This window comes from Mytilus galloprovincialis, chromosome 3 (genome assembly GCF_965363235.1).
Source record: "Mytilus galloprovincialis chromosome 3, xbMytGall1.hap1.1, whole genome shotgun sequence".
NCBI lineage: Eukaryota > Metazoa > Mollusca > Bivalvia > Mytilida > Mytilidae > Mytilus > Mytilus galloprovincialis.
In genome coordinates, this window is record NC_134840.1 from 50,227,786 (window position 1) to 50,371,964 (window position 144,179).

Below are 144,179 nucleotides of genomic sequence, written 5' to 3' on the forward strand. Positions count from 1 at the left end.
GAACCTCCAATATTTGTTTATCTTATGGAGGAAATCTACTTACTCTACTTGAACCTCCAATATTTGTTTATCTTATGGAGGGAATCTACTTACTCTACTTGAACCTCCAATATTTGTTTATCTTATGGAGGGAATCTACTTACTCTACTTGAACCTCCAATATTTGTTTATCTTATGGAGGGAATCTACTTACTCTACTTGAACCTCCAATATTTGTTTATCTTATGGAGGAAATCTACTTACTCTACTTGAACCTCCAATATTTGTTTATCTTATGGAGGAAATACTCTACTTGAACCTCCAATATTTGTTTATCTTATGGAGGGAATCTACTTACTCTACTTGAACCTCCAATATTTGTTTATCTTATGGAGGAAATCTACTTACTCTACTAAAACCTCCAATATTTGTATATCTTATGGAGGGAATCTACTTACTCTACTTGAACCTCCAATATTTGTTTATCTTATGGAGGGAATCTACTTACTCTACTTGAACCTCCAATATTTGTTTATCTTATGGAGGAAATCTAATTACTCTACTTGAACCTCCAATATTTGTTTATCTTATGGAGGGAATACTCTACTTGAACCTCCAATATTTGTTTATCTTATGGAGGGAATCTACTTACTCTACTTGAACCTCCAATATTTGTTTATCTTATGGAGGGAATCTACTTACTCTACTTGAACCTCCAATATTTGTTTATCTTATGGAGGGAATCTACTTACTCTACTTTAACCTCCAATATTTGTTTATCTTATGGAGGGAATCTACTTACTCTACTTGAACCTCCAATATTTGTTTATCTTATGGAGGGAATCTACTTACTCTACTTGAACCTCCAATATTTGTTTATCTTATGGAGGGAATCTACTTACTCTACTAGAACCTCCAATATTTGTTTATCTTATGGAGGAAATCTACTTACTCTACTTGAACCTCCAATATTTGTTTATCTTATGGAGGGAATCTACTTACTCTACTTGAACCTCCAATATTTGTTTATCTTATGGAGGAAATCTACTTACTCTACTTGAACCTCCAATATTTGCTTGGGTTCTTGTTGCTCAGTCTTTAGGGTTTTTTTTGTAGTGAATTGTGAACTTGTTTGTCTGTTTGTTTTCATTCGGTTTTTTTTATCATGGCGTTGTCAGTTTCTCTTTGACTTTAATGAGATATTAATGTCTCCTTGATAAAGAGAAAAATAAAGTCTATTTTATTTCAGGGGTATAGTCATTTGCACATATCAGAATGAAGTCAGATGTCTTAATTATTCCATATACAATCTTTTAAAACTTTCGCTTCAGAATGTAAAAGAATGACAAACAGAAGATTTTCAGCTGAAGAGTGTATGTCTTATGTTTATTTTCGAACTTGAGAAATTACATATCTCTGATGTCATGAAGAAAAATATACATCGTTCAGTGATCTTTCGAGTCATCCATGGTCTAATGAAAGACTAATAGTGGAAATGTCGCAATATCGTTTCATTATGCTAGCTCATGATAAGACATTCAATTCAACGCATTTTTTGCATCACTTATCACATATATCTTCATGCGAGAAATAGATAAACGCATCATTGTCAATATTATGGAATTTGATGCGAATGTCATACAAGTGAGAGGTTTAGCTAACTATAAAACCAAGTTCAGTCCACCAAGAAAATGCCTGTACCAAGTCAGGAATACGACAGTTGTTAACCATTCGTTTGATGTGTTTGAGCTTTCAATGATTTTGCCATTTGGTTAGGGTCTTTCCGTTTTTAATATTCCTCGGAGTTCAGTATTTTTGTGATTTTACTTTTTCACAACCATTAGAGAATATATATTTTATGTAAAAATTCCAATTGTTTATAAATTTGGTATTTACGGATTCATAGGCAATGTCGTATTAAGACTGAGACTACTTTAAAAAAAAATTTACTGATTCATAGGCAATATCATATTTAGACTACTATAACCCACAATAGTATAGTCTCATGTCTACCGTTGTGAGTAAGGGAGCTACCATTTGATTTTTATGGGGGGGGCTAGGATGAAATTTGAAAAAAATAGGCAGGACAGAAGTTTTGAGTAAAAAAAAAAGGCAGGATGAGACACTTTGCAAAAAAAAAAGGCAGGATGACAATTTAGGTAAAAAAAGTCAGGATAAACTAATAAAAAAAAAGGCAGGACCGAATAGATTGTAAAATAAAAAGGCAGGAAAGAGATTACAACTAAAAAAAAATGCAGGACAAAATTTTTCATCCTAGCCCCCCCCCCCCCATAAAAATCAAATGGTAGCTCCCTAACATTTATATTTCAAATTTGCAGACTGAATGAACGTTTTGGTGAAAGAGAAATGTATTTAGACCATTTTGACTTTGAGTAAAATATTCTTGTCTATGAATTCGCATTAAAATTGAGGACCAAATGCTCTCCATAGTATATACTAATTTAAGATTTCCAGAAAACCATTTTTTTCTCAATAGTACTTATCCGTTGTGATGGGCATTTTTTTCTTTTAAGACTTTAAACAGTGGTTGAAAATTGGCATGCATAAAGGTGATACGTGTATAATTCAGGATATACATAGTTTCTATGTAGTTAAAATTTAGGTAAAATATCTAGAGAGCTGTGAAAAGTGCAAAATTTTGTTAAATAGATAGGATTTTGAACCTGTAAAATTTCCGGAATCAATCCGGGAAAGACTTTAGGTTTTATAATTTTTATATGTTATGAATGCGTTCATTGGACATATTTTAGAAAGAGTCCAATCAAATGTCTCGATTCATCCTAAATTCGGACCACATATTGTAAACAAATAGAAATATTTTTGAATACCATTACGAACGAAGTTTAACAAGTTGAGAGCCTGTATGTAGTAGGCAACTATTTATGACATTCTTCTTAAACTGTTCCCTAATTAGTAAACTAATTGAATATACACTGCCCTGTTTAGGGAATGTATCAGAGAGACTTTTGTATTCAAAATGTCCAAAATCACAGAAAAAAGTATAACCCCATTGATTGAGCGATAAATAATAAATCTTACACAGCACTAAAACCATCTTCCTCTTTCGTAACAAATTGTTGAAGTGTGGGAAGTAGTCTTTTGGAAGTGTTGCAATAGATTTTTATTATACACATATTTTATATTCCAAGGCAATTGTTCAGCTGTTTGTATTTTATTTCCATGTTTTTTATTCAGTCATTACCATTTATTTTAAATCGTTTGGGGCAAAAAAAAATGTCTATAGTCTACATTGCTTGATAAGTTGATACAGCCTTGGCATTAGTCAAACACCCCCATAATCTGAGTGCCAATGCTTATTACTCTCCTAAGAGAAAATCAGTTTCATATATCATTGCTGACTTACCTGGTCAACAATTTTTATGTTGCTTTTAGCTTAGTGCTCATGCATGTATATGATATATAGTATTTAAATAAGTTCAGCCTAAATGTGCACGAAATGTATGTTCTATGTCTTTTATGTTTTAATATTAGCAGTCTCACTTATTAGCGAGAAGAAGAAAAATATTAGTGACAAGAAGAAAAAAATAGCGAATTGAAAGTTAATTTACTATTAAATCATCTAGTTATATTAAGGATCCATAAAAATGTTAAAAAATGGCATTTAAAAATTTATAGAAATTTAGAAATAATCCCTCTTTTTTATCCAAACTTTCGTGTATACCTTATGTTTTTGTGCAATAATGTTAATATTTGAACCTTTTATCTGTTAAGACAGAAAAATTTGTGTCATAAATTTATATGTATTGCCGTTTTGAGTCTTAAAAACAATCAAGATTATATTAATTGGTTTTAATCTTTGAAATATCAACCATGCCGACTTTACATAAATATTGATTCATTCATATATACATTAATATGTTGTCAATTGAAGGTATATTATCTAAACATTTCCTTGTTAATAAAAAAAAGATTATTATAACTCTTGTTTTTCATTTCAGAGTTTCTCATATATATACAAATCCATATCTTTGATTAAAACAAGACTATGTATGTTTCTAAATTTATTTCTGATTTATAATAATCAATATTTATATTTTTTACCCTATATTTGTTTTCTTTTCATTAAATTTTACTTCTTGTCGCTAATATGTGTCTTCTTGTCAATAATAAGTGAGACCCAATATTAGTATTGTGTATGATAATTGTGTAAATGTATGAATTTGTCGGTTATAAAAACTCAAAGAGCTTATGTTTATTTGTTATGTGACATGCCGACTATAAATAAAACTTTGAATAGACAACTTTCGAGTTCGATGCATTTTCGTCAAAAACTTTTAGTGAACATCAGTTGTGTGTTTAGGGCCCGGGTGTTGTCACTTCTGTTCTAATGTTGAGCTAGTGGTTGGAAAACTGTAAAGCTATATTGCACAAATTATTCTGCAAATTGAATTCTCATAATTGTCTTTCAGCACTGCTGTTATTAGGAAATTGTTATTAAGTACCTACAGAACAAATTATATTATTTCTAGTTTATCCTGCACAATGACCATCACTTAGATGCTTGATAGACGTTTATAGTGCAGGGATACGGGCGATCCCCTCTATCTAGTAAATGATGTCATATAAAAGGCACGCATAATTGATGAGTTTTCTACGGTGACTGACAAACTCAAAAGTGGTCTATTGAATTGAACTGGTACTTGAACTATTTCTTTTTTGAAAATATTGGATAAATTTATTGAACTATATATATGCTATTATCTTTTATCTAACACATACCAAAAGACAGTCAAGGACTTTGTATTATTTTTTAATATTTTTTTTGGGTTTAACAAGTTACATCACTATAGGATAACATGCACATAAATTAAAAAGGGACAATTCAGAAAGTTACATCACTATAGGATAACATGCACATAAATTAAAAAGGGACAATTCAGAGAAAAGGCTCCTGTCTAAGTAGTATTTTCAAACAAGGTTATAGAAAGGGTACAAATTAAAAAAACTGGTACATGTTGTAAAAATCAGAAGATGTTGTATGATAGCCAAACGAGAAATCTAAAGCACAAAACAATAAATGTAAATAACAAATATGAATACAGTAACAAACAAAAACCACATAATTAAAGGCTCCTGACTTGGAACAGGCACAAGCAGAATGGGGCAGGGTTCAGAATGCCTGCTGTTGCCAAACCCTCTCTATAACCTGGGACAATAATTTAACAGTACAATATAAGGATAAGAAACTATAAATAATCAGTTGAAAGGGCTAAACTCATCAGATCAATGCTAAACATTTAAAAGAAAAACCTCACAGTTACAAAAAAACTAGTTTAAAGCCAAGAACAACATATAAAAAAAATCATGTATCTTAGACTAAAATGTCATTTAGTACGCATCCTTCATCCAAAAGATTTAGTGTAAAGACATTTTTAACTGTCAAGGAAAAACATGACATTGTGCAATGTCAAAATATAGGTATTGACAGATTGTAAGACAGGAATCAATGTATAAATACTTTGATGATGAGCTAAAAAAAATATATTGTTATCACGTGGCACAAAGTGGCATGGTCTATAGTTGTAATAAACTTATTGGGACTTGAAACCACTAGAGTACAATGTAGACCAATTTCAACCACGTTGTGCATACTGTGATATACATGTCTATATATATTTATTTTGAATTTTAAGAACTTTTTAATGAAAGCTTTGCTTTTCTGAAATTTATTAGAATATTTGTGATTGTAAAATATGGTAGTGTCCCTCTGTGAGAATTTACTAAGATATAAAATATGATTTTAGGGAAAAGTTGATTTTATGAAGTAAAGGAGGAATGGAAAATTTTGTACTTTATGAAGAGCTTGGACGTGGAGAAAGTTCCATCATTTATAAGGGAAGAAGAAAAGGAACCATACATTTTGTTGCAATTCATTGTATTGAGAAATGTAAACGTGCAGAAGTTACCAATACTGTAAGTTAAACCAATGATTAGAATTTAGTAGGTATGTTGTGGATCAAAATTGTTTTAAATATTTTGGTTTTGTATGGAAGTGTCTCCTTTTTTGCTGTTTTGCTGTTTTGTAGACACCATTTGTCTTTGACTGGTATCAACAGATTGTTTCCCCTAGATCCAAGTCTTCAAGTACTGCTAAAACAAGTTTTTATTTGAAGCTTTTTACTTTTTTTGGATTGTTCATCATGAAATAAGTTTTCGAATATATAGCTATAGTCTAGATCTCTTCTCAGATGTGGTTCTATTTACTTGTATACACAAGAGGGAAACAGGAAGTCACAAAAACACTGTCTTTACAACAACCTCCAGCCAGGTCTCTTCTCGTTGATTGAAATTATCTTGATCCTCCTTCAAATATGTAATATTGCAATGAAAATAATATGCCCTCATTACACCTGGTCTACTGCAACAAAGATGTAGAATAGTTTAAAATTGGAAGTCCATGGCAATCTGTTATCACATTTATGCAACTTGTAGCTATGTTGTGATTATTTCATTTTTTTTAACCTGGATTACAAATAAAATATACGAAAATTAACAAATATAAATACTGTGGATTCATTATTATTCGTTGGATACCAATTTTCATGGGTTTCGTGGGTACACTAAACAGGTGAAGTTGTGAACCATTAATTCAAATGTTCAACAAATATCATATTTTCAATAGGCTTTGTATACAGAGATTGGCAAACCACGAAAATCAAATATCTACAAATATACAAGTTAATAGGAATCCACGATCCACGAAAATAAATGAATCCACAGTATATTCTTTTTTCCTTTTTACAGGTTCGTATGACTCATGATATAAGCCATACTAATGTTGTAAAGTTTTATGAATGGTATGAGACTAGTAATCACCTATGGTTGGTAGTAGAACTTTGTACTGGTGGCAGTCTGGAGATGTTAACACAACAAGACAAATATCTGCCAGAAAGTTCCGTCAGAACATTTGGTATAGACTTAGTGACAGGGATACATTACATACATTCACTGGGAATACTTTTCTGTGATCTCCGACCTTCCAAGGTGAGTTTTATTGTACTTTTCAGGTAAATGATTATATTGAATATAAAATGATACATGTATGTAATTATTATAATTATTATAATTACACACAACAAATATTATGTGAATTAAAAAAAAGAGAGCATTTGTTTTGAAGAAAGACAAACATGATTAAGAAGTTTGCTTATTTGTAGTAAGTATACTGTAATTCAGGAATTTTTGCAATGTTTTTATTATTGCAAAAAATAATTATGTTTCATACAAATTAAAAGCTACATTTAAAAATTTTGAAGCATCATTTGTAAGCACCATTTCCTAAAATAGCATTAACACATATTTCATTTCTGTCCACTTCTCAGCAATCACAATCATAAATGCAGTTAAAACAATACTTTCTATAAACATGTTCTTGATAATAGAAATGATAGCAATATTTTCTTTATAGATATTGTTGGATGGTTCAGGTATTTTAAAGTATGCAGATTTTGGCTTGTCAAAAGTTGAAGGTGAAAATTTAGAGGAATTATTTGAGAAATTTTCAGAAGCAGGAGGTGGAGAAGAAGATGGGACAACTCCAAGAAAATACAAAACACAAGGTAAACAACTTCAGGAAAATACAAAACACAAGGTAAACAACTTCAGGAAAATACAAAACACAAGGTAAACAGCTTAAAAAAATACAAAACACAAGGTAAACAGCTTCTGAAAAATACAAAACACAAGGTAAACAACTTAAAAAAAATACAAAACACAAGGTAAACAACTTCAGGAAAATACAAAACACAAGGTAAACAACTTCAGGAAAATACAAAACACAAGGTAAACAACGTCAGAAAAATACAAAACACAAGGTAAACAGCTTCAGAAAAATACAAAACACAAGGTAAACAGCTTCAGAAAAATACAAAACACAAGGTTAACAACTTAAGGAAAATACAAAACACAAGGTAAACAGCTTCAGGAAAATACAAAACACAAGGTAAACAACATCAGAAAAATACAAAACAAGGTAAACAGCTTCAGGAAAATACAAAACACAAGGTAAACAACTTCAGGAAAATACAAAACACAAGGTAAACAACTTCAGGAAAATACAAAACACAAGGTAAACAACGTCAGAAAAATACAAAACACAAGGTAAACAGCTTCAGAAAAATACAAAACACAAGGTTAACAGCTTCAGGAAAATACAAAACACAAGGTAAACAGCTTTAAAAAAATACAAAACACAAGGTAAACAGCTTCAAAAAAATACATAACACTAGGTAAACAGCTTTAAAAAAATACGAAACTCAAGGTAAACAACTTCAGGAAAATACAAAACACAAGGTAAACAACGTCAGAAAAATACAAAACACAAGGTAAACAACGTCAGAAAAATACAAAACACAAGGTTAACAGCTTCAGGAAAATACAAAACACAAGGTAAACAACATCAGAAAAATACAAAACACAAGGTAAACAACGTCAGAAAAATACAAAACACAAGGTAAACAACGTCAGAAAAATACAAAACACAAGGTAAACAGCTTCAGAAAAATACAAAACACAAGGTAAACAGCTTCAGAAAAATACAAAACACAAGGTAAACAGCTTCAGGAAAATACAAAACACAAGGTTAACAGCTTCAGGAAAATACAAAACACAAGGTAAACAGCTTTAAAAAAATACAAAACACAAGGTAAACAGCTTCAGAAAAATACATAACACTAGGTAAACAGCTTTAAAAAAATACGAAACTCAAGGTAAACAGCTTCAGAAAAAACAATACACAAGGTTAACAGCTTCAGAAAAAACAATACACAAGGTAAATAGCTTCAGAAAAAACAAAACACAAGTTTAACAACTTCTTGAAAAGACAAAACACAAAGTAAACAACTTCGTTGAAATACAAAACAAAAGGTAAAGAGCTCCAGGTAAAAAAAAAACAAGACAATCAGCTTCAAGAAAAAAGAAAACACAAGATGAATAGCTTCCAGAGAATGCAAAACACAAGGTAAGCAGCTTTGTGAGAACAACAAAAAATAGTTTAAAAAGAAAAACACATGGCAAACAGATTCATGAAAAACATAACACAAGGTATTCAGCTAGCAGAGAACATAAAAAACAAGGTACCGGTAAACACATTCCAGAAAAATACAAGGTACCGGTAAACACATTCCAGAAAAATACAAAACACAAGGTAAACAGCTTCAAGAGAACACAAAATACAAGGTAAACACATTCCAGAAAATTCAAGACACAAGGTAAACAACTTCTAGAGAATATAAAACATGGTAAACAGTCTACTCTTTCTTTCTTTCCTTTGATTTGTTTTTTTGTTTCATTTACAAATGTATAAACAAAGCTTTCTTTTGGTTCATCTATATATCAATTGATTCATAAAACTACAAATGTATTAAAAAATTCAATATTTCTTTTTACAAAATATCTTGACAGGAATTTAATGTTTTAGATATAAGAAAATGATAAATCGTTGAACATCTGACTTTTTTTTAACAGGATCTGCTACATACATGGCACCAGAAGTATTACAGGGTGCAGATTGTACTATTGCAAGTGATCTATGGTCTCTTGGTGTGGTTTTCTATGAATGTTTTACAGGTTTGTATTGTGTTGTTTTTACAGATATATATAAAAAAAGAAGATGCGGTTTGATTGCAAATGAGACAACTCTCAAGACCAAATGACACAGAAATTATCAACTACATGTCACCGAAAGGCCTTCAACAATGAGAAAAGCCCATACCCCATAGTAGGCTATAAAAGGCCCGAAATGACAATGTAAATCAATTCAAAAGAGAAACTGACGGCCTAATTTATGTACAAAAATTTTACAAAAAACAAATATGTAACACATAAACAAATGACAACCACTGAATTACAGACTCCAGACTTGGGACAGGTACATACATACAAAATGTGGCGGTGTAATACATTTTAGCGGGATCCCAACCCTCCCCTTTACCTGGGATAGTTGTGTAAAAGTAAAACATAAGAATGAACTATACTAATCAGTTGAAAAAGGCTTAACTCATCAGATGGATAAGAATACAAATACTACAAATACAAGTGAACATGGCCTGGTACTTGTACATCCCAACAACAAAAAAACACTAAGTACAGATCTGAAAGTACTCTCAGTTACTGACAGCTAGTTCAAAGACACTAACAACTAATAAAAACAATCATGCATCTAAGACTAGATACATGTATTTCATCAACACCTCCACTACTAACAATAATATATTGACCTGATCAAATTAGTGGTCAATGTTGACAATACATACTACCAACCTTGCTAGGGCAAACAATAAGCTAGCATAAACTTGAGATGAAACACTTTTATTATGTGTATTTTAAAAGCATATGTGTAAAGATGCCCAAAATAACGTCCATAGGTTACCATACATTCTTCAAAAATGGGACATCTAAATGTTATATACAAGATATTGTATACCGCAGGCAGTACAACTTAAATGTACTGTATTAAGACTGTTTCCTGTCAGCTCAGTGTATAATTGGCTGGTAATTTTTAGATTTTATTAAAATGATAAGAATTATTGATACTAATAAATAAAAAAAGAATTTCTTTTTTAGGTCATCCTCCGTTTCTAGCAGAATCATTCCAACAATTAAAAGACAAAATCATAAATAAAGACATGCCAGTACCTAAAGTTAAAGGTACACATTCATTTTTTACTGTTCAAACATTACTATTTATCTCTTTAAGTTTTTATGATATAGAAATACAAGCATCATTTCCACTATGGTTATTTCATCATAGTTCATTGACTTTGAATGTTTTGTATAGTTGGCATGTTCAAGTCATTTCATTTAAATTTCAAAAATTGCGCTATAATATAAAAGTTACATAAATGTGAGACATATCACTTTATCAACAGTTTTTGTTATTTGATACTTTTATTTCTCCTATTAACCTTTAGAACATCTACGAGTTTACATTTCCTATAGTGGACCAGAACTGCTGGATGATAATTATATTGTTAATTGTAATGTCATGTCATGAATATAAACACTGATCTCTATGCCAAAAGAAATCTAAATTTTTGTTTTAGCAAAAGGATAAAATGTTTAAACATAAATAAAATAATATTAGAAATGTTTGGTACATACATATGCCCAAAAAATACATTTAGTATCATGATATTAATGGAAGACTGCTGTTATGTTTGAACATTTAATGTTTAACAAATATTTATATATCCAGTGTTTTGTTTTAATCTTGTACACTTTATCTGCCATATTTAACAAACAGTAATGTTCAATATTTGATCATGTTGTAAATAGGTACCAGATTTTCAGCTAAACCATCACCAGATTTCCTGAATTTATTGGAGAGTTTAATGCAAAAAGACCCTGATAAAAGGTGGTACATGTATTACATAATAAAATTGATTTATTATTTCAACATTTGATATTTACATTTTAATATTAAATCTGATTCTGAGAACTGTTAGTTATTACAGCTTGAAACAAATAAGTTAATTTATGTCATATATTTATCCTTATCATTTGAAATTGTATCAATATTTTTTGAAGGAATGGGGATACATTTTATGAGCCTTGCTCAGAGTACCCCCAGTTTGAATCTAGCTATTGAAAACTGTCAGCATACTTGAAATATTGAAAAACAATTTGAACAAGTTACTACAAATACAAATTTATACTTGTACTTTGTGTGAATTAAGAGTATTTTAATTGTAGATTGGGGTGGCCTGGTTTAGTAACACATCCATTTTGGCAGGACAAATGCAGCCATCTAGCCAAAGATTTAGTTTTATCACAGGAGGTCCAAGGCAGTACAATAGCTACAACCAGGAGTAGTGTGTTTATAGATGGCACAGGGTCAGTTCTTGGTAAAGTGAAAACTCTTGATACTGGGAAGAGCACAGAAAGACCTGTATCTAATTTGGATTTGTTGGATGTAACAAGACCAGGTATGTAGTAAGACAGTCTGACATTTCTCTATTCTGGTAACTTGAAACCCTATAGTAGCATTGGTGTCTGAAATCATCTGTAAGATAGATGTCAACTCACTACCAGGCTGATTCTACCAAGTAGACCTGTCATTTATATTAAGTTAGGACATACTATCATGATCAAAATGTTTTATCTTTGCAAATAAAACATGTGCTTGGTGATAAGTTTCCCATAGGATATAAGCCTTAAGGCTTTCATGAGTCTTCCTAGATTAAATATCAATCTTGTTATGTCTTATGATGATTATAAATGGAACAAAATCTAAGAACAAAAATCATAAATCTGTCGTTGAGACATGTTATTTGAGGTGTCAGACTCTAGGACAAAAGTGTCTGTGTTGAGGTCTTTAATAATCCAAACAGTGGCTAAAATTAGTTTTATGATAAGTTCATAAAGTTTTTATGATATAAGTAACATTTATGAGGTCTGATGGTAGTTTCTATTAGAGTCTGAACCTGTCAAAGTACTGCTAGGATACACTAAAGTCACAGGAACTGATCTAAACATATGGCTACCACTTTTGTGGTGAGTTGCCCTAAAGGTATTAAAATTTTGATGAAAATCAAACTACATAGAACTTTGATGAATTATAAGAAAAATGCATCATTACATACCATTTGTACTTCTAAATATGTTGAGTTATCTGAAGAACCAAAACAAAAGCCTAAATATAAAGGATTCTACTTATTCAGGTTCAACAATGGGAGATTACATGAGGCCTAAGACAGCCCCAGGATCAGAAGGTGGAGAAAATTTATTTACACTCAGGTCAGTTCACTTATTTTTGGTTTATCAAAAATACTTAATGTTTTGTGTTAAGATTAGCGCTTTTTACAAGTCTTTTTTTTGTAAAGATTATTAAATATATTTCATGTGTTTGCGCTTCTTTTTCTTTCTTATAGTGCAAAGAGACTTAAGCAATCGTATACTTAATCGTTTATATGACAGTTCTTGTCCATTCTTTTTTGATGCGTTTTGTTATTTGATTTTGCCATGTGATTATGGACTTTCGGAATTGATTTTCCTCTGAGTTCAGTATTTGTGTGATTTTACTTTATACTAAAAGATAGATATTATTGTATTATGTTTAAAAATTGAACTTTTACAGTTTTAGGCAATCATATAGCAAACAATGTATGCTTACTTTGTTGTCAAGTGATAGTCAATAAAATTATCAGTAGGTGAAATTATCTAATCTTTTGAATAATTTAATAAATAGGACATACTGGTAAGATAAGATTATTATATTCTAATATCGCTTTAGTCAAATTAAACTCTTTTTGTTGGTCATCCTTTGCATGTAGGTATTATAAGGGAGCTGGTCAAATAGGTAATTGAAGTTGCAAAAATCCTCATAAACTAACATATTTATTCCTGATTAATTTCTGCAGTGCAAGACCACATACATCAGTAGCTCCAGATGAGAGAGTAGGAACTCCCCATAAACCAACCCAGTCACCATTATCTACCAGAGAACCTATAGGGGCCACACCAGATCAGAGTGAGGCTACAGATTCTAGAAATGAAATTCTAGATCTTATATATCACCCAAGTGACTTCCAAGTCTCACAGATAGTTGACAATTCAAAGGTAGGATTAGATTGAAATCAAAGGAAAAAATGTGGAGTATATAAAATTACAAGGGAAATATTATAAAAGAACATAATTTTGAAATTGAAGTTGTCTCTATCTCTCTCTTTTGTTTAATTAAAGTGTAATTCTATACATAAAGAAGACCTATATGAATGAATTACATTATTGAGTTTATGTTTACATTTAATGGATATTTGGATGTTCTGTGACTTTCAAATCTATATTTGTAGATACAGAAACCAACTACAGCAAAATATGATTCAAAGATATTACCTGTACCTCCATACTCAGGTAATATTTGTATAATTTTAGCAATAAAGTTTTATATTACTATGTACTATAATCATATGAATTCAAGTTGTGCTGAAGGTTTTTTTTTTTACTAAATAGTGAAAAAAGTTTACTATTTTGTAATTTTTACATCAATTAAATTTCACACTATGGAATTTTATACAGTATTTTTTGTTTCAATTTTCAGTTGAAAAACTAAATTCCATGTCAGAAAAAGAATGGACAAAACATGTTAAGAGTATAGTAGAATGTTTAAGTATTGGTGAGAAAGGTCCTCCTTCACAGAAAAGAATACATCTGTTGCACTATCTGACTGGTATATCTACAAATTCTATGGTGGCCACAGCTCTTGTCAAACAAGGGATTCTTACTAGCCTCTGCAAAGTTGTAAAGGATACAACACATTTAGATGTGTAAGTAAAAAAGTTCATCCCAGAACACACTAATGTATATATACTTGTTTCTATGACAAAGATACATCATATTAGAACATACTATGTATTGGCAGTGGTAAATATTAACATTTCTGGGTTAAATGTGATATTTAAATTTTCATGATTTTCTTTTGATAAAAATATACTGTGATAATATTTTCTGTAAAAAAGCAATGAATAGGGATAGTCAAATTGAAAAAAACACACAATTTTTATCTTATACCTCAGCAGAAGCCTCTAAAAAATTAGAACATTCTTTCTTAATCAAATATGTACTTATGCATACACTTACATTGTACATTTGTACATGTAGCATATACATCATACATGTATAAAGTTATGCCTTGTCATTTCTTCAGAATTCTTATTTTTGCATTAAGTTTACTGTTATTTTTGGAAACAGTTGGTTGTCATGTAGAAAATTCAAGTTTAGGAGGGCATTTATCATTAAAATGCATTGTTTATTACAGGAAGGGAAAAGCAGCTAGAGTAATTGGTTTACTATCCTACAACACTGCTGATTTAGACGAAAGTGTTAACTTGTCTGAAGTGAGTACATACATTCTCTTGTATACAATTTTTTTCTCGGCATGCCTTAGTCTCTGATGCTAGACTTATGCGTGTTGTTTCTGCTGGCTGTGATGATGGGGTTTATAGCACTCTAAGAGTTATAATTGTTTGTGAATAGGTCATTTTAAGATGAACCATGTCTGCTAAATTAATGATTTTTTATATGCAGTTGTATCAGCATTGTCAGATGTCTTTCAATGAAGATTGTTTGGCCTTTTCTTCTTTTATAATTTTTAGTTGACTTTAAAACTTTGACATGATTTATGATTAGGTCAATTATGGGGAAAACTTTGATGTTAATATTGTAGTACAATGATATTTTGTTTGTAGTTGTATTAGCTACATTATGTCTCATTTTTATATAGATAATATGGCACTTTCCACTCAATTATGGTCCTTTGACTTTGAATCTTTTGCACCTTAGATTTCGATGATGAATTAGACAGCATCTAGTTTAAAATATACACAAAATGTTTATATATATATATTATAAAGAGTACATGCATTGTAAATTGTCTCAATTTTTTTAAAGGATTTTTTGGTAATTATGATAGATGTTTTTTAAATAATAAATATACTATGATAATTTGAGTCCAATTGGTGAATGTGAATTTGACAAAGCTATATTTGTATCTAAAAAAATCTTTTTCAGCCTTTGACAATCCTCACAGAATGTATACGAGAAAATGCAAAAAATGCCAAGTTGAAACAGACACTATTACCTGCACTTGGTGAAATACTTTATTTAGTAGCAACACAGGTAAATATTATAACATAAGGACTGAAAGAAGTGTGTGATGGTACAATTTCTGTTCTGAAAATGAATAATTATAGACATTATTCTGATTGAATAAGGGCTCATTAAAAGGTATTTCAAAATATTCTACAGTGGATTAATTTATCTTTGTGGATACCAATTTTCGTCGTTTGAGGAAAACTTGCATACTCGTGGATATTTAATTTCATGGTTTTGGCAAAGTCTGCATTCATTCCTTTAGAAAATTTGTAATTCCTTGAACATTGAAATTCCAGGTTCCCTTGTACTCACGAAATCCACCAAAATTGGTATCCAACGAATATTAATGAATCCACAGTATTAAGATTTCACATACTAAAAACAACACAGACAATGGGCCTGACAGTGTCCTCTTTAGTAACATTTATAACAAAAGTTGGACAATAATGATCTGATTTATTTGAGTGAATTTCTTAAGCTCTTAATAAAGTAAGGAAACATATCACAGAAATGCACACAAATATGTTTTACAGTAAATATCCCAATAAAAATTGTTCATGAGTTAGTGATGTTAAATAGAAAAAAATGTAGTCAATTGTAAATCATAGATCATATCATCAAAGATGTTATAAGATTTTAAATCAGACATATTTCTTCTGTATTAGGAATACATAGATGACAAAGCATATTTGATATTTTAAATTTATTTTAACAGGAACAAACTAGACATTCCCCTGTTGAGAACTGGAATGTACCTAGTATGACATACACAGTAGTAACCAGGTCATGCAGAGAAGGGGTAGGTATCAATACTTTATTTAGTATGACATACACAGTAGTAACCAGGTCATGCAGAGAAGGGGTAGGTATCAATACTTTATTTACAATGGCAACACAGTCATCAACTGTAATATTGGACCACAGAACCAACGCAACTGAAAATCAGTGAATGTCATGTTTAAAATAAAAGATCTTTTCCATTGGTAGTTATACATTAAGTTAACATACAAGGTTCATGAACATGATTTAAAATATCAATTGCTTAAATTTTTTCCTAATTGCAATTTGAATTCACCTCAACAAACTAATAACTTAAAAAGCTTTTGAATAAACACAATAATTTCAGATTATGAAAATAAGACCTAGAGAACTGGTAAAGTATTTTAGGACCTTTTTTTCAAACATAGGTACTTTATAAATCAACCTGAATGAATGAACCTTTGATTTTGTGTTTACAGGAGGATGTTACAGTACACCATATTGCTGCTAAAATTGTTGAAAATGTTGTTGTAACAACTGGATATCATGCACAGGTTTGTTAAAAGAATATAATATCAATAATGTTATAGGAAATACCCTTTTACCATTTTTTAGTCACTTGTTGATGGTTATTTGAGCTTTTACTACTGTAGAAAGGCTTGTATAGAGCGCGGTTTTATTCTGCAAAATTGGACCTTCCAGACTATAGAGTACAATAAGTAAGAAATAAGAGAAACATTTCAATTTCGCGGGCGAGGTGGGTTGTTAACATTCTGACATCTTTGTTATTGATATTGTAGAGGGCACTCTTATCATTTATCAAACTAATAATTTTAACTCATTCATATTAATAAGTTGTTTCTATTCAATATCAAATTAATACGGATAAATATGAAAACTAAACCTTTCATTACAAATTTCTGGTTTCTTTTCAATGCATTGGTAGAAATAAACTGGTATCTGCTTGATTGATACAGTACAAACATAGTTAAAAAGACAACCGTAAACAAGCTTAGAATTTGTAAACTACAAAACGTTATCGGTTATTGTTCGTTCCGTTTTGGTGTTTCATACTGACTAATATGGTTTGTATTAGCTTAAAGATCCTTCAGACATTAATGTGATTAGTTATATTAAAGACTGTTTTACAAAAGGATGGAACTGTTTTACCTTCAAAGTCCTGTTATAGTGATATCTGTTATGTACGGGTTTCGACTCTCACCGGTTAATTTCTTCTTTTACATGTGCTTTTTAAACTTCCTGTTTAAACATACACAAGTTTCTAAATTGTTTTTTAAGTAAATTAAACTTATTTCAACAATCATGAAGCGTTCTAGAATTATTTACAAGCAGTTTCAGCTTCTGTTTGATGATGGAAAACAGGTTTTTCCAAGAAAATACTGCAAACGAGAGCACAGGATTTGAAATTACCGGAGTTTCATTAGACCTTTTCTAACAGTTACAAAAAGTTTTTTTACCTAAAATTTCGTGGGGAGAAGGGGGTGTGGACTATCAACCAGTGCAAACTATACAAGCCTTTCTACGGAACTACTTTTAATCCTTCAACAATCAGTTATCTAATGGTTTTGTTTTTGCACATCCTTGGAACTTCTCAAAAATCAGTACTGCAACTTATCTTGGTATGTATAATGGGATGAATGAACCAAATTTGTTATTATATTAGACATGACATTAATTTGGAATAGTTTTTGATTGTTACCAATACAGTACATTCCGGTTATTTGCATAGCCTATTTGTCAGACGAAATTATGCAATAAAGCGGAGTATGCTTATACCCGAAATGCCAAATTACGGAGTCAAATAACATCGGTAGTGCAGATCAGTAAAGGGAATCCCTGAAGAGAGATGAACGTCCATAATCCACTTTCAACATATTGAATGCTTATTTATTCTAATAAAAGTTATTTTTCTAGTGTCATACATTTTATTTCATTGTGTATTCTTTCAATAAAGTTTATAAACACATTTTGTTAGTTTATTTATGTACCGACTTTTCCTTTACCTGTGATACGAAAATAAAATTGTTCTAAAAATAGATTTGTTTCTATGACCCGGATGTACACATTACATTGTTACGCTTTGATTATAACAAACTGTTTAACAAAGGTACACAGTTTATAATCATTTTCAACAATAAATGTGTAATGAACTGCCTTTGATATTCAGTATTTACCGATTGCACAGTGATGTAACACTGTTACTTTAACCTCGTTAGTTTCATATGATATATGGAAAGCAGTTAACAGGTAATGGGGCCCTGTACGGGTTATCTGAGTGTTGAAAGTTAGAAAATATAATAATTGGAAGTAAATGTTCTTCTAAAAAAATATTAAAAATGAAAGATTGATTTATAAAATTCTTCAACCATATATAAATGTCCTGTAATATTTAACATAAATGTAGATCACCCCTAGCCGAGATTTAACACATGGGATAATGATCGATAATTAGCAGGCATTAATGTTTTTAAAAAATCACCAAAAATGTAATCTATGAACAATGTTTGAAACCCAATCAATAATTAACACCTTTGGAAATAGAGTTCATAGAATGGTTGTGTTTTTACAACAATCAGCTGATTGACATTTTTATGACCTCGAGGCTTTAAATAGAATGTGGAAACTTTACCTGTGTACACATCGAGGACTTTTTTATAATCATATAAACACGAAAGAAACTGTTTTAAAACTTTATTCAAATAACACAGAAGTAAATGTGAAATAATAACGAAAATAATGATGCATTCAAGAAAAATATACTTACCAAATTGCCATTTCCGGTCAAAAATCTCGTCAGTTTTAACTAAGCATATCTAGCTGGCGATTATTTTCTATGCAATTAACCGAAATGCCACTTGTAAGGCTATGCATATAACCGGACAATTTAACATTAGATGAATGGGAAATGGTTTTGTGCAGGAGAAAAGTATGCAATTAACCGAATTATGCTATTAAGCGGTATGCAATTAAGTGGAATCGACTGTATAAGTCAACATACAATCTTCAATAATCAATCAGTGTGAACACATTATAAATATAGAACAATAAGAATGATTCCATTTTTATATTTTTTGATGAACTAAACTTTTTTATTTAAAAGTGTAGACTTATTGATTCCATATGAACTGTAGCTTCCATTGTAGGATTGCACTTATAATAAAAAACTTAACTCTATTTTCAGAAATTTGTGACAAATGAAATGGGACAAGCATTATGGTTTATATTCAAACATTCCACAGTGGATTCCTTACGGATTACTGCAATATCAGTATGTATTGTGATAATATTGCGTTTTTAAACCTCAAAATATAACTGCTTTCTATATTATGAGGTTTCCATTTGAAATTTTACTCTTGTATTATATTAAATATATATGAAGCTGATATTTTCCATTGTATTTGTGTTTTAGAAGTATGCTCATTTTGATTAAAAATTACATTTATAAAACATCAAAAACCTGAGGTAGATAAGTGTATAATTAAGATGAATATGCATGAGGAGAAATTGACTGTATACACTTTTAAATTTCAGGCTTTATGTAGGATAACAAAGCAGAATCCCAATGTATTCCAGAGTGTAATAGACACAGTAGGAGTAACAACCATATTATCAACATTATCATTTGGTATCACACGAATACAGCAGGCTATAGTAACAATGTTTGGTGTCCTGATAGCCTCTGGTTCTTTCATTAATAGACTGGTACAAGACAAGGTATGGTAGAATTTGTAGTAAATGTTGGCCACAATTAATATGAATTTAGTGACACAGAAGGCCTTTGATTTTTGTCATGTATTTGATAAACAGAGGACATTTTGATTTTTTTTTGTCTCTGCTTGATGAAAGTCATAAAATGATGGACATAGGGATAATAATTGGTGACAGCATAAAATATTTGTATGACACTTTATGTTTCAAAAGGTAGAAAACCTGGATGCTTCATATCTTGTATACAGATACCTAACTTGTTTATATCAACTAGTTGGTGAAAAGTATCAAATTTCTTTTGATGCCTTTTACTTGTATCTATTTCTGGCACTTTGTTCAATAAGCTATGATAATATTCAAGAAATAGAAATGAATAAAAATTAATCATTTCAAATTATTGCTTTATCATAAATTTGTTTTTGGATCTTCTATTATTTACTTCAGATGTAACTTTAGTATCAGGATAATAGACACCCTAAAATTTGATTTTTTTACAGGATTTCCTACAGAAATTATTGAGGTTATTAGACAGTCCATCCACAGTTATCCGAGCCAAAGCATTTGTTGTGATCCATGAAGTTGTAAAGAATAATTTTGATATGTTATTACAGTGTTGTCAGCTAAGGTAAATATGAAATGAGATGCATAAGACAGCATATAATTCAAAGTAACTCACATTCATATAATTTCGATGCAATTGAGAGTAAGGCATTGTATATAGCTACAAACATTGGTCACCTAGACCTATATTTTATGCTTCACTGAACATATTTAGTCTTAAATAAAAACTAAGATCTCAGATGCTATTGGCAACTTTATAACAATATCTTGTATCATCTTCCTATACACTGAGGTATATCCTATATGTTAATACTTATGTCTTTAATTAAGTTTAAGTTTGAGCTCAAACCTCAGAGACTTACAATTGTATAAGTTAGTTATGGGAAACATTTATCAGAGGATCACCTTATAATTCAAAATATTGAGATTGGTAGAACAAACATCTACAATTATGCCTGTGTATTTATCAGATTAGTGATGTATATAGAGAGAGATAGTAGACGTCAAACACCAAGAGATAAGAAAGCAGAAGGTGGTACAGAAGCTGGAGAATATATGGGCCAGTGTCTAGAATTCCTGATCAATTATGTAGTAGAAATTCTACCTGCTGTATTTAGTAAGTACTCATTTATTACTAATCTTTGATACTAATGTAAAAGTATTTACTTTAATTAATTATTTATTAGATATACTTACACATTTATTAGAAAATTTTGTGTTAGCAGATGGTATAATTGTTTTCTTTTTCTTCTTTGGTGGATTTGATCTTGAAGGAAACTTCAAACATATAGAAAATTTGTACATAGGCATTCATTTTACAGTGTGTTGAATTTATTGTTCAATGAATTTTTTCAGCAAGTTTTTTTTTACAGTATGGATATATTCATTTCTTAATGACAGGAATTCTAAAAGCTTGATCAATTGATTCACATTGTTTAGCAGTTATATGAAATAAAAAAGATCTGGTATGATTGCCAATGAGACAATTCTGCACAAGAGACCAAATGACACAGAAATTAACAGCTATAGGTCACTGTACAGCCTTCAACAATGAGCATAGACCATACTGATTGTCAGCTGTAAAAGGCCCCAAAATATGATCTAGTAATAGAAATCTGACTCTTCTAAAGTTTAACAGGACTAACATTAGTTTCCTCAATTGAATTGTTTTATTTTTTTCATGTCAGGGCCTTTGATAGTGGACTTTAGAGTATGCGTTTTTCCCATTGTTGAAGGCCATATTATTGCCTATAATTTCTTACATCAATTTCATTTGAACTTTGATGGATAGTTGTCTCATTGGCAATCATACCACATTTTCCGCTTTTTAAATTGTTTTGTTAACAACTTGTATTCATTTAAATTGATTTGAACAAAACTTAAATATTTTGTAGAAGAAATACTAACATCACTTGATGCAGTGAATGGAAGAAAACATCCCAATGCTGTACAAGCTAAACAACTAAAGGGAACTCTACCATTGATTAGTATTGTACTTCATCTGGTTACAAGTCCTGTAAGTTATCAGAGTGTAGTTTAGTCCCACACAGGGGGAGGTAGAAAGTTTCTGTCTGGTATATTTAGCACTCTAGTATTTACAGTTCTTGTCAGAATTTTCATGGCCAAATATTGTTGTACTGAACCCAAAGGGACTATTTAGTTCATGTATTCCAAAGTTCTAGCTGCTATGATTCAATTACCTTTTTTTAACTTTTTATATACTGTAAACCAAAGTTTATTATGATATGAGCAAGAACAACTGTTATATAGAGATTAATACATGGCCTTTTCCATATCAGCCTGGGTATCATCCAGAGACCCCCATATCAGCCCGAGATGGAGTCGAGGTGCTGATATGGGTTGAGGGATGATACCCAGGCTGATATGGAAAAAACCATGTATTAATCGCTTTATCATATACTTCCGACAATAGTTTTGTGTTAGGCAAATAAACAAATGCAATAACTAAAACAGTCAAAAACTTTATAAAGAAGTTAAATTATGAATCAAATATACTATACTTGTCCAACAACAGCATCACTACCTCCATATATATGTATGGTAACATTTCCTATAGAGGCATTTTGAAACATTGAAAATTTGGAAGAGTTTTATAATCATTATTACTCCATGTTTGTTGTACTATAAAATGATTCATAATTTTCAATGGCATTTGTTAGCAAGTACTAAACTATTCCCACAAACATTCCCGTAAATTTTGACGTCGTCATAAAAAATATCTGACGTCACAATGGAAAAGTAAACAACCGATACCGGAAACCGGAAGTTACTTGCACGAGAGACACTATAATGGGTTTTGTGCACGAGATGCACCTGATATGGGTTATCAGCCCGGGTGAAAAATTATGGCTTGTGTACTTCCGCTCATTACACATATTCTAAAGCTATCATATCAATGCTAAGTATATGATAAATATATTTATTTTACAGGTATTCAGGCCAAGAATTATGTGTGTAGAATTTATCAAGAATTTATCTACATTGTTGTCTCATGTGAAGAGTATTGAAACAGGGGAGACAAATATTGAGGCTGCTAATGGTAGGTATAAATATTGCAAATAACCATTACTAAGGAAATAGTCATATATTTGTATACTAAATAGTCTATCATGCTGTCATTTGGCAGTTACACTAGTGAATTACATTTTGTTTTGTTTGATAATTGTTGAAAAGCATCTAATATGAATATTATTTTTATTCAAAGGAAATTAGATTTTGTAAAAAACATTTCTAATGTTTACCATTGTATGATTTATCTTTACAAAGTGTTAACCATTGAAACTTTTTATAAAAAAAAGACCCACATAAATTTTTGTACAATTAGCCACGATCACAAAAGGTAGTGTTTACTGGTTTCTGTTGGTTCCTTTTATCTGTCCTTCTTTCCATCTACCTATTTATTCATTATCTGTTCCCTCAGTTTGTTGAACTCTGTTCCATAAAATTTTTGTCACCATTTTCTCGAGAGCTTCCTGTAATTTTGTATTAGGCTTCATGCAAGTGTCCTGTACAGTAGGATGCATTTTCAGATTTGTCGATTATCAAATTCTTTTTTACCAAATACCCATATATTTTAGTGATAAAAATGAAACATTACAGATAGAGGATATAATTGGTTCTTATTAACCTAATTTTAATAAAAATTATGCTGCATGCGAGATTCCCATGTGGTACTGACTCATCTTGTTTTCACGCTAGAAGTAATTTAAGTATGATAGATGGTATAAGTTAACTGTGATATTTAAAAGTTTTAATTCTGTACTGAATAAAAATGAATCCTTAATGACATGTTTTGCTTTTAGTAATAATATATTTATGAGACAAAATGATTTCTGTTCCTTTAGCTGACAGAGGTAAATTGCGTACAATACTGTGCTATATTGCTTGTCAGAGTACACCACTATTGCTGTGCTTACTTTAGATACATATAGACAGACTAGTTTAGAATGTTGTGCTCACTTTTTATTCCAAACTTGATGTTATTCAATTAGATAAATGATTATGCATATTTCAATTTGATATATTTCCTGTTCCTGATTTGATTCCTTATTTAACTTTTATTCTTTGTAAAAACTAAATTATGACAGATAGATTTTGTCATATAGGTAGGTACTTGTATCAAAAAAATGGAAAATCTATGAACGCGACATCATATCAATTAAAGTTAAAAAAAAATAATGATATTATCATATTCATGTGGTACTCTTCATTGCAAACTCTTCATTAATGTTTGAGTGTGATGTTTATGACATTGCTATAATCCTAATATAGGACACAATGCTTATAAAACTATTGAAGTTAGTGAATTCTAATATGAGATTAGATTTTCCAGGATGATCTTATTTCACTGTTATTATGTTTTTTTGCATGTGAATTTTATGTTCTTAAATTTGACAGAAAAAAAAGAATATGTTTTAACCTATTTTGAGAATGTAATGTTGATTTATTTCAGAGATGTTCAATTTATTGATTTTTCGGTTGAAAAGTTTCAATATCTATTCAAACAAATATTGAAGTAAAATGATCAGCCAGATTTAGGGTGTACCACTAACATAGATGTGCTGGCATTGCAGACAACTTGGACTCATTCAAATCTCAGTTTCAGTCATTTTGAACTTTTCTTTATATAGCACTGTTTAAGTTATTTTGCACATTATTTTGTATGATTCAGCATAACAGGTTTTTGTAATCCTTACCCTATTTAGTTCAGTTATGTTACACAGAATTATGTTAATAAAGCACAATATTAAACATAAACAGCTGTTATCATACCAATGAAGTGAATAATTCTAAGGTTCTTATCAGACAAATATGCCCCAAGGGTGGCTTGTGAATACATATATGGTCACATAAGCCTTCATCTGACTGGCAGTAAAACCCTTCCCAAAAGGTGTTGTACAAGTACGCAGTCACTCCTGGTCAATCTGGTCAGAATTGACAAGTTTAATTTGTTCCCTTGTGTAAAGAGAGTATCAAGGTCTGGATGTTAAAAACCCAAGCAAGATTTCTGTCCCTATCCTATATACTCTCATTTTCTAGGGGCATTCCAAATTATGAATACTTTCATATCGGGCAGGACTTACCAATGTATTAATTGTTATTTTGTGCTGGACCTTAATAAACATGAAATAAATGCCACTGGACATTAACCAACCAGCAATCAATCATATTATATATTTTTTACATGAAATTGATATTTGATATAGGAACTTTTTGTTCATTTTATATGAGACTTTTGTTTTTAAAATCACCAAATGTAAAACTATATTGCAGTTAATATATTTTATCTCCAGCATTTTAGAATTCTATCTATATAGTGTGCAAAATATATGTAGTTTGCTGTTTTTCTTTAAATTTTCTTTTAGATTTATTGCATATTTATCTTAACTGATACATGTATTTTGAACTTTTTATTGTTTTATTATGCACTGTTTGTAAAATATTTCATAGTTCTTTTATTGATTAAAACAATAAGCAACTTTAATGTGTTTGAAAACCATTATATGCAGCCAATGTTTATGTACAGTTCAATATTTAAAAATAAATTAAATGTTAAAGAGTCTCAAGTAAATTTTTTTTAAATTCTGGGCAGTCTTAAATGTTTAATTAAACACAATTCACAGCAAAAGATACATGTATTTTAAATTACTTTTTCAGGTTCCATAACAGCTAGTGAGTTTGTCAACACCAGTATGTCTGTACTGGAAGGTTTGTCTCAACACCCAGTCATATTAGCAGAATATAGTGAAGTCATACTGGAGAAAATACTGCCTACATTAGCTGATCTCATTGGTAGTCAGAATGGTAAGTTTTTTGTACGTTTATTAGTTTTCAGAAAAGTATGCAATTTAGTCATCATAATAGCATAGCATAGATTTTAATGATCAAATATCTTTAAGCTTTTTATTTTATTTCTGAAAAATTTAAGAAATTATTAGATATTAAAATCATTTTTGTGGTAATATCACTAATAAAAATAGAAAAAATAATAGATATATTTATTAATATGACTGAACAACATCACACTGATACTAAAACTTTATTGAATAAATTGTGTAACAATGATTGTTTCAAACGAACACTGTTTTTATACCCCCACTTTGAAAAAAAAGGGGGGTATACTGTTTTACCTCTGTCTGTCCTTCCGTCAGTCCGTCAGTTCATCTGTCCATCAGTCCGTCAGTCTGTCAGTCAGTCCGTATGTCCCATGAATATTTTCGTCGCATTTATCTCAGGAACTACTTGACAAGGATTTCTAAAATTTGGTTTCAGGGTTTATATAAGTCAGTTATACAGTGTGATGCGTTTTCAGATTCATCACTCGACAACTTCCTGTTTACCGAACACTTGTATCATTTTACACATAATAGCCAAGTTGAAAATGTTCGTCGCATTTATCTCAGGAACTACTTGACAAGGAATTCTGAAATTTGGTTTAAGGGTTTATATAAGTCAGTTATACCGTGTAATGCATTTTCAGATTCATCACACGACAACTTCCTGTTTACCGAACACTTGTATCATTTTACACATAATAGCCAAGTCAAAAATTTCGCATTTTTCTCAGGAACTACTTAACAAGGAATTCTAAAATTTGGTTTCAGGGTTTATATAAGTCAGTTATACCGTGTGATGCGTTTTCAGATTCATCCCTCGACAACTTCCTGTTTACCGAAATATTTCGGCGGGGGTATCATCAGTGAGCAGTAGCTCACAGTTTTATTTGTTTTTCATTTATTTTGCAGCTTCAGTGATAAGCATTTGATGTATGACTCTACCTTTTACAAAAACATCAATGTTTTAATTGAGAAAGATTTAACTGGAACTGTGAATCTTTTTCATCATATTGCCTTCTCTACTTTTCTGTTTTACTTTTCCTTAGGGGATACAAGAGCTCTGTCATTGAGGCTATTTACTGAGGTGGCATCAGTTTACCTTAGTCAGGACCAGTTTGGTGTCGGAGATGTTAAAGTTAATACATCTTTACTTCATAAGACCATCGGTGATAACCTTTTACCGCAGTACGTAAGCTTATCTTTTATTTTGTACAATGCATTGGTTTGAATTTAAATGTTTTGCTCAATTGTCTGTCCTGTTGTGTTGGTTAAGCTTCTCGGAAATGTATGATGGAACTAATCAATAAAAATTTTGTCAACAATCTTCCTATGCAGTAAAATATCCTTAAACTACATTTTAGACACAAGTATTTCCAACAAATCATGATTGAATATTGTTAAACAAAACTTTGTAGTGCAATTTCTGAAATTTTTGCTATGCTTTTGTTACTGCAAAATTGAGATGTGATTGGTTTTGCCAAAATAAAAACTAGCATGAAAATAAAATTGAGAAAGGAAATGGGAATAGCATACAAATTTTAATAGCATTATCTGTATACATCATTTTATCTGCAACCTTAATGGATAAACTCAATTATCAATAGTTAACAAATATTAAAAAAGTTCAGTATTTATTAAAAAACAATGATTAATAAAAATATTTTTTTAACTTTTCTACATGTTTGAACAGATGATTAATGTTAATATTTTTTTAACTTTTCTACAGGTTTGAACAGATTTTGTTGGACCAAGATCCATTGCCAGCATATGGTTTAAAACTTTTGTTAGCATTGTTAGAACAGAACCCTGCATTCATTAAACAGTTTGAACAGCTTGGTTTAGTGTCTGTCATATTCCAAGTTCTGCTGGTAAGTACAATTTTAATTCTGTGTGGATTTTATAGTTCACCTTGGTTAAGAGTGGGTGTATTTGCTTTTCATTGTTTTCTTTACGATCTTATGTTAATATGAAAGACAAATATATGAAAACTTACTCACTGAAAGGAATTTGATTTTGATGGGCTTTAACTTGGATAACTAATTATGAAAATGTTTTTATATGTAGGTGGTACTTTTCATAAAAAAAATATGATAATTGAACATGTTTAACTTCAGGAATTCAATATGGTTAAAACACTTAAAATGACTTGTCAGCTTAGAATTTGACCACAACAAGTTCATGAAAAAAAACTAAATTAACTAGAATTGCATCACACTATTACAGCTTTTACATTAATGCTAGCAAGACAAATCTTTGTTTGGCTTGCTTGCTTTGTGTGTATCAATGTTTGCTTAAGCATGGCAATTAAGATAGGCGGGGCTTCAGCTTGTATACATCATACTTAAATTTTATTGGACGTTACGTTTGAGGTTTAGGACACTTAATTTTAAAACATCACATGACAAATATTCTCACATGTTTCCTCACCTGTAAAAATACAATAATTGGTCAATGAAAGAAAAATATAAACTTAATATTGGTTTTTTTTTTATAACATATCAATCTATTAGTTCAGTTGTTTCCGTGTCTGCCCTTTCATTTATGTAACTCAAGAAAAAATTTCAATAAATGGGTAACAATTGTATCGAAAAGAGAAAATCGAGTGCACCTTTTTTTATGTTAGGGTGTGTTTGAGATGAATATTTTGTCTTGAAAACGTACAAAGGAAGAGTATTTGATACATCATCTCGCTTCAGATTCTATCATTTTTATATAGCAAAGCTACAGTTTGACTTTATAACATAAAAAATCACAATACTAAAAGATGAAATGTACGGGTCAAGTGAAATACCTATCCAATGAATCACAAAATCAGAGTAGGTGTGTTCGAATAGCTATTTTACTAAAAGTATTTGACGACAATCTTTAAGTTGGATGATGAAAATGCATATGTTCGAAAAAAATTTGGTTTCCATTTCTACGATTGTGAAAATAAACTGCCGTAATGGGGAGATAATTTTGACGAAGTAGAATCCTGACTGTATTGTATATTTACAGGTAAGGAAACATGTGAGAATATTTGTCATGTGGTGTTTTAAAATTTAGTGTCCTTAACCTCAAACATAACAGCCAATAAAATTTAAGTATGATGTATACAATCTGAAACCCCGCCTATCTTAATTGCCATGCTTGAGCAAACATTTATACAAACAAAGCAAGCAAGCCAAACAAAGACTTGTCTTGCTAGCATTAATGTAAAAGCTGTAAATTTAATTGTTACTATGAACTTTTCTTAGGATCATCAACAAAACCCTCTGAATAGTGCTATGCAGAGTATTGCAGGAATTATAAATTGTTTGGTCAGCCATAAAGAAACAAACATGCAAGAACTATATGAACAAGGTAAGTTTACATATTGCAAATACATTGTCTGAATAAAACCAGAAACATTAACATTCAGCTTTGAATCCGGTTCCTTACCTGGAAGAAGAATAAACTAAGCCATTTATGTGTGAAAGACAAATCTCAACTTAAATTTGTAAATGAGAAAGTGTAGCTCTGAAGAATAATGTAATCAAAGCCTTTGCTATTGATTTTTGTGTGGATATGGTTTATCATTTTTTCAGCTTTGATCACAGTTTCTCTAGTTTCATTTTGAATTATAAGAATAAAAATATAATTTTATAGTCATTTATAATCATTAATGGGGAGAATATTTTTTACTGGTAATATTGTAGGTTTGATCACAGTACCTCTAGTTTCATTTTGAATTATAAGAATAGAAATATAATTTAATAGTCATGTATAATCATTAATGAGGAGAATATTTTTTGATTTTAGGTTTGATAGATTACTTCACTACGTTAATTTTTGAGGTGTCAGCCGTATGTTTTGAGGGAGATGAACATGGAGGGGACAGTAAAACAGCTGTTGTAATGTTACAAATGTTACTAGATACTTTAAACAGTATATTTAAATATGTATCGGATGTTGTCAGGAAAGCTTTACAGGTATTCTAACATTTTATTCAGTTAAGTTACATTTGATACAAGCTTAAGCAATTTTTTAAAGACTACCTGAAACAAAACTGGAAAAAAAGTAATTAAAAAATCTTTAAAAAAAACCTCAACTGTAACCTAAATTCATAAGTTATGACCAAAACTGCCACCAAGCATGGAAGCACTGTTACCTAAAATTCTAAAAAAAGAGATTTTTAAAAAATAATATGCAGAACCAATTGCTTCTTTGTTAATATGATACATTTTTTATCCCCTTTATAATTGTTCTTCATTAAAAACCAATTGCTATCTTCAAAGATGGCTGCCATGTTATATAAAAGTATCTACCAATGGTAGAAACATATAAATTGTCCTCAACAAATTTTTCTTCATTGTTTATTATTTTTTATGCATGAAACATTGACTAACCTTTTGAATCATACTGTTACAGTCTAAGAAATCAGGAGGTGAGGCTGGAAACAAAGAAGCAGAGGATGCAGAGATGTTACTACTGAATAACAAACCATTAACAGATCTGACATCATTGTTAACACAGTTGGTAGGTGTAGCATTACAATACCTCAACAAACTAGAGTTGTCCACTAAGTTGGACAAATACCCCTTGGCATCCTGGTTTGGTGCTTGAATATGCTAGTGACTGAAATGCTGCAAACCAAAAAGTTGATTATACGAATTTGAACTTTTTCAAATGTTTTATTTGATGTTGTCTCAGATGTATGTACACCTCTGAGTATCATTTCAAGTCTGAGTGACACTGTTTTTGGACAATTGATAGAGTTCACCATGCAATTAAAAGAGAAGTTGTAATGATAAGGTCCATTCTGTCAAAATTTCTAAGTTTAAAATGATACTAACAAAAATGGTCTGGTAATATCATACCCATATGCACATCAGCATATTAGGATCTAACAATGTTCAATTTTTTTATGTATTTGCTATAAACCATGTAGTTTAGTTTAAACATATTTTACTGTCTAAATATACCAATTGGATACAAGTTATAACAACTTAAAATAATCCTCTCCAAATAAGTAAAATTAATATGCAAAATTTCAAGAAGTGGGACGACAAAGTTGGTTGTTAAATTGGTCAAAATTTTTGAGATGAAAGGGGCATTATTCAAGAAAAACTAAATGGATTAAAATTTCCTCCTCATGGTAATTAATGCTTGTGTGAACGATTTGTATTCGCAACATTTTTTAAAGTGAAAAAAAGCTTATTAAGTTTTGTAGAATGTGTCAACTTGGATCTTCTCTTAAATGAATACACAAATGAAGTTTGAAAAGCAGGAAAACAAGGATTAATAGTTCAAAACAGCTTCAATTTCAGTGGCTATTGTTTGTAAATCCAATCTATAAACTTTTTGTAAGGCCAGGGTTTTTTAATTTGTTGGTTTACGGATTTTATCCATGAAAAAGTCGGGCCGGTTGGTCGGGAAAAAAAAGAAAAAAAAATATCTTTCAAGACAGAAAAATATGCAAAATAAATATATATTTCACCTTTCTAACAATATGTTTGTTATGCTATTTTGTAATCTTTGTAATCTTTTCTTAAATTTTAGTTAAATGAAATATTATTGTTCAGCTGTCATAAACATTGCATGACATTGTCTAATAATTTCCCGTAAAAAAAGGGGGGTGCACGGACAAAGAGGAAATTAAATTGTCATTTCACAAACAAGAAAAACAGATTCGCATAACTCTTCATCAATTTCAGAAAATTTGGTGAACAATGATCTTCAAGCACGAAAACTGATAAAGAAAAAAATAGTAAAAACGTCGTCCGAAAATAAGTTTCAACACACGTGTCAAAAACGTAATAGACTCGTCCACTGGAAAAACGAGAATATCGGTTAATCTGTTGTAATGTATTTCTGTTTTTTATATCCAAATGGCAATATTTTTTTTATTATTTATAAAACAAGAAAATTCCAAATGATTTGTTAATATTCAGTACTTTAACTTGATGTCTTCCACCTGTCCACATTTGGACAAGTCTATTTCTATGAGATGATGCATCTAACGGACTGATGTCAAATAAGTGAAACAAACTTATTGTGTAATCGGTTTTAAACCCAGGTTTCGTTCCGCAAAGTTATTTGCGCAAACGACATTTCAAGGTCGGTTATAATTGATTTGTCTATTTTTAGAAACGTAAACTGGAAGTTTTATTTTTTCACAACAGAAAGTGTTATCAATTTTGTTAGTGATTAATGCATTTCATTTCATGAAATTTTTTTTTTTAATTATTTTTCATGGATAATGCATTTGTTAGGGTTGGCGCAATAAAAAAGCATGACAAGTCAATTTTATTTTTATTCTGGAAATCGGCAAAATCGGGTCAGCGGATCCGTAAACCAACAACTTAAAAAATCCTTGCCTAAGCACATTTTCATATATCCTATTAGTTAAGCTATCCTATCAATAACCATACAATTATTATAAACATATTTACTCATAGACAAGTTAATTTTGCAATACTACATAAGTGTTATAGTTTTGAATGTGATTTTCTCTCTTTATAGCTGTGCCATGAGGATACAGATATCCATGATCTATCTACCAAGTGTATATCTCTACTAGTTCAGTTGTTTGGTGGAGAAAACAAAGATTCATTATCCCCTGAAAATATGGTAAAATATTTAACTGTTTAATTAGTTTCGGTACCAAGACAAATACAAGCTTTTGAATTGTCTCAATTAACGTGCAAATATTATTAAAGATGTTAACCTTTGACTCTTGTTCGTTTGTTTGTAACAGAGAATATTTATCACTTTAATACCTTAATTCTATTACAGTATCTGCAAAACCTTAAATAACTGGGAAGTCAAAATCTATTTGTATATGTAACATTTGTTTTAACTAGAATTAACATTTGAGTAAGCTGAACTTATTTGCATGAAGGGCAATATATATTGTACCTGCTTAAAATTGAGAGAATTGTGTGGCTTACAAGTTTATGGTTTACCACCAGTTTTAATAAATTTGACCAAAGTGTCATTGTATAGATATAAAAAAATATAGTATTAAACTTCATTAAACAAATGTACAGATACATGCTTGGCCGGACAGTGACCTATAGTTGTTAATTTCTGTGTCATTTGGTCTCTTGTGGAGAGTTGTCTCATTGGCAGTCATACCACATCTTCTTTTTTATATAGACTCTTGATGTATTTCTCAGAAATGTACAAACTTGTGATCATATTTGTAGGACTATTTTCGTAAGGTTTGATGTATTTCTCAGGAATGTACAAACTTATGATTATATTTGTAGGACTATTATCGTAAGGCTCTTCAGAAAGCAGATGCCAAGAAACAAAAGGTTTTACTAAGGATCATTAAAAGATTGGTAAGTTATATACAAAGCTTATACAAAATGATTATTACCACAAAACACCGATAAAGTACGAAATTTGATGGCTTCACTTCTACTGTTCTTGAGTTAAGGCCCTTTATAAATTGAAAAATTACTAAATCTATTGTTTCCTTTCTAATACCTTTTTTTCCCTCAACCATGTGTTATGGAACTTATACGTCATGCTTATCATAAAATTGTTTTAAGTATGTGAAAAATGATTCATGCATATTTACAAGAGGGGGTGTCATCTGTGACCCATAGACACAGTCTCCATTTATTTTGGTTAAATAAATAATGGACATTGCAAGGGCAGAGGTATCATTAAGTGAACTTATAGGAAAATGTACAACAAATAATGGACATTGCAAGGGCAGGGGTATCATTGAGTGAACTTATAGGAAAATGTACAACAAATAATGGACATTGCAAGGGCAGGGGTATCATTAAGTGAACTTATAGGAAAATGTACAACAAATAATGGACATTGCAAGGGCAGGGGTATCATTAAGTGAACTTATAGGAAAATGTACAACAAATAATGGACATTGCAAGGGCAGTGGTATCATTAAGTGAACTTATAGGAAAATGTACAACAAATAATGGACATTGCAAGGGCAGGGGTATCATTAAGTGAACTTATAGGAAAATGTACAACAAATAATGGACATTGCAAGGGCAGGGGTATCATTAAGTGAACTTATAGGAAAATGTACAACAAATAATGGACATTGCAAGGGCAGGGGTATCATTAAGTGAACTTATAGGAAAATGTACAACAAATAATGGACATTGCAAGGGCAGGGGTATCATTAAGTGAACTTATAGGAAAATGTACAACAAATAATGGACATTGCAAGGGCAGGGGTATCATTAAGTGAACTTATAGGAAAATGTACAATAAATAATGGACATTGCAAGGGCAGGGGTATCATTAAGTGAACTTATAGGAAAATGTACAACAAATAAACCTAAAGCTAGTGGTGAATTGAATAAAATTGAGAATGAAAATGGGGAATGTGTCAAAGCAACAACAACCCGACCATAGAGCAGACAACAGCCGAAGGCCACCAATGGGTCTTCAATGTAGAGAGAAACTCCCGCACCCAGAGGCGTCCTTCAGCTGGCCCATTAAAAAAATGTATACTAGTACAGTGATAATGGACGTCATACTAAACTCCGAATTATACACAAGAAACTAAAATTAAAAATCATACAAGACTAACAAAGGCCAGAGGCTCCTGACTTGGGACAGGCACAAAATTGCGGCGGAGTTAAACATGTTTATGAGATCTCAACTCTCCCCCTATACCTCTATCCAATGTAGAAAAGTAAACGCATAACAATACGCACATTAAGATTCAGTTCACGAGAAGTCCGAGTCCGATGTCAGAAGATGTAAGGAAAGAAAATAAATAAAATGACAATAATACATAAATAACAACAGACTACTAGCAGTTAACTGACATGCCAGCTCCAGACCTCACTTAAACTGTTTGAAAGATTATGTCTTCATCATATGAATATCAGGCACAATCCCTCCGGTTAGGGGTTTAGTATCATACTATCATAAAATATATGACAAGAAAATAACCCGTGTCATGCCAACAACTGTTTAAAAAAAAAAATGTGTTTAGTTCTGATGCAAAGACCCTATAAGTGAATCAATATTCAAGCCAAAATATGCAATCTTTAAAGACCTGACAACAGTATCGTAACTGTATCCCTTCTTAATAAGTCTGTTTAAAGGTTTAAAATAACTACATTAACATATGTACACAATATGTGTATTTTAACATCATCAACTTCATGTTTTTTTTTAATATCAATAGACAATATGGAACAAACCATAAAAGCAAATGCATAAAAAAATCAGTTACCCTTTACCTCAGGGTTGAAAGGGCCTGTTCAAGTGTTGAGAACACTGCAGTAGAATGGAAATAAGTTTTTCTTTTTCTTTTCATTACAGTTAAGTACAGAAAAAGCACACATAGACATGATGAAACAGCATGGTGACGTGTTGGCAAATACCATAAAAAACCTCGTGCAGACAGGAACGTAAGTCACTTTTCCTAAGTCTTTTGCAAGGAGGAGTATGGTTTGTTATATATGATATAATATTCTGTATCTATCTGTGAATAGCAGTCTTTTGATTTCTTAAAATGTAAGTTTGTTTAAAAGATTCATGATTTTTTTGTCCATGTGACATACTATTATACCCCCATTAAAGAGTGGGTTGAATTTGTCAATGCCCTTGTCTGTTCTGCAGTTCTTCATCAGTAACTTTAAATACATATAACTGTACTCAGCTTTTGTATGAAGAAATGATTTGTACAAGGCCTGGAACTTTGTAATGTTGAGTTGTACTGTTTTAAAAAGAGATTTCTAGATTCAGGACAGTTGCTTCCTGTTTACAAAACCCTTAGTAGGGTTTTACTATAATGTCATTACTAGTTTAACAATTTCGTGGAATTCTATGTTCACAGATATATATATATTAGGAAGATACTTTGAATTTCTATTATACTCAATGGACACAGTTACATATTTCTCAGCTACTATATTAATAAATAATTTAATAACTTTGTAAAATTGAGGTGGGATATTAATTAATTAATTAATTTTGATAACTGGCTAGCAGTCACTTGCAGTTTCAAAAAGAAAAATTCAAAAAAAAAAAATGAACTTGGAAGAAAATTCAAATGGAAAAGTCCCTAATCAAATGGCAAAATCAAAAGCTCAAACACATCAAACGAATGGATAAGAATTTACATTACTATAAAAACTGTTTGCCTATATTTTTGTCTTCCAAACATACTTTTCCCCCATGGATAACATTATGGGATAGTTCCCTAAAAATGAACTTCAAGCCTTAATAGGGTTTTAAGCCATAATAAGGAATTCAAATTTAGTTTTGATAGGTAATAAATGGGCTTCTTTAGTTTTTAGTCAAACTTTATTTACAATAGATGCTTTACATATGCATACCATTTAATTTGTATGAAGATTATAACTTTGACCTTTTTTAAGTGTTTTGTATATTTTTTCTGTTTTATTTTTAGATCACATGCAGATGTAGCCTTGTCATCTTTAGCTGGTGAAATACTCAAGATGACTGGATATCTTAAATAATTTATATTATTGGACACAAACTTGCCATAGAAACGATATGTGATTTTGGTTCTCTCATCCGTCCAGAAATTTGCTGATCTAAACACTTTGATGATGTGCTATCTTTTACATTTTCTAAGATGCAACTTAGAAATATAATTGACATTCCGATTTGATATACACTAGAATCTTAATAAGATAAAATATTCTTAATTTTTGTAATTCAATTGTGACCCATTTATAATTAGTTCTTTCCAATCTTCACTTGAATTGACTCCAAATAAGTTTGGGTATACATGTATTTGCATGTAGTCTGACATGAAATGTAAAAGAGTTCAAGATTGTGACTGAAATTTTATAATTAAGTCTAAAACATTTATATCTTGAGTCATGCTGTATTGATTCTACCTAAGAAAGGAAAAGTTTGGTCCAGATACAAGAAACATGTACACTGCACAGCTTTAATTTTTTTTAACTGACAAAAATTTAAAAGTAAGGATTTATAGGTGAATTGTAGGTTAAGATTAAACTCAATACAGGCCCTTTTACAGCCTACATACTTTTATTTTGTAAAGTAATTGAATTGAGAATTAGTTAGTTTGCTTTGGTTGATAAGAGTACCTGGATATGTTTTTCATGAAATTTATATCATTTTGTTTTGCTTGAATCAAATAAATCAGATAAAATGATTTTGTTTTAGTGTTATTCCATTGAATGTAAAACAAATCACAAAACAATTAATTGTTGAATAGTTGACAATTTGACTGTTCTGCCATTGTGTGTCTATTCAAGCATATCTCTTGTTATCCCTGATATTGTTCCATAGTTATGGCATTGTTTTTCATGAAGAGTTATATTTGTTTGCAGAAATGATCTTTCAAAAGCTTTGTACACAGTTATTGTACTCATATTTGGTTCATTAAAACAAGTTTTACTTAGTCAGTAAAAAAAATCTGATGTGTACTTCCAGAGTTGTAAGATATGAAATTAAAACAAGTCTGACAATACAGTTGTAAAATAATTGTTTGATATATTGGTGTTTAATGCCACTTTCAGAACTACTATGAGTGACTTTTTTTGTTAGCCAGTTTTTATTGGTGAAGGAAGCTGTGATATTGATGGCTGTAATACAGAAAGGTTGCATACATTATATGTCCAATCCAGATTAAGGTTGCATACATTATAAATATGTCCCATCCAGATTAAAATCAATATAGAACTCAATGTGGAAAAAAATATACTGTTTACAAACTCGCATGCTGGTGCAACTTAATCAAAACACAAGCACAATGTCTGAACAAAATCAGTATATCTGCAACCCTATCAACACCCGATAAGACAGCTCATGAACAGGTTTGCTTAATATATTACTAGTTAATTGCCATAAAAAACTGATACCGAAATATCATAAACTTCTAAATCATTACAGATAATACTTATTTATTTTACTTGGCTTAGCGGGGTTTATCCAGTTTTGCTTATCATAGACCAGTCCATCTATAGACAGGTGTTTTGGGATAAAATATGTAAACACTATATATGTTTTCAAAGTAAATTGTGAGACAGATCCCCATGTCAACTGGAATAAGTTCATTGAAGCCTGATCAGTTGAAAAATATTGGTAATATAACCACACATTTTCAATAAACCAATATATCTGTGATATACCAACCTATTATACCCACAGGTACTTTGATAATACAGTCAATATGTCATCTAGTAGTGAAAACACCATGTTCATTGTAAATCCTAGTCTTCACTACAAATATGTGCACAACTAACAACTTAGAAATACACACTTTGTAAGAATGAGACAACAGATTGAGAACACTACAATGGAAAGGAAAACAATTAATTCTAAGAGAGAAGTCGTCCTGCTTACAAAGTAATAAAAAAATGTATGAAATTCACCATGACAAATTCCAACATCCAGATCAAATGTTGGATTTATAGATAATATTTTTTACATATCAATGTCACAAGTTTAGTCGATGTTGAAGACATGTCTTCGTAACTTCATACAGGAATTATTATATAGAAAGGAAAGGAGTTAGCAGTATCCTTTAACTTTACTTTCCGCTATATACTAGTAGATGATGGTCTCTCAATAAATAATTTTCTGCTTTTTATTTTGTGAACTGTCTGTCTGTTTTTTCTCTTTCTTTTTTTGTTAATTATGACGTTGTCAGTTTATTTTCGGCTTATGATTTTGAATGTCCCTTCTTTCTTTTACAAATTTGTTTTTGATGAGAAAGATGTAAAAATTTTTGTTCAAGTGGCAAATGTCAATATGTATATCTAAAGAAACTTTATAGTGATGGTCTCAATCTTTCAGTTCACCATAACTTTGCTGCAAATGTGGTCGTGTTCAGACCACACAATTTATACTGAGTATGACAAGAGTTGTAAGGCATGTATGTATCTAATTTTTTCTCCCGAAAATCAAAAAGTTTCATGGATCTTAAAAGGAAACATTTGTAGCTCTGGCATTATCTGCGTCATTGTCACAAATGTTCTCACAATTTTTTAATCTATATCAAATTTTACATTAAGATTGGCATGTGTCCTAAATTTTCCAATCATTATTAGCTCACATGACCTGAAAGGTCAAGTGAGCTTTTCTCATCACTTGGCGTCCGTCGTCCGTAAACTTTTACAAAAATCTTCTCCTCTGAAACTACTGGGCCAAATTTAACCAAACTTGGCCACAATCATCCTTGGGGTATCTAGTTTTAAAAATTTGTCCGATGACCTGGCCATTAAACCAAGATTGCCGCCATGGCTAAAAATAGAACACAGGGGTAAAATGTATATTTTGGCTTATATCTTTAAAACCAAAGCATTTAGAGCAAATCTGATATCGGGTAAAATTGTTGATCAGGTCAAGATCTATCTGCCTAAAATTTTCAAACGAATCGGACAACCTGCTGTTGGGTTGCTGCCCCTGAATTAGTAATTTTTTAGGAAATTTTGCAGTTTTTGGGTTATTATCTTGAATACTATCATAGATAGAGATAAACTGTAAACAGCAATAATGTTCAGCAAAGTAAGACCTACAAATAAGTCAAACATGACCAAAATTGTCAGTCAACCCCTTAAGAAGTTATTGCCCTTTATAGTCAATTTTAACAACTTTTTCGTCATTTTTTGTAACTTGTACAAAAATCTTCTCTGAAACTACTGGGCCAAATTTAAACTAACTTGGCCACAATCATTATTGTGGTATATAGTTTTAAAATATGTCCGATGACCCCACCTACCAAACAAAATGGCCTGTCATGGCTAAAATTAGAACATAGTGGTAAAATGCAGTTGTTGCCTTATATCTTTGAAACTAAGACATTTAGGGCAAATCTTTCAAGATTTAAATGTCCATCAGAATAAGATCTATCCCCTCACAAATTTTCAGATGATCCTACAACCCGTTGTTGGGTTGCTGCCCTAAAATTGGTTATTTTAAGGACATTTTGCAGTTTTTGGTTATTATCTTGAATACTATTAGAGATAGAGATAAACTGTAAACAGCAATAATGTTCAGCAAAGTAAGATTTAAAAATAAGTCAACATGATCAAAATTGTCAGAGAACCCCTTTAAAAGTTATTGTCCTTCATAGTCAATTTTGAACAACTTTTCGTCATTTTTGTAACTTGTAAAACTATGGGCCAAATTATACCAAACTTGGCCACAATCATTACTAGGCTATCTATTTTTAAAAAGTGTATAATGACCCCGCCTATCAACCAAGATGGCCGACATCAGTAAATACAGTAACAGGTGAGCGACACAGGCGCTTGAGAGCCTCTAGTTTTACTTTTCAAGGAATGTTGATAAACTGCAATGAATGTTTTATTCTACCCTTTTGGAGCACCTGAGATCACCCCCAGTTTTCTATGGGATTCGTGTTGCTCGGTCTTTAGTTTTTTATGTTGTGTTGTGTGTGTACTATTGTTTGTCTGTTTGTCTTTGTTTGGTTTTTTTTACATTGCGTTGTCAGTTTATTTTCGACTTATGAGTTTGAATGTTTCGCTGGTATTTTTGGCCTTTGTTGTGTGCAAATTTGTGATAATTTGTCCTTTTTAACTTTTACTAATTCGTGCGTCACCTATGCGTCTTAGTAGACCAAACGCGCGTCTGGCATAAATACAAAATTCAAATACTGGTATCTATGATGAGTTTATTAATAACAAAAATAACAATATGAATAAATGTAATGACATATACACATAAGTTGAATGAAGCATACGAGACCATGTGTAATTCTTAATACTGGAACGAAGGTTGAACGGAAAGAATCACATTATCGTATCAAAATGTTTTTTTTTCTAATTTCTTTGCCTTGGAAGTAATTCAACAAATGTTAAGAGATTGATAGTTATAAAATGGTATACAAATGATGTCTACTTTGAAACTTTCGGTTGTCTGGAACCTACAAACCTGTCATCATCTGATGTTGGCATTTCAAATATGGTCCAATAAGACAGATAAAGAGGACATTGGACAAGAAGGTAAAAAATTGATAGTCAAAATATCAAAAATATGTTAGAACTCCCGCTAAATATTGAGTACAATTAAAATTATTTTTATTTTACCAAATTTTATTTGCTGTTTTCAGAATAACACGAATTTGTCCCTTTGTTGTAGTTAGTACATGAAATTTAAAGGGAACAATTAATTATTAGACCAACAGATACGAAATAAAACAACATGACATTTATTGATTGTAATTGTTGATGTACTGTTTCTTTACACGTGACTGCTGTTAAAAGTTCTAACATTATCTTCAGTCTTCTTGTTTTCACTGTTTCTTCAATATTTGACATATCTTCTACGGTGAACTAGAAAAGAAGAAAATTAAATTAAATATTAGTCATTCATCTTTGTAGTATATATAATAAATCATTTGACTGACTGGATGCATATTATTTTCTTAACTATGACATTAGCGTTTCAACAGCACATTTCGCTCACCTCCAAATTAAAATCGGGTTCACGTTGCTTCATGTTTTTTTTTAATTTTTGGGGGGAAAGTTTGAAAAAATATAGTTTTTGTGTGTTCATGCTTTTTCACTTTTGTCTTTTTTCGCCTTATGGTTGTTTGAAACACATCTATTTTATTATTTCAACAAACTGATAATAATTGTTATAAAAGTTGAAACGAATCTAAGCAATGCAGAATTATCTTGGAAGAACTAATAAACATTGTATATATTTTTTTATTTTTTTAAATACAAATGTCCCAATTGCCTTGAATTAAAAAAATACCATATTAGATACAAAATAAAATTATAAACACATTTCAGTATAACCTCATTACTTTATCAGTTATAACTCACCGCTGATTGGATGGTACATTGGTGGTGGGAGAAGGAATGGCCTTGGTGGTGGGGGAATTGGGTATCCAACACCTCCTATTCCGTTCAAACCTCTATTGATTCCTCCTAAGAAGAATGGAAGTCCCAATCCTAAGCCAAAAGCCTGACCAGATGACAAACCACTCAAGAATTGAGCTTGAATGGTGCATGAGCAGACCAGAACAACACACAATACAATAGCTAGCTTGTTCATTTTTGTCTGAAAAAAAAATTTTCATTAGTATTTTATTTTGAAATTATTTCATATTTTACTTTATCAAGTACCAAGACTTATTATGCAGTTCCAAATCTTAAATGTGTTTCAACAACAAAAAGGTAAATAAAAAGAAGAAAAATGCTTGTATTCTTTGTATAGCAGATTATACTTCACTTTTATTGTTTATTGTATCGAAAAGTTGGCTAAAATCTGATAAATAGACCAATCGAATGCTTGTTTTTAGCTGACTGTAATTCAAGTAATGCAATAGGTTTTATCAAATTTAACAATTCTTGTTGACCAAAAAAGAACATAGTTGTCGCAGAGTTTATATATTGATGTTCGGATCACAGCTCATGCATTTAATAATTTAGGGTACAAAATGTACAGACATTTGGACATATTTTGACCTTCTTAAGAACATTATGACTTTGGCAATCGTAAACTAAATATTATTTTGACACAACTTAGGTGCTCAGCTTCTTTTTTGAATTATGATCTTAACAGAGTCAACATTATTTCAGATCCGTCTTGTAGTTGTGGTGCTAAGTGCGAAGATTCACGTCACTTCTTTTTTTATTGTCCTAATTATTCGAATATAAGAACCAAATTATTTAATAATCTACAGTGGTTACCAGATAACTCGCTACTAAATTTGAACATCTTAACCTCCGGCGATACGTCTTTAACTAATGTTGAAAATGAAAGAATTGTAAAGAATGTATATGAATTTATTAAAAAGTCTTAGAGGTTTCTAATTGTGTAATATAGCACATAATAAAGTGCAAATACATGCATATTGTGTAAAACCAGTCACATCATCACACACCATCTCTTCACAGTTCAAATATTTTATATATATATATATATATATATATTGTTTGTATGCATGCTTTGTAAATATTCTAGTGTTATAAATTGTTATGGGAGAAGACTATATAAGTTTGATTAACTTGTGTCTCATCCCTTTTGCACATTTACGCAAATAAAATATGTTTAAACGAAGGTGAGTCTTAAAACTAACAATCCAACTTTTAAAAAAGTTAATGTAATATTTAGACGTTATTAATGAAAAATTTTGTTAAGTAACTGGACAAAGAAATATCATGTGTTGTTGTAAGGTTTAATCCAAGAATCGTTAGTTGATTTACATATACATTTGAAATTGAATTGCATAAATATTTAGTAACTTGAATTGTTAGATCAATAATAAGTCTCTATACAAAATGGTACAAAGAAATAAAATGCTTAAAAAACATATTAAGTTCATATTTAAAGTACTTTTGGGATGTGTTAAACCAATACTTCGCGTGTGGTATATATCTTATTTGATTTTTAACTAAAATTGTAAACAATTTTGTCACAATTCATTTTAATCTAATACATTTTTTGTTTAAAAGAGAATTAATACATTTCTATGAAAATTGGATCTTTGAGATTAAATGGTTGTAGTTTTTACTCTGGATTGGTTTCCATAAGATTTGAGTTTTATATCAAAATTTATCATTATGATGTTGCCAGACCTACTAGATAGGGTAAACGTTTGTTTAATAGAGCATTAGAAAAAAATATTATTTGCTAAAACGTTATAAAAAATTTTAGATTTACTTGTTCTTGTTATAATAATCCAAGAAAATATTCAAAGACATATTCTTTTTTTTTCTTTTTTTTTTGTGTGTTAAATATCTTTAGTGTACCAAATAATACTTTATTTATATTTGTACCTAACCGTAGTATTTATGACAGAATTCATGCTCTTGCACTCTTGCATTCAGATTTTATACTTTAATCGCATACTAGTAGTTAAATATTTCCCCCTATTATATCAATAAAGTCTGTGAAATAAAATAGAAATTTAAACATAAAATTCCCTAGCTCTCTATAAAAAGTAAATAAGAAATATACTATTTTCAAACCAAAATATTATACTTGAAAAGCTATTGGTACATTCTTAATGCCGTTACCGTTTAGTATATAGAAATGAATCTTACCTTTAGTTGATAGCACCAAGTGATATGATGTCCTCAGCGATAGTGGACTTTTTATATAGGTCTAGACCTGTAACTAACTGACATGACTGATGGTGTTGTTGTTCATTGTTTGTCCACCCCGTTACATAAGGCAGACACATTTACATGTAATTAACGTCATTTTACAAAGTTTTTGTGATTTTTGTAACATCATTTTATTTGATGGACAATCATGGTTTTATGAATTTGTTAGTCATATAACACATGTAAGAAAATTTGTTACCTTAGTGACAAAAAGTTCAATTAACCATATCCAAAACCATTTTAAAATCAACCAAAATCTATGTATTTTTATATAGATTACCTTTTGACAGGTTGTTGATATTCTTTTTTTTTTGTATTTGTGCTAAACTATAGTCATAAAAAATGTTTTTAAATATATATATTTTTCAATATGTATTTTTTACAACTTCCAGGTATATTTGTTTTTGGCTGATTTTTGGTGGGGGGGGGGGGGGGGGGGGTATTTTGTCTCATTTAATATTTTAGGTCACATACAGATAAATATAGGCTTATCGTCTTAAGCTAGTGAAATAGTCAACATGACTGGATCTTAATACCTAAAAGATTTATTGGACACAAAATTGTCATAGTAACAATATTTGTTGTTGGTTTTTTCATCAGTGCTGATATAAGCTCAACTCTGATGATATACTATCTTTTATATTTACGAAGATTCTAATAATGACTGATATAAACTTGAAAATTTGGTAAATATTTTTGAGTGGATTGTATGTTAAGATTCAACTCAATACAAGCCCTTTACAGCCAGCATAATTTAGTTTTGTGAAGTAATTGAGAATTAGTAATGTTTCTTTGGTTGATAAGAATACAATGTATATGTTCTACATGAATTTGTATTTTTTTGTTTGATTGAATTAATTGATTCGTTTTATTCCATTGAATGTCAATCTAATCGCAGACAATTTATTGTTGAATAGATGACCATTGTAAAATCATTTTGTAAGAATCCGATGAAAATCATTTAAAAATCATGAACCTTACTAAATTTAGCTTCTTTGGCATATGAGCTTTGATGCTAGTAAATCTGATACGTACATTGTCGGAGTAATATATGTTGTATATACCAAAGAGAAACTGCCCTTTATTTCTCTATTTCATGACATACTATGTGAAATGTATACATTTATGTTGTTTATTCTTTAGTTTTCTATGTTGTGTCATGTGTGCTGTTGTTTGTTTGTCTTTTTCATTTTTAGCCATGGCGTTGTCAGTTTGTTTTAGATTTATGAGTTTGACTGTCCCTTTGGTATCTTTCGTCCCTCTTTTCAAGCACATCTCTTGCTATTTCTGATGATGTTCCATAGTTATGGCATTTTAAATTGACAATTCTGATTTTGTTTCATAATGAGTTATAAAATTATAAGTATTCAGAAGTGATTTTTTTGAAATTTAAAAACATATTTGGTTCAATGAAGCAAAGTTTGCCTTTAAATATATATATATTTGTTTTCAATCTGTTCTTCCAGAGTTGCGGTACTTTAAATGCAAAATTGAAAGAATGTCTTCCAGTACAAATGTATACTGTATAAGGTCGGTGAAAACAAGTTCCCTTTTAAATTGTTTTCCCATTCTGTCTATAATGGGTTCGTTGAGAGGTACTCATTTTCATGGGTACAGGTGAACTAGGAATTTTAATGTCCAACCAAATACATATCTTTATGAGATTGTTTGCAGACTTACACAAAATCACGAAATCAAATATCCACGAAAATACAATTTTTCTTCAATACACGAAAATTGGTGTCCACGAGAAAATAGAGAAATCCACAGTTTAAGGAATTCTGATTGCCAGAATTTGAGCAACTTTCCTTTCTTGATTCTAATTCTATTTACTTATGTCTATTCACATGCCGGTAATAGTAATCCTACAATCTATATATATGTGTTTGTTATGTCTATTTTCAGATTTGTTTTAATTGAATGAATAATGGAAAGGGTAATCATACATGATTTGAATAGATATGTGTTTCATCATTTCTTAAGGATCTATGGATCAGCATGTTGAGAGGTTTAGCTAGCTATACAACCAGGTTAAATCCAACATTTTCTATGTTCAAAAATTTCTGTACCAAGTCAGGAAATTGACAGTTGGTATAAATTCGTTCGATGTATTTGAGCTTTCGATATTGCCATTTGATTATGGACTTTCCTTTTTGAATTTTCTTCAGTGTTTGGATTTTTGCGATTTTACTTTTTGATATGATCACAAAGACAGATCTTAAACTATAAAAGCATGCATTTTCAACCTGTGTAATAATGATCAATAGGAGACTACCTACAAATATACTACATCTAGTTATATCCCCTTGCTTTGTAAAGCAGACGATTTACAGTGATGGTGGAGTCCAAAAGATAGTTCATTCTTCCGTCACACTTTTGTCTCCGCAATTGCTACAAATGTGTTGCCTGCCAACCAACACGGCCGACATTGAGGTAAAAAGTTTTGTCAATTGTCTTGAACACCAAATAGATCGAGAAATTTTGACAGCTGAAAATGTGGGCAGAACGTTGAGATCAACCTACAGTTTATTTACATCAAAACTGTCAGACAACTGCTTATAGAAGTTAAATAACTTTTTTCACATTTGCTTATTATCTTGAAAGACTTTAATAGATAGAAGAAACTGTAAACAGCTCAAAATTCTATCATTAAATCAACACCAATCATGTCAAACTTTTTTGAATTTATGCATATTGTCCTGCAAATAAAATTGATACACAGAAACGTTTAATTGCAAAAAGTGAACAGCCAGATAAGATCTTCAGCATCGCCAAAATTGTCATTTTTAAAATTCCTTTTAGGAGTTGTTGTCCTTAAATGACGATAATAACGGGTTTTTGATTTTGCATCTTTGGCAAAACTATAAGACGGATAGAAACTGTAAACAGTAACAATTACCAACAAGACACAATCAACAAATATGTCGACAAAGATAAAATTGTGCATTCACTTCCTATAGGAGTTACTGACCATCAATTATGATGTCCGCCCATTTTTCTGTTTATGGCAAAAACTATAATAGCGAGAAAAACAGAAAAAATATCAGTAAAACAAGATTAACAATAAATATTGTTTTGTCGTGAATTATACTTTAGTCTATAATGTTAGAGAGAAGCCATTGTTAAAATTACATAGATTTAAATAAGTGTTGCTTTGTGCACACTATTAACTAACACTAGCTGAAAGTATCAAACCTGTTGATATGCAATCATTTCGTTTTACACTGTAATATCGACGTCTGTACTTTGGAAAGAATATTACATACATTAAAATCACAACAGGTTCATCCAGATTAAATATGAACAGAACTAGAATGTGAAATACACCAAAAAAAAAAGGAATTTATTTTATTTAGTTAGTCTTTATTTGCAAACTAGCAAACTGGTTCTACTCGATCAAATCACTAGGGAAATTGTCTGAACAAAATCAGTATATTAACAACCCTATCAACAATCATTCTACGCTAAAAAGAAAGCCTCAAAAGAAAGCTCCAGACTTTTATGCTAAATAAAGTATAAGTCTATCGATAATCACTTTAAACTAAAACGAAAGCCTCAAAAGACAGCTCCAACCGGTGTGTTTTATAAATCACTTGTATACCGCAATAAAGAGCTGTTAGCAAAATAGCATAAAGTTCAAAATATAGAGAGCCACACCCTCAACTAATCGTTACATCTGTGAAATACCAACCTATGCTATTCACAGCCAACAACTCCTTTAATAAAGAATACATCATGCTCATTGAAATCTGAATCTATGAGATCCACAGCCTACAAGTAAGTTTGTTATTACACAATGTTCATTTAAATCTGAAACGTTACTGCAAAATATGTGCACAACTTAACAACTTTTTAATACATACTTCACAAGAATGAGACAACGGATTACCACTACAAAGGAAAGAAAAACAAATAAAAGAAAAGGAAAAAATTATAATTTAAGAATTGAATGCTTCTTTTTGTAACTTTATTGGGGTGTAAAAGCGTTGACCGAAGTACAGTTTGCATGAAGCGCGGAAGCGCTTCATTCTTAAAACATGCGCACGGTCAACGCTTTTACAACCCTATAAAGTTACAAAAAGAAGCATTCAATACTTATAATTACATTTTTTAGCTAGGATCATGAAAACAAGAATTTTACCAATTTTTTATTTCAAATACCTGTGCACTTTATTGTGGGACCTCGTGTTATTGTTTTTAAGTTTTATTGTGTGATGCAATTGCTTAAGGAATAACACGTGATATGCAGTTAGCTAATCAGAATAACGTATTATAATGAACCATACATCTAATGTAATTATTAAAATATTATGTATGAAAATTACCATAAGAAATTCCAGTATCAATATCAAACGTTTGGATTAAGAGTATCCACAGCCAACTAGTCCTATAGTAACGAAAACACCATGTTCGTTGAAATCGGACCAACCTATGCTATCCACAGCCCATAAGTAAAATAGCAGTGAAAACACCATGTTCATTGAAATCGAATCAACTTTAATATCTACAAGTAATTTAGTAATAGTTATCAATATAATGGAATTTGATGCGACTGTCATAAAAGTGAGATGCTTAGCTAGCTATAAAACCAGGTTCAATCCACCATTTTCTACATACGAAAATTTCTGTATCAAGCCAGGAATATGACAGTTGTTATCCATTCCTTTGATGTGTTTGAGTTTTGATTTTGCCATTTGATTAGGGACTTTCCGTTTTGATTTTCCTTGGAGTTTAGTATTTTTGTGATTTTACCTTTTTTAATGAAAAACGTCATGTTTATTTAAATTGGACCAACCTATGATATCGACAGTCCACATGTAATAAAGTAATGAAAACACAACGTTCATTGAAAGTGGATCATTCTATGATATCCACAGCCCACATGTCATTTATTGATAAATACACAATGTACATATAATCTGAGACGTTACTGCATAGGTCTGCATAATAGAATGAAATTCAAAACAGTGTGGCTGTGGCCATTGATTGACACATTAAATTCATCCATTGACTGGGACAATTTAGGTGAACGTTTGTATGTAACGACCACTGCTCACTATGTACTTTTTAATTACACTTAAACTATGGGGTCACCAAAGGTTCTCAACACCTTAATAAAGTAATTCGAAAAATTAATCAGAAATAACACGATGTTTTTTTATTTATATCAATTATATAAATCAAAACATAAAGTTTATTCCTGATTAATTTTTCGAATTATTTTATAGTTAAAGGCGTTTAGAAACCTTTGGTGGCCCCACAGTTTAAATGTCCATCGTAGGTACGTCGTGAACAGAGGTCGTTACAGACAAACGTTCACGTAAATTGTCCCAGTCAATGGATGAATTTAATGTTTCAATCAATGGCCACAGCCACACTGTTTTGAATTTCATTCTATGTGAACAATTAAACTACTTATTTGCACACACTTCACAAGAATGAGACAACGGATAACCACTAAAAAGGAAAGGAAAAGTCACCCTTCTTGCAAGAATATACAATATTTTGTATGAAAATCACCATGACAAATTCCAATATCAAGATCAAACGTTGGAATTTGAGTATTTTATGGATATTTTATTTTACATGTCAATGTCTGCACTAGAGTTATCGATATTGAAGACTCTGATTACCTGTTTATAATTGTTCTTTGTGATGAGTAAGCTGAACGTTTTTGTTTGGACCTATTATGTTCAAGTGAAAATTGTCTTAAAGCCTATAATTTAAGAAAATAACCCAATACAAGAAAAACTTTTTAAGGGGCCTTAATAGAGATGCTCTTAATCTTGAGGTCCATTTAACCTTTCTGAGATCGTGGCCGTGTTCATTCCACACTTTACACAATTTACTCTGAGTACTGACTAGAATGTGCAATTGTAAAAGTTTTAAGACATGTCTGGATCTTGATATATAAGTTAATGCATTCTTTTATCCAGAAAATTATAACGGTCCTGGGAATGAATGCAGCCTCTTCATTTTCTTCATCATTGTCTTCATGTGTTCTCAGAACTGTATTTTTTTTAACTTTACATGTTGATAATCTAACCTTATTGTTGATAAACTGAACTGAATGTTGTATTCTTTGTGTAAATTTGTGATTAATCAGATTATCAATATGAATGAAAGTAAAGACAGAAACATAAATTGAATGTTACATACAAGAGCGAGCAAGACCTTGTAAAATCGTTAATACTGGAACGACGGTAGAACACAAGGAATCACATTATCACATCATAATAATTTTGTGAGAGAGTTTTTTTTATCTTCTCTGTCATGGAAACAATCCACCAAATATCAAGAGATTATAGGGTGGTATAATACAATATCTTCTTTTTAATCATTTTTTGTCTTGAGCCTGGACAAATCTTCAAACCTGTGACAATTTTGGCATTTTGAATAGGTATGTGGGAAATTCAGTAAATAAATATCAGTCATCAGAGACTGTCCATTTGACCATAGCACTCAAGTCCTGTTTATTCTGGTTGGTAGATAATGTTTGTAACAAATATTTTATGAAAGATGGATAAAACTAGATTTTAAAAAAAGAAATAAATCAATACTGCTTGCACTGAATGTTTTTACTACAGGGTTGAACAATATGAGTGTCACGATAAGATTTAAATGAAAATCTACTGTTTGTCAACAAGTACATGTGAATGCCACAAAATGCCACATGACCCTGTGTTTTTAATTTTCAAAAGATGGGCTACATAAAGATAAACCAGGTATAGATTAAATTCAAGACCTAGATTTGCATTAGAGTCGATGAATTTACCCCTATAATAAGACAGATGCGTGGGACTCTGGACAAGAAGTTGAAAATTGATAGTCAAAATATCAAAAAATCAGAATTCCACCATATTATAGTAGCTTACAATTTTTTTTTTTTTTTAATGATACTTGATATTCCTTCCCAGCATAACAGAATTTGCCCTTCTTGGTGTAATTAGGACTAAAAACAATAATTCATAAGACTAACAAACAAGAAATAAAAAACATGACATTTATTGATTGTATTTGTTGTTTGTGCTGTTTCGTTACATGTGGCTGCTGTAACAAATTCTAACATTATCTTCATTCTTCTTGTTTTCACTGTTTCTTCAATATTTGACATATCTTCTACGGTGGACTAGAAAGGAATAAAAATAAACAAATTATTAGCTATTCATCTTCACTTTTGTATTCTTAGTTAAAAAAATAATTATTTGACTGACTGTTTTCTTTTCATTTTCATAACCATAAAACTGGTGTCATAACTACAAGCAGTTCTATAGTACTTTAAGCTAACTTTCAAATTTAAATCCGGTTTATGTTGCATATCTTTTTGTTTTTACTGTGAACTGATTGAGAAACAAAATCGTCTCTTCATCCCCCTTTTTTGTATCTTTTGGTCATGGTTAACTTTTAATATTTTCGCGTAAATTCAAATGCTATTAATCTATGAAACACATTTATTACATTAATTTAACATATATTTCATAATTTAACTGACTAATAATAATTGCAATAAAGATGAACTTCAACCTCTTATAAAATGAATGAATCGAAACGAATTAATGAATATTGAAAAATTCTTTATTTTTCGAAATAAAACGTTGCAATTGTCTTCAATTTAAATGTTACAAAAAGGACCAAATTAAAAAAAAATATATTAAAAAAAAATAATTACACTCATAATTTCAGTGTCCCATTATCGCTATATCAGTTAAAACTCACCAGTGATTGGGTGGTACATTGGTGGTGGGAGAAGGAATGGCCTTGGTGGTGGGGGAATTGGGTATCCAACACCTCCGCCTCCATTCAAACCTCTACCGATTCCTCCTAAGAAGAATGGAAGTCCCAATCCTAAGCCAAAAGCCTGACCAGATGTCAAACCATTCAAGAACTGGGCTTGAATGGTGCATGAGCAGACCAAAACAACACACAATACAATAGCCAGCTTGTTCATTTTTGTCTGAAAAGAAAAAGTTTCATTAGTATTGTATTTTGTAACTATTTCATATTTACTTCATTAAATACCAAGGCATTTTTATGCAGTTTACAAATAAAAAAATATTTAAACCGTCAAAAGATTTAAAAAAAAAAAGATTTGTTTGTAATCTATGTAGCAGATTAAATATTTTATTATAGTTGGATCGATAAATTAGCTAGAATCTGAGAACTAGACCAATCTAATGAATGTTTTCAAGCTGATTGTTTATGTTATCTCAGCCCCCCCCCCTTTGAAATCAAGTTCTGCGATAGGTTTATCAAATGTATTGCCGATTTCTTACGACAAAAATAAAACAACAAAAAAACAGTCGTTGCAGAGTTTATTGACACATTACATGATGATTAATAAGTTTGGGTACATAATGTACAGAAATTTTTACAAACTTTTACTTCTTGCGGAGGGGTGGGGAGTCTGGTAACTAACATTTTATTCAAATGGTAATGTAATATTTATGCATTATTAACGAAAAAGTGGTTTTAAGTAACTGAACACAAAAATAGGTGTGGCTGTAAGGTTCTTAGTCTAGTCCAAGGAATCTAAATTAGTTCACTTACATATTTTGGAAAATTGAATTTGATAAATATTCAGCAACTAGAAATTTAAGGTATCCATGAAAAAATTAAACTGGCATAAAGTAAAAAAAAGTGCTAAAAAATATACCTTAAGTTCATATTTAAAAAAAAAATCCTATTTATTGGATGTGTTACGACAACACTTCGTGTGTGGTGAATATTTTATTTTGATTTTAAACTAGAATTGTTAACGATTTTGACACAATATAATAATAATCATTACATTTTTGTTTGACAGGCAACAATACATTCAGATTGTATACTTTTATCCACAGGCACTCGTCTTAGAAAAAAAATCCTATATAAATATACCTTCATAAAGGTATATACGAATTTTTTTTCTGAGACGAGTGCCTGTGCTTTTATCGCAATTTGTTTTATTCTATTATAAATTAAGTGACAAAAACAGAAATGTAAACACGAATTCCCTAACTAATAAAAGTAAATAAGAAATAAACTTTTCAAACCTTAATAAAATATGCTGAAAAAAACAATGGTAAATTCTTAATGCTTGTAAAGTTAACTATATAGACTGAAGTCTTACCTTTTGTTGATAGCACCAAATGATATGATGTTCACAGCGACAGTAGACTTTTTATATAGGTATAAACCTATAGCTTACTGACATGACTGATGGTGTTTTTGTCAATTGTTAGTCCACCACTTACATAAGACTGACAGGTTTACATGTAAGTTACGTCAGGTACATGTAGTGGACAAGACAGAAGATGTGTTTATGAGAATCAATGCATACATGTACAACAACGATAAACTCAAATAAATTAACACGTACAAGTATGACACGAGACAATTAATTAGAAAATGTGATTTGATGTCTTTTTTTTTTTTGTTAACAAATTTTGTATTTTTTTTCTGAAATTTAGAAGGTTTAATTTCTAATTAAACTATCCAGTTTATGGCACTTTCAGGATGTACTAAGGTGAAATTTTAAAAAAAATCAAAAAATTAAAATTGATACTGTATGTCGAAAGAGCAGTTTAGGAACAAATTAAGGTCATGGAGCTCCTTTTTAACATATTTCAGTTTTTAAAAAATGGCGGGAAAAAGCTGACTCGGATTTTAACCTTACATTTGCATTAGTATCATTTGGGTATCAAACTGAAAGAAAAAATTAAGAATCTGCTTAAATTTTGGAAAATGGCCTTTTCTGAGGTATTGAGGTCTTCCATGAAAAGAAAAATTGGTGTTATGGGGCAAAATAAACCTTCATCCGGAAAATGTAATTTTTGAAAACGATCTGCAAGCATAATTTTATGCAAGGTAAGCATATTTCGGGTTTGCACATTTTTACTGTGAAAGTGAAAAAGCTGAGAGGAAAACTATCTGTTATATTTTGAAAGTTTATTTTACTTTTATCTTGGTTCATGATATTTTTTTGCTGGAAACCATGCATATAGTGTCTAGTGTTTAACATTTTTTCGTTAGGCAACAAGGTTTTAAATCGTTTCAAAAAGTATAGCCGTTCGCAAAACGTAATTGGTGTCATTCTCTGGTTTTTAATTTTAAATCGTAATTATAATTTGTTTCCAGTTTAATTCGAATGAAAATAAAAATACATGTATAAGTTACATTACAACCAATGTATGAGAAAGGAATAGTTTAAGTTTAAATTCAAATGTTGACCAAATGAGATTGATATAAAAAAATATCGGGATCTCAGGTTGTTTTTTATTTTTTTTTATAGCATATTTGTTTTTATTTAAGGAACATTGTCTATCTGCAAGTTTGAAATTGTAAAAGCAACATGTGTAATTTTTTTGTTAATTAAATAAAATAGAGAAAATGCTGGCAATTACAACATACAAAGGATATGCAAAATACCACAAAAATACGGAAATGAGAAAAACATGAATCCCAAATGTTAAACTATAAACATATTTTGCGACAAAGAAAGCATCGGGAAATGATTAAATATCGAAAGGAAACGGAAACAGAAAGAAATGCCGCCACAAAAGGAGTTTACTTGTATCAATATAAAAAAAAAGGTAAATATAAATTCAAAATCTAAATTTATATTAAAAATAAATCTGTGTTTTGGAAATTAATGTATGCTTCATTCATACGAACTGCTGCCGAAAGGAAAATTATCAATAATAGCCTGGAAAGACTGACAACTACTGTACATGAATATTCATTACAAAAATGTATCTATACGACCACTTGAGTTTTATTTGTAAAACTGCATTTTCAGACAAACCGAAATCGGTTACCAAATTCACAACAGTAAATTGACTTCTTTGAAATCGTCGAAATCGCCTTATTTTGAGGAACGTCGTGTAAGGCTTTAGTAGTGCCAACATCTTCTGTTGCAGAGTCTGAACTATTTTAAGACTGCAAAATATAGGCTGGCAACATAGACTCTTTGGGAATAGACTACCTTTTGATATGTATATTTTTTGTGTTTGTTCTATTTCATCTGTTTTTTACATATCAAATGTGTGTACGCTATTTACAATAATAGTACAGTTCAGCCAATGTATTGGAAAATAAGAATAGAGGGGGTCATATATTCCACAAAAGCATACGGCTGGCATGCAACACCGACTTACAATTATCGTATAGAAAAAATTAAGCCTTACAGTACATCATAGAACATACAGAACTTTTATCGTTAGTTGAAGGTGAGAAAATATCAATATGCCATCATAAAGTTTTACATTCCAGAATAATCATCACCAATACAATTATTATTACATTTCAAACATATTCTATTTTCCATTTCTATACCATTCCACCATTTCACCGTCCTGTTTCTATAGGAAGTCTTTGATTTGTAGTTCTGAACTTACAAAGCGCATATATATATATCTTTATCTTCTAATATATTTTAAAACTTTGAAAACGCAAATGTTTCTTCAAACAGAATAGGCGACAATTATCACCTTCCCTCACCACAATATTAAATGAAAAATAGTCTAATTTATGATGATCATATGTAATTCAAGACTTATACAATATTGCCTCTCTTCAAATGGTGTCTAGCGTCTTTTCAAAGTCGACGAATGCGTAGAACAGTTTCTTATTTCTATATTTCAAAAACGAGTATTTTAAGGCATGATTTTTTTATTAGTTGTTATAGACTTTGAAGTAGCTTTCAGTAACTGATAGTATTACCAGATCATTACTTAGTGTCTCTTTGTTGTTGGGATGTACTGGTTCCCGGCCACGATTAGCTTTCAGTAACTGATAGTATTACCAGATCATTACTTAGTGTCTCTTTGTTGTTGGGATGTACAAGTTCCCGGCCACGATTAGCTTTCAGTAACTGATAGTATTACCAGATCATTACTTAGTGTCTCTTTGTTGTTAGGATGTACAAGTTCCCGGCCACGATTAGCTTTCAGTAGCTGATAGTATTACCAGATCATTACTTAGTGTCTCTTTGTTGTTGGGATGTACAAGTTCCCGGCCACGATTAGCTTTCAGTAACTGATAGTATTACCAGATCATTACTTAGTGTCTCTTTGTTGTTGGGATGTACAAGTTCCCGGCCACGATTATACAGACAGGCAAAATGTTTATCAGAACAATCAAGAAAGACTTTAGTAACAGCTTTAATTCAATGTCATTTTGACTATGCCTGTTCTGCATGGTATGCTGGTGTCAGCAAAAAATATAAAGATAAGTTACAAGTATTACAAAACAAATGTGTTAGATTTATAAAAAACACTGGATATAGATCAAAAGTTGACCATAATGTATTGAATAGTATTGGTTATGTTAATATTGAAAATCGTGTTAAACAATTGAGATTAAACCATGTACATAATATTTATTACCACCATTGTCCAAATTATATGTATTCAAATTTTACAAAGGTGAGACATTTACATCACCATTTCACACGAAATAGTGAATATAACTTCTGGGTTCCTCCAGTAAAAAGTCAACAAAAAGACACATTTTATTTTAATGGCATACAAGATGGGAATATGTTGCCAATTAAGGTTAAAAAAATAAAGAAAATAAAAGATTTCAAAATTAGTGTCAAAGAGCACTTAACCAAAAGTTATAGTGCGGCTTCATCAGACTCCTTTTTATATTATTAATCATATTTTTATATAAATTTCTTTTTATATGAATTTTTATGTCATATTAATTTGTGTGTTATCTTTTTTTGTATGCCGAACACTATAAGCCGTTTACATGAAGGGACCCCATTGGAAACAAGCTTTAGAGCTTTCATGGGTTATCCCTGATAAAATATCAGCAAATTGTTTCATACACTTAAGGATACTGCACTCATAAAATGCCAGTATATTTTACCATATTATGTGTTAGTATTGTCTATGTATCGTATATATTGTGTATTGTAATTATAAATATGCTTGATATTTTATTGAATAAAATATTATTATTATTATATTATTATTAGCTTTCAGTAACTAATAGTATTACCAGATCATTACTTAGTGTCTCTTTGTTGTTGGGATGTACAAGTTCCCGGCCACGATTAGCTTTCAGTAACTGATAGTATTACCAGATCATTACTTAGTGTCTCTTTGTTGTTGGGATGTACAAGTTCCTGGCCACGACTAGCTTTCAGTAACTGATAGTATTACCAGATCATCACTTATTGTCTCTTTGTTGTTGGGATGTACAAGTTCCCGGCCACGATCACGTGTTAAGATGTATTTCTATTTGTATTCATCTGATGAGTTCAGCCTTTTTCAACTGATTTTTATAGTCCGTTCTTATGTTTTACTGTTACAAATCTATCCAATGTTAGGGGTGGGATCCCGTTAACATGTTTAAACCTGCCACATTCTGTATGTTTGTGCCTGTACCAAGTCAGGAGCCTGTAATTCAGTGGTTGCCGTTTGTTGCTGTGTTTACATATTTGTTTTTCATTCATTTGGATGTTTTACATTTGTTATTTCGGGGCCTTTTATAGCTGAATCTGTGTTATGGAATTTGCTCATTGTCGAAGGCCGTACGATGACCTTTAGTTGTCAGTTTCTGTCATTTGATTTCTTGTGAAAAGTTGTCTCATTGGCAATCATACCGTGGCACATCTTCGTTTTTATATAAAGCAAATACTATTAGACTATCAGTTGTCGAGTACGATTTTTTCGAAATTCAAATGATTTTGGCAACTCAAGATGATTAGCGGACGGAAGTTTTTTGAATCAAACTCGTTTCCTTTACCTTTATACATATTAGGTTGTATATTTTCAATAAGTAAAATATAAGACAGGACACCGGAGTCAAATATGTAGGCACCCCGTCTCGTTATATTACAAACAATTATGTTGAAACTGTTCGTAGATGCTGAAAGCATTTTCAAAGTACCCAAGTTCTGCTGATATGAGATCGTGTATTTCTGCATAATCTCCAAGATCGTAAAGTGTAGAATGGGTTGCATAACTTACTTCTAAACAAATAGCAACTTCATAAACATTACACAGTGGCGGATCCAGAACTTTTCATAAGGGGGGGGGGGGGCGCTGACTAACCTAGGGGGGGGGGGGGGCACTCTCTAATACTACGGATGGAACAAATATTTTTTTTTCTCAATGATATACACTGTCATAAATATAAACATTAATGTGATGGTGTTGCTCGAATACAAGTAAATTATCAAACAATTTAAAACTCGCTTACGCTCGGGATGCATATACATTGCCGATAAACATAATGATATCCATGTTTAAATCAGAATAGAGCATGGTATAAAAGGATTATTTCTGAAATAAGTTTTTGCAGAAATTTGATACATAAAATATAAAAGAACTTTGTTCCTCCTTCAAACTGAAGACATATCATCATCAGCTGACGAATTAACACTTATTACAGGAGTAAATTTTACTGTCGCTCTTCTACCTGAAGATATAACTTTGAAAAGCGTTTTGATAAAAAAAAAAAAAAAATCAGAAAGGAACTGAATAAATAAAAAAGGAAATTCCATAAATGTGTAAATTCACACAAAAATAATAATAATATGTAAATTATTTCTCAGTTTAGTGTTAACCTTAGTGTTTTGTCAAGAATAATTTGAAAATATTTCTAAAATATATAAGTACATGTATTTGAATCATCTCCTATAAAGTTATTATATGTAAAACATGATACATATATAAGTATATATTATGTTTCTGGTAAAATAGAAATTAAAAAAACAAAAAATTAAGTTCTCTAAAAAAATCTTATAAAAATTATAAGAGATATATAAAAGAGATCAAATATGTTTTCCCCTGAGGTACCTCGTTGTTTATCTCAGGTAACAATAAATAATTTGGCGGAGACAGTAGTGAAGTAAAGTTTATCTAAAAATTATATTCTGGTTGGAGATATAATCAAATTACAGAAATGCTATGAAAAACAAACACATAAATAGGACATTAATTGGTAGACTATAAGTCCGACAGCAGTCCAACATGGTTCAAAATAATAGGTACGTTACGTAATTATCGTCATTGTTGATAAGTTTCAGTGTGATTCATAAAGCTAATGTGTATGTGACTGACACATCTACGTATTCAATAAATGTTTGCTGTCAACAAAAACAATTTCAATTTTCTTCATTTTGTCTTTTGTATATGTTATTCTTAGATTCTACCAGCTGTTTACTGGCAAAATTACAGAGACAAATAGCCTGCAACCTGAAATACCGGAAGCCAATAAATATGTATTCCAATTGTTCTTTCATTTAAACATACAATGAATAAGATCGAATTAATAGTGTATTCGGATGTTGATTTATTTTATTCTAGTAAGAATTCTATATTTTCGCCTTATCTTCGTTTCATTTCAACAGTTTTATAGGTGTAGTAGCTAACAATCCCCCCAGGTAAATACTTGTAACGGGAGACAACTTATGTTTTTACAGGTAAATGGGGCTCTAAAAGGGTATATTTAAATTTCAGGTTGAGCTCGTTATTTCGAAGGTTGATATTACTACTGCTGACGGCGATAACAGTTAATGGTAAGGATTTAGGATGTGAAATAGATAAAGAAATGCCTACTATTTATTATCATGAGTATCTAATTCTTCAAAAAGAAGAAAAAAATTTGAATCCCCCCGTTTAAGTCCAGTACCAATCCCCTACTTCATTACCTTTACATTTATGATTTTGTTAAAGATGCATCAACATCAGAGGTAGAATTATATCGGAAAGACCAATGTTCTTGTACATCTATTATATAACCAAGTGAAATAGATAAACAATAAAAAAAATAATAATAAATTATCAATAAAACAATACATCTATGAATTTATTAAAAAAATGCGCCAGAAGGATGCTTATTTGAATAACCAATTGAATATTTAAAATATTTGAAGAACTGTTTTTGTGTATTGTCCTTAAGACAATTACAAACATTTATTTATACATCATATGAATTTAAGTCTCACAGCTCTTGTCCCTAAATGCCTGCATGCTCGGTTAGATCTGGAACCTATAAGTACACGTTTTTATTTTTTCTAAAACTGTAATATTACTTGAGGAAAACAGTTAACATGATGTTAAGGTGTAAAGAAGCAAGCTAAGAATTCTGTGTGATTCTTATTTTCACAGAGCAATTATAAATAAAGAAATACAAACAAACAAAATTTAAAAACTAAAGATATGTAGACTAGTCTGTCCCAGTATTATATGAAACCAAAACCAATTTGAATGTATATTTTAATATTAGGATGGCGTGTTGTATTCAAAGTTTCAATGGGAAAATTGGACAGTGGAAACTCAATGTACCAGCTATGGAATAGTTCGGATGTTGTGAATGATAATCCATCTGGTTTCCACACAGCAACCCATACATATATGGCACCGTATCAACCTACGTACAAGTCAAGCATTGTCAACCAGTGGACGAGTCAATCCATTAAATATGTAAGATTTTAAATTGAAAAATGGAGATATACATTGTAATAATAATAATTTTGATTTTGAAATTATCAATTTCCCCCACCTTAGTAGCAATATACCAACTTCACCTGCATATGGAATATACATTTCACAACTTATTCGGTATTCTAGAGCTTGCAGCTCCTACTCAGACTTTGTAAAACGTCACCAGTGTCTGAGCAGAAAGTTGATGAACCAGGGGTATGTAAAAGAACGTCTCGTCCTTTTTCTAAAAAAGTTCATCGGAAGGTACCCAGAACTTGTTGATAAATATTCCGTATCAACTTCACAAATAATACACGATGGTCTTGAAGTATAGATTTTGCGTACTGACGTTGTTTATCATCTTAATTACGTGTTATATTATTCTTTTATTTGTCTTTATTAATATTACTTTTACTGTTAAGTCTGTTTTTTTAGATATCCTTTTGACGTAACTCTGTGCTTATGTATCCCATCATACTTTGAACGACAAAATTATTTCATAATGTGACTCTGTACCTATGTATCTTGTCATACCTTGAATGACAAAATTATTTTATTTATTAATATTACTTTTACCGTTAACCCACTGTTTTTGTGATATACATTTGACGTGCCTCTGTACTTATGTATCCCGTAATACTTTGAACCGCACTATTATTTTATTTATTATTATTACTTTAACTGTTAAGCCAGTGTTTGTTATATCTATTTTGCGTGACTGTATTTATGCATCCCGTCATACTTTGAACGACAAAATTATTTCATGTCTACCTGTGCGAATTTCAAACGCGCAATTTTCACCAGTACTCAAAACCCTCCTTCCTTGATGGGTGCATTTTACATAGACAAATAAAATCGTATAATATAATCAAAATGAGGATGTTAATTTGATGTATGCCTTTTTGTGCTTCTTCATTACATTTGTTGTTTTTATAGTGATTAAGATGATAACACAATGTTGACTGCTGTACCCCTATTTTTGACATTTTTACCTATTGTGTCTGTTTGTTTTGTTCACGCATCGGTGACAATATAATGGAATTTGATGCGACTGTCATACAAGTGAGAGGTTTAGCTAGCTATAAAACCAGGTTCAATCCACCATTTTCTACATTTGAAAATGCCTGTACCAAGTCAGGAATATGACAGTTCTTGTCCATTCATTTTTGATGCGTTTTGTTATTTGATTTTGCCATGTGATTATGGACTTTCCGAATTGATTTTCCTCTGAGTTCAGTATTTTTGTGATTTTACTTTATACAACTGCAAAAAAACATCAGGGATGCGATATATAAGGTTTGCGGCGAATATACAACAGCAGAAATATCATGCATTTAAAGTTTGCTTTGGATAGTCTTTATATTTCGTTTTATAAATATGCTGAGTAAAAAAAGTTTAGCAACACATATTTTTAATTTCGTTTTTCAAACGCGCAATTTGAACTTTGTCATTTTTGAGTATATACTTGCATAAGTGGTGCATAGTGTTTCCGTATAACTGGACCCCATCAATGAACCATATCCCCGTGCTCAAGACAACTGTGTATTTTAAAACATCACTTTGATTCTGCAGCAGGGGGCATCATTTGTGTTTCTGAAACACAATAATATCTCAAAGATAGTCCTACATTGACTTTGTTGTAATGCAGATACTTCAGTGGAGGGCGGGACACAGTTGTGTTTAGTCATTGATTGAAATAAAATGCGTCGGAATATACATGTATGTGAAAAATATGAAAATGAAAAATTTCGATCTTGGACTACACGTATTTTGAAAAGACGCATTTAAGAAGCAACTGTCCATTGCCGAACAATAAATAATAAATGTACGAAGTTTTTCCTAATCTTTTAAACTTGGCACACTAGAGGTAATATTTTATATATGGACAGTCTACTAACTTAATAATCCAAAAACGCATAGCGAAATTAGTTTCAAACATGGATTCATTAGAACCTAAAGACTGAAAACCTGTGTCATCCTTTTTTTGTAATGAAAATAGCACCTTCTTTAGTTTTAGATTAGATTTATAAAATGTAAAATTTACATTACAGCAATAAAAGTTTAACTATTTTATTTGAAGGTGAAACTCGGATTATACAGCAGTGGAAAGGAGGTGGTAATGGTTGTTTTCAATGGAACTGAAACGAACAAAACAACCTGGTTTAACAATGAGCTTATATTACAATCAACATACCCTGATCTTACCTCTTCAAGTAACTACCATTTTAGCTTAGAAGGGTAAGTTTTAACTTCTAACATAAGGAAATATTAATCACCATGTCACCTTAGTTAAACTGCTGAGATTTACCGGAGTTTCAATTATATATTGATTTGTTTTTGTATAACAAATTGAAAATAGAAATGGGGAATATGCCAAAGAGACAACAACCGGTCCAAAGTGCAGAAAACAGTTGAATGAAATTGAGAAAGTAAATGGGGAATGTGTCAAAGCGACAACAACCCGACCATAGAGCAGACAACACCAATGGGTCGTCAACACAGCAGAAAATCCCACACCGGAGTCGTGCTTCAGCTGGCCCCCAAACAAAATGTGTACCAGTTCAGTGATAATGGACATCACACTAAACTCTAAAACATATAAATTAACCAAAATTTAAAAAAAAAACATGCAAGACTAACTAAGGTCAGAGGCTCCTGACTTGGAACAGGCGCAAACATGCTGCGGGGTTAAACAGTTTTTGTGAGATCTCGACCTTCCCCTAAACCTCTATCCAATGTAGAATAAACAAATACACAACAACACGCACAGTAAAACTCAGTTCAAAAGAATTCCGAGTCTGATGTCAGAAAAGATAACAAAAGAAACTTAAGCAAAATGCCAATGATACATACATTAGCAAAGAACTGCTAGCAGTTACTGACATGCAAGATCAGATACCAGATTGGATGTAAAATACCTGAACGTATCCGATGTCTGCATGTTGATTTGTATCTAGGAAATATATATATTTTATGTTGTATAGCTCACACCCAAAATATATCCCATGTCATTCACACACATTGACATAAATGAGTCATTTGAATTTTCCTATTTGAAGGATCAATGGCCTTATGGTATGAATCCATTTTGTTCATTGTGAAAGCAAGGCTGTATTAAAGTACAAAATAAAAACACAAATAAACTGAACTCCGAGGAAAATTGAAAACGGAAAGTCCCTTAATATGTCTGTAGATGCTTAAGCGTATGGTGGATAGTTGTGTCACTGGCAATCCTGCTGCTTTTTATTGTATTTGAACGAAATGTGGTTTCAGTTATATAAAGCAATGTTAAATAAGTTCATTAACTTTTTATGAAATTGTCTTGAATATTTAGGATTCTTGCAAATGATGTTAATTTAAAAATAAGCATGTTTTATCTACAGGTCGTACGGAACAGGAACGTTTCAGGCATTTAAAGCTGAATCAATTGACTGTGACATCGCTAACGGATGGTTCACAACAATAGACAAAAACATAATAAGACATTGCGGAAATCAAACTGCTAATACACCATACTTCTTATACTCACACAATGCCAACAGTATGATTTTAAAAGGTATTAAAACCGTACAAGAATTAGATATCAGATGTAAATAAAAAGCTAAGAGGGAACTTGTCAATCCTCCAAAACGAAATTCAAATTGATTGCTTCTTGCAAAAGTTGGCATAAATTAATGCATCGGTTTTTGTGAACACCATTGTTATGAACATCTATTCTTGTAGTATATATCAGTAATTCTTAATCTAAACTTGTATTGTACATGTTGATTATAATACAAGGGTCCAAACAGAAAATGTGTGAGATGGTGTAACGTGGTAAGATAACAACAACTAATATTGCTTAAGAAAAAGAGGAGTTCGGTTATCACTTTAGTTTGTTATATATCCAAAAAAAAAATGTGTTTTGACATTAAGTAGGATTTATATTAAATCTCTGATTAATGAAGTTCAAGATATGGTGTGACCCTCTGACTTTATAGATATAGGAAGATGTGGTATGAATGCCAATGAGACAACTCTCCATCCAAATAACAATTTATAAGAGTAAACCATTATAGGTCAATGTACGGCCTTCGACACAGAGCCTTGGCTCACACCGAACATCAAGCTATAAAGGGCCACGAAATTACTAGTGTAAAACCATTCAAACGGGAAAACCAACGGTCTAATCTATATAATAAAAAACGAGAAACGAGAAACATTTATGAACATTAAGAGTTTTAGACATCGGTAAAACTACTGTTATCTCTTATCAAATCTCTATGTTTGTTACAAACAGTATTAATTATTACTTTTCTTATATTTTCTAGATTTTGCAGTAGCTGACTCATTTGTTGTATTCGTAGGTATGTTCATAAACATATTGTTTGATAATAATCTTTAAGCTATGAACACGACCAGCATGGATTAATTTGAAACAAATTTTTGTTTTGTTTTTCCCCAATCATTTGTAAAACAATAAAGGAATAGTGAATGTTAATTCGTCACAAGTTATGTATAGCAGTCACTTTGGTTTAATCGTCTTGTAAAACAATTGCTCTGCTCATTTTGATTCTTGTTCATATGTAATATGGTTAGAGATGATTGTGCAATTGTTCGGCATGTAGGCATTAAGAGACATATGCTTAAAACAACATGCAGATACGGACACAGCCTTGAAAGATACTAATGAATCTTTTATATAGAGACTATCTGATAATAAATGTCTATATCAAATCTTATGGATAACCAGCCAATGCCGGGTTAAAATCCGAATAAAGCATTTCTGTTCATTGTCAAAATAAAAAAAAGAAATGAAATTGTTTTCATTTTAAGATGACTGTGTAGTAAACTCTTGCCAGTTTGGAGGTACTTGTACCGCACATATAAATGGATATCACTGCCAGTGCGGTGATGAAATCTATGGACACTCGTGCCAATGTAAGTTTCATATTTATCCTATAGCCGTAATACATTCTCAGTTAAAAATGGACAGTATAAAAGGAACTAATCAGAAGCTCTCTTAGGGTACCGTAGGTGGTCTTTCACACGAGAGCATTGATGAGTCTATCCAATTTACTTGTTTCAGTGACAGGATTGATATTTTGCATTCATTTCGACCAACCTGCTTTTCAGAACCTACACATTGAATTAATTTTGCAAATATCATTATCAATAGACGAATAGAACAATTAATTTAAAAACCATTATAAACTGATAAAATACCCCAAAAGATGTTTTCCCAGTTTAAGAATATATACATCTTCATGTCACAGCAGTGTTAAATCTAAAACAAAGAACCATCTTAGAAAGTAAACTCAATAATATCATAAAGAATTGATTTCATACTTTTCATGTAAGGGTCTTTTATAGCCGATTATACGGTATGGAATTTTCTCATTGTTGATGGTGTGGTTGCCTTTAATTTCTGACATCCACTTGATTTGAACTTTGATGGATAATTGTCTCATTGGCATTCATACACCATCTCTTTATTTTAAATTGACTTGATATAAGTTCAATAGTTATCAAAGGTACCAGGATTATAATTTAGTACGCCAGACGCGTGTTTCGCCTACATAAGACTCATCAGTGACGCGCATATCAAAATATTCAAACTATCAACTATATCAGTAAGATGTACCTTTGTGGAACAAATAAAAAAACATGCATTTTAATTATTAATTTTGTCTACAGACCAGTGTCCATGTACATACCAAGGGAAATGTCATGAAATAAATAGCAGTCACATAGGTACCGATGGTCGAGTCTTCATCAATGGTGAATTAATCAATGATGAAGCTATACATTTAGATTCTGAAACTATTGTTGCATGTAAATGTCCACAGAATTACATAGGAGCCAAATGTGAAAATAGTAAGTGTTTATTCAATATATATGGGAGATTTATAAAAGAAGAGATCAGTGGTTTTAAACATAAAAAGATCGAAACTACCAGTAATGTTGTCACGAAATAAAAGTTGCTTGATGATATAAGTTCCAAAAGGAAAAAAATATTCTGGAATTCCACTTGAATAAATATTACAGTATATGTTCCTTACGGAATAAATGGTATAGAATATTTGTCCAAACAGGAACAGATATTATGACATTTGTTTATTACAAAATTTTTAGTTGAACTTCTGTTAGGCAGAACAAATATACGCTTACAATGCAACTATGTTAATGAATATTCAGACAGTATTGTGTATTACACATTTTATTTTATAATGGCTTGCAATGCGTTAAATGAAAAAATATGTTCATGTCTTATACATTATGATTTAAATAAACTCATCAAAGATATCAGGATTTAAAGTTTGTATACTAGACGCGCGTTTCGTCTACAAAAGACTCATCTGTGACGCTCAAATAATAAAACGTTGAAAAAGCAAAATAAAGTACAAAGTTGAAGAGCATTGACGACACAAATATCCGAAAGGTTTTACCAAATACAGCTAAGTTAATCTTAATAAGACTTTAATCATCATACTACCGAATCTTATTATCAAAACCACCGCATTAAGAATAATGCAATGACAATGTTATAATTCTAAAGATGTAAATCATTATTTTACAGCTACCCTACAATGTGCTTCGTCTCCATGCTTGAATTATGGAGTCTGTAAAGAGGGAGACATGTCTTACACCTGTCAGTGTACGCCAGACTACACTGGTCAACGTTGTCAAGGTAAATACATTCTATATATTTTTTTAAACCAAATAGAACTGTGGTACCCCTACTTTTAGTATTTAAAATTGAATGTTGATACATGGTCATTAAATTAAGTAAATATAAGTATTTGGTAAACATAAAGTTGATAACTGATGAATCTGAAACTGTGTTACATGGCATACCATGTTGACACGTAACCTGATAATAAGAAATCTATTATTTGCAGTTCCTTAGAACAATGTGATGAACAGTTTAATACATGGTCACTTGGTTCACATCCTTATTACAATCATGATAGTTAATTTCAGTAAAAGGCAAAGTATAATTTGAGATAAAAGCATCATTTCTATGTCAATCAATTTAAGTATTCAAACGAACTAGCACTTTATTTTGAGAAAAAAAACTTTTTTGAAAGATAGAGAAAAAAACGTAAATAGGAATTAACTGATTTTATGTGTGTCTGAGATGGATACTGTTCTTTTATTTTTAATACCAATGAAACAAGTGAAGAGAGAACATAATAGTACCTTTGTAATTGTATTTATGAGCATTAAAGTGAACAGGTCTCGTTCTACCCTTCTCAGAAAATTCCATGTGATATTTTGATGTTCACTGGTCGGTAAATAAACGTTATTTGATTGAATAATAATGATGTTTATAATTTTGTAGTTACTAGACCTGTACCCAAAGAAACAGGTTTAAATATAGGTGCTAAAGTTGCCATCGGTCTTTGTATCCCACTGGTTGTAATAATTGGATGTGTGATAGCATACATCATTTACCTGTTCAACAGTCCAGGAGCTTATGGACATGAAGCAACTGTAAAGCAATATAGTAAGTCTTGAAAAATATCATATACTTGCTTAAAAATATATGTAAAAGGTTAAACAATGTTACATATTTAAAGGGCATGTATACGTTTTTAGTAGTTTTAATACTGCTATTTTTACTTACCAAATACATTGTACCGGTATATACAATCATTTTCATCAAATAGAAAACCAAATCGAATAACATATTATTTCGTCAGTTAAATAGCAACATCATAAGTTAACTGTTCGTGCGATGCTGGTCACCTGTAGTCAAAACTTCAAATAATCGGCCCAATTATGCGATTTAAGGACCGCATAATTCGAAGTAGAAACGAAATAGGAACTAAAACTAAAAGCAATAGAGGCAACATCAACATAGAGAAAAAAAAGAGTAAAGTAACACAAATACTGTACACCGAGGAAAATTCAAAACGGAAAGTATTTAAAGGGGCACTAGCTGTCAAATTCATGTTCACCGATTTTAATCAAATTCTCATATTTGATTTATAACAATGTATAAGAATGATTGTTTGTGGATCGAACCAGGAATGTTTGTGGATCGAATCAGTCAATCAAATGATTTACCTTTGTTTCACGTTCAATGTTGACATTCATTTCCTCTTAATAACTTTACACATACACTTCAAGTGTTATCCATCTCAAGGTAAAGGGTTAAATTAAAGTTTACATGAATACGGATTAAATGAGGTCAAATTATTCACTTGCAAGTGAATAATTCATAATCATTGGGTTTTTTTTAGCTTATTTTGACAAAATTGAACCGTACTGGCTGATAAAAGCTAATTATTATTTCGCTATTTGCATTTCATTAATGATTGAGCAAAAATAATAATATATTATATTTTTTATATATCTCGTAGCTAGTGCCCCTTTCATCAAATGGCCAAATCAAAAGCCCAAACATATCAAACGAATGGATAACAATTGTCAAATTCCTGACTTGGTACAGGCGTTTTCGTATGTAGAAAATTGTGGATTGTTTTTGTATAGCTAGCTAGAGATGATATAAATTTTTATTTTATTTTTCTGCAGCTATTGCTCGAGAATTTGTTAGAAGAAGTATAAGACGTATGTCTGGCAGACGAGGTAAGAATTCAGAAGAAACGAAAGACACTGTAGCATTTTCACCAAAGGATACTGACGTTAGTGTTGGACAAGTTAATTTAGCCTTTGACGATGTTGGAAAAACTGGTTTTGACAGACAGAATTCAGAATACTATAATTTATCTGCAGGTGACAACGCCGTCGTGTCTGGTCAGACTACTAAATATTCCGTTAATAATTCTCAATACGCACATCCTGACCAAAGAAAAACTAATACCTCTCCTGATAAAAGATCACATGGTGACTATAATAGTGATGCATTTTATAAGGAACATCGTCCTGCTGACTTACAAGTCCGTGACGATAATCGCTACGCTAATCCTGGGCACAGATACGATGAATATAATAATAGTAATAGCAACGCAGTTTCTCAGAATCCTGTACCACAGCCTCGTAAACAAAGACAGACAGGTCGTCGTGGGCGCCAAACTAATGATCAAACCGACGACCAGGAAAGTCCATTGCCATCTTCGAAATATGAACCAGATACATATAAAACGCAAAATGTTACAAGGACTAATCAGCCTGCAGAACGAGGTGGTTATGATGGTCAAAGCATGTCCTTAACACCTGGATATAATAATCCAAGTTATAAAACTGGTCAATTACCGTCTCCTAGATTTGAACCATCCCGTCCAAGTGACAAATACAATTCACAAACACCAAAACGTCAACATCAATACTCAGAGAACGAAGTTCACCTTTCTCCACGATATCTGCCATCAGCCCAAGATAGGTCTGCACATGATTATGGAAGAAATAACCAACCACATAACACAAGACAGGTGATAGATGATACAAGACTTTCTCCAGGATATCGCCAGGACCAAAACTTTCCGGATAGATCTTTTAATGATGCCACACATTCTCCAAATTATCAACATCCATCAAACAACGACCAAAGACGGTCCCCAAATTATAGACATGGGGAAAGGCCTTCTGTTGAACCCAGTCAACCCCCTGCCTATAAACAGACAAATGGCAGACCGACTGATGATTCACGAATCTCTCCAGGTTATGGCAACCCTGAGTCGAGACATAATCAAGGCTATAATACTCAAATGTCACCAAGGAATACTTATGACAGTAATGATTCATATAACCAACGTCGTGAACAAGCATGTTTTCGTCCAATTCAAAGAGACGAAGGAATTGTTTTTACTTCATCAGAACCCATGGATGATGTAACTGTATAATCAAAAGGCTATAATTATAAATCTCATTAACCTGGAAATATGTTACGTACATCTTCAGTTCAGCCATATAGTCCAGTTTGAAATGCATTCCAGATTTTTAATACATATGTTTATTTCAGATAATCTCGAACATTTGCACTCGGTTATTTTGATTAAGAACAAAAATCATTGATGCAGAATATATAAATGGACAACATAGATAACTTTTATAAAGATGAATATTTACAGTTGTAATTTTACAAACATGGATGCAGTAGAATCATTTTCATAACAGACAATTTCTTGGTGCGCCCAGGTTATCAATGAATGGGTCGGATTCGGGGAACGTTCGTCTTTAACGCCCACTTGTCATATCGTACGTATTGTAGAATTTAAACTATGGGATCGTCAGAGGTACTAAATGCCTAAATCAAATACTATGAAAATGATTCTAAATATTGTCTATATTTATTTATGTTTCATCAAGTTGAAATGTGTGTAGTAATTAATATAAGCATTTTACATATCATCTCCATCTATGTATAAATTTGGTGGTACATGACTAATTGACGTATAGCTTTTTTTGTTAATTGTATTTTTACATTGTATTTGTGCTATGCAAAGAATATCAGATTACATATATTTTATACCCATATACTAGTTATATTACGTCATTTGGTCTCATATGGAGTGTTGTCTCATGTGCAATTATACAAACTAATTCTTTGCAGTATCATTAGCTATGTTGTATTGGAAAATTGCCACACATTTAAAAAAATGACATTGTATAAACGATATGCTTATATCTCAGACTGCATGAACTCCGAATGAAGCAGTCCATGAATATCAACTACGTTTAGTTAAGCCTGTTTGATGTAGAGGCAAACATGTTCATCCATTTACCACTTTATATTCATTCTCAAAGCAGAACTAGTGTAGATGATTACACAGTTTTGGCTTGATGACATGCTGGTACGGAATATACACTAGAGTGCATGGATAAAAAAGGGAAAGATTGTACGTCCTTTTATTTACTTTAATGTCTCATGTACAAAAATATTTTCAATCCAGAATATACAACATATGTCATATGCAACATAATTGGCACCTTAACTTTAAACATTTAAGGGTAATTTAACATGGGTCGATACCACTTAAAAAGAAGATAACAACAAACAAAAAAAGAACTCCAAGGAAAATTCAAAATGGAAATTCCCTCATCAAACTACAAATCAAAAGCTCAAACACTTCAAACGAATGGAAAACCACTGTCATATTTTTGACTGGGATAAAGTATTCCTTTATGCAGAAAATAGTGAAACAAGCCAGGTTTTAAAGCTAGCGGAACCTCTCACTTATATGACATTCGTATGAAATTCCATTATATTGACAACAATGTGTGAGCAAAACAAACAGACATGATAGGTAAAAATGTCAATAAATTGGGGGACAGCAGTTAACCTTGTGCTATAATCTTAATCACTATATAATATAAAACAATGTCAACAAAAGAAAACACCAGGTAGTATGTAGGTAGTCTATAGACAAAGCACATAATCAAAATCGAAGACAATGATACAAAAAATAACCATAAAACAAGAACACCTTAGCGGGGTTGAACATTTAGACCTCCTGAGTCAAATATAAACTAAATATACCAGGACACCTGACACAGGGTGTCTGGCATAATAACAGGTTTACTCAAGAAAAGTTTCAGGAAGATAAATACATATAAGTATCAACTTAAAAATAACTTATTGGTTGTTACTTTCTCCAAACTGGGCTAACAAGAACACCTAAAATCGTCTATGGTCAACTTTACCTGAAGATTAAAAATTCCATTGTGTCCTGTATATTGTATCATTTAAATAACGCGGATGCAGATTTAGGGTTACGGATATTATTCTTTGGAGTCAAAGTCAACAGCCACGAAACCGACCAAATGGTAATAATATAAAGTCCCTGTTTGATACTGTGTTCCACGTTTCTGGAATAATCTTCTAGTACATGCTTATCAAAATAACAGTCAAATTTTTTACAGTATATTCCCCCTGCCCTCATCTTAATCCGCCTCCACCCCCTTCCCACTTCGTATCCTTGAATTCAGATTATCGAACAATGTTTCCCCATAAATATCCGGAAATTATGATAATTGTTTTGTAAGGAAGGTAATGAGCCATATATACTCGAACATTTTATTCATTCTTCATTTTTCCTAATTGTAAGCACACAATTGTATGAGAAGTATTTTTTTGGAACTCAAGAAGATAAAATGGTCAAAATTGATACATATATCTTGGTATGGAAGGACCTAATCATTCTGTTAAAAAAATCTCTGGATTCTTACAATAGGTCATTTGAAGATCTTCGTCTTATATTTAAGTTTACCGTTAACGAAACTGCGAGTTACAGATTACATGTACAAAGTATGTGTCCTACTTGGTGTCGCCACAATTCCTTCTTTCATCCCTCGTTTATTTTTGATAACCACCAGTTTTTTTCTTAACATGAACCACAAGACGCGTTCCACTGATGAGCATGAAATGGTTGACAGTTTGAGGGAAAGTTAGTTCTTCGATATCCTTCTCTCATTTTTTTGTTGCTTTCTGTGATTTGATGTTTGGGCTGTGTTGTTTTTGTGGGTTTGCTTTTTCTTTTTTCTTTTAGGCATGATGTTATTATTTACTTATTGGTTTCTTGCTTCTTTTCTGTGTGAAAATTTCGAAAATGTATCTTTTAGTCAATATTGAAATTCAACACTTTGAGTGTGCATTTACCTACAATATATTTTCAATGAAAATTCTAAACCCCTTAAATAAAAAAAAACTTTGTTTACCTGTGTGATGAATAGACTGGAACAATATACTGCATTTTCATTTCAAATAAAGACAACAGTAGTATACCGCTGTTCAAAAGACATAAATCGGTTGAGAGAAAAACAAATCCGCGATACAAACTGAAACCGAAGGAAACGCATCAACTATAAGAGGAAAACAACGAAACAGCAAAACACCGGAGTGCAACAAAAACAAACGACAATGCAACATACATAGAAACGAACTATTAGATAACAACTGCTATATTCGTGACTTGTTACAGGACATTTTAAGAAACATGAAGGGTTGAACCTGGTTTTATGGCTAGTCAAACCTCAAAACGATGAAATATATTTACAGGTTATCAATGATTGTTATTACTGCAGACAAAGTAAATACACAACTCTAATATTGCAATTTTAAGGGTTAAATTGCCCTGTTTGAGACGATTCTTACTGATTATAAATAAAAGAGAGGATGCCTAGAAGGGTTCTGAATAAAAATATAAACCAAAGAGAAGCAGATAAAAAAAACCCCAAATAACGGCCAAAACGAATAAACCAACAATTCCGAAAAAACAAACAAGTTAAAAAAAAACCTTTTCAGAAAATGATTAAGCAACACGAAATCGACCAATAACCGGACGTGAACTGAGGTGATTCGACCAACAACCGGACGTGAACTGAGGTGATTCGACCAACAACCGGACGTGAACTGAGGTGATTCGAAGCTTAAGCAGTTTTTGCTCCACAAGGGACACATGTCGCGCTGCTAACGGCAAGTAAAACGTGTTAGATAACTCGAAATGAAGATTTGACTGTGCGTACGACAAGTGGAACCTAGTCATATTTTGATAATACTGAACTCCCTCTCATTTGTTATATTTACAAGAAATCTACCCGAAAATATGTGTTTAATTATAGCCAATTGTGTAAAGATGTAAATATCACTGAAAATACACCTATGTCGTGTAATTGCAGTAATTCAGAATACACCTATGGACCAATTTCCCATGTTATAACAGGAGACCTTAACATCGTTCGCGACCGCGAGTTAAAATCATTCCTCAGTAAAGGACCTAAATATCGTCCCCCGTCAACTATTAACTGGAATGAGTGTCGTAATATCATCAACGACTCACTCCGCGCCTACTGTTTGAAATGGGTAAAACGGGAAAAAGCTGACAAAAAATCTTTGGACTCTTTTTTTAATTCAGTAATGAAGATAGTTGATATTCGAATACACATTTTAAAGAACATTTTACCCTCAACAAAAACTATAAAAACCCTATTTCGCGTATCAAAAATAAACTAACAGAACTAGCCAAGGAATTTGTTTTTGTCCCGGCTGATAAAGCTGCGAATAAACCATTATTGTTTGACGTAAATTTTATATAGAGGTTCTGCAAAAGGAAATCACGAATTCACCAACATTCCAACTGACTTCATTTTCAGAAAACGACATCTGTAACAAACATAAACTTTTAGCTACTTCTTTACAAGCAGAACCAAACACAATGAAAGTCCCAACTATGTACTGGCTTCCGAAGCTGCACAAAAAACCTTACAAATATAGATTTATTTCATCTTCCAGCCATTGTTCAACTACTAAATTGTCTGTTTTACTTACTAGTACACTTGGTACAATAAAAAACCTGATAATAAATTGTTCAAATAAGGCCTTTGAAAATAGTGGAATTAATTACTTTTGGAGTGTCAAAAACTCATTGGAAGTACTTGATAAATTGCATGCATATATTGGTGATTTTGAATCTGTTCAAAGTTTTGATTTTTCTACCCTATATACCACTTTGCCTCATATTCTTATTAAGAAAAAATTCACATCCCTAATTAACTGGGCATTTAAAAAGTCGGAATGCGAGTACATATGTTCAAACTCTTTTAGATCATTTTTTAGTAGCAATAAACAAAAGAACTATGTCAATTGGACATGCTTTGATACGATTTATGCACTTGAATTTTTACTTGATAACATTTTTGTTCGCTTTGGAGATTCCGTATATCGTCAAGTTATTGGAATTCCAATGGGGACTAACTGTGCACCACTTATTGCGGACCTGTTTTTGTATTGTTATGAGTTACAATTTATGACTAAAATTAGCAAAGACCCATCAAAACAACATTTGATACAAAAATTTAACAATACTTTTAGATATTTGGATGATATATTGGCTCTAAATAATGACGACTTCAGTATGTATACTAAAGAAATTTATCCTGTAGAACTTACTTTAAATAAAGCTAATGATAAACATGACCACTGCCCTTTCCTCGATCTTGATATCTATATCATAAACGGGAAGCATAATACAAAAATTTATGATAAAAGAGATGATTTTTCATTTCCTATTGTTAATTATCCATTTTTAGATGGTGACGTTCCCTTGTCACCATCTTATGGTGTTTATATATCTCAACTTGTACGATTCGCTCGTGTATGTAACAATGTATTAGATTTTAGCGAGAGAAATTTATGTATTACTGAAAAATTATTACACCAGGGTTTTCGATATCACAAACTGGTCAAAACATTTACTAAATTTTATCACCGGTATAAGGAAATAATTCGTAAATATAACTCAACATGCAGACATCTTATACGTTCAGGTATTTCACATCCAAAATTTTATGGAAATATTCTTTATAAAGCACAAAAATGTCAGTATTCTCCTCAGAAACTAACAAAACCTTTAAATAGACTTATTAAAAGGGGATATAGTTACGATACTGTTGTCAGGTCATTAAAGATTGCATATTTTGGCTTTAACATTGATTCACTGATAGGGTCTTTGCATCGGAACTAAACACATTTATTTCTAAAAAAACAGTTGTTGGCATGACACGGGTTATGTTCTTCTCATATATTTTATGATAGTATGATACTAAACCCCTAACGGGAGGGATTGTACCTGATATTCATATGATGAAGACATAATCTTTCAATCAGTTTAATTGAGGTCTGCAGCTGGCATGTCAGTTAACTGCTAGTAGTCTGTTGTTATTTATGTATTATTGTCATTTTATTTATTTTCTTTTGTTACATCTTTTGACATCAGACTCAGACTTCTCTTGAACTGAATTTTAATGTGCGTATTGTTATTCTTTTACTTTTCTACATTGGCTAGAGGTATAGGGGGAGGGTTGAGATCTCATAAACATGTTTAACCCCGCCGCAATTTTGCGCCTGTCCCAAGTCAGGAGCCTCTGGCCTTTGTTAGTCTTGTATGATTTTAAATTTTAGTTTCTTGTGTATAATTCGGAGTTTAGTATGACGTCCATTATCACTGTACTATTATGCATATTTTAGGGGCCAGCTGAAGGACACCTACGGGTGCGGGAATTCTCGCTACATTGAAGACCCATTGGTTGCCTTCGGCTGTTGTTTGCTCTATGGTCGGGTGGTTGTCGCTTTGACATATTCACCATTTCCTTTCTCAATTTTATTTTTTACAGAGTTTGTCTTTAGTGCCGTGTGGAGACAGTAGAGTGCCTCCCCGTGCTTAAGGTTTATGCTCTTATATTATACTAGATTATGGAGTGTGTGTCCGAGCGAGAACTTCTCTGTGTTCATGACTTTAGTAATATCTATCAAAAAGTAGTATTTTAATATTCAGCCCCATTCATCTATTTAGTCAGACGTCAGTCGCTACCTTGATATACCCTATCTTTTGTTAAATTTGTCGGGTAACTTATGACAATAAGCATTTGACGTCTTGAACCGAACAGTTTTATCATTTTTACACAATTTAATCTACTGTGTGATGGTTCATATTCTGGACGCCAGTCTTTGCTCCTTTTAATAAATCTACATACCAAAAAATAAATATGAAGCTTAGAAATGGAAAAATAGTAAATACTAAACTCGTTCAAAGGGTATCTACACGTCTCAATCTTCAGAATCGCTTATCTAAAAATACTACAATAGCTAACGTTTTTAACAATAAAAATCGTGGTTACCCTTCTATCGATAAGTGTCATGCCAAAAAATGACTTACATGTCCCCGTCTTTCCACCAACAATACAGTAAGGTCCACATTTAATGGTCGCACATTTTCTCTAAATTTTGAAACTGATATTACTTGAAAAACAAACAGTATTATTTATTTACTCACATGAAACAAACCGGGATGCGGTATTCAGTACGTAGGTGAAACTGGGCGATATTTATCTAAACGCACGCAAGAACACCTGTATCGTTTTAAAAGACCCAATAAATTCAAAAATATCATTTATCAACATCTTAAGAAGCACAGTCATCCTATTAAATATTTAACAGTTCAACCTTTAGAAGTAGTAAATAAGCAGCCTGGTGAATCTCATTCCAAGTTTGTACGATCACGAAAAATAAATGAATTAAATTGGATTAAAAAATTACAGACAGTCTACCCTCTCGGTCTTAATGATAATATCATGGGAATTGGCAATATATCAAGAACCGATTCTGTTAACATTTTGGATATAGTTTCTAAAACTGTTCGTAAAAATCGTTCTCATGGACGCAGAAAAAATCGCAATCAAAGAAAATTTCGGACCAACCATACAAATATTTCGGACCTAATTTCCATTTCAAAAAACAACGGCAGACATTATCTGTTAACCAAGCTTTGTTCTTTACCTATAAATAAATTAAATAAAATTTTAGAGGATTGCAACACAATTTCATATTACAGTCCTAAGTATGAAATTGTCCAAATTATAATGGCATATTGTTATTCTAAACTGTTTCCAAAAATTGATCGCCCTGAAGATCATAAAAAACATTTTATTAAAATAAAGTATGTCAATAAAGGTTTTGATTTTGTAAATATTGCCGGTATTTTTAACGACCATTCTGTTAAAGACCAAATTCCTGGATATTTTGATAATACTGAACTCCCTCTCATTTGTTATATTTACAAGAAATCTACCCGAAAATATGTGTTTAATTATAGCCAATTGTGTAAAGATGTAAATATCACTGAAAATACACCTATGTCGTGTAATTGCAGTAATTCAGAATACACCTATGGACCAATTTCCCATGTTATAACAGGAGACCTTAACATCGTTCGCGACCGCGAGTTAAAATCATTCCTCAGTAAAGGACCTAAATATCGTCCCCCGTCAACTATTAACTGGAATGAGTGTCGTAATATCATCAACGACTCACTCCGCGCCTACTGTTTGAAATGGGTAAAACGGGAAAAAGCTGACAAAAAATCTTTGGACTCTATTTTTAATTCAGTAATGAAGATAGTTGATATTCGAATACAACATTTTACCCTCAACAAAAACTATAAAAACCCTATTTCGCGTATCAAAAATAAACTAACAGAACTAGCCAAGGAATTTGTTTTTGTCCCGGCTGATAAAGCTGCGAATAATATCATTATTGTTTGACGTAAATTTTATATAGAGGTTCTGCAAAAGGAAATCACGAATTCACCAACATTCCAACTGACTTCATTTTCAGAAAACGACATCTGTAACAAACATAAACTTTTAGCTACTTCTTTACAAGCAGAACCAAACACAATGAAAGTCCCAACTATGTACTGGCTTCCGAAGCTGCACAAAAAACCTTACAAATATAGATTTATTTCATCTTCCAGCCATTGTTCAACTACTAAATTGTCTGTTTTACTTACTAGTACACTTGGTACAATAAAAAACCTGATAATAAATTGTTCAAATAAGGCCTTTGAAAATAGTGGAATTAATTACTTTTGGAGTGTCAAAAACTCATTGGAAGTACTTGATAAATTGCATGCATATATTGGTGATTTTGAATCTGTTCAAAGTTTTGATTTTTCTACCCTATATACCACTTTGCCTCATATTCTTATTAAGAAAAAATTCACATCCCTAATTAACTGGGCATTTAAAAAGTCGGAATGCGAGTACATATGTTCAAACTCTTTTAGATCATTTTTTAGTAGCAATAAACAAAAGAACTATGTCAATTGGACATGCTTTGATACGATTTATGCACTTGAATTTTTACTTGATAACATTTTTGTTCGCTTTGGAGATTCCGTATATCGTCAAGTTATTGGAATTCCAATGGGGACTAACTGTGCACCACTTATTGCGGACCTGTTTTTGTATTGTTATGAGTTACAATTTATGACTAAAATTAGCAAAGACCCATCAAAACAACATTTGATACAAAAATTTAACAATACTTTTAGATATTTGGATGATATATTGGCTCTAAATAATGACGACTTCAGTATGTATACTAAAGAAATTTATCCTGTAGAACTTACTTTAAATAAAGCTAATGATAAACATGACCACTGCCCTTTCCTCGATCTTGATATCTATATCATAAACGGGAATCATAATACAAAAATTTATGATAAAAGAGATGATTTTTCATTTCCTATTGTTAATTATCCATTTTTAGATGGTGACGTTCCCTTGTCACCATCTTATGGTGTTTATATATCTCAACTTGTACGATTCGCTCGTGTATGTAACAATGTATTAGATTTTAGCGAGAGAAATTTATGTATTACTGAAAAATTATTACACCAGGGTTTTCGATATCACAAACTGGTCAAAACATTTACTAAATTTTATCACCGGTATAAGGAAATAATTCGTAAATATAACTCAACATGCAGACATCTTATACGTTCAGGTATTTCACATCCAAAATTTTATGGAAATATTCTTTATAAAGCACAAAAATGTCAGTATTCTCCTCAGAAACTAACAAAACCTTTAAATAGACTTATTAAAAGGGGATATAGTTACGATACTGTTGTCAGGTCATTAAAGATTGCATATTTTGGCTTTAACATTGATTCACTGATAGGGTCTTTGCATCGGAACTAAACACATTTATTTCTAAAAAAACAGTTGTTGGCATGACACGGGTTATGTTCTTCTCATATATTTTATGATAGTATGATACTAAACCCCTAACGGGAGGGATTGTACCTGATATTCATATGATGAAGACATAATCTTTCAATCAGTTTAATTGAGGTCTGCAGCTGGCATGTCAGTTAACTGCTAGTAGTCTGTTGTTATTTATGTATTATTGTCATTTTATTTATTTTCTTTTGTTACATCTTTTGACATCAGACTCAGACTTCTCTTGAACTGAATTTTAATGTGCGTATTGTTATTCTTTTACTTTTCTACATTGGCTAGAGGTATAGGGGGAGGGTTGAGATCTCATAAACATGTTTAACCCCGCCGCAATTTTGCGCCTGTCCCAAGTCAGGAGCCTCTGGCCTTTGTTAGTCTTGTATGATTTTAAATTTTAGTTTCTTGTGTATAATTCGGAGTTTAGTATGACGTCCATTATCACTGTACTATTATGCATATTTTAGGGGCCAGCTGAAGGACACCTACGGGTGCGGGAATTCTCGCTACATTGAAGACCCATTGGTTGCCTTCGGCTGTTGTTTGCTCTATGGTCGGGTGGTTGTCGCTTTGACATATTCACCATTTCCTTTCTCAATTTTATTTTTTACAGAGTTTGTCTTTAGTGCCGTGTGGAGACAGTAGAGTGCCTCCCCGTGCTTAAGGTTTATGCTCTTATATTATACTAGATTATGGAGTGTGTGTCCGAGCGAGAACTTCTCTGTGTTCATGACTTTAGTAATATCTATCAAAAAGTAGTATTTTAATATTCAGCCCCATTCATCTATTTAGTCAGACGTCAGTCGCTACCTTGATATACCCTATCTTTTGTTAAATTTGTCGGGTAACTTATGACAATAAGCATTTGACGTCTTGAACCGAACAGTTTTATCATTTTTACACAATTTAATCTACTGTGTGATGGTTCATATTCTGGACGCCAGTCTTTGCTCCTTTTAATAAATCTACATACCAAAAAATAAATATGAAGCTTAGAAATGGAAAAATAGTAAATACTAAACTCGTTCAAAGGGTATCTACACGTCTCAATCTTCAGAATCGCTTATCTAAAAATACTACAATAGCTAACGTTTTTAACAATAAAAATCGTGGTTACCCTTCTATCGATAAGTGTCATGCCAAAAAATGACTTACATGTCCCCGTCTTTCCACCAACAATACAGTAAGGTCCACATTTAATGGTCGCACATTTTCTCTAAATTTTGAAACTGATATTACTTGAAAAACAAACAGTATTATTTATTTACTCACATGAAACAAACCGGGATGCGGTATTCAGTACGTAGGTGAAACTGGGCGATATTTATCTAAACGCACGCAAGAACACCTGTATCGTTTTAAAAGACCCAATAAATTCAAAAATATCATTTATCAACATCTTAAGAAGCACAGTCATCCTATTAAATATTTAACAGTTCAACCTTTAGAAGTAGTAAATAAGCAGCCTGGTGAATCTCATTCCAAGTTTGTACGATCACGAAAAATAAATGAATTAAATTGGATTAAAAAATTACAGACAGTCTACCCTCTCGGTCTTAATGATAATATCATGGGAATTGGCAATATATCAAGAACCGATTCTGTTAACATTTTGGATATAGTTTCTAAAACTGTTCGTAAAAATCGTTCTCATGGACGCAGAAAAAATCGCAATCAAAGAAAATTTCGGACCAACCATACAAATATTTCGGACCTAATTTCCATTTCAAAAAACAACGGCAGACATTATCTGTTAACCAAGCTTTGTTCTTTACCTATAAATAAATTAAATAAAATTTTAGAGGATTGCAACACAATTTCATATTACAGTCCTAAGTATGAAATTGTCCAAATTATAATGGCATATTGTTATTCTAAACTGTTTCCAAAAATTGATCGCCCTGAAGATCATAAAAAACATTTTATTAAAATAAAGTATGTCAATAAAGGTTTTGATTTTGTAAATATTGCCGGTATTTTTAACGACCATTCTGTTAAAGACCAAATTCCTGGATATTTTGATAATACTGAACTCCCTCTCATTTGTTATATTTACAAGAAATCTACCCGAAAATATGTGTTTAATTATAGCCAATTGTGTAAAGATGTAAATATCACTGAAAATACACCTATGTCGTGTAATTGCAGTAATTCAGAATACACCTATGGACCAATTTCCCATGTTATAACAGGAGACCTTAACATCGTTCGCGACCGCGAGTTAAAATCATTCCTCAGTAAAGGACCTAAATATCGTCCCCCGTCAACTATTAACTGGAATGAGTGTCGTAATATCATCAACGACTCACTCCGCGCCTACTGTTTGAAATGGGTAAAACGGGAAAAAGCTGACAAAAAATCTTTGGACTCTATTTTTAATTCAGTAATGAAGATAGTTGATATTCGAATACAACATTTTACCCTCAACAAAAACTATAAAAACCCTATTTCGCGTATCAAAAATAAACTAACAGAACTAGCCAAGGAATTTGTTTTTGTCCCGGCTGATAAAGCTGCGAATAATATCATTATTGTTTGACGTAAATTTTATATAGAGGTTCTGCAAAAGGAAATCACGAATTCACCAACATTCCAACTGACTTCATTTTCAGAAAACGACATCTGTAACAAACATAAACTTTTAGCTACTTCTTTACAAGCAGAACCAAACACAATGAAAGTCCCAACTATGTACTGGCTTCCGAAGCTGCACAAAAAACCTTACAAATATAGATTTATTTCATCTTCCAGCCATTGTTCAACTACTAAATTGTCTGTTTTACTTACTAGTACACTTGGTACAATAAAAAACCTGATAATAAATTGTTCAAATAAGGCCTTTGAAAATAGTGGAATTAATTACTTTTGGAGTGTCAAAAACTCATTGGAAGTACTTGATAAATTGCATGCATATATTGGTGATTTTGAATCTGTTCAAAGTTTTGATTTTTCTACCCTATATACCACTTTGCCTCATATTCTTATTAAGAAAAAATTCACATCCCTAATTAACTGGGCATTTAAAAAGTCGGAATGCGAGTACATATGTTCAAACTCTTTTAGATCATTTTTTAGTAGCAATAAACAAAAGAACTATGTCAATTGGACATGCTTTGATACGATTTATGCACTTGAATTTTTACTTGATAACATTTTTGTTCGCTTTGGAGATTCCGTATATCGTCAAGTTATTGGAATTCCAATGGGGACTAACTGTGCACCACTTATTGCGGACCTGTTTTTGTATTGTTATGAGTTACAATTTATGACAAAAATTAGCAAAGACCCATCAAAACAACATTTGATACAAAAATTTAACAATACTTTTAGATATTTGGATGATATATTGGCTCTAAATAATGACGACTTCAGTATGTATACTAAAGAAATTTATCCTGTAGAACTTACTTTAAATAAAGCTAATGATAAACATGACCACTGCCCTTTCCTCGATCTTGATATCTATATCATAAACGGGAAGCTTAATACAAAAATTTATGATAAAAGAGATGATTTTTCATTTCCTATTGTTAATTATCCATTTTTAGATGGTGACGTTCCCTTGTCACCATCTTATGGTGTTTATATATCTCAACTTGTACGATTCGCTCGTGTATGTAACAATGTATTAGATTTTAGCGAGAGAAATTTATGTATTACTGAAAAATTATTACACCAGGGTTTTCGATATCACAAACTGGTCAAAACATTTACTAAATTTTATCACCGGTATAAGGAAATAATTCGTAAATATAACTCAACATGCAGACATCTTATACGTTCAGGTATTTCACATCCAAAATTTTATGGAAATATTCTTTATAAAGCACAAAAATGTCAGTATTCTCCTCAGAAACTAACAAAACCTTTAAATAGACTTATTAAAAGGGGATATAGTTACGATACTGTTGTCAGGTCATTAAAGATTGCATATTTTGGCTTTAACATTGATTCACTGATAGGGTCTTTGCATCGGAACTAAACACATTTATTTCTAAAAAAACAGTTGTTGGCATGACACGGGTTATGTTCTTCTCATATATTTTATGATAGTATGATACTAAACCCCTAACGGGAGGGATTGTACCTGATATTCATATGATGAAGACATAATCTTTCAATCAGTTTAATTGAGGTCTGCAGCTGGCATGTCAGTTAACTGCTAGTAGTCTGTTGTTATTTATGTATTATTGTCATTTTATTTATTTTCTTTTGTTACATCTTTTGACATCAGACTCAGACTTCTCTTGAACTGAATTTTAATGTGCGTATTGTTATTCTTTTACTTTTCTACATTGGCTAGAGGTATAGGGGGAGGGTTGAGATCTCATAAACATGTTTAACCCCGCCGCAATTTTGCGCCTGTCCCAAGTCAGGAGCCTCTGGCCTTTGTTAGTCTTGTATGATTTTAAATTTTAGTTTCTTGTGTATAATTCGGAGTTTAGTATGACGTCCATTATCACTGTACTATTATGCATATTTTAGGGGCCAGCTGAAGGACACCTACGGGTGCGGGAATTCTCGCTACATTGAAGACCCATTGGTTGCCTTCGGCTGTTGTTTGCTCTATGGTCGGGTGGTTGTCGCTTTGACATATTCACCATTTCCTTTCTCAATTTTATGGTATTCAGGAACACATATATTCTATATGCTATAACATAATGATATGGAATGGTATGTCGGAAATTTTCAATTTTTCTTTTAGCTTCAAAATTGGAACCCTTTGGTGAAACTTTACAGGTTTAGAATAATAATTATATAGTACAGCGATATTAAAATTTAACCAATATTTAAAGTAAAACCAGGGTGACAAAACCCAAGAAATACATATTTTTTGTCACAATTAAAATATTGTTCATCTATTCAAGTAACTGAAAAAGAAAGAATTTCGATAATGGTGACGAGGTTTTCTTACATGTAACACACAATATAAAGTTAACATTGAACTCTTGGTAAAACTACAACAGAAACGTCTTCCATGTCTACATACGATAAGGCACAATACTAGGCAAAAATAAAAGATTTAGCCGTATTTGACACAACCTTTTTCAACTTTTGATCTTCAGTGCTGTACAACTTTGTACTTTTTTTCGCTTTCGATCTTTTATATCTGGACGTCACTGGTGAGTCTTGTGTGGACGAGGCGCGTTTTTGGCGTATTAAATTTTAAACCTGATGCTTTTTGTTATTCATTAATCATGTGTTTCTTTGTCTAATACGTTTTCCTATTTATTTGTATTATAGTCCTGTAATATTATGTTGTCATTTCTATGTTATATTTAACATTGCCATTAAAGTGCGAGGTTTGGCATGCCACAAAACCAGGTTCAACCCACCATTTTTTCCTTTAAAAATGTCCTGTACCAAGTCAAGAATATGGCCATTGTTATATTATAGTTCGTTTCTCTGTGTGTTACAATTTAACGTTGCGTCGTTTGTTTTCTCTTATTTTTGAGTGTAAATTGACATTGCGATAAGACGTGTCACGGTACTTGTCTATCCCAAATTCATGTATTTGGTTTTGATGTTATATTTGTTATTCTCGTGGGATTTTGTCTGATGCTTGGTCCGTTTCTGTGTGTGTTAGTTACATTGTAGTGTTGTGTCGTTGTTCTCCTCTTATATTTATGTGTTTCCCTCAGTTTTAGTTTGTTACCCCGATTTTGTTTTTTGTCCATGGATTTATGAGTTTGAACAGCGGTATACTACTGTTGCCTTTATTTACAAACATAAATAAAGTTTTGATAAAGAGGAGTTTTGGAGATGAATCTCCAATTATCAGCTTGACAAGTTTTCTTAAACATCATAGATTTATATTGCTTCTGTAGCAGTTTGGTAAATTAAAGTATTTCCTTTACTCAAATACAAAAAAAAAAAAAAAAATAGTCATGGCAAACTACTCCTTCGTTGAATAAAAAAAAGTTAACCGATCAAAATCTATTATTTCCTCATCGTTCGTTAACTAAGCAAACAAAATATCGTTTGATTCATGTTCTGCTGTTCTTTATCCAGTTTCAATGACTGCTTATTTTAGAGCTTTGATTTCTCAAAGGATTTACACTCGAGTCAGAACGGCGATTATATGTCGGTACTGCTTTAGGCACTAGCCGAATTAATCATAAAACAAACATTTATAAAATCAATATTTAAACTCTATCCGATTAACAAATAAGATCTGAAAACGTTCAAAGTGACATCAAAACTCATGTCGCATGTAATCAAAGTAATGGACAGGTAAATGTCATATAATGTTTTGAATTTTTCACAAGAATAGATAATGAAAAAATGCATATACTAGAACAAAATAAGATATAAAATTGAGAATGGAAATGGGGAATGTGTCAAAGAGACAACAACCCGACCATAGAGCAGACAACAGCCGAAGGCCGTCAAAGATATACTCGTATTTAACATTCACATCAAAAATAGATAAAATATATAGGAATATCCTCATTGTGCAGTTTCATACATATATTCAAATGATATCAGTCCATCAGCTAGTTTTCAAAAGCGCTCTAGTTAAGGAGTTTGTGTTACATCCCAAGGTACCGCGATATTTTTGGATAGAAATCAACTTCATTATCTTATAGATAAAATACAAGGTGTTATACTAAAAAAACGTGTCCAAAAGAGGTTTTAAAACATCCCTTTCTGTTGTCCCCTCATTTAATAAGTAATTTTTATTGAACAATTTTAATATAAAGCGATTAAAAATAATTAAAGTATAGGTATAAACAACCAAAACAGATATGAAACTATCATATTTAATGTAACACTGAAGATTTTTTTGTTTACAATTTTTTTTTACATTACAAACAATCCGATTTTTTGGTTAAAGTTGAGGCATATTTTCTCATTTCATAAAGACATTCGTAATACAATAACCCGTATTTATGAATTAAACTTTAGAATTGATTGGTATGCAATTTTTAAACTATTTGCAGTATTTATTTATCGTCTTGGATATGAATTATTCAATAAAACATATGTACGTGCAAATACTCGTGAAATACCGGAAATCATCACATTACTGTCTTCGATCTAGTCTACAACATATTCATACCTGAGTGCACACATATTCACTTTAAGCTTATCAATTTTCAATTGAAAACAAACATTAAATTGTCGATTTATGTTGTTTTTGTGAGACAAATTATTTTATAAAGTGAATGTGTAACGACATATTTATGAAAAATGATAAAATAAGGTTATTTTTTTTTTGCGTTCTGAAAAGAGTGGACTCTATCGAACTCAATAAAGGTGTGCTCTTCAACTTCGTACTGATTGTGCCTTTTTTCCGACGTAGTCGGTATAGCTTCGGTTTGTGCCCTTTGAACTTAAGGACGCTTAACTATGGCAACAGAATACGCATGCTCGAAAATCCTTTCTGTGATTGGACAAAATGCTGTCATGGTGGGTGATTTGGTTGTGTTTGAAAAAACGTCTCGTTAATTATATCGTGATGGAAAGCAGGTGAAAAACTATAAATATTTGAACTAGATCTTACAAAGATTTATATATTTATTAAAATAATTGTTTCTCCAATAGCTCTTTGCATCCGTGACAGCTGTTTATTCGGGACAATTATATAATTTTTAATGTAAACTTTGTTGTACGAACGTACATGACTTTTAGAACGCACCTACGCATGTGAGATTTCCGCGGGGTTTTGGTGAATGTAAACAGAAAGATACGAGGACCGATAATACTGAACACAAACAGAGAAGACGTTATTTAAATGGTATCTTTGTGCTTCTGAAGGTTATCCAAATGATAGTTTTAAACTTATACTCAAATTTAAATACGTCGGATATCTTTTTTAAAGATAGTTCTTGTTACTTTTTTGGATTCGAGCGGGTCTTTTGTAGACGAAACGCTTCTGGTGTAAATACAAAACTTACTTCTGTATCTATGATGAGTTAATTTTGTGTTTTAGCTATGTGGTTATTGAGTTAAGATTGTAACGTTATTCAATCGAAAAACATCGCTTTGAACGAAGGTCAAATAATTAGTTACGACTTTTTTTAATTTCGTAAGCACAACATTATGTCGATTTGACATACCACCTGGTTACTATTTATTTGCTTTTCGTAATGTATACATTGTTCCTCATTTGATAGACTAAGTGTTTTTTATTATTTTTCTTTCCTTCTTACTTGTATATATTGCTTCACTATTCAATGAATTTACTCTTGTTTTATAATTTTTGTACATACAGTCAACTAATTTTGTTGCTTTGTTTGCATTCCGTTTATTGATCTCTATCTGTGCATTTGTTGACACGGTGTACATGTCAGTGTATTTGCTTCATGTGCAACTTCTGCCAAATTCTTGAATCCTTACATAAAAATGGTAGAACTTGTATTGTTGTTTACATAAAGGAAGGTAATTGGGATCAGGAATGGTTAACCCTAAAACATCCGCACAAAATGAACTTAGGAAAACTCGAAAAATCGAGACGAAACTGACGTTTTAAAATTGGTTTAGACACTGCAAAGCTGGACAAATCCATTTGAAACATCTGAGCAGTTATCTGGCTTGTCCTCGGTTACTGTTGTTTCTTCGGAATTAATGTGCGACCTTCTCAACGCGTATGCATAGGGAAGGTTGGCATCAGAATATTTCATTACTGAAGTCAACCGATATCTTCAAACCAATCAAAAGAAAATCAGTGCTTACATTTTCAACAAAGGAAATAAAAGGTAAGCAGTTAATGGGTGATAAGAACAACAACACATTGAAAGCAGATAGAAATATTTTTGGTCGCCTATTTGTTATAGCCCATAATAGACAGTTGAATAAGCGAAAGGTACTCCAGTATGAATTAGGACCTCTTCAATGGTCTCTTGCAAACGTTGATGGTACACCTGTAAAGACAAATAAATCTGTCATGGGTGGTTCTTTAGAAAAGGTCGTTGAACAAATGCAAGCCATTCCTGAGGAAAGCATGTGGATTTTTGATGGCATGGCAGTCATTCAATCCAGGTGCTTGGGAGGGCAAATCATGAGAATTATTTCTAGACCATCACAATCGTGTCCGCGGCAATGGAAGACAGTTTTGTCAGTTGGTAGAAACAAAATTGCTCTTGTTGAACTCTTTGTGTCAGAATGGAGTAAACAATCCTACACATGAAGGTATTGATTTATTTGTATCACACTGAAGTATGTGCCACAACATATATGTTGAAAATGAAATAGTGTAGAATGCACTGAGCTTCTAAGCAAACAGAAAGAAGCCGACACAAATATGTTTCTTCATGCAAAACACGCAGCTGACAAAGGTTAAGATTCCATTGTGCCAGGATTTCTCGCCTTTACTGGTTGTGATTCAGTAAGTGCTTTGTCTGGTAAAGGAAAAAGGAAAGCACTCGGCATTTTGACACGTTCTATGGAGTTTTCAGAAGGTCTATCTAGTCTTGGTGAAACCTTTGAAGAGGTAGGCGAAAAGTTGTCAAAAACACTCGAGAGTTTTTGTGCTATATATGGCTACGAATTTTATAACTTCGATGGTTTAAAAATCAGATTTTTTTTTGCAATGCAAGAAACATTCATTGTCATCTACTGCCCCCAACAAAAGATGCAATGTTAAAGTACATGAAACAAGCCAACTTTCAGGCAAAGATTTGGAAATCTGCTCTTGAACATAACACTGTTCCGTCGCCAAACAACCATGGTTGGATGTTAAGAACGACTTGATCAGTTTCAATTTGCAAGACCAACCGCCAGTGTTAGATGCTTTATTAATTCTGATAAGCTGTTCATGTAAAACTGAGTGTGCCAATAAAAGATGTTCATGTGTTCGACAAGGTTTATCCTGTACAGATCGCTGTAAATGTTCGAATGCTAGTAGCAATAAGGATAATCAGATAGTTGATATTGCTAACGGTGACCCCTTCTTTTATTCTTGGTCCTGTACGATTTAAAAATTTAATAAAAATAAGCATCCGTTTTAATAAGATATGATTTGTTCAACTTAATAAAAAGTTAGTACCAAACACTTGGTTATTTTATAATATTTCTGTATATATGTGTAAAACAAAATTTTTGATATAGTCTTAAATAAGTCCCCTTTTAACCCCTTTTGGACACTCTGAAAATATTCGTCAGACATTACTCTTTAGATTTATACACAAAAAAAAAAATGCGGTACCCTGGGGTGTAACACAGAACTGAAATTTTACCCTACCAGCTGATGGACTATATGGTCACCGACTTCGTTTTCTCTGTAGAAGCAAAATTTTACAACAGTTTTATGTAAAAATCAACAAAATTCACAAAATACCATTTTTTTAATTTCAAAGCGTCACGCGACCAGATGATTAATTTCCCAACCTTCACATTGACGTTTGACAGATTTATTCAATTCACATTTGTGTATTCAATACACGAAATTTTTCGTCCATTCGATTTGAATTTGTATTTGTTTAATAATTACTTGGATAGTTCAAAACAAGGAGATGTTGTATGAATGCCAATCAAACAACTATTTACCGTAGAACAAAAACAGCCTTTTTTCTGGTTTAAAATGATGCAGTGGAAATCGTTCCCAGAACAAGAACATTATTGTAATTGATACTATAATGATAAAATATTATTATTATACTTCATGTCAAAATGCCAGATTTTGATTCGCTTATAGGGGTAAATTCAGTAAAAAATCTCCCATTGACTTTAATGCTAATCTATGTGTAGAAATAAATTTATACCTGATTTACCTTTAGAAATTAAAAACTTTCATATATCATTCATGAAAGTACAAAGGTAGCCCTATCTTTTGCAACAATAAAAACATAGGGTCATGCGGCATTTTTGGGCATTCACATGGCCTTGTTTACAAACAATGTAGATTCGCACTGAATTCCTATACTGACCCCCATTACTTTTCAACCCTGTAGGGAAAAAATAGTACATTCAGCATTTATTTTTTATTTTTTTTCAACTCTAGTTTTGATCCATATAGCAAAAAATATTTATTACAAACAATATCTACCAATCAGAAGAGCACAGAACTTCACTTTTAGACAGAAAGCTCTCCCCCAAATGGGCGGTCCCTGATGACGTATATTTATTTACTGAATTTACCCCTATACGAGGGTGTTAATTTACTCTATTATCCTTCATAGAGACGCTTGATCGAGTGTGCGTTTTATTAAATACGACTTTATCCTATGGCAAATACTCTATTACCCTTCACGGAGACGCTTGATCAAGTGTGAGCTTTATTAACTACGGATGGTTGTTATGTACAAGACGTCATAGTTTATTACTTTGAATTTGAAATTTAATCGACAGTAATAACAGAACATTCAGTATAATAAATTAAATAACACATAGCTGAGAGGGTAAAAGAGCAGATTGTAAAGAGATGTCAAATGACTTCCACCTCTCTTTTGACTTGAAAGCGTAAAGTAATGTCAATTGCATTGGATATTGTTATCCGATAGATCAAACAGACAAAGCTAAAAGTAAACACAACAAAATAACAGATAAGAAGTTCTATAAGGGTCATATTTGGCTCTGAATTTTTAAGTCCACTGTTTCAAAATGAAAGAAAAATCTCAAAGTGACATAAAGACATAAAATAAAGTAAAATAGGACTATTTTTGTCAGTTTTGCTATAAAACGTTGATATTCACACCCCAAATCGGTCACATGGTGAAAGTTGAAATAATTGTCTGTATTTCAACCAAATTTTGGCATAGGAAACAGGGATTGCAGGCTTCGACAATCTAAATATTCCAGTCAAATAATTGTAAAAAAAATACTATATCTGCTCTATCTTTCTAGTCCTAAAAATCAAGTATTAAATTTATCTATTTCTTTGATTTTTTGTAGAAAATGACAATGTTTGCTGGTTTTAACGTCATAAATACACGATTATACGTTAATTTTAGCAAAGAAGACAAATTTCTCATCGATCTAGACACAAAAAACGTTTATTTGACTGCAGGAATTCAAATGAAATCTAATTCATTTCAATAAAAAAAAATAACAATTAGAAGGTTTAAGGATGTACGTCTCTGAGGAGCCAAAAATTTCTAAAATTAAACTTTGTTTCTAAGCCTGATTTTTGGGGTTTATATGACTGTAAACAAATAATTGGTGAAGAAAAAATCATATAGTGGTGCGATTCTTTTTTTTTTGCTACGGCCCTCTGGAAGTACCCAATTGTAATAATTTTTCCATTTTTCATCAATTTTTACCCATTTTTGGGCTATTATCGTGATTAAAATCACAGTTCCACAATTAAACTTTTTTTCATACTCTCAATAGAGATGAAGGGGACCAATCTGAATAAATTCAACTAAAAAAAACTCTAGGTAGGTGTTAATATAAGAAAGTTTTATCATATTTTGATGCTTTTTCGTGTCAAATTTACAATGTTGTCAATTTTGTAAATTTTTCTCAAAATTTCACTAAGAAAGACTGACTGGATTAGTGGATTAGTAATAAAATATAAAATTTCATTTCTCATAAAATACTTATTGAAAATATACAATTCTTTCACAGAGTTAAGTTTGATTATGATAATTATCTAATTCATTGCTATTTTTCCACTTATATCACATGTTTTGGAAATAATTCCAGAACGAGTTTTCAATGAGACTGAACGAGACTCTAATGTCAGAAGAATACATCTTTAAGTGGACATCGAGAGCACGTTTCTATTTATTACATTTCTCATTTAATTCACAAAACCAATTGACTTGTACTGAAAGTTACTATATGTTCGGTCTTTATACAACGTTTTGTGTATATAATTGATCTTTTTAATTAATATCTTATTTTGGCGTTCATCACAATACTGATTATCCCGTTATTTCTTGTACACAGTACGTTTCCATTAGTCATTAGCTCTTCAATTTTAAGAATTCTATAGTCTTTGTTTGCTGAAGCTTCAATAGTAAATGTTTCATACATATTTAGAACATGTTATTTGAAAATGTTCAATGAAATCTTTTTTTAATTTTCTTGACAGTATTATAATCTATTACCACATTAATCGGTGGTGTTTAAATCTTTCAATATAAACGCATTAAGAGGGGACTTTTGCATGTACAAAACGAAGAGATGCATACAAAATATTAATTATGAGACAAATTATAACAAACTTTTTTTTTTATCAAATACATACAAGATAATTTAAAACTACAAAATGTAAATGGAAACATACACTCGGAAAATTACGTGTAATTTTTTCAATCAAACTTCATAAAATTACTCAGACATTTCTGTATTACATTCGATACCGTCTATTATATATTAATAGTCATGGTAAAGAGCCTCATTGTTATTTTCAACATCTTTACTTATTCATGGACCACTTATTTATTATTATTTAGAATTAAACTGGTGCAGATGTTTTAGGATCAGTTCATCACTATGTATATATATAATGCTCTTTTCATGTGATAAATTAGCTAGATTAAGCGTCTTGTGTACTACCATTTGTCTGTTTGTCTTTTTTCTTTTTTAGCCATGGCGTTGTCAGTTCATTTTCGATGTATGAGTTTGAAAGTCCCTCTGGTATCTTTCGTCCCTCTTTTAGCGAATCACATGTTAATAGTATCGTTATGTGCATACATTACAAAATAGTTCTTAATGAGTTGTAACAAAAAATGTATATATTTCTTATGTTTTACAAGATATCTCGTAGCATGACTTTGTTTTTCCAAGATTACTATTTGTTTTAAAACTTGCTCCTTGTAACTTCCAGTATGTATGTCGTAAACAATTGTACATCTTTGAAGACATTGGTGATCTTTATATGACTATGTTTGTTCACTGTTTTATTAACATTTACCTATATCTTCTATTGTCTATATCTAATTTAAATAATATTTATCAAATACATGTACTGATGTTCACTTGTTAGATGTTCAGATCATATAAATGAACTCATCATAGATACCAGGAATGAAATTTTGTATTTTCGTCAGACGCGCATTTCGTCTACAAACGATAATTGGTTTCGTGAAAAATCGAATTTTGTGACTTTGTGAGCTTTGGCATATCTGTTCTTAGTTTAGCACTAACTGAAATCAATAAGCTGCCAAAAGATAATTATTTCTATTGTTATTTCTGCAGTAATCATAGTGAGGCATCATCAGTTTTGGAAACATGTTGATCAACAAAGTCCCAGACAAGTCTTTCGTTTGGGTCTACTTAAGATATGTTTCTTTATTTCAAAATGTACATTTTACTCAATCAAGTTTAAATATATTTAGATGTTTGTATTTGTTATAAAGGAAAAAAATCCAACTTTGTAAATTGTAAAATGTAGTTTATATATAATTTTCCATGTAAAAAAATCAAATCGTTCGTCGAAATTTTGTTCGTGATGATCAGAAAGGGCTTTCTTTCACAAAATGATAATATGATCTTTCGTTACTATAGACATTAGACATTAGACATTAAACCAATCATGGGCCCTTGTCGGGCAAGATACAAAAACATCATACAATGATTATATAAACATTAGTGAAATACACAATATTATAAGTAATACACAAATAATAAATTGATAATATGAGCAATGTAGGATATAATTAAGGTAAGATGCATTGAGTGCAATGAGGTCGATTTAATATTAAAAGAATATGATATAAAGTATATTAATACGGAAACAAAAAGTAAAAATAGAACCAGGAATATAGTATCTTATTCTGCAGTAGTTCTCCTCATGACCAGTGCACAGCAGTGAGGGACTTTTACATCACAACAATGCAAAGGTCATCAAGGGGAGATCCTTCCGAACTAGCTACAGATACATGAGATTACTCCAATAGTGATTCTCCTCATGATTAATGCACAGCAGCAAGGGTTGACATTGCTACTTGGCAATATCATCAAGGGACGGTGCTCTAGAACTCACTATAGAGAAAATATAAAGCTCAAATTCAAGTAGTAGAGGGAGATAAATCCCATTAAAACTTTTCATATTTCTTAATGAACATGCATAATTCTGATAATAATTTCTCATCTTCATTATTCATTAACCATATCAGTTTTTGGTTAGGGTCAAGATTTTTAAAATTCTTGCAGCAATTATTTATCATTGTTATCATGTCTTTCCTTTGGTGCGTTAAACTATCACAGTGTTTCATCTTCGACCTCATTACTACAACATCTCTTACATATTCTATTGTGTCGGGGAGTATTACTATATCTACCTCTCTCTATAAGTAAATGGTGAGCAGATATGCGAATCTTGTTAGACTCCGTCTATCTTCAAATTTTTTAACAATATTAAGATATTTTTCACAACCAAAATTTGATTTAAAGGTAACATATGTGCATAGTTTTCCTTCTGAGTGAGTTTTGAGATTTTTTTCCCAATCTTTCTACATGGCATTTCTTAGTTTTCTGTTGTCAATTGGTTTAGCCGTGTCTGAGGATATTTGATAATTATTAATCAATGAAAGAAGTTTTTCAGATGACATATACCACGACGGTTTCTTTGACTCATACAATTTTTTTTGATTCTATAAATGCATTATATAACAATGGAAAGTTAGTGTCTGTTTTTTCTAGTCTGTAATAGTATTTAGTCATTGCTTTAATCATGTTAAAATATATTGGTAGTCTTCCCACCTCAGTTAATACTGCAAAATTGGTGCTTTTTTTTGGAGCTCCAAGAATAAATTTACAGAATTTAGTATGAAGTTTTTCAGCAGGTAATTAGGAGTAAATATGGTCAAATGAAAAAATTCCATTTCTATATTTAGATGACATTGGATTAAAGGCACCCCATATCTCACAGCTGTATAATAGGATGGGTTTGATGGTATGATCAAAAACATGCATGCTTGTTTTGACTGAAGGATGCAAGGATAAAAAATCTTTAGATAACTTAAAATAGGCTTTTAGTGCCTTTTTATACAATTCATCCTGTGCTACTGTAAAGGAGCCAGATGCACAAAAATGTATACCCAAATGTTTATATGAATTAACACACTCTAGTTTTACACCATTTAGCATAAAATCATATTTGTTAATCAATCTACCTGCCTTGTTGAATATAAGAACCTTTGTTTTGTTTGTATTCACACTTAAGCACCAATCATTGCAGTAATTTTGCAAAATGTCCAATTTTTTTTGCAAACCATTCGGAGATGTTGACAGTAAAACAATATCGTCAGCATACATAAGGCAGTGTAAATCTTGATCATTTATTGAAACTGGGTCTTCATAGTGTTTTAAATAGTTTGTCAAATTATTAATAAAGATCTTGAAGAGGTTTGGACTAAGATTGTCTCCTTGTTTCACCCCCAGGTGCGTTGAAAAGGAATTTGTTAAGTTTTCATTTACTTTTAAACATGATTTACTTACTTCATACATGCTTTTAATGATGTTGTAAAAAGAAGATCCCACCCCAATATCTAGTAGCTTCAATTTGATTCCAGTGTGAATAATAGTATCAAAGGCCTTTTTAAAGTCAACAAAGCAAGCATATAGTCTACCACCAGGGTTATTACAATATTTATCAATAATTGTCTTGATTACAAACATGTGGTCAGATGTCCTAGCTTTCTTTGTGAAGCCAATTTGGCAGCTATCAATTATTTTGTGTTCGACTAGAAATTTGTCAAGTCGGGAATTTAAAATAGAATTAAACAATTTTCCTATTGAACTAGTTATGGTCAAACCACGATAGTTATTAGGATCAAGAATATCATTAGCCTTATGTAAGGGTGCAATATATCCTTCTGCCCATTTTTCAGGATAAATGCCATTACTCAAACTATAATAGTTTGTAAAGAATGTGTGGGTGACATTGCTGACACATATTAATTAATGACAAACAGATCATGTTTGACATGAATGTTTAAATTCCCTTTAGTGTTTTCGTCTAATTTGATGCTGTGGTCAGAGCATGTGCTGTCATTAATCAATTCCATTCACAACTTTCCTGGAAGCTGATAGTTTTAGAACTTGTTTCTTATAACACCCAGTATGTATGGCGGTAATATTAGTCCATCTTTGAAGACTTATATGTCTATGTTTGCTCACTGTTTTATTTATCTTCTATTGCCTAAATCTAATACAAATCATATAAAAACACATAACCACCGTGTTTATGTCTGATACTTGTGTAAAGTTGTGTTGTTATATCTCTGTTCATGCAATTATAATTTAGGTAATATATGAATCGAATGTGTGAAGTTATAAACAGAGTGAGCAAGTAGTGAAATGTCATTTCAAATTGTTATCCATTCGTTTGATATGTTTGAACTTTTGATTTTGCTATTTGGTTAGAGACTTTTCTTTTTTGAATTTTTCTCGGAGTTCAGTATTTGTTTGAATCTCTGAAGATCTAGACATGAAGAAACACAACAGCGTTACCGAATCCTCTTAAAGCTAAAAATGAAACTAACAACTGGTATGAAATTGCAAAATCCTAATTAATGCACCATTTCAGAAGCAAATATGTTTATCCTATAAAGGAAAAATGATATATCAATTAACTTAATCAATAGAAATCTAACCGACATTGGTTTATTAATTCCTGTTCCATTTTTTTCTTTCTGGTATATTGAATAGCGTTGATCCCAACAACATCTGTAATTACTCAGGTAAACTCAGACGATGACAAATGATGCCACAGTAATGATGATATTTCTTTTGATGATATTAGTACAATCTAACAAAATACACGCAGGTAAGCCGATAAGTTAATTTAAATAATGCTAACTTAAAATCAAATCAAATTGAATTGAGTGGAAGGAAAACAAATAATGATCAAGAGATTTGTTTTTTGAAAAGATAATGGTACAAAAAACATAGACTTACGAAAAATATATTGAGGTTTTATTTTTGCGTCTTGTAGATATTTAATGTATAATAATATATACCTATCAACTATTGAAAACCCGTTATTTTTCATTTGTGTCATGCAAAATATTATATGCTTTTAAGTTTTTTAGTCGTGCGTCAAATGAAAAAAATAAAAAAAAATTGGAAAAATCCATTAATTGAATGATTTACTTTTGATATCCGTCCTTTTACTGGAAATTCACTAATTAAAGCGATTATCTTGATTGACTTTCGAATTTCGAGGAGCAATTTTCACTTAGAACATTTAGAATGCACCAAAAGAGTTCCAAAAAGATAACGCAAAAACAAATATTTAAAGTGATTATTCCATGATTAAGATTAAGAAAAATGTACAGTAAAACAATATACATGTAATAATGTAAAAAAAATATTATAGAAATAAGATGATTATGTTAAATTTCAATGAAACATTTTCCATCGGGTTAAATGATGTAGAAGTTGATAACTACAGGTCACCGTATGAACTTCAACAATATGCAAAACTCATACCGCATGTCAAGCCATAAAGGGCCACACCATGATAAATTTAAACCAATTCAAATAGGAAAGCTAAACAAATTTTTATGCTTAATTAAAACAAATATGATATACTTTTGATAACTATTTACACCACTGGGTCGATGCCACTGCTGGTGGACGTTTCGTCCCCGAGGGTATCACCAGCCCAGTAGTCAGCACTTCAGTGTTGACATGAATATCAATTATATGGTCATTTTTATAAATTTTCTGTTTACAAAACTTTGAATTTTACGAAAAACTAAGGATTTTCTTACCCCAGGAGTAGATTACCTTAGCCGTTTTTGGCACAATTTTTTTGGAATTTTGGGTCCTCAATGCTCTTCAACTTTGTATTTATTTGGCTTTTTAACTATTTTGATCTGAGCGTCACTGATGAGTCTTATGTAGACGAAACGCGCGTCTGGCGCATAAAATTATAATCCTGGTACTTTTGATAACTATATACAGCAACAAACGACAATCACCAAACTACAGGCGTTTGACTTGGAAAAAAGTAATAAAACAAAAATACTGAGGAAAGTTCGAAACAAAAAGTCTCTAAACAAACGCCAAATCAAAAACTCAAACTCATCAAACGAATGGAAGAAACTGTCATAATTGTAACTTTGTACAGTGATTTCCTTGTGTAGAAAATGTGTTCTTCAGATAGCTAAAGCTCTCTATTGTATTACAGAGTATTACAGTCGCATTACATTCAATTATATTGACAGCAATGTAAGAAAAAAACAAAAACGTAAAAATAGGGGTTCAATGCAACTTTTTAAAAGTTTCAAGTTGGATCATTGAAACAAAGCTTGAAAATTGACAATTAATTCTCCAAAACTTGTATTCTGCCTACATGGAATTAGTGAACAAAAGGAAGAAATTGAGTTTACAATCTTCAGGTATGCCTCTCAATGGTTATCTTTATACAATGTATATATTTTGCTAGAAAACTATATCACTGCAACAAGTATTTACCTTTTTGTGTAAAAATAAGCATGAAAAAATCATATCACCCAGTATTGCCCACCCAGTATTACCTGTTTCTTGGAGTATTGCCAAACCCGGGTAAATCTGGGTTATCCTACCCGGGTAATACTTTGCCAACCTTGTAATTAAGAAATGATTTGAAAAAAGTGTAAATAGAAATAAAAACTTGTAGTAAATGAATGTTAATAAGATACAATTAACTGAAAGATAATTGTTATTAATAAAAAAAAAATAAAGCCATAGCCTAACTCTCACTAATGCTTGAATGGCAGTCGCATCAAATACAATTATATTGACAACGATGTGTGAACAAAACAAAATATACATAATGGGTAAAAATGTCAAAAAAGGTGTACAGCAGTCAATATTGTGTTATTATAATCTTAATTACTATAAAAACAAACAAATATGTTACAAAACAAATCACAAAAATGCATATCGATAACTAGATATATATGCAGATAAAATAAGTACCAAAAAGCACATTAGCAAAACTGACGCAGTGGCGGATCCAGCCATTTTAAAAAGGGGGGTTCCCAACCCAGAGTAAAGGGGGGGTTCCAACTATATGCTCCCATTCAAATGCATTGATCGTCCAAAAAAGGGGGTTCCAACCCCCGGAACCCCCTGGATCCGCCACTGTGACATAAGCAGAAATGAAAGACTATAAAACAAAAAATGTACAATAGCACAATTACACATTGACGGGACAGGCATATACAGAATGTGGCGGGGTTTATACATATGTTGGCGCCAAACTTTTCTCGAACCTAGAAGAGTGGTATAACACCTCGATATAAGAACAAACTATAAACATCAGTCGAAAAAGGCTGGACTCATCAGATCGCAATAAAACAACATACAAAAGATTTAAGACGCAGAGTACTTATACCGAGAGAACTCGCAGTAATCTGTTACTGAAAGCTAGTTAAAAACCAAGACTTAATTAGCAATCAGTACATATTAAGTGCATTAAGTGTAAATATGTTCTTTTATTAATTAAAAACAATTTTCTTAGCATTGCACTCGTAGTTTGATTCTTACACAGTTGTACGCCTTCAAAGAGTTCATTACAAATAGTAAAACCCTCATTTATAACGTCAAATCATTTACCGATTTTAAATATCGACATTTATCAAAGCTTTGACTATGTTTTAAAAGGAGTTTTAAAGTATTATCTGTTTGGAAAGACCAACTGTGTAAACTATCAAAATGTATTTTCATGTTAAATAATGTTATACATAAAAAAAATCCATGAGACCTTGTAAAACTTGTTTATCTAATTTTGTTGATTAAATCACTTAAACATTACTGCCTGCAATACTATTAAATACATTTGACCTATAACGAGTCGTGTAATGGCGAGATTTATTTTCTTCTCGATAATGCTTTGATAGCCATAGTTCCTGTATATGACCATTGTTATTCAAATGAAAGCAATACAAGTTTATAATATTTTCAATTTCAACTATCCAAAAAGAATATCAGAAGATTCTTAGAGGAAACAATAACAGTAATCGAATAAAAACAGATAACACCATACTAAAAGAAAATTTACTAAAATACCATCAACAGATCACAAAACACGAGACTTAGGAAGCATCGTAAATTGTAGGAAAACTGCGCGCTGGTACTATATTAATTCTATAAGATATAATTTAAAATCATGAACCTTCAAATTTAAAAAGTTTACTATGTTTTTACACTTAAATGATTAATTTTTACTTCAAAACAAATGTATGTAAACTTTCTTCTAAAGTTTGTTTTTATATATTATCAAGATATTCATAAATGTACTGCTATTGAATAATTATCTGCCCGTCCTCTAGTTTGCTGATTATTTCCCAATTGCAGTAACTTTAACTACCAGACCTCTCCTTTAAAATTCGACCCCGGCACAGCGCAAGTGCGAGGGAAAAACCCGCGATGAAAGAACATAAACAAACGTGTACTGTCAGGAAAACGGTACTAGTCGATTATTAAAGAACTATTCAAACGCACCAAACAACTTTCAAGGAAAAGATTAATTACCAAATGGGAACACATGGAAAATATGAAAAAGATATATTGATTTAGAATCATATTCGTCCCCAATTTGTCGTTTTCTCTTGATACGTTTGGCCATCTTCCTGTCTTAATCGGCATTTTTGTTTTTAGTCGTTTGAATTCAGAGAAGAATAGAATCATTTAAGCCCATAGTATTAAAAATATATAAAATATAAAGGAAAACCTGAGTGGAAATTAAACTGCTCGAACCTTTATATCTAGGTCAACCTAGTTCCCCGTAACTCAAATAATTTGGTATTGAGGATTTTATAGATATATTTACAGAACTTTAAATGTGTCTTTTCTTATTACTTCTATTATTACTGAAACCACATACTTCATAACCAACCAACAGAATGAACTAAATCAAGTTGTTGTCAAAATCAAGCTGACATCTAACAGATAACTGATACATTCTTCCTATCAATATTATGATGCAATAAACTCAGTTCTGCAACAAACTCGAAGTCAATTAGCTTGTGATCAATATCACTCAGTTGTGATAATGCATTATAGATTCGTAATAAATGTAAAATATATTGTGCATACAGGACTATATTAAATTAATATGCATGCATTGGTTCTCTCATTTTGAATATGACAGTTCATACGTTTGATGTGTTTCATCTTTGAATTTGCTATTTACTTAGGGACTTTCCGTTAAGAATTATTTTCGTAGTTCTGTATTTTAGTTGTTTTGCATTTTTTATGACATTAATTTTATTTTGCAATGACCAGTAAATAAGAATATGTTTTCCTGCAGTTGGTCGATTATCAAGTTTGCATTATTCGTGACGTCAAAATCTGATTTTCTTAAAGATAAATGGGTCTTAAATCGAAGACATACATTTGAATTAAGAAATTTCTTTTTGCACTTTTGACGAGAATAGTTTATCGTTAACAAACTGATAAAATCAATAGATTTTGTTTCATATTGACATTTGTCAATCAATAGTAATTGGATTATTTTGGGGGAATTTGGAAACAGTCTTTGAATGCGATCAAAAGTAAGACTAATACATGAATAAATCCTCCTTCAAGGAAGTGTTTAAACAATTCTGTGCAGATCCATTTTTGGATTAAATGCATTATTGTTTACTTAAACTTTTGTTGGTGGGCTTCCTTGATGACGTTTGATACAGAAAAGCTGCTTAGTACATAATGAATAAGGTTTCTGTGATTATTTTAAGGGGAACTAGCTACGAGATATATTAATCATTTTTTTTAAATCATTAGTGAAAGTGAAATAGTGAAAATGCAGCTAGTATAGTTCAATTTTGTCAAAACAACCTATCGCACATTGATGATGAATTATTCACTTGCAAATATATATTCTACCCCAATGAATCCATATTCATGTGAACTTCAATTTTACCCCTTAGCTAGAGATTGATAACGCATGAATTGCACGTATTATGTTATTTAAAGGAAAAAATGTCAACATTTGAAAGTGAAACAAAGATAGATCATTTCATTGACTGATTCGATCTAATAAAAAAATAACCAATTATCATTTAACTGTTGTCTTCTTTTTTTCCCCATTTACTTTTGTAGGAGTAGGACTGGTTTCCCCTTACAATTTGTCTAATCCTACTGCAAACTGAATGTCACTATGTTACACTATTTTTTTTCTTCAAAACAATGATATTCAATGCTACATTTTGCTGTTTTTTTTTCTTGTGGTCTGTGTTGTTGGAAATCATGCATATTTTAAACCAATTTACAACATGAAAATATTCATTATTTTGTACGATAATAGAAAACTACATTGTAAAATATATTTAAAGCTTTCGTAATTTCCGAAATTCAGCAAGTGAACGTATGTTTTCGTGTCATCAAATCATTATTATATAAAAAAAAAGAAGCTGTGGTATGATTGCCAATGAGACAACTATCCACAAAAGACCAAAATGACACAGACATTAACAACTATAGGTCACCGTACGGCCTTCAACAATGAGCAAAGCCCATACCGCATAGTCATCTATAAAAGGCCCCGATAAGACAATGTAAAACAATTCAAACGAGAAAACTAACGGCCTTATTTATGTAAAAAAAAAATGAACGAAAAACAAATATGTAACACATAAACAAACGACAACCACTGAATTAAGGTTTCTTGACTTGGGACAGGCACATTCATAAATAATGTTGCGGGGTTAAACATGTTAGCGGGATCCCAACCCTCCCCCTAACCTGGGAAGGTGCTATAACAGTACAACATAAGAATGAACTAAAAAAATCAGTTGAAAAAAGCCTAGCTCATCACATGGACAAAAATACAAGTGGACGTGGCCCGGTACTTATACATCTCGACACCAAAAGACACAATGAACAGATCTGAGAGTACTCGCAGTATGACGTCTTAAACAAAAAAAAGTTTCCAAAAGAATTGGGCCACCTTTACAATCAACATTGCCTGGATTAAGATATAAACATATTGAATCTGTATAGTAAATAATTTCTAGATAGACCAATACTGTTTTATTTGATCTATGATGATGATGGAATTTCTTAACGACCTTGACTGGCTATACAGCCCTTGCCCGGTCGGTTTTGATCTATTATTTGTCATTCATCTTATAAATAATAAAACATCATTCGGGATTAGTCCAACATATTTTATAAGATTTGATCTATTATTAGTCATTTATCTTATAAAATATATTTAACTAATGCCATATAATGTTTTATTAAAGAAGATACTGTGCTATCTCCACGAATTTACCCATCATTCGCATTCAAGTTTAACGTGTTTCAATGGGACAATGTGGGAGTAAAAATAGAATGAACTTTGACTAGAGTAAGTCCAAATATTATGATATATCACTAATGACAGTCAGACAATGAAATCTTCTTTATTCTGTGAATGCAAATTATCATGTAATATGTCTTCTGGATCTTGGTAGCACAACGTTTTATCTTCTTCTCAGTTATCCTTCAAATTGTTGTTAATTACTTACTGCTGCACATGAGTAGGATAATGATTATGAATATTTACAAAAGAGTAGTGCCAAAAATAAACAAATGCTAACATGACTGTGGTTAAAACTAGTTACCTAACAACTAAGGTTTACTGTTCTATATTATAGACAGCAGAAGGTGTCAACTGTTCACTAAAACATTTAGAGTGGGGGAAAGTACTACCTTTGGAGGTAGTTAATTCTATTGTGTAATAGTAAACGGTAAAAATGAATATTTGAAATAGTCTTTAAATGTTAGTAGGTGTCTGTAAGTTTGTGGATGAATTTGGTGGGATCTATTTTCTGTTGGTTTAAGTAATTCTGCTGGCACTTCGACAATATTGTTAACCATTTCATAGAACATTATTAGTATAGTTTAAAGTCTGCATTGTTGTACGGTAGGCCAATTTAAAGTATTGCGCATGTCTGTAACGGTACTGATGTTGTGATAACGATTACAGGCATACCTAGCTGCCCGACGTTGAACCATCTCAATGTTATTGCATTTTTCAGCTGTAGGAGGTTTCCAAATCGAACAAGCATACTCTAGTTTCGGTCGTAAAAGTGCTAAGTAGGCCTGGTACTTAATGTTTGTGATGGATGTTTTAAGATTTCTTTTAAGGAAGCCTAGGTTTTTATTTGTGTTCGTTTTGATAAAAAGACAGAAATCCAGTTTAGTGTTTCATTTTGTATACCATAAACATTCAGTTTGTATAATAGTCTTTAGTGTGGGACTTTGTCTAAGACTTTTGCAAAGTCCATAATTTTTAAGTCTGTTTGGCTATTATTGTCTGAATTTGAAGCTAGTTCTTGTACAAAAGATAGAAGTTTGTGTTTCAAATGATCTAGAGTGGTTAAAGCCGTGCTGGAGGTCACATAATAGGTTGTTATTTTCGAGGTGGTTAATCAAGTGTTTTGTTATGACATGTTCCGTTAGTTTGCAACTGATACAAGTGAGAGAGATTGGTCTATAATCAACTGCATTGTATTTTCCCTTTTTTGTTATGCTGGTGCGACATTTGCAAGTTTCCTTCGAAAATAACGACTGTCAAAAAGATTATAGCACAAGAACGAAAACGAAAGGATTTGGGATATCGATTTGTGACACTTAATGAGTTTGCGCACATGGAAAAAGCAACAGAACAGCACATTAGTTGCTAATATTCCTTTCAAAGTCATAATGAGGCTTCAATGTGGAGCGAAACCACCCTACTTTCGCTGCAAATTCAGGACAGCCATTTGCACTGGTTTGACACCATACTTTATTAGATGCCAAGAACGCAAGATCAATGCATTGATAACACAGCTTCGAGGAAGTATAACCATGTTTTACATAATATTCTGCAAAGAAAAATGCTTCTACAGTAGTGGTACCCGTTGATTTGCTCATTTCAATTTGTTTTAAATCGTTGAACATTTTCGTATATGTGTTGTCATACATGAAGAAAACACTGGTGTTGCTATGATCTGCTATGACAGATCCGTGACCCCCTCACCCCCGTGACAAAAAAAAAAAAAAAGGGAGAACAAAAAAAAACGAAAAAAAACCAGTTCAAAAACAAAATTTAAAGAAAGTTACAAATTGAGCCATACGAATTACCAGCCTTTTGAATTAACCCAGGTTGATAGAACGGGTAAGCCGTCCAATTTCTACAAGTGAAACTATGGTTTTGCCAATTTTAAGGTAATTCTGATTCGGAATCGTATTTCGTGAAGGGAAAGAGAACATGATTGTAGTTATGACGATTAGAACATATAAGCGATTATCTATAACACAGATATACTGTAACGGTAAAGAAAATCATGATGCACCCGTGAAAAGATGAATGCAGCTTAACTACGAGAACATTGTTTGTTATCCATAATCCTCTATCAAAGAAATGATGATAAGAAACACGAGCATTAGAATATCGTATCGACAGGAAATCAACATGCAGTATGCAGATCTTATATAAACTTTTATTGTATAGAAATGAATGGATATGTATCGGAAAAGATAAATTTGTTCTTTCATCTCAACCAATGATCACTATCAATGTGTACATGCAATTCAGGATAAGAAAGAGACTAATCTCTATCTATATGAGCCTCTAACTCAATTGAAATTAGACGGACGTTTGCAAAATAGTCACACACATTGAATGTTTAAGAGAGATTACATAATTTTTATAGCTTAAAAATTAAGTGAAAGGATAAATGTCTCTTCTGTCATTTTTCTTGAAAAAAAACCAGTCTTTTTGAACTGAAAGAAGTAATGATTTGCACTTATGCAAATAAAAAAATAAAAACCATCAACACCATCAATGACCATTTCCAACTTTTCTTGTTATACAAAATTGTATATACACATAAACAAAGTGGCATTTCACCAGCAATACAAACAAGATTCTTAAAAGTCATTTGCAATTTTAGTCCTAAATATTTTATAGAAGTAATGATCTTTTGATACTCTTTATAGAGTTAATATTTAGTCAATAAGTGATAATTACGTCTTATTGATTTATGTTGTATAACTTGATATACTTTGCCTTCTCCTAAACACATGTTAGAGCCAAGTATTAGTATATTTTGCCTCTTTTTATGAGAACTACATATTAAAAAAAATGATGTCATGTTATAATCTTTACTAATTCTATGTTTTCCTGGGTAAAACAAGTTCTGTAATGATTACCTCATCTATGACTTAGAAGTATGACTTATGATTGCAACTACCTGTCTAGATTTTAACTATGTTGACTCTTAAAATAATATGAGATAAATTTCTCATAAAACATCTCATTTTCCCTTCATTTACCCGTAATCAGTATACTTTTTTAAATTGCAAACAGGTTATTAATTCTAAAAGCTTTCCTGTTTTTAGGAAAGACGTATCATTAAATTACCTTAAACTACATTTTAAGACGACACATTCAGTCCAATTAATTTAACTAACATCCTGTAATTTTCATCCAGTACATGATTTCGTATCAATGAAAATGATATGGTACTCCTTCAATCATAGAATTTTTTTCAATTAAAAAATCTGCTAATTAAATTTTCGTGTAAAATTTATACGCTTCACTCTAAGTAAGGCTAATGAGAATTCACCATTTACCTTTCAAGATCTTAAAATGGAAAAGTGTTTTATATAAAACAAGTATAACCGTGAGAAATTTTATGTTTAACATGAAACGCATTTGTAATTTCTGAATATATCTCTACAAAAGAACTTTTCTGCTAAGTAATCTTTAGAATTTAAAAAAATAATGTCATTAAAGTGATCTAAAATGATACAGATATACTACGCACTAGAGTCATATAAAATAAGTTTTTTTGTAACTATAATGTTATCGATTTATTTTAATCAATGCATGCATATGTACTAAACTAAGTCTTGTAGGCATGTTTTTAATATTTGTTACGAACCTCAAACATATTATATTATTTCACTGTGCGATTGTTGATCGAAGGCTAATTGACTTTTGATATACTATCAACACAAAGCATGTGGATCACGTAAAAAATAAGTGAATTGATATTTTTTTTTTATTTTCAATGCTTTCCCATTTGGTAAATAATCATTTTTTAATATTGTTGAATGCTTTGTTGTATTTAATTTGTTCTTAAAGAATAATTTATTACTATTTTCATTCCAGTGCACGTTTGTTTACATTCTTTCATCATATACAGGTTTCCTCTAGCACTTGCGCTGTGGGGTGGCCTAAGTTCTAACAAAATGTTTCGTAGGCCAGGTCATTGCATAGGGAAATATCTGGAAATTATATTAAGGGAAGACAAAAATTCAAAAGCACTACAAGTATGAAGAATTTGATAATATAAAACAATTTCTTTATTAGAAAGCTAAAACACAATTGTTTTTTAGTAAAACTAAGCCATTCAGGAATATATAACATATCCTACTTTTTTTTTATTCGAATTTTCACATGACTTTAACTACACGAAAAAAACATGAGATGACTTTGAGTCAACAGATTTAGATTAAATTTTAATATTTAATCACACAGATGTTACAGTCTATGAAACATCCTCATATCCACAATAATCAGATCAAATCGAAAAGAAAAAAAGAAACAAGTCTAGGACGAGGGACATGAAACAATGTAAAAACCTATTCAAATAACATAGTCCACATTATTGAATTTTGGAAGAGATTTACTGTTCAAAACTGTAACAGTTTAGTTGGTTTTTTGCAGGTAAGAAATAAAGTTCAATTTAAAAGTTCTGATATAACGCTTGGGATGTGATACCGTTTGTCGGGGCTGATCGAAAGGTATGTCCTTTTTAGTGGTTTTCGCTATTTCCAAAGTATTGTTTCAGCTTGTCAATTTAAAATGTTCTAGCAAGTGGTTTCTTATTTTCTTCCACGAAAAGCAAATTATTGTGCTTGCCATTTTGTTTTCAACAGCCGGAGTAGCAATTAGTATGGACAAGCATTGCTATCGACGTTAAACAGTAAAATAATTATCCATTTTCCAAGTATATCTGTTATAGCTTTAAAATTTACTGTTGCTTTACTTTCTGGTACACAGCAAATGTCTGACTTCGTGCAATGTATTCAATTATTATGATCGTTTCAATGATATCAATTATTAGAGGTCCTAACATAAGATACAATGTAATAAATTTAAGTTCTCGTTACTGAACAAAAGATTTTATGTAGTCTAAATGGACTTTGGTTGGACTTTAATTCCCATTCTTGTACTTTTATCACTAAATAAATAACCCATCAATATTGTCAAGTTGTAAATATAACCTGTGATTTAGCTATTTATCCGCAAACATTTCTAAATTGTAGTTTTTCTCTTTATCATCTTGTTTTGTGTTTCCGATGATTTCGGTTGATAAAAAACAATATAAGTATCACTAATTCAATGTATAAATAGACATAAAGTAACAGTTTGAAGCCACTATTTTCTGACGCAAGAATACATTTACATAGTAAGTTCCCTTATACAAAATGTAAACATGGTATATCTAAAGCCTGTCAACACTGCGGTTGGGAGTTCCAATCCCGCTGTAAGTGCGTTTATCTCTAATCTTAATTGAATAGAATTAAATATTTGTCCTGTCGAATATGGGTGGTTCTCACCGGATTCATTGACATCTAGCATTTCAATACAGACAAAAGCATAACACTGTTTCTTTGCTTTTTGTGTGAATAACATTAACGGTACCAATTTGTCTGCACCAGATGCGCATTTCGACAAATAATGTCTCATCAGTGATGCTCGTGGCCAAAATATGTAAAATACAAAGCTTATATAAAAGATGTAGAGCTATAATCGAAAAGTTCCAAAAAGTATAGCCAAATCCGTGAAAGGAATCAGAGCTTTGCATGAGGGAGATACATTCCTTAATTTATAATAATTTTTAACATTTTGTAACAGCAAATTTAATAACACAACAAATCCGTATTTTCATGCCAGTACCGGAGTACTGGCTACTGGGCTGGTGATACCCTCGGGGACTAACAGTCCACCAGCAGAGGCATCGACCCAGTGGTAGTAATAACATTAACGGTACCAATTTTTCTGCACCAGATGCGCATTTCGACAAATAATGTCTCATCAGTGATGCTCGTGGCCAAAATATGTAAAATACAAAGCTTATATAAAAGATGTAGAGCTATAATCGAAAAGTTCCAAAAAGTATAGCCAAATCCGTGAAAGGAATCAGAGCTTTGCATGAGGGAGATACATTCCTTAATTTTTAATAATTTTTAACATTTTGTAATAGCAAATTTAATAACACAACAAATCCGTATTTTCATGCAGTGAACTTATGTGTCATGGATTGACACCAAATATCCTTTATGTTTCTACAATATTAAATGAGATAGGACATATAAAATATCATAATTGGTCAAAAAATACCATCGTTCAAAAAAGAAAATTAACCATAGGGAAAAAAAATCGATCCTTTTGTCGTCAATTTTTGTTTACAGTTTCCCATTTGAAACTGAAATAACTTAATCTATCATAGGACTTGTAAATGGTAAATGTTTATACGTTTTGATTTGAATTAGATTCCTTGGAGAAACTTAGGCAGTGTGTTTAGAGAATTCTTGACTAATTTAAAAAAAAATAGTAACAAGATAACAGAAAGTGTTATCAATTAGATGAGTTATATTGCCTCTACTTTGCTGAGATAAGTTCTGTTTTTCTTGGAATGCATGTATTTGTTGTATACGTCCGTTTTTAAGACGAGTTCCTCTTGTATAGGCCTCTGTATTTTGATTTCCTTTTTTTTCTGAATCGTTCGTTATTTTCTTCCTACAAATGATATAATGATTGGATTTTATCTTAGTTTACTAATATTAGCTGTGATGACAATTATTTTCTGAGGCAAATAGATACTTTTCTACTGATAGTTCAAGTGATCGTTTACGATTGATATGTTGCTGATTTCATCGATCGGTATGATATATATAGCAACGATTAGATCTGGAATGGACATACATGAGAAAGAGTTGGAATTAGCCAGTATTTTAAATGCAAAATCATTTTATTGTTATTAATAATCGTGACAGTTGTTGGAAGGTCCTTAAAGGTGAATTTAAGATTTTTGCAATTTCAATAATGTGTTTTGTTCAATCCTAACATACAAACATAAAATACAAAAATATGAAAGCAATAAATGAGGTTGTTAAAATTTATGAATGCCTTTTTGTGCTTCTTTGTTCAATATTTGTTTGATTTTTCTTGCTAATAAGATTATAACACAGTGCTGAATGCTGAACTCCTATTTTTGGCATTTTTACCAATTATGTCTGTTTGTTTTGTTCATGCATCGTTGTCAATATAATGGAATTTGTAGCGAGTATCATACAAATGAGAGGTTTAGTTAGCTATAATACCAGGTCCAATCCACCATTTTCTACATACAAAAAATGTATGTGCCAAGTCAGGAATATGACAGTTGTTATCCATTCGTTTGATGTTTTTGAGCTTTTGATTTTGCTACTTGATTAGAGGATTTCTTTTTTGAATTTTCCTTTAAATTCGGTATTTTTGTGATTTTTACTTTTTGTTTTTTTGTAAAATTTCACTGCTCAAATTATAGATAAAGGAAAGAAAAGAGTGATCCTTTAATTTGTGTTGTCCAAAGTAGAAACTTCACATTGCTATGCATTGAACATAATACAAGTACGATCCATTAAATGTACAGTTATGTTCTAATTCCTTCGTTAAACGAACATAGATTTTTTTGTTTTAGTCCACATTATTTGTAATAAAAAACTATTGAAAAAAAACAGCGACTGACCCGTCTAGAACCATATTTTCGAATTTGTCAGACATGATGGCCACTGATAAGATTCATCCGCCAAGTACATAAATACATGACTTTATTTTTCTGATTAATGGCAATCAACTTTCAGATATTTTTTTCTTAATTATAATTATAAACAAGTTTTTATTTTTATTTACATTTTCTTTAAATAATTTCTTAATTACAGGTTTGGCAAAGTATAACCCGGAAGGGATAACACATGTTTTCCCCGGGTTTTGCAATACTCCTAGAAACAGGTAATACTGAACGGGGAATACTGTGTTATATGATTTTTCATTCTTATTTTTACACAAAAATACCGAAGACTTGTTGTAGTTCAACATTATTTCAGCTAAATATATACATTTTATGCAGATAACCATTGATAGGCATACCTGAAGATTGTAAATTCAGTTTCCGTTTTGTCCACTAATTCCATTTAGGAAGAATACAAGTTTTGCAGGATGATTTGCTAATTTTAAAGCTTTGTTTCAATCATCCGGCCAGCTTGAAACTTTAAAAAAAGTTGCATTGAGCCCATATTTTATTAAAAACCACGTGAAATACATTTCGATGTTATCACCATCGTTCTATGTGGCATATTATAACGCTACCTCGCGACCGTCTGCTTGATAAACGAAATAACAATAATTGTATAGTATAAACAGATACAATTTTACTATCAAATGTAAGCTTGAAATCTATAATACATATCTTCTAAATATAGGCCTGGCACTTGTATGAGGGACTTTTCCAACATAAACCTTGAAAACTATACACTGGACCGGAGGACATGTCTTTTAAGTGACCAATACTCGGTTTGAATAACGTATACCCATACCATCTTGCATAACTGAAACTACTTAACACTCAAACGAGACCTATACAGATATTACCTCAAAATCTAGATGTATGCATAATGATATAAGTGATACTGAAGATTGAGTTAAAGCTTTTATGCATAAATACTTTTGGTATGTGTTCACTTGTATTAAGATTAATCGATATTTAAGGAATAAATATTGAACCGAATTTGAAGCAATTCTGAAATTCATTCCATTGCATTTATTTTTAATTTTTGTATTTTATGTTTAGTTATTTACAATTTCGCTGTTTATTTACAAGGGGAAAATGAAAAAGAAGCAGCGAAGTTAGCATTAGAGTATGTCAGCAGAGTAGAACAAAGTCCATGTACTGGTGGAACAGAGGAAACACTAGATCTTATTTTCAACCATACAACTTGGAGAGAATACACCCAACCAGCTATTCTTACATCAAACTTTTTAACATCAGTTATATTGGAAAATGGTGGCTCACTCGATACATTGACGGACGAAATACTTTTCTCCTTAGTAAGGAACAATGTTAATGGCCAGTCGATTATATTTGGATCTGCTATTGCTATCGAAACAGGGTTATATACAAAATATTCTTCATTCTGTCCATATGCTTACCGCAAAAACGGAACCGTCTTTGCCCATGATATTTCCTTGTCATATAATTACCTAGACAGAAACACTGAGTGGTATTACGTCTTAAAGACAACAGACTGGGAGAATGCAACCAGAACTATCTCAAAGATTAAATATAGGTAAATCATTGTTCGTTAATGAGGTTTTTTAAAAGATTATTAAATAGAGAATGAGATACTAATTACAATTGATTTTATTTATTATATAAGATGCTTTAGATCTGCTCTGTTGAAAACTAATGTTAAAAAACTAGGACAGATTGAAAACTGCTGACAATCACGTAATACTTTAAAATTATTTATCTTACAATTGTAGAGGAACATTTGGATTAGTTGTAGTTCAATCTTGAAAATCAGTTTAAACTAAGGAATGTATCAACCTCATGTATAGCTCTAATTCCTTGTACAGAAATTTTGTATATTTTTTTATCAGTTTGGCATTGCTGTATTAGGTAATCAAATATGTTTGGATCGAGCATCATTGAAATGAAAATGAAAAATTGAAATGCATATCTGGTGCGGCAAAATTATAACCGTCGTGTATTGATAAATATGGCGACAGTAGTTCCAACAACAATGACGGCATTCTTTTAAATTTGATATTATCATAATTTATTTATGATGTTCTTAATTGATACTTTGAATGAAGTAAATCAGATCTTTATAAATTTTGTTTTTATCTTTTATTGACCGGTTTTTCTTTTATTTTAAATCTTTAAAATAGCTTTTTTGGGGTCATATTTTACATAAAAAAATAATGCTTTCACTTCGTTCATAAATCAATAGATTATTAAGAAAGAAAATGTTTCAACAACTTCAGGCAAAGCTGACAGGAGAATCGGGCTATTAATTTCAGATCCCCTTTGATAAAACCCATCCAGTACTCAAATAGTCAGGCATATTGGCTTCACTTTTCATGTTTTACCATTTATGATGATGGTCAATCCAGAAAAGCGTTGTGAAATTAGTTTCATGACAAGAGTCATGTTTTGCCAAAAAAAAAGATAACTATAAAGGCTTAATAAATTATGTAACTTAAATTGATTAATAAACATATGAATATAATATTAAGTGAATAGTTATCAAAGGTACCAGGATTATAATCTAGTACGCCAGACGCGCGTTTCGTCTACATAAAACTCATCAGTGACGCTCAAATCAAAATAATAAGAAAGCAAAACAAGTACAAAGTTGAAGAACATTGAGGATATAAAATTCCAAAAAATTGTGCCAAATACGGCTAAGGTAATAATTTCTGGGATAAGAAAATCCTTAGTTTTTCGAAAATTCAAAGTTTGAAAGTTCACTTGTGGTATCAATATGATGCCATAGATAAGGCAACAGTAGTATACCGCTGTTCAAAAGTCATAAATCGATTGAGAAAAAACGAATCCAGGTTACAAACTAAAAACGGAACACATCAACTATAAGAGGAAAACAACCTAACAACAGAACACTGAAGTACAACAAAAATCAAACAGCAATGCAACATACATAGAAACGAAATATTAAATAACAAGTGCCATATTCCTGACTTGGTACATAAACATTTTGAAATTGGAATATTTGATTAAAAAAAAGCCATTTACATATAGTTTTGATAACATGGATATGAATTAAAGTTAATAACAAAAAAAAAAAAAAAAAACAAAAAACAAGTAACTTTATCAACCTAAATTAAAAACAAATGTTTAATGCATCTTGTAGCAAAATATCTCTCTGGGTAATACTTTTAATTTTTTAATTTAAGTTCCAAAAAATTGCCTTATTATACCTTCTCTACAATTTGTTAAAAAGTTGACAAAACGACATTTTGGTGACGCTTTTGTTTTTTTGTTATTTAGCTCTTCTTATACATCATCGGCTTTTTAATATTTTGATTTGTGCTGATGAAGAAAAATCAAAGTGCTAGGACCCATGAAATGAAAAAAAGTCTGAATTTTCATTTACTTGTACTGGCTCGATACCACCGTTGCTGGACTGTAAAAATTGTTAACTACGTTTCAGAAATTTCTCATGCAAAGATGTCTCGAAATGAATTTGAATTTTTGGTTCAAAATCTCTTCGTGTATTTTGGACATTTATATATCTTGGTTTCAGTGTTCCTGTTGAAGTTTTAACAAGAAAATACTACGTTTGCATACAATTAATAGAGTGTAATTTTTTTTTACTGTATGCGAATATGATCTCGAAAAATTGATTTCTGTCAAATCCCCATCCTATTGTCCATTCAAGTTTGTTTAAAAATTATGCAAAGAACGCATAATGATTGTCGTTTGGTCCTTTTTCGTTTTGTAATACATTGTAGCAAAAAGTAAAATAGCAAACATACAGAGTTCAAATAGAAATTCAAAACGGTTTTGATATTGAGTTTGTATATCCCTTTGAAATATTTCACCTCCTATAATAATAAGTGATGTCTAAGATAGAATTAAACGCCTTTTAAAAGGAATTTGTTGGCGTATAAACTGAAACAAGTCACTCACAAACAAATAAAAGTCCGCAGGACTTTAAGATATGTTTGTGAGTGACTTGTTTCAGTTTATACACCAATAAATTCCTCTAAAAAGGCGTTTAAAACTTATAATACTTTTAAATTTGATACAACGAATTATTTTTCAACACTAGCTTATTCTATCACACTTTTATTGTATTGAATTGGCCCGGCGTATGTATGTATTCATTGATTAACGCAAAAATATGTGTTCCATGAAATTTGCTTTTTGCGAAAAAAAAAATAAACTAAAAAGTACACTCTTAATCATTTGAATGAATGTTTTATGTTTAGAATTGTATTTAACGCTTAACGCGAAGTGAGAACAAATATTTTTAACGTGAAGTGAGATTGTGTTATTATCACCGCCAGTTTGTTCACATTGGTTTATGAAAGATGTTCGGTCAACGTCGTCTATCGAAAAATAAACAAAATCAAGAACGACTACCAGAAGTCCTCACGACCAATCATATCAATGTATTCCCTAATATGCATATAATATAAGAATTGCTTTATTTTAACCCTAAATTTATATTGCTTTTCATAGTTTTAAATGTAATTAATGTTGAATAATTACTCATTTTGCATGTTAGGTCAGGAGGTGCTTCACTTCCAGAACAACAAAATATTTTACTGACAGCTAAATTATCAGATGGTCACTGGACCAAGCCATACTTCGATTGTGGTGGAGGTGATGTATGGATGGTAACATTCTCGTCTGCTATATTTTCCTTGAACGGAGATGGAGAACCAAAGTTTCAGTAAGTACTCATTGTTAGTTTTATATCTAATAATCAACTAAATCGTTAAAGTAAGTAATGTTGGTATATGTCCCATTTATCGAGAGAAAACAATCTGCAGAATATATACATTCGTTGTACTCAAAAAGGTTTGTTTCAATGGCTGATGAATAGATACTTGCCTTTTAAATTCAAATAATAAAAAAAAGATTTCTAAATTGTTGAAAATCAAAATAAATATACCAAATAATCAGTAAAACCACGGACAATTCAGGAGTAAAACTAACAAATTGTTAACACTACTTGTATACAAATAAATACCATTTATCAATATTTTTTTCTCAAATATAACCAACGATTGTAAATCCTGCTGTTCTCATAACTATAGTAAAACATCTACCCTGATAAAATATAAACACGAGATATGATTAATTGGAATGAAAGGACTTAACCTACTATTGTAGAGGTGTAGCCACCATTGATATTGAGCTAACAAATATCGACATAAACCAATGTGATCCAGACACCAGTACGTTTAGTGCTTTAGATGTATTTCGGGGAACTCATAGATGTCCTGAAACAACAGAGGTATTTTTAACATAAATGAATATAGATGTATGACAATTTGCAAAATTGCATGTTCCGAGATCTGATATATTTGCCATTCATAGAACTATTCACTAGAGATCAATTAACGATGATGTTACCCTCTACAGCTCACCGTACAGCCTTCAATGATGATAAAAACCTACACCGTACATGAACTATAAAATTCGCTGGGATGCCAAATATGCATTAATTCAAATGAGATAATTAACAGCCAGATTAAGCTTAAAAACAATAACTAAAAAAGACCAGACCGATACAAAAAACTTATAAAGAACAGGAAATAAATGCAGATCTAAATTTACTCAGAATTACTGAAAGCTTATTTTAAGTACAATTTAAATTGATAAATACACCATGTTTTCAAAGATGAAAATATTTTTTAGTTCATCTCCAACGAACTCAGTGTAAAGATGTCATAAACTGTCATATAGTGATACGAAAAGCATGAATCCTTGAGCCAAAATACAAGTGCTTCTCTCGGTGTTGGTTTGTTACCCGGATTTGTTTTTTTCTCTCAATCGATTAATGACTTTTGAACACCGGTATACTACTGTTGCCCTTATTTGGCAGTATTTAGAAGCATATTGAGTTATGAATCAAAATATGAGAAATAAAATCAATTTTAAGTTTTTAAATTGACAACCTTTAAGAATAAGTTTATCCAAACGATTCGAATTTGCTAGTTCTATAAACAACAGGAAGTGTGGTCCCGTTTGCACTAAGGTTCACTGTGTGTTTCACGTATGTGTTAACTTCCAAAGTCTATTGACAGATATTTCCTTTTTAAGTATTAATATATGTTTTATCAAGTGTACGAAGTATGTTTTTCAAGACTAAACTTGTAGATATAGATGCAGGAAAACTAGCCTAGAAAGATATTTTCAGAATTCAAAAAATGTACATTCAATAATGCAATTTTAAAGATTAAACTGTTCAAATAAAATATAGTAATAGATACATTTCGAGTCAAACACAAATCTGAATATATAGATGAACAATGTTGCTCTTTGCTTTTTTTCACAGTGCAGTTTTCTCCAAGGACTAGGGTTTAAAAGAGGAGCATATCAGTGTGTTTGCAGTAAGGGATACTATTTCCCTGATTCTAATTCTGAAGTAAAAGCTTTTAGTGGTAAAGATGTAGAAAATTACTTGAGTCTGTCGAATACAACAGATTTTACACAATATACATGTCTATCGTGTAAAGAGGGATGTACAGAATGTGTTGATGACTCCCCATGCTTGTATGAGTTCCTGTTTGTCTTCAGATTCATGGTATTACTGATTACTATGTTGACGTGTACTGCTATTGGAATTCTCTTTGTTGTCACAGCATATTTCAGGAATGAATTGGTACTTTTAATGTGTAGTTTGTTGTAGTATCCCCTTTTTGTAGTTTTTTGGGGTGTGGGGTGTGTGGGGTGTTATATTTTTCTTACGTTTTATCTTTTTTTCTGCTATATGTCGTGCGTTTATTAGTTGTGTTCAAGCAGTTCTATTTTATTTACTGTTTTATTTTCAGTTCTATAAATTTACTTTTTTTTATTCTATTTGATACAATCCTTATACAGATGAAAGTGGCTTGAACATTTCAATCAAAATATAAAATATCTAGTGCTGCATAAGAAAGTGCATTCAAGCTTCAAACATCAAAATATTAATTACGCCACTTAAGACAATGAAATAGCGAACGAGTACTAGTTTATAAATTAGCACCCTGTAAAAAGAGACCAAATGAGTTTTACCCTTAAAAAGGGATAATTAACAAAAGCTACAAAAAAAATGCAAATTTTCCGAAAATTTTATTGACACTGTGAGGAACTGAAATACCCTTACCTAGAAAGGACAATTATTGCTATGTATGATAAATTGATTGACATAAAGACATTTTTCCCTTGAGGAAATTTTTATTGTATGCTAAGAACATTCTTGATTATTAAAACATTACAGAAACAAATCTCCAATAAAGGGATTCAATTCTTGCCCACATGAATGTTCTCAATCTGTCTAGAAACTGTATTTTCCAAACATAGATGTTGTCAAGGACAACATAAGCAAATTACATGCATTTTTATCATGCAAAGTATTTCAGTTTAAATCCATTTTTGTATAATGAATCGCTTTGTTTCTTAAACGATTGTTCAGAGGTATCTAAAAAAACAATTTAAGGTCGAAGGAAATACACATTCCATTAATTGCATTGTATCACATATTTTATATGATGTGGCTTACTGTTATTTTTTTCATTAAAATTTTCTTCTTTGATTATCATGGTTATTGATTTATCAATTATGTTTGATTGAAGAGCAGAAGACAGGATAACCCTAAAAACAAATTAACGAGAGCTTCACTCAAGCAAAATATTTAAAAGAATATTTTGATATGAGCGTCACTAATGAGTCTTATGTAGACGAAACGCGCGTCTGGCGTACTAAATTATAATCCAGGTACCTTTGATAACAAATTAAGCTGTCATTCAAAAAATATTTTAGACCAAACTGTAACACATGTTACATTTACTAACCATGTTCCAATCTAATTATATGTTGTAAAAGACTTTTAACCGAATTCTATTTAACTATGCAGCACATGTTGCATTTAAAAGGACTAAAAAAAGTTCCTATTTGAATATATGTTGTGCAGAACGAATTTAATACCTTTAATAATATTTTTATTCTAATTCAAATGCCATTTCCTCACGATACAATTGAAACCGGTCGGATTTCAAAAGTGTAATGACTTAATGTTATGTTTGTGATTGTAAAATGATAGATACATACCATATATTAATATACCAGTGAATAATACTTATACTAATAGCAATTTAAGATGACGTTAATTAATGATACGGAAATAATCGTAGATTTGATACCACGTAGAAATTGAAACCAAGTTTTGTTTGAAATTTTTTATTTCCTTCAACAACATGACAAAAATATCATTTCGTTTTTAATTCGATTTGTACAAGTAAACTAAAAGGAATTTATGTTCTTTTTCAGACTGTATTTATCCTGGATGGAGATTACTAATGTTTTCTTTTTCGTCTCAATTAATTTAAAAGCTTTTAAGTCGTAAAAAGAATTTCTCCGTCAAAATTCAATTATATATATTATTGTCTAGCTCAGCGTATGGCACTTTATTTAGTTTTTGGTATGCCCCACTTGGGAGCATTGTAATTTTGTCTGTTAGTTCGTTCGTCCGTCCGTTTGTTCCGCTTCATGGTTGAAGTTTTTGGTTAAATTATTTGGTCAGGATAGTTTTGGATGAAGTGGAAGTCCAATTAGCTTGTAACGTAGTAAATATGTTCCCTATGATATGATTTTTCGAATTATAATGCCAAACTAAAGTTTGACCCAAATTTTTACGGTCTACTGATCATATAAAATGAAAGTGGAACAACCGTATACTTTGAACTTTCATGATTATCATAAGCTTAAAGGTCAAACCAAACTACATTATATTGTATCATACTCCATGTGTACATTTAAATAAAGGGATCCATCTACGGCAGACAATATTTCCAATTTCGCCCTAATAATTTTGAAAAGAGAAAACACATGGACTGAGCTTTCGGATACAAACGTTCGAAGTTGTAATGAACAATTGTACAAATGAAAAATACTGAGAAATATATCATATTGTGATAAAATTTTGAAGCTTCAACTGTGTTTACTTCTGTTTATCTTGATATTAATAATTTTCAGGCTATTAAGACCGGAAGTCCTATTTTCTTGCTGTTCATGTGTGCTGGCGGTATGTTAATGTGTAGTACGGTAAGCTGATTATTTAATGACAATTTTCAATTACTGATGTTCTTTGATTGAAACAAAATTGTCCCATTATGCATTCATAAATATTCCCGGTTAACTATTTCTTTGATTGAAACAAAATTGTCCCATTATGCATTCACAAATATTCTCGGTTAACTATTTCTTAGTGGTAGGTTATAATAAAATGTTTGCCTTATTGTTTTCCAGTTAATTTAGAATGCAAAAGTACGAAGCGTTGAAAAAACAAAATTAATGTTAAAAAGGCTTTAAACACCAGCCGAGGCATATACGACATTTTTTCAATATTAATAAATATCGTCATTTAAACAGTAAACAAGTAAAGTAGTTTTCCAAAACAAGTAAACGCAAACATAATACTAGTATACATTAAATTTCTGTTACTCGCGTTGCTTCTGTAGGTCTACTTTCGTTAAGGGCATACGATACAGTTTTGGTCCCATAATGAAATTGTTTCAAAGATTGAATCAAATATGTAATAAAAAATATACCATCATGTGATACTTTTAGAGTAAATTGAGGTTGAAATTTCAGATATTTCCTCAAAATTCGGATTTGTGGACATATTTTTTCTTTTTGATAGAAAAACATAACTTTTTTTTTTAAGATAAACACAAGCTGTTTTTTGTTAAATTATTTTAATTTTATATCAATGTTCTATAAATTTTTGTATTTGTTTTTACAAATAACTCATATTTATCAAATGTTTATGATTGTAGGAAAAAAGCGTAATTTTTTGCTGTATATTTATCAAATTTAAAAAAAAATGCACTATTGACCTTTTTATGAAAATTGGTACACACAATCTTCTGATCAAACCAAATGTCATTTTAAAAAATATTATATTGGTGCACATAATCTTCTGATCAAACCAAATGTCATTTTAAAAATGAGGGGTCCATGAACTCGTATTCAAGTTAAATCTGTTTGAATGATAAAAATTAGTCAAAAACTGCATCTTTTTCCGATAAGTCATAGTTTGGCGTCGCAAAAATAACAATTTACGTTAGCAAAGTATTTACCTTTCCTGTAACTGTAACGTGCCCTTAAGTGTAAAATGCACTGACTACGTGTTAGAACCGTGCATGTGGTGTACAAATTTATAAGCTTGATATCTCAGATGTGCTTTTTGTCCAATCAAATTGAATAATATTATATGTTTTGCTAATCCTGACTCAACATGCTTCGATCAACATCTTTACGTGCCAATCTTCTCGAGATTGTATGCATACGTTCTTCTATCAACCCTATTAAGAGTTGAAAATAATGAGTGCATACGTTTTCAATATATACCTTCTGAAGAATACTAGTATTCATGATTTTTCGGTAAAACACTTCATAATAGATGTCTAGGTTCACATTAAAATCTAATACCTACAGCGGCATACATAGCTTACTTTATTTATTTATTTATTCCGTACACTATTATAATAAAATTCTAAACATTAGCAAATTATATGCATGATGTATCAATTTTCTTTAACAATCTGTTCTATCACCCTCTCAGGTATGTGTTATCAAATTCCTTATACACAATGTTCTGTCATTATTGTTTGATGAATTTCAAATGAAAGTAATTAACTATAATTTCATGTACACAACAACTTTAAAGTTATTAGAAAAGTAACAACATAAAGCAAGATGTGTTTATGTTGACAGTCTGTGCAACTGTTAAAAACTATTGATGTTATTTCAAATCATTACTCTTTTAATGGAATTATCGCTTTAAAAAGGTCTGTACGACAGAGTGAAATTCAAAATATTGTCTCCCGCTGAGCCATGAAATGTAGTAAATTATCAACCTCGTATAAACCAATCAAGATCTGACATTTTGACGTGAAGTGTTTTAAAACAAAATCAAACATGGAAAGTAGAACAAACACAGAAGCAAATGAAATAGGTTTTTTGTCAATGTTGTCTACCTTAATTTTATAATTTAAGAAGGAGGAGTCATTGATTAAAATAAAATAAAATTGAGAATTGAAATAGGGAATGTGTCAAAGAGACAGCAACCCGACCAAAGTACAGAAAACAGACGATGACTCTCAATGGGTCGTCAGCACCTAGAGCCCGTCTTCAGCTGTCCATTAATCAAATTTGTACAAGTCCAGTTAAAATGGACGTCACACTAAACTCCAAATCATATAAATGAACTCAAAATAATCAGAAACTAAAAAAAATACTTGCATAGGCCAGAGCCTCTTGACTTGAGACTGGTGCAAAAATGCGACGGGTTCAAAAATGTTTTGTTTATAGGAAAACACAACCAGTAAAACCCTCGTCCTCTTCCTTTATTTTAAAATTCCCTTCAGGCATCATAGTTTACAGAGAGAACAAATGCTCATATAAAAAATAATTTATGTGGTTGCTCACGACTATTGTAGCGGATTTTCTTTCAAACAATTCCCATATATTCTTTTAAATTGTGTTTAATGAGTCTACTAAATTAGGTGGATAGTAATTGTTAACTTTAGACAATCTTTGAACAATTCATTTTTCTTCTTTTTCTTAATAAAAAGACCTTACCAATATTTTTTGGTATTCTTTCTAATTAAAAGGATAAAGCTTTTATTGATTTTTATGAAAATAAAAAAAAATGTTGGGTACTAAAAGTATACTTAGGCTAAAATGTTAATGATAATAAAAAAAAACGATGAAAAGACCAAAGAGACAATTAAAATCATTAGACAAAGAAAAACAGACAATACCATGATAAAAAAAAAGAAAATGACGAAAATGAAAAACGGTCTTCTTTGTTTAGAAATCTTATCGCTAAGCAGCATGAAACCAAATAAACTGGGTATGATCTCAAGAGCTTAAGAAGATTTACAAGCGGGGATAAATAATAGTGTACTTTTTGTGAATTTTTACATCAAAAGATATCTCTTTAACCACATAAGGCTAAGATATAAAGCAAGAAAACTCTGATTCAATTTTGGATATGGGACTCAGTGATTCAGTGAAGTTTATAGTAGGCTAGATTCGTTACCCTGCCACCTGATTTATGTAAATATATAAAATAACAAGATTTAAAAAACCAACAGATTCAGTTTTAAGTTTGCGCTGATTAAAGTCCGGACACCAAGTAAACAGTGAAAAACGCTTCACAAAATTTGCACTTTTGTAGTGCCTGCATATGCTGCTAGTGTATAGATGAGTAATGAGAAGGTACAAATTGTGTTGAATATAGTTTCATTTATTTAGGGATTTGTCTTATAATGCAGTCGAATTAATAAAGAATTACAGATAGATTTGGTCAAAGAACTATATCTACAAAATGTAGAATGGAAAACTCTTTATAAATAATTTAGTTCCGACGAAGCGCTTTTCTGGATTAATTTCTATCATGAACGCACAAAGCCAAACATTTTCAAGCCAAATGATGTATAAGTACAGAAACATGAGAGGTGCTATATGATCCAGATTTCAATTTACCATTTGCATTTATGACAGTTGTTTTCCATTTAATTGCTGTGCTTAGGCTTTTGATATTGCCATTTCATAATAGACTTCTCGTTTTGAATTTTCACTGGAGTTTGGTATTTTTGTTATTTTACCTTTCACCACCAGGAATTGACCTAACTGTTAAATATTGCTGTTTGTTTATGAGTTACGATCATGATTGTTGTTTGTTCTGGTTGAGGTAATTAGCAGATAAAAGATAGGTGACTCGTTTACGTATCTAGTTGTTGATAATATGAACAGCTGCTAACTGATATTGGAGGACATTGACGACAAGTTAATGTCATCTCTTTGATAAATAATATTCATTCACACAAAAAGACCCAATAATTATTAACTTGTGTTAATATATAAATAATAGAACGAAAGTAGCATGCTTTACTTGTGCATTTTCTATTTCTAAATATTTCGGACGGATCCCCAAAACAATCTTGTATAAACAAATATGCACGCTTTTAAGGCGATGGTAAATGGGTGATGTGGTGTTGTATACTGTTAAAGATATTTGGTAATTTTTCATATACTTTTTTTGTTAATATGCATTGTGTTCAAATTTACCTTGAAATATTTTTTCAGGGATTCTTTGCCTATCCAAAAGCTTTAGAATTTCTCTGTGTCATACAAATTTGGGTGTTTCATATAGGTTTCAACTTCATGTATGGTGCATTAGTGGTTAAGACATGGAGGTATGTTTATATATTTTGCAAGATTTCTTTCCATTTTATATTTATTAAAAAATGATGAAATCTTTAAAAAACATTTTATGAAAGACAATTTCAATGAAGACTATCAGACAAACTACCTTTGTCTGCATTATTGATCTGTTGTAATGCAATTTCAAGTTTTCCATTTTGCATCCTTCAACGTTATAGCTTGACTGTATGGTCAATACAATACACAATAGTCAAACATTAAGTGGAAACGATTAACAGTAAAATATGACAATAATTTCATATTAACCTGAATCATTAGCTGTCAAACATATTAACTTCATATATTTTCAGAATAGCTGTAATTTTCAGACCAACAAGCAAATTGCAGAGAATTAATTTACCGGACAAAGAACTCTTAAAGAGGTTTTTCCCAATGATGATATTTGTTTGTGTTTACCTTCTCGCCTGGTCAATAGCAGAGAAAGGAGAAACAGGAACTCTAGAAACTTCCAGTTTATTAAAATATGACGTTTGCTTGAGTAGTTACTGGCTTTATGCCATTCAATGTGGTAAGTATAATTTAAATTCGAATGGTAAGTCAGTGTAAGCGTTTGTCATCACTTAGCGTCATATTTCATTGTTCCTATATGAATTTGTTTTAAGATATTATCCTCTGAAACAAACCAGTCTTGATAAAAAAAAAAGGCAATAAGCTGATTTATTGTTGGTTTTTTTTAAGATTTTGTTCTTATCCATCTTGATCAAACATCTTAGTTGTCCTTACTCGATATATACGATACGATACAATGTAAAGTGTTGTTTAATATCTTGAAAACCATAATAGACCTGTCTGATATGAAAGATAAAAAAGTATAATATACCAAGGGTTACCCTTTCCATCTTTATAAACATTATCACATAACTCCTTATAGAAGACATTGTTCTTCATTACCTTTCGACAATATTTTTAGATTTTCTACCTTCTATCTCAAAAAAAAATAAGATAGACAGAAAAGTAAATAAACACTAAATTTAAAATAATACAAGCCTCTGGCCTTTGTTAGTCTTGTATGATTTTCAATTCTAGTTTCTTGTGTATAATTTGGAGTTTAGTATGGCGTCCATTATCACTGTACTAGTATGGATATTTGTTTAGGGGCCAGATGAAGGAGTTTCTCGCTGCATTGAAGACCTATTGGTGACCTTTTGCTGTTGTCTGTTCTATGGTCGGGTTGTTGTCTACAAAAATACACAATCAAAGCTTCAATCTTTAAAGTTATTTAATAAAATTCAAAAAGTGTATGACTTTTTTAAGTGGAAAGAAAAAGGTAAAATATCAAAAATACCGAATTCCGAGGAAAGTTCTAAACGGAAAGTCCCTAAGAAAATGGCAAAATTAAAAGCTCAATCACACAAACATAAACACACAAAAACATATTCCCTGACTTGGTACATGCACATTTTTAGCTCACCTGGCCCGAAATTCCAAGTGAGCTCATCACTTGGCGTCCGTCATCCGTCGTCGTCGTCCGTCGTCGTTAACTTTTACAAAAATCTTCTCCTCTGAAACTACTGGACCAAATTTAACCAAATTTGGCCACAATCATTATTGGGGTATCTAGTTTAAAAAATGTGTCCAGTGACCCAGTCAACCAACCAAGATGGCTGCCATGGCTAAATATAGAACATATGGGTAAAATGCAGTTTTTGGTCATAACTCAAAAACCAAAGCATTTAGAGCAAATCTGACATGGGGTGAAATTGTTTATCAGGTCAAGATCTATCTGCCCTGAAATTTTCAGATGAATCAAACAACCGGTTGTTAGGTTGCTGCCCCTGAATTGGTAATTTTAAGGAAATTTTGCTGTTTTATGGTTATTATCTTGAATATTATTATAGATAGAGATGAACTGTAAACAGCAATAATGTTCAGCAAAGAAAGATTTACAAATGAGTCAACATGACCAAAATGGTCAGTTGACCTCCTAAGGAGTTATTGCCCTTCATATTCAATTTTTAACAATTTTCATAAAATTTGTAGATTTTCACTAACAATTTCCACTGAAACTACTGGTCCAAGTTCATTATAGATTGAGATAATTGTATTAAAGCAGCAAGAATGTTTAGTAAAGTTAGATCTACAAACACATCACCATCACTAAAACACAATTTTGTCATGAATCCATCTGTGTCCTTTGTTTGTTTAATATTCACATAGACCTAATATTCACATAGGCCAAGGTGAGCGACACAAGTTCTTTAGAGCCTCTAGTTTCGTTATTATCTTGAATATTATTATAGATAGAGATAAACTGTACACAGCAATAATGTACAGCAAAGTAAGACCTTAAAATAAGTCAACATGACAAAAATGGTCAATTGACCCCTAAGGAGTTATTGCTCTTCATAGTCAATTTTTAACAATTTTCATAAAATTTGTAGATTTTCACTAACAATTTCCACTGAAACTACTGATCCAAGTTCATTATAGATTGAGATAATTGTAATCAGCAAGAATGTTTAGTAAAATTAGATCTACAGCACATCACCATCACCAAAACACAATTTTGTCATGAATCCATCTGTGTCCTTTGTTTGTTTAATATTCACATAGACCTAATATTCACATAGGCCAAGGTGAGCGACACAGGCTCTTTAGAGCCTCTAGTTTTGTTATTATCTTGAATATTATTATAGATAGAGATAAACTGTAAACAGCAATAATGTACAGCAAAGTAAGACCTAAACATAAGTCAACATGACAAAAATGGACAATTGACCCCATAATGAGTTATTGCCCTCCATAGTCAATTTTTAACAATTTTCATACAATTTGTATATTTCACTTATATTTTCCACTAAAACTACTGGGCCAAGTTCATTATAGATAGAGATAATTGTAAGCAGCAAGAATGTTTAGTAAAGTAAGATCTACAGACACATCACCATCGTCAAAACACAATTTTTTTCAAGAATCCATCTGTGTCCTTTGTTTAATATTCACATAGACCAAGGTGAGCGACACAGGCTCTTTAGAGCCTCTAGTTTTATGTAGTATTCTAGGGGGTTTAATTCGTATTACACGCCTTACATAAATCCCATTATGTCAGATTTTCAACATTTGGGCTCGAATACTACCGGAAAGTGGTCAGAAGCTTTTTTTTACAATATTTTGAATACAGTGCCATATAAGCATCCATTTTATATAAAACTTGTGGACCTGTTTTCTTTTAGCTGAAGTATGTCTTCTTTTGGTTGGTGTATATATTTGTTACATGGTGAGGAAAGCACCAGGCCATTTCAACGAAAGTAAATATATTACATGGTCAATTTACAACGGAATCATACTGGGAAGTTTTCTGTTGATTCTAACGTAAGTTCAAAAATATTTAAAAAATTCTAGCATATTGTGCTAAATCTAAATAAAACATTATTACCTGTTGAAGTCTTGATCTCTATTTTGCTTTTTGCAGGCTTTAGTCTGCTTTTTCCTTTCCAATTTGAATGTTTATAACATATATAAAGACAACTTATTTATTTGCCTTTCTATTGACATAAACAAAGTCACAAAACTTTTAAACTTTATTTCTTCAGATACTTTACATTAATAGCATGCTATCATTTTTATTACGTTGCCATAATTATTGTTTTCTTAACATTTCCAGACATTTAATTGGTCATTCATATGGACCAGATCTGCTGTATCTCTTACAAGGTTTACAGATTCAAGCATTTGTTACAATAACATTGACATTAATTTTCATTCCAAAGGTAAGCTTTTTTCAAATTTCGAGTTGTGTAGTGGCATATTTTGATGGAGCATTACTGAACATTTTTCGAGCTTTATGCTTTTTTGTTACAATAGTTGGTCTTTGTGGAATTTATATGTTCGTATATGTTAAGAATGATGACGTTAAGTCTGATGACTGCTGTTTAAGATATGCGATATAAAAATATTTCTCCTTTCGTATGGTAAAGCTAACTATGGATAGTTTTTTGATAGCATGGGACGTGTACAATCGTAGCAAAATCCGGTTTGATGAGAGACGTTTTCTGAAACTCACGTGTTGATCACCGGTATACTACTGTTGCCTTTATTTTTTACCAGGGTCTTGTGACATGTAACATATAGTCTTCAGTTCAATGATTTTAAACTGACAATCTGATTCTTGCTAAAATAATGAAATACACAAAGGTCGATTGCAACCTTGCTTGCAAATTGTGCTTATGTCCATAACATCAATTTAAAGCGTCTTAATATAAAGAATACTAATGATCAAGCAAAACGAATAAATTTTCTCATTCCGATATTTTCATGATGTCCTCCACAATTAATCTCTAGTGAGTACTTATTTTAAAAGTATCCCAATGAGTAAAGATCTATAACTATATCTTTGATTTCAATTTTCCTATTGACAAATTTTCATTCCTGTATTTCAGGAATCAATAATTATCATTATGTTTTAAAAGAGGCAAAATATGTCTGACAAATCCGTTTTGCAGCTTTTGTTGTCAAAAATAGTTTCTTTATTAGTTTTGTGCATTTTATGCAATAAAATTTGCAAATTGTGAACATGCACGAGTGGAACGTATAACCTGAGATATGCAAACGCCATAGATTACACTGCTATCTATATTGCTGAGAAATGGGAAGTTGACAATTGGGAAGTTAAAATCATCACGTTTTCATTTATCAACTTTAAAGAAAAGATCACCTAATGAAGCATACCTTCTGTTTTCGGTAGATTAATTATAGCAGGGAATGTCGTGTGTGTTATAGGTTTGCTGTTTAATCCCTTTCTTTAGTACGTGAATGTACCATTAGCATGGAAGTTAATAATCGTTTCAAAATATATCTATCTGCAAATGTTGTCATATTAAGTAGACATTGATTAGTCAATTTGTCTTCATGAAGTAAAAGTTTATTTACAAAAATCAAATTATCAAGAATCAAACACAACGGAAAACATGCTGCTCCTTTAATTTATGAAAATTATTTTTGTCTATTTTAGTTATTAGCATTATACAAAAAAGAGGATGTAAAAAGAGCCAACGATACTTTTGCCACGGCTTACGCCAGCAAGTATATCAGAACAAATAATATTGAAGGTGCATCTTCTAAGACAGTCGGTACGCAGACTTATGAAAACGTTACACCAGGCCCTAAGGTATGAAATAAAGGATACTTTACTCATTGAACGCAATGATTATTGGTGAACTTGTATTTAAAAAAAGGAGTAAGATAAATAAACGGGACTGTCTATTTCGTAGTAGTTTTTCATTTGATTGTGTTTTGGATTTGATTTTAACTTCACTTTCGGTTCATTTTTATCATGAATTGCTTTTCACGAAACCCATACGACATATCAAGTAATTAAAATTCAATTTTAACGGATCTGAAGTCCTTCAGTAGCCCATTTTATGTAAGTTTCGGGATAAAAATGTTCACCTACCGTTAGCCTAATGCCACACACGTTTGTACATTTCAAATAGTTCTGTTTGAAATTACTCTTTCAAAGCTTTCTCCCTTGCTATTTAAAATGCAGGATTTTGAAAGTTTTAGTTAATATAAAATGTACCGCTCTTTTTTATTATTTAAAAAGGAAGTGTCTAGTTTTAAATCTGACATTTGCCGTTAAAGTGTTAATCACATCAATGATCTGAAAATAGTTAAGAGACCATAGATTATTATTAATTAACCGCTAAACCAAAGTTTTTAAAATCATAATACGATGTCATTTACTATTTAAAAATTATAAAATAGCATATTGTTAAATGATGATCGTTATTATGAAATGCAGATCGTATCGCAGAACCATCGTATCATTGTTTATTCAAAATATCCTTTAATATATGTATAGGAAGATGTGGTATGAGTGCCAATGAGTCAACTCTCTCTCATCCAAGTAACAATTTGTAAAAGTAAACAATTTTAGGTCAAAAAACAGTCTTCAACACTGAGCCTTGGCTCACACCGAACAGCAAGCTACAAAGGGCCTCAAAAAACATGTGTAAAAACCATTCAAACGGGAAAATCAACGGTCTAATATATATAAAAAACGAGAAACACTTATGAACCACATCAACAAACGACAACTGCTGAACATCAAATTCCTGACTCAAAACAGGTGCAGACAAATGCAGCGGGTTTATCGTTTCAATAGGTACCAACCTTATCTTAACAATAGTGTAACATCACAACATAAAAAAGATACACTATAAAATACCAATTCAAGTATTAAAAGCGATTTTGACCATATATTTAATTGGTTCCTCATTAGTCTGTATTTTGTTGTAGTGGTCATTGTAGATTTTAGATTGGAATCAAAATCCAACTTTATGCATTTAATCAGTGAATCCAACAATTTAAGGGCTTCATATTTCCCCGTGGTGTTTAAGAATAACTGCTTTGTTTTATTTTATGGAAGTTTGTAGGCTGACAAAAAATCATACGTTTTAATGATCCTAACATTAAGAAAACTTGCAGAAATACGAAATGGTTCAGACAAAACCGTTATTAGATTTTAAAATACTACAATACGCAGCTAGATATGTAAATGTGATACCTAGTTGTGACAATAGAAAAATGAAGACTTTATCATTCGCGTAAATTTTGAAAGATAAGAAAGTTTTTAAGCAGATTCATTCGACGAAACAATGTAGATATTTGAGAGACACAAATAGACGCAAAGTAAATGGAAAGCGTACAATAGCACTTTGGTCCAGATGAATTAAAAAGTATTGTTCAAACACAACATATTTTACAGTATACCATCCTTCAGATTGAACAGGATCGATTGTTTTGATTAAGATTATAACATAATATTGACTACTGTACCCCTATTTTTGGTATTTCGTTTTCAATATATTGGATTTTGATGCGACTGTCATACAAGTGAGAAGTTTAGCTAGCTATTAAACCAGTTTTAATCCACCATTTTCTGCATTAAAAAATGCCTGAACATAGGCAGGAGTATGACAGTTGTTATCCATTCGTTTGATATGTTTCAGCTTTTGATTTTGCCATTTGATTAGGGACTTTCCGTTTTTAAGTTTCCTCAGAGTTCAGTATTATTTTTTTTTTAATTTACTTCTTCCTACTTTTTTTTTAATTTTAATTTTTGGATTACTTTAAATAGTAAAAAACATTGTGCTGTTTCTATTATAGCTAAATTTTACTTCGAAAAAAAGATGTCGAGCGTCGTTTGTGTTTTTAGGTGATTTACCTTATAAGGCATCAAAGATTAGACAAATAACGTACGACCAATCACAGTACGAGTGATAACAGTTCAAAATACCAGGTTATGTTTTAATAAAATTTGTAGAAGCAAGTCTTTTATTATTGTTTCGAATCGTAATAGAGTTTGTGTGAGATATACTGTTTTAATTGCTACAAAAGTTTTGTTCATTTCTATTCAATTTTTTAAAATTATGTTGCAATATTTTTTTCCAGGAGAAAACATTTTGGACGTCACTAACCAAGATTTCTAATAACAAAGTAGAACCCATTGTCGACCATTTGTCTGTTCCAACAACACGATAACAACGAAAGTGAAACGATAATAAATACATCATAAGTGGTTGACATCCAGAGTAATCAAGTGGATAGGGTTGTTACTGAGGGTTCATTGTCTGTGTTATAACCATGATGTAGTTTAACTCTTATCAGTGGTACATTTAAATCATATTCTGAACTAATATTAACCCATCTTAGTTTTACACCAAATGGTCTATATAAGCAATGAAAGGGTGTATGTGCACGGAAATCTTGCCTAATTCTACCACGTTTTGTGTATGTGGTAAGATAAGAGAAGGGGTCTTTCGTTATTGTATGTGTCTCAGTTTGTTTGTCGATTTATTCAAATCGTATGAATCGGGTGTTGCTGGTTGATGTTTTTTTTTTATTAACTGTGCTATATTTTTTACATTCCTGTAAAAAAAATTATGTACTAGTAATATATTTTTTTTTAATTTGTATCAAATTAATAGATTCAAGACAACGAGTTTAAAGTTCAAGTGAGGAATACGTCAGTCGTTTGATGTGTTTGAGCTTGTGTTTGAATTTGCCATTTGTTTAGGGACATTCAGTTTAGAATTTGCCATTTGTTTAGGGACATTCAGTTTAGAATTTGCCATTTGTTTAGGGACATTCAGTTTAGAATTTGCCATTTGTTTAGGGACATTCAGTTTAGAATTTGCCATTTGTTTAGGGACATTCAGTTTAGAATTTCCATTTGAGTACGGTATTATTGTTATTCGACTTTTTAATAAATCCATAGTTTTTACATCTTTATTCTATAAATTATATGGGTCCTGTTTATCGAAGTACTCTTAGAATTAGGACATGCCCTAAGACCAACTTAGGACACATATTAGTCCTAAGTGGGTTTATCAAACATGTCTCAACTTAGGAAAATCCTAGGAATTGTCCTAACTTTAGGATACCAAATAAGGTGTCTTAAGATGGTCTTAGGATGGTCCTTACTTTAGGATAGATTTAGGATGGTTCTTTTGTATACAAATTAGCCTGTGTTGGTTCCATTTGATTTTTATGGCGGGAATTTGACTGGATTTTTTTTTTGGGGGGGGGAGGAGGGGGCTAGGAGGATAAAGATTGTCATGCCTTTTTTTTATTGTAATCTCTGTGCTTCCTTTTTTTCACACTAAGCGGTCCTGCCTTTTTTATAAGTTTATTCTGACTTTTTTTACATAAATTGTCGTCTGCCTTTTTTTGTGTATAGTTGCTCATCATTCAGTTTATTTTATTCCAAACCCTATATAACTACTGTCCTGCCTTCTCAGAGTCTGTAGTTATAAATCGTTAAAATTCGAATTTCGTCTCTTGCTATATACACACGTAATAAAATAGTTGAAGTACTCAGTATTTATATGAAAGATGCACGTGATTTGCCTTTGAACTTTAGTATGAAACCGTGACACTTCGAATTCAGCTCACTCAAAGCATGTATGATTGTACATATTTAATTTTAACTATTTACAATTAGTTTGTTCAAATTTTATATTAAACGTTTTTATGTTTTTGGTTCTATGTTTCATAGAGTTTAAATGTACAATTATAATAGAAAAATTTATTGATATAGTCCGTTTGACTTCTATAAATCTTCAAAAAATAATTCTTAAAATTTCATTTTTAAAGATCAATATTTTTTTTCTTCATGTATGTTAATGTATGATATATACGAACTCTGACTATGCATATCATAATTTTAATCCTATAATTAAAAAAGTTACTCAATAGGTCTCTATATGTTACTTCAATTTATTTTAATATAAAATACTCAATGGAGTAAGTATGAGTAGTGTAACAGCCTTCCATTCAAAACAAAAACATTAGACATGTGCTCTAAACCTGTTTTATTGTACCATGTGACTTTACTCATTTAAATAACTCTGGTCATGTGATTGCTGAGCTTTCTGTATTCAATGAGAAATACAAAAGCATGCACACATTTGAGGATTATGTGGTGTATTTTATTCAAAGGAATTATATATTCATTTTGGAATTTTTAGTAGTGAAATTATGCATAATGGAATTTATGCATTTTTTTGTAGTGAAATTACCAGTGTGCCATTCTCGAGGATTAGAGGATTTTATATTTGGCTTCTAGTTTCACATTTTATTAAAATAATACAGTTATTAAAATTCATTTTTGTATTTATTCTAAGAAAAAGAAAGGATATGGGGTATTTGCCGATGAGACAACTACCCAACACTATAGTTTTAGTAAAAATTTAGAGTTGAAAAATATTACAGGAAAGAAAATGTTACATTGTAGGTTCTGGCTAAAAGTGTGAGGTATCTCACATACACCACATGACCATTTTCAATCTTCTGGTAAACCAATCAGAGGGTTGATATGGAACTGTGGTGTATGTGTAGATACCCTCACACTTTCTCAATGGAAAATTAAACAAACTATGGTACAAAACGAACATAATCGGCTCATCAGTGAATAAACTTCATTGTAACAAATGTGTATTGCGGTCTTTAGCAATTTGACAATTGAAATGGAAACCAAAACTTAACAAATAATTCTGTTTTTTAATAAAAAGATTCTATACGCACATTTGGTTTGAAGAAATAAAATATCTGGGCTTTTTTTTGTTACATCAATGGATGTAAAAATTAACGGGTTATCAGCTACTTGGTTCTTAATATTTACTGTCTTGATCTCAAAATGGAATTCACTGGAATATATAAATACTCGATTCAAGATTTAAAAGGGCTGCGTCAGGTGGAATACTATCTACTCAATTGTTCAAAATATGTGTACAGAATATTTTGGTAGAATTTGAACAAAATACTACAAAATGTCTGAATAATAGGCTTTTATTGAGGAAAACTGTATGTTTGCATTACAACCTGTGCTGATGTTACTGCATTTATTTCCAACAACAAATAAGAACTGCATATAATGTTAAGTGTACTGGGCAGACAAAACTCAACCAAAATGAAAAATCTCGGTGGAACATGAAAATAATATTTGATATTTTGTTTGCACGAAAAACTTGTTCAATCCTACAATATTGTTTAAGTCTGTACAAACTCAGGCTATGTCGACCATATGTTGCTAGTTGTCCAACTTTGTTTTGTATGTCAGTTTTTTCCGGAAGGAATCAGATGTTTGGGGTTAATGTGATTTGTCATGAAATGGGTTAGTTTTGGGGATTTCTGTAACCCTTTTATATGTAGTGTTAAATATTTGTATTAAGCAAATCAAACTTGTGATATTATGAAATTGATAATAAAATTTGGCAAATACTCGATTGATTTTTATTATACGATAGTACCAAAAGCCCGTTATCCAGTTCTACGTCTTGGTATGGAAAGATGGAGATTGTTTTTATTAAAATGTGCTTTGGATATAATTTTTTGAATTACAAAACACAAAACCAAATATTTCTAATCGAGTTGTGGTAATTTATTTCATATCCTTTACATCAATAAAAAAAAGATTAAGTTATATTTTTGAAATATATATCATGTCAATTATTGACGAGAGCGATATTTAAAAAAAAATAATAACTTATATCTCATAATTTCCACAGGAAAAAAAGAATAATGCAACTATGTTGTAACTGAAACGATTAACATGACAAATGGATTAACAATATATTATATGACTGAAGTAAAACTATTTTGAATAAAGGAGTAATGAGGTTCAATTATTTGATGTATATGACTTAACATCAAAATCCATTGGCTTCTAAAATTTCTTCCATGAAATTCATTTAAATATTTCTAAATTATACCTTTCGTCCTTGTACACATATGCATTCGTACAAAATCAATAAGAAAGCCTGGAAGTTCTTCTTCATATGGAATTTTGTGACGTATTAATGTATGCGCAGCTAAACACATCAAAGAACAATCTTTAACCAGATCTATTTTGACACCAACAAGTTTGGCTGAGGCGAACAGACTTACTCCATATTCGTCACATATATCGATGTGTGCTCCATGATGACGTAAAAGATTCACGATGTCCGTGTTTACTTGGCAGATATTATTTGCATGACGTAAATAAATATGAAGGGGTGTTTCACCATCTTTATTTCTGGCATTTGGATTCATCCCATTTTGAAGTAACATTTCTGCCAAGACATAATGCCAGTTACCTAACTTTGGTCTGTCTGTGTGTAATTTCATGTTCGGATGTCGGCTAAGAGATAAATGGAGTATTGAATTTCCATTGGTTCCTGTTGGGTTTATACATATCACTCTGTATAAACAGTTCATGAATGTTCTATTATCCGTCACCTGATCCATCCTGTAGGTTAGGTACAAAATATCAACCAATGCATGCATCATGTCTTGGTATACAACTGGACTCTTCCCGCCAAATTTCTCTGGGTCTTTTTTATACAATTTGGTTCCTTCTTCTAACTGATCAACTACGTCCATTACCAGAGAAAACAACTGACCGACAGGTATAAATCCATTCCTTTTCTCCAAGTACTCAAGCATAATGCAACTGCAAACAGATGCTATCTGGGTTATGATATATAATTCAACTTTAATAAGTAAGCCGTGTCGTTCCACCATTCTTGTGTATGCACATTGAAGTATTTGAAATGATTTCTCATACAGTTTTTCACTAGCTATCTCCATACCATGCAGTATCAGTTTGAACACATTATCAGTATGATACGGTCCAAGAAACTTCTCACGAACAATTAATGCACGCACTTTTAGACGTGACGGATATGACGAGGCAGTTGCATGTAGTTCTTTAAGAGATTTTGGTTCAGGATATCCTCCGATAATGGAGCGTATTATGTCTGTATTATAAGGAAATTCTATTGGTTCGTCAATCTGCATCGATATGGCGTTCCACCAAAGCTCGCAAGCTCTTTCGATATCTTTGTTCTCCATGGCTGCAGCACCTAGTAGTTCATAAGTTTCTATAGTAGTTGAACGGGTCAGATCCATTTTCGACATTAACAGTTCGGTAATTTCAACTTTATAACCTATGGCAGCAAGTTGTAATGCTGTTGTTTTATCAAAATCTGTTGCATGTAAGTCTATATCACCATTTAAAAGTATATCTACAGCTTCTAATAAATCTTGCTGAATTGCAGAGTGCAAAAGTGATCTTTTACCAAAAAGAACATTAACGTCAGCACCATTTGATACCAGACATCGTAATACTTCCGGTTTGTTTAATGATTTTTGAATACATCGCTTATTGTCTTTGTCTGGTAGATTAATATCTGCACCGTTTGCCGCCAAAAACTCAATGAGTGTTGTATTTCCGTCTTGACAGGCTACATGTATCAGAGGCAGTTCAGATCCTGGATTGTTCAAGTTTGCTCCTTTTTCTGTAAGGTATGTCATAATCTCATTTTGTTTACATTTGGCGGCAATCCACACAGGCGTGGCATCTACAAAAACTCCATTTATACGAGTCAGTCCAGTTTGCTCTAGGTCAACAAAACATTCTTCTACGAGAAATTTCACAACCTCGAAGTTTCCAATTTGACATGCTACTATCATACTCGTTTTTCCATTTATTTTATGGTTGACAATATACCTCATTTGTTCTGGAGTAAAGTTTTGAAGGTTTGATATAACATCCTGTGAATTCCCTTCAGTGATATACTTCTGTACACCTTTTGATATAAGCCGAAGATCTTCATCAGAAAAGTCCATGTTCTGTATCATTCTGGAATGGAAGATATTAAAGAGATCAGAACATTGACTATTCTCACCTTTGAAATTCAAGCAACTGTCTATTCACAATTATTGAATCAAACAACTTTGGTTTTTTTTCATATCAATAACCTAACGTTCGACATTAGAACAGGTTTCATTACCATTTTCTACAAAATGAAATGTCTATACTAAGTCAGGAATATGCCAGTTTGTTTTCAATTCGTTTTCTGTGTTTTGAGGTTTTGATTTAGCCATTTGATAAGAGACTTTCCGTTTTAGATTTTCATTGTTATTTTTTATTGTACTTTTTGTCGTGTGGCAATAGTTTCTCATTATGGTTTGATGATGTTACAAATTTGCTCTTTGTGTATTTCCGAAAAAACATTTTTACATAATTATCAGTGTCTTCAAACTCAATTTGAAAAATTATATTTTTGTAAAAGATAAAAAAGTTACGCATAATTCCTTTTTTTTCAATCATTAAACACATAAGTTTTATAAAAATTGCAGGTCCAAGCCGCCCTAATGGAGCTATATATTATGGTAAGTATATATACTTTCTATATGTCCCATTCAAAGAGTTGCCTAGTTTTTCCCCACCCCTTTTTTCTCTCCTTTTAGAAAAAAATCTTGGATCAACAGCTGTTTCCTACCATTCAAATGCTTAAGATAAATAAGAAAATATATCCAAAAAAAATAGAATATATATATTCTCCACATATCGAATCCCGACGAGGGAAGAACAAAAAATTTGCGAAAGCAAATTTACAGATCTAACATTGTTGGGTTGATGTTTACACGAGTTGTATATTCTCCACATGTATATCCATGATATCTACATAGTATGACTCAAACGAGATATTGGTTATACGTTGATGGGACAACAGCCCAACAACACAAAAATCTATTACACAGAGAAATCATCATATACCGAACCAAAGTGTGTTTACTGTTACATTTTGTTTAAATATTGAATTTCGCCATTCTTTTTCTATAAATGAACTTTATCATATACTAAATAGACAAATAAAATTTAAAAAATGGGGTCTTTGCTGAAATTTTTGTTCCTTCGAGCCTCCTTAAGGTAACACGATACCGAATGACGTCACGCCATGAGTTATCGTTCCTGACGTTATCGAATAACGTTCACACATATAAGCCAATGCAGGGGGTTTTGTGTGCCATTTTTAACGGTAACTTTCCCTAGATGCAGAGTGCCGAGAGTTTTGATGCAATACGTAGCGGTTATTTGACATAGATTGTTTTATCGTTTTCCGGCAATCATTCTGCTCATTGTTAATCTTTAAAAAGTATTACTTTACTTTTTAAATATTCTGTTTCTTTGATATTTAAGCATCTGCACGCTTTATCTATATATGTTCTTATGCATAACAGACACAGTTTTATCACTTTATTTTTATTCTTGGTATAGATAAAGGAAGATGTGGTGTGAGTGCCAATGAGACAACTCTCCATCCAAATAATAATTTATAAAAGTAAACCTTGGTTTATTTTTGCAATAAGTACTTATTCATGATTCGCGCTGTATCCCCATGAAATTTTGTTTTGAAAGTAGAAATCTAATTTATAGCACTTGGGACTCGTATGGATAGTAAAAAAATTATTGTAATCGACTAGCAATGGATTGTTGAGACTTGATATATGTTTATACATTGTAGAAAATTTTAATACAAAAAGGTATCCCCCCCCCCCCTTTTGGGTGCGTGGATGCTTTTTTTAATAATTTTTTCAATAAAACTATCTTGAAAATATTTTTTGAATTTTTATTGACGACATTCAATCCCATGGATAGAAAAGAAAATGAAATTTGAACTTGCAGGTCTGTAAATAGAAACGTCTCAAAAGTTTAATGTCACTTTTTTCGGTAATTGCTCGTTGGACGATTACAGGAGTTTAACTCCATGCACAAAAGAAAACGATGCACGTTTCTCTTCATGAAAGCATTCCCCACAGCATATCATTCCCCGATTTGAAATATTTGATCAGAATTAGGAACTTGCGATATTAAAATGTGCATGCCCTGCAAAGCGGTGACAATGACTCCACTCAAGCATAACCGGTAAATCCTCTCACTATTTTCATTGCAGAACCGATTGTTCTGCTTACGTAGATTACCAGCAGTGGTTTATGCATGTTCGTTTTGTAAGAATCTCGAGGACCGCAATTGCATTTTTAAATGTACTAAAAATATATGATGTTTACCAATAAAAGTTGAGATAAAAGTGTCAATGATAAATAATATTACGCCGAATTCTAAAGATATATATATATATATATATATATATGTGTACAAAAAGGGAAAAACAATCAGGCAAGATAAAATCACAAGTAAAAAAACCAAACGAAAAAGAGATACAACAAAATGGCTAAAAAGGCGAAAAGATCATAGTTGATAAAATCTTTAAAGCATGCTGTTTAGAATCTTTTTAATATCAAATGTCCACTAGGATCATCGCCGAGCATCTAAGTGAAACAAGAACAAACACAGATTAATACATTGTATACATAATACATTTCATTAGTGTAAGTATAGATTGACTGATAAGTGTAATTTGTAACTTAATGTGAATATAATCCGTGTGTATAGTAAACATATGCTAGAATTATGTAATATAAGTTCTGCAAACAGTATTATTCATCTTGGATTTTTTTCAGTTATAAATATGCTTCATTAAACTCATCATTAATCAATTCTGAATTAAGGGTCAAGTTACAGTGAAACGGATCATGTCACCGATTTTTGACAAATGTTGCATACAGTTGCGGTATCATGTTACACATGAACAAAAAAATCGGAAGACAAAATAATGCAACTATGCTATGTTCTGCTAAATTTTTGAATAGATTCTTCCAAATTTTGTGAACTCATACATTTGTACTAAGAATCGTCGAAAACTTTCTTTTAAATTTCTTTAGAAATCATCAAATCTCTATTTGCAAAGATTTATCTAATATATGATATAGAGGGTTTTTTTTAAGGGAGGTTGTCTATTAATTGGTTGCTCATACATACATATCAACATAGTATAGTATATATGTCCACGATATTTTGAAAGTTCCATACGAAGACATTTGTTCTAATTTTTTCTAATTTAAGATATAAGAAAAAATAACTTCATAAATTATACCAAAAAAAAAAAAGAAGAAAATGATTTGAGCTGAATAATTTATTAAATATAAATGCGCAGCACCATTAATTTTTATGATTCAAAACCCCACTCATGGCCCTCCAGAGGATGAAAAGTCTGTATTCGCACAGAAAATACATTTCTAAACATAATCATACGTTTTCATGCGTCCATCCACCTGTGGGGTGTGAACTATTTCAAAAAGACAATAAAATAAACAAAAAAAATCAGGATATGATCAACAACGTAGAAAATTATACATACCACTGTAACGCTAACAGAATATCATGAATATAACATGAATCGTTCTTGCCAACATTCTAAATATAGCCGTATGGTATTAATTACTGCCATGTGGACTATTCCATTAACATTGAAGGGTGATATCTATAAGTTTTACGAAGATCTTTTCTTTTTAACACTAAATAAAATAATCAAATAATCAAATAAACAAATTAAAAAATACTTAATTTGCGACTGAAAGACATATTTAGCGAACATAAATCATTATAGATCGTAAAGCAAAACATTATGAATGCATGTAAAATATATCATAATTTTCATTACGTGTAATCAATGGCATAGATTTATACTTGGAGACGATTATCACGTAAGTTTATAAAAAAAGGAAGAAAATATAAGTTGTAAGAGATAAATATTGTCGAAAGAAAAAACAATTTAGAGCACCCTTTTTTTTTTTTTATCTAATTTAAAGAAAATCACAATTTCACGAATGGAATATTTGCCACTGGACGTTAAGCAACCAACAATCAATCAATCTTACTAATATGAAAGAACTTGTTATCAATTTTTGTAATAAAGCATATAAAAATGATGGTATTAATTATTTTTGGAGTGTTAAAAATCGTTTAAGGTTTTAGATAAAATACGTGCGTTTGATGGTCCTTTTAATTCTGTTGACAGTTAGGATTTTTCTACCCTCATCACTACATTTCCGCAGTCTCTTACTGCAAGAAATAGTTTTCGTATTTACTTAAAAGATCTTTTAAAAAATCTCATTGTAAAAGTATTTGCTGTAACTCGTTTAAATATAATTGAGAATGGAAATGGGAAATATGTCAAAGAGACAACAACCCCTCCTATCTTACCATCATAAAATATATGAGTGAATGAATATTAATATCAAAATATGCAATCCTTAATGACCTGACAACTGTATTGTAACTATATCCCTTCTGAATAAGTCTGTCTAAATGTTTTGTTAGCTTTTGAGGTTAATGTCTACATTCTTTTGCTTTGTAAAGAATATTAACTATACAAAAAACATCATAGTATATTAAGATAACTCTGTATTATTTAACGAAAAAAAATTATCAAGATAATAGACGTTATTGTTGAATGTACCAACCAAATGTAACAATTACGTGTCTTTACTGAGTTTGGTCATAAAGTGAGATTCGTAGCAATGCAGGCATACATTGCTATTTGGAGGGTTGGGATACCGCTAACATGTTTAGCCAGCCACATTCTGTATGTATTGCCTGTCCCAAGTCAGGAGCCTGTAATTCAGTGGTTGTCGTTTGGTTATGTGTTACATATTTGTTTTTCGTTCATTTTTTTTACAAAAAAGACGCCTCGGTCACACCTTACCGGATAAGACGAACGGACGCCTAACGGATGAAAATAAAAGTTGTCCGTTGACAAAATTGTTATCCGTTGGGAGTCCGTTGATGTACTGACCAAATAAAGCGGACACTTAACGAATGCATAACGGACATGCAACGTACGAGAAACGGAAACGTACCGGACAGAACGGATGTCGAACGCACATCCAATGGACGAGTACCGCATAAAACGGACACCTAACTGAAGCGTACCGGATAAAACGGATGAACAAGATATACGGAAAAATTAAAGCCGACAATAATAACACATGTAAATCGCATAAATAATCAAATGATTCTGTGTAACTGGTTTTGGTTTGTTCTTCAAAATGCCGCCAAAGGGCAGTGTCTGGCCTGAATAAGAGCTGCTTGATTGTGAATACGTGCCCTTACTCTAAGATCGGTTATGAATAATAAGAATTCATGAACCTTAAGAAATCTAATTGGCATTTCTGAGGCGAAATTTTCAATTGGCATGTATCCGTTTCAGATCCGTTCATCATCCGTTTTATCCGTTATACGTCGGCAGAAGTCCGTTTTACATTCGTTCAACATCCGTTTTATCCGTTAAACTTCCATTAGAAGTCCGTTGGTGAATTTATCTGCCAGACCTCCAACGGATGTATGACGGATACGTAACGGATACAAAACGGAAACGAAACGAATCAATGCGACACTGGTAAATTATTTAGTGAGGGATTTGGTTACATAAATTACTTAAAACTTTTACTTAATTCTATCATAGATACAAAGATTTGATAAGCAAATTAAGCTCTTCATGGAAAAACTTTTTAACAACATAAATTTTACGTAAATATTGTACTCAAAGCGCGGAAATCACTATGTGTTCATCAAAACTGAAAACAAATTGATGAGTAAAAATTTATCTTTCAAATGATGTAAATAGATCATTGAATATACTCTATAGGACTTTACATTGGCACAAATATCGATTTTGTCATCAGCCAATTATAAAATAACTAACTTTGTATCCTTCTGTAGGTCAACATTTTTATTTTGGTACTGCACAAGTCAGTTTTCTTTAACTGTCCATGAGGTTAAAACACTTAATCCCTGGGATGCGTTTTATTTGATTTTAGTCTCTGGTGCATGATTTTATCATTTATTGTTTTTGGCTTTTAACTAGCTTTCAGTAACTGCGAGTACTCTCAAATTGTACTTTCGTGTTAATTTGATCTGTCGATACAATTTGTAACGCACTGTTGTTATTTACTGTTTTTCTTTTTTTATATTTCTCGTCTCACATTTTTTTTCCACATTTGATAAGTGTTTGGCATGACCATAAAATGCTCATGTCTGTTCTCGTACTATGAGCAACAAAATTATTTATTTCGTAATATATATTTCCATACTTCGTTGTTAACCCTACTAATTGTTTTTTTACTTGTGTACGTTATTTTCTTTTGAGATATTTTGTCCAAAATTATGATTGTCTTTCTGAT

At 31.3% G+C, this 144,179-nt stretch overlaps 4 protein-coding genes and 2 long non-coding RNA genes across 10 annotated transcripts; 3 read left to right on the forward strand and 3 right to left on the reverse strand.

The window, feature by feature from the left end:
• The first annotated feature begins 2,776 nt into the window (after nt 1-2,776).
• Nucleotides 2,777-37,131, forward strand: LOC143068231 (serine/threonine-protein kinase ULK4-like). 3 transcript variants are annotated; one of them, XM_076242128.1, is made up of 34 exons: nt 2,788-2,861; nt 4,491-4,657; nt 5,766-5,934; nt 6,766-7,005; nt 7,430-7,580; nt 9,487-9,588; nt 10,585-10,668; nt 11,296-11,374; nt 11,713-11,945; nt 12,681-12,756; nt 13,380-13,578; nt 13,812-13,872; nt 14,060-14,285; nt 14,777-14,855; nt 15,529-15,636; nt 16,328-16,411; nt 16,851-16,925; nt 19,574-19,660; nt 19,924-20,106; nt 20,598-20,725; nt 21,132-21,277; nt 22,056-22,177; nt 23,113-23,221; nt 24,270-24,287; nt 25,840-25,986; nt 27,065-27,203; nt 27,745-27,886; nt 29,255-29,360; nt 29,799-29,968; nt 30,408-30,515; nt 32,502-32,609; nt 33,251-33,325; nt 35,301-35,389; nt 36,394-37,131. In XM_076242128.1, exons 3-34 carry the CDS (start codon nt 5,797-5,799, stop codon nt 36,461-36,463), a joined length of 3,882 nt encoding a protein of 1,293 aa, XP_076098243.1. In that variant the 5' UTR covers nt 2,788-2,861; nt 4,491-4,657; nt 5,766-5,796; the 3' UTR covers nt 36,464-37,131. The 3 variants fall into 3 exon arrangements, with proteins under 3 accessions (XP_076098244.1, XP_076098243.1, XP_076098245.1); XM_076242129.1 differs by lacking the exon at nt 4,491-4,657 and having other exon boundaries at nt 2,777-2,861; XM_076242130.1 differs by lacking the exon at nt 24,270-24,287.
• A 3,466-nt stretch (nt 37,132-40,597) lies between these two features.
• Nucleotides 40,598-44,091, reverse strand: LOC143068232 (uncharacterized). Its single transcript, XR_012976143.1, has 3 exons — nt 44,003-44,091; nt 41,777-42,014; nt 40,598-41,278 (listed from the first exon to the last, which is right to left on the reverse strand). It is a non-coding gene; the product is annotated as an uncharacterized LOC143068232 (long non-coding RNA).
• A 6,963-nt stretch (nt 44,092-51,054) lies between these two features.
• On the reverse strand, nt 51,055-53,197 carry LOC143068233 (uncharacterized). Of its 2 annotated transcripts, none has more exons than XR_012976144.1 (3): nt 53,175-53,197; nt 51,782-52,019; nt 51,055-51,194 (listed from the first exon to the last, which is right to left on the reverse strand). It is a non-coding gene; the product is annotated as an uncharacterized LOC143068233 (long non-coding RNA). The 2 variants fall into 2 exon arrangements; XR_012976145.1 differs by lacking the exon at nt 53,175-53,197 and adding an exon at nt 53,098-53,118.
• Nucleotides 53,198-58,865: 5,668 nt separating this feature from the next.
• Nucleotides 58,866-70,903, forward strand: LOC143068234 (uncharacterized). 2 transcript variants are annotated; one of them, XM_076242131.1, is made up of 11 exons: nt 58,866-59,045; nt 59,518-59,576; nt 60,287-60,483; nt 62,564-62,721; nt 63,867-64,039; nt 64,794-64,829; nt 65,299-65,403; nt 66,160-66,339; nt 67,043-67,153; nt 67,808-67,972; nt 69,004-70,903. In XM_076242131.1, exons 1-11 carry the CDS (start codon nt 59,029-59,031, stop codon nt 70,269-70,271), a joined length of 2,469 nt encoding a protein of 822 aa, XP_076098246.1. In that variant the 5' UTR covers nt 58,866-59,028; the 3' UTR covers nt 70,272-70,903. The 2 variants fall into 2 exon arrangements, with proteins under 2 accessions (XP_076098246.1, XP_076098247.1); XM_076242132.1 differs by lacking the exon at nt 59,518-59,576.
• A 26,602-nt stretch (nt 70,904-97,505) lies between these two features.
• LOC143066461 (metabotropic glycine receptor-like) lies at nt 97,506-132,620 on the forward strand. The gene is made up of 12 exons (XM_076239379.1): nt 97,506-97,606; nt 112,677-113,142; nt 116,110-116,277; nt 116,721-116,844; nt 117,889-118,215; nt 120,567-120,635; nt 124,689-124,798; nt 125,117-125,334; nt 128,000-128,138; nt 128,431-128,536; nt 129,778-129,933; nt 132,219-132,620. Exons 1-12 carry the CDS (start codon nt 97,534-97,536, stop codon nt 132,306-132,308), a joined length of 2,046 nt encoding a protein of 681 aa, XP_076095494.1. The 5' UTR covers nt 97,506-97,533; the 3' UTR covers nt 132,309-132,620.
• A 2,316-nt stretch (nt 132,621-134,936) lies between these two features.
• On the reverse strand, nt 134,937-137,947 carry LOC143068236 (protein fem-1 homolog A-like). The gene has a single exon (XM_076242133.1). The coding sequence runs from the start codon at nt 137,937-137,939 to the stop codon at nt 136,029-136,031; it is 1,911 nt and encodes a 636-aa protein (XP_076098248.1). The 5' UTR covers nt 137,940-137,947; the 3' UTR covers nt 134,937-136,028.
• Between the last annotated feature and the right edge of the window lie 6,232 nt (nt 137,948-144,179).

Coding starts and splice junctions, on each gene's coding strand:
- LOC143068231 (XM_076242129.1), top strand. CDS start 5,797: ATGGAAAATTTTGTACTTTATGAAGAGCTTGGACGTGGAGAAAGTTCC. Junction 7,581..9,486: donor AAGAAAATACAAAACACAAG/GTAAACAACTTC, acceptor TTTTTTTAACAG/GATCTGCTACATACATGGCA. Junction 13,873..14,059: donor ACCTGTACCTCCATACTCAG/GTAATATTTGTA, acceptor TTCAATTTTCAG/TTGAAAAACTAAATTCCATG.
- LOC143068234 (XM_076242131.1), top strand. Junction 59,577..60,286: donor GACGGCGATAACAGTTAATG/GTAAGGATTTAG, acceptor TTTTAATATTAG/GATGGCGTGTTGTATTCAAA. Junction 60,484..62,563: donor CGAGTCAATCCATTAAATAT/GTAAGATTTTAA, acceptor TTTTATTTGAAG/GTGAAACTCGGATTATACAG.
- LOC143066461 (XM_076239379.1), top strand. CDS start 97,534: ATGACAAATGATGCCACAGTAATGATGATATTTCTTTTGATGATATTA. Junction 116,845..117,888: donor GATGTCCTGAAACAACAGAG/GTATTTTTAACA, acceptor TTTTTTTCACAG/TGCAGTTTTCTCCAAGGACT. Junction 118,216..120,566: donor CATATTTCAGGAATGAATTG/GTACTTTTAATG, acceptor AATAATTTTCAG/GCTATTAAGACCGGAAGTCC.
- LOC143068236 (XM_076242133.1), bottom strand. CDS start 137,939: ATGGACTTTTCTGATGAAGATCTTCGGCTTATATCAAAAGGTGTACAG.